General features: G+C 50.1%; 4 protein-coding genes across 11 annotated transcripts; all 4 read left to right on the forward strand.

The window, feature by feature from the left end:
• Positions 1-5,578: 5,578 nt before the first annotated feature.
• PRPF8 (pre-mRNA processing factor 8) lies at positions 5,579-40,806 on the forward strand. The gene is made up of 43 exons (XM_080826142.1): positions 5,579-5,669; positions 5,859-5,969; positions 6,452-6,620; positions 7,578-7,742; positions 7,872-8,090; positions 8,218-8,430; positions 8,548-8,673; positions 8,760-8,865; positions 9,813-10,003; positions 10,112-10,231; positions 10,323-10,512; positions 10,635-10,754; positions 10,865-10,999; positions 11,710-11,839; positions 12,231-12,427; positions 12,556-12,762; positions 12,885-13,048; positions 13,201-13,327; positions 13,446-13,638; positions 13,927-14,114; positions 14,482-14,720; positions 14,945-15,091; positions 15,287-15,497; positions 15,693-15,809; positions 28,757-29,004; positions 29,243-29,422; positions 29,625-29,760; positions 29,874-30,043; positions 30,173-30,302; positions 30,417-30,563; positions 30,740-30,900; positions 31,202-31,393; positions 32,008-32,245; positions 32,382-32,510; positions 34,609-34,722; positions 34,804-34,977; positions 35,284-35,477; positions 36,230-36,469; positions 36,567-36,708; positions 39,668-39,808; positions 39,950-40,089; positions 40,190-40,392; positions 40,472-40,806. The coding sequence occupies exons 2-43, from the start codon at positions 5,870-5,872 to the stop codon at positions 40,624-40,626; spliced, it is 7,008 nt and encodes a 2,335-aa protein (XP_080682268.1). The 5' UTR covers positions 5,579-5,669; positions 5,859-5,869; the 3' UTR covers positions 40,627-40,806.
• A 572-nt stretch (positions 40,807-41,378) lies between these two features.
• Positions 41,379-44,872, forward strand: RILP (Rab interacting lysosomal protein). Of its 6 annotated transcripts, XR_013968231.1 has the most exons (9): positions 41,391-41,831; positions 41,905-41,998; positions 42,083-42,189; positions 42,280-42,513; positions 42,762-42,907; positions 43,289-43,411; positions 43,846-43,908; positions 44,006-44,089; positions 44,362-44,863. XR_013968231.1 is itself a non-coding variant. In XM_080827466.1 (8 exons), the coding sequence occupies exons 1-8, from the start codon at positions 41,604-41,606 to the stop codon at positions 44,504-44,506; spliced, it is 1,155 nt and encodes a 384-aa protein (XP_080683592.1). In that variant the 5' UTR covers positions 41,379-41,603; the 3' UTR covers positions 44,507-44,872. The 6 variants fall into 6 exon arrangements, 3 of the variants coding, with proteins under 3 accessions (XP_080683592.1, XP_080683591.1, XP_080683593.1); XM_080827466.1 differs by lacking the exon at positions 43,846-43,908 and having other exon boundaries at positions 41,379-41,831; positions 41,911-41,998; positions 44,362-44,872; XR_013968230.1 differs by having other exon boundaries at positions 43,846-44,089; positions 44,362-44,865.
• Positions 44,873-45,297: 425 nt separating this feature from the next.
• On the forward strand, positions 45,298-56,722 carry SCARF1 (scavenger receptor class F member 1). 2 transcript variants are annotated; one of them, XM_080827161.1, is made up of 11 exons: positions 45,298-45,463; positions 45,786-45,847; positions 46,100-46,201; positions 47,068-47,593; positions 49,527-49,745; positions 50,177-50,305; positions 51,098-51,201; positions 51,917-52,037; positions 53,306-53,427; positions 53,512-53,655; positions 54,305-56,722. In XM_080827161.1, the coding sequence occupies exons 1-11, from the start codon at positions 45,366-45,368 to the stop codon at positions 55,114-55,116; spliced, it is 2,439 nt and encodes an 812-aa protein (XP_080683287.1). In that variant the 5' UTR covers positions 45,298-45,365; the 3' UTR covers positions 55,117-56,722. The 2 variants fall into 2 exon arrangements, with proteins under 2 accessions (XP_080683287.1, XP_080683288.1); XM_080827162.1 differs by having other exon boundaries at positions 53,549-53,655.
• A 3,658-nt stretch (positions 56,723-60,380) lies between these two features.
• On the forward strand, positions 60,381-99,561 carry SLC43A2 (solute carrier family 43 member 2). 2 transcript variants are annotated; one of them, XM_080825764.1, is made up of 14 exons: positions 60,381-60,463; positions 61,316-61,525; positions 69,951-70,164; positions 71,093-71,148; positions 72,055-72,131; positions 86,789-86,881; positions 88,306-88,439; positions 88,525-88,727; positions 89,199-89,345; positions 91,954-92,092; positions 93,456-93,585; positions 95,509-95,582; positions 96,915-97,038; positions 97,583-99,561. In XM_080825764.1, the coding sequence occupies exons 2-14, from the start codon at positions 61,366-61,368 to the stop codon at positions 97,742-97,744; spliced, it is 1,713 nt and encodes a 570-aa protein (XP_080681890.1). In that variant the 5' UTR covers positions 60,381-60,463; positions 61,316-61,365; the 3' UTR covers positions 97,745-99,561. The 2 variants fall into 2 exon arrangements, with proteins under 2 accessions (XP_080681890.1, XP_080681891.1); XM_080825765.1 differs by lacking the exon at positions 60,381-60,463 and having other exon boundaries at positions 60,847-61,525.
• Positions 99,562-107,550: the final 7,989 nt, after the last annotated feature.

Below are 107,550 nucleotides of genomic sequence, written 5' to 3' on the forward strand. Positions count from 1 at the left end.
GGTGTCTCATCCTTGGATCAAGCTCGGCATCCGGGTCCCTGCTCTGCAGGGGGTCTGTTTCTCCCTCTTCCACTCTCTCTGCTTGTGTTCCTTCTCTGTCTCTGTCTCTGTCAAATAAATAAATAAATAAAATCTTAAAAGAAAGAAAGACATCTTTAAGGGCATGTATGCTTTGAAAAGACTTACTGCATTGTATAGGACTTTGGAAAGATAATTTCTGATGTCTCTGCCAGTTCTATGATTCTTTTTTAAGATTTTTAAAAAAAGATTTTTTTATTTGTTTTGAGAGAGAGTGAAAGCATGAGCATGTAAGCAGGGGCAGAGAGAGAAGGAGAGAAAGAGAACCTCCAGTAGACTCCCTGCTGAGCTTCGAGTCTGTGGCTCCTTGATCTCATGACCCTGAGATCGTGACCTGAGCTGAAACCAAGAGTCGGAAGCTCAACTGTCTGAGCCACCCAGGTGCCCCTCTGCCACTTCAATGATTCTAATCTACCTTCCTCCTTATCTCAATTTCTCTTAACCCTCTTGCTACAGTCCAAATTCTTGTGTTTCTTTTTTGATGCCTAAATTTTCAAATGAATGGTTGATTCCCATTGTCTTCATTGTTTTATGAACCTCCTTGGCAACCAGGAAACTTACTGTCCCATTATTTCTCTGAAACTGCTCTCCTCGGCCAGAGAATTCTTTTTTGGCAAGATTTTGTCCTTTCCCAGTCTTCCTCTAGTTCTTGCATCATCTAACACGGTAGAGGACTTCCTTCTCCTGAAGCTCTTCCTTCCTATGGGCCTCTCCCAATCTTTCCAGCTATTACTTCCCTGGCTTTTTCCGGCATCCTTCTGTTCCAGGCTGTGTCTCCAGGCTTCCTCATCTGTCTTTCTGTCACTCTTTTTATGGCCTTAGCATCAGCTTTGGTCTGTTGATTGAATATCTAGCCTGAGCTCCCAGACTCAAAACTTGTGTATTTCTAGCCAGAGGACTCCTTCATTTATATAACCCACAATCACCTCCAATTCCAGGGGTTTTTTAAAGATTTAATTTACGTATTTGAAAGAGAGCGAGCGAGCACAAAGAGAACATGAGTGGAGGGGAGGGGCCAAAGTAGGGGGAAAAGCAGACTCCCTGCTCTGCAGGGAGTCCTACCTGGGGCTCAATCCCAGGACCCTGAGATTACAGCCTGAGCCGAACACAGATACTCAACTGACTGAGCCATCCTGGCACCCATCAAGTCCAGTTTTAAACTCCATAAACAATAAGGAGAGTGTCTTGGTTGTAATGAATGGTCCATAATATGGCAGGTAATATTTTCTGTTCAAATCTGTTCTCAGCTTTGTCTTCATTAGATTAACTCAGACTATGTTTGACCAGTTAAGATACCTTAAGAGAAGTTCTTAACTCTTTAAGTCTTAAAGTTTCTTCATGTATAAGTTATTCCACTTACAAAAATGTTTTCCAGCTTTAAAAGAAAAAGCTTGGAAAGCATTGACAAATAGATCGAATTACTGGCAAAAAGTCAAAATGTTGCCCAAGCTCTGGAATTCAAGACCAGCTACAGCTTAGGACAAATTTTCCCATCCAACATTATACTTCTTAGCATGACCATAGAGATGAAATAGCAGTATGGTTAAGAACATAGAGCACCTAGCTGGTTCAGTTGGAACATGCAACTCTTAATCTCGGGTTCATGAGTTCAACCCCCATGCTGGGGGCAGAATTTATTAAACAAACAAACAAACAAACAAAAAACACCATGTGTTCTGGATCCAGTTGCTTACAGTAAGACCAAGGCTCCATTATTTACTCTCTGTGGGAGCTTGAGCAAGTAGCTCAGCTTCTCTGATCTTCAGGTTCTTCATCTATAAGTGGGGCTAATAAGAGCAACTACCAGGGTGCCTGGGGGGGCTCAGTTGGTTAAACATCTGCCTTCGGCTCAGATCATGATCCCAGAGGCCTGAGATCAATCCCCATGGGTGGCTTCCTGCTCAGCAGGGAGTCTGCTTTTTCTTCCCCCTTGCCCCTACTCATGCTCTCTTTCTCACTCACTCTGTCTTAAACAAATAAATAAATAGATAAATAAATAAATAAATAAAATCTTTTAAAAAAAAGCAACTACTTTGTTGGATTATTGTGACAATTAAATGAACTAATGCATATAAAGTTGTTAGACAAAAACCTGACAAATACTTTGTGTAATCAGCCATGTGACCTAGGCAGATGACTCAATCATTCTGAGCTTGGGCCTCTCATCAGTAAAATAGGTATAATAATAATATCTTCTAAGGTTGCTTTGAGGATTAAATTACCTTATTTTTATTTATTTATTTTTTTAAAAGATTTTATTTATTTATTTGACAGAGAGAGATCACAAGTAGGCAGAGAGGCAGGCAGAGAGAGAGGAGGAAGCAGGCTACCCGCAGAGCAGAGAGCCCGATGCGGGGCTCGATCCCAGCACCCTGGGATCATGACCTGAGCTGAAGGCAGAGGCTTTAACCCACTGAGCCACCCAGGCGCCCCTTTTATTTTTATTTTTATTTATTTTTGTTTATTTATTTGTCAGAGAGAGAGAGAGAGAGAGCAAGAACGCACACATGCACAAGCAGGCAGAGTGGCAGGCAGAGACAGAGAGAGAGAAGCAGGCTCCGCTGAGCAAGGAGCCGGATGTGGGACTCCATCCCAGGACCTTGGGATCACGACCTGAGCTGAAAGCAGCGGCTTAACCCACTGAGCCACCCAGCCTTATTTGTTAGCTTTTTATTTTGAAATAATTTTTTAAAAAGATTTTATTTATTTATTTGACAGAGATCACAAGTAGGCAGAGAGGCAGGGAGAGAGAGAGTAGAAAGCAGGCTCCCTGCCGAGCAGAGAGCCCTATGCAGGGCTCCATGTGGGGCTCGATCCCAGGATCCCGGGATCATGACCTGAGCCGAAAGCAGAGGCTTTAACCCACTGAACCACCCAGGCACCCCTATTTTGAAATAAGTTTAAGCTCAGATTAAGATTGCAAAAATGGCACAGAGAACATAATCATATAGATAAATGGAATAAAACAGTATCAAGAAAGAAACAAATGTTCGATTGATTTTTGACAGAGAGGTCAAGACAAATCAAAACTGAAGAAAATAGGTTTTTTAGCAAATGGTGATGGGACAATAGAAAATCCACATGCAAAAGAAGTCATTTGGACCCCTTTCTCACACCATGCACAAAAAATAACTGGATGTGAATCATAGATCTACATGTAGGAGCTAAAACTATAAAACTCTTAGAAGAAAACATAGGAGTACATCTTCGTAAGTTGGATTAGACAATGATTTTTAAGATTTGACACTAAAATCATAAGCAATAGAAGATTTGGTAGGTTGAACTTTATTTAAATTAAAAACTTTTGACCTTCAAAGAAGCCATCAGGAAAATGAAAAGATAACCCTAAGAATGAAAGAAAATGTTTGCATATCAGATAAAGGACAGGGGACTTGTATCTAGGATAAAGAGCTTTCAGAACTCAATAATAAAAAGACAACACAATTTTAATATAGGCAAAAGATCTGAATAGATATTTCTCCAAAGAAGATTTTATATGTATATAAGCATATATGTATAAGTAGATATATATATACCTATGTGTGTATACGTGTGTATATTTTGAGGACAAACCTCAAAAACATGCTAAGAAAAAGAAGCCAATCACAAAAGATCACTATTGTGATACTAATTATAAGAAATGTCTAGATAAGGCAAAACTATACATTCAGAAAGTAATTAGTGGTTGCCTAGGACTGCGGAGTAGGAGGTAGGAGGAAATGGGCAGTGAGTGCTAAAGGGTACAAGGTTTCTTTTTGGGATGATGAGAATGTTCTGGAACTAGATAGTAATGACAATTGCACAACTCTATAAATATGCTAAAAATCATTGTATTGTATACTTTAAACAGGTGAACTTTATGGAATGCAATTTATATCTCAATAATACTGTTTAGAAATAGAACAGGGGCACCTGGCTGGCTCAGTCAGTGGAGAACATGATTCTTGGTCTTGGGGTTGTGAGTTAGAGCCCCACATTTAGTGTAGAGATTACCAAAAATAAAATCTTTTAAAAAGGGGGGTGGGTGCCAGGATGGCTCAGTTGGTTAAGTGTTCAACTCTAGGTCTCAGCTCAAGACTTGATCTCAGGGACAGAAAGTGAATGAGTACAGAGAGTTTCCATGTAACTTTCACCCACTTGAGAACTTCTTACATGATGATAGCAGAAAAATCAAAACCAGAAATTGACATCAGTACTTTTAACAAAACCATAGACAATACTGGGAGATTACCAGGGTTTAGAACAATACCTGGCACACACGTGAACCTTATACGGGTGGAACTTCGTGACAATGACAATGATGAACATAAAAATGATGAGAGTGGAATTTCTACTGTTCCCAGGCTGACTGACTGGCTGTTTTCAGAGCATGCCATATTGATTCCTCTTTCTAAACTCCAACTCTTAGCAGCTTCTATCACTTGGGATTCTTTTTTCCTTCCTCTTTCTTTATTCCATCAAATCTTCACATCCACCCATTTCCATCAAATCTTTACCAATGCTCCTCTCCCTTCTGTGACCTGTGTGAATCTCTGCACCAGTCAGCTCTTGCCTGAACTCTCCTTTGCATTCTTCTCTAATTATTTTACCTTTGAGTCCTAAATTATAAACCAGATTAGGAGATTGTATCCGTTGCAATTCCTTGGCATCCTCCACAGTAAATTTTGTGAATTCAAACAAACTTACCTGTTGACCAAGGCAGATTTAAAGTGTTAGGAAGGAGTAAGAGAGATAGGAAGTGAAACAAGGGTGGCAGGAGATGCGACACAATTCAGGCAGCAAGACATGGGCAGAGCCTGAGGAAAACAAGGAGCATTTATAAGGTGTCCACTATATACTCCATAATGCAATCATTGCCAGAGAGAGAAGAGAAGAAATGGAAGGGGAGTGGTAAAGACACCAAGCAATGTTGTTCCGCAAGGCTTCTTTATTATTCTGGGTTCATTGTCTAACTCTTTGACTTCTCGGGCAGGGTTAAATGCCCTGCCTCTAACTCCCATCACATTGCATTATAAGATCCTGGGTTGCTTGACTTCCCCGCTCCCTATGAGCTCCATGAGGTTTGGCTTTTTCCCCTGTTGCATTTCCAACCTCTGACACATACTGGGCACTCAATAAACAAGGGCTTAATAAATCAATGTACGAACAAACAAAGGACTGAAGGATTCGGAGCTAGCCGACATCAAGGGTACATTTACGAAACTAGACACAGCGTAAAATGCAGATGTTAACAAATTTATTTTTCAAAAATAAGGTCTGTGATAGTCCCATGGCTCCCAATCGCGGACGGTAAGGCGAGGTCCACCTACTGTCGGACCCCAAGGAAACCTGAAAAAGGCGGCAGGCGGGGCTTGCGGTCCCGGACCCCACCTTCTTGCGTTCTTAGCTTTCCGCCTATGGGCCCGCCCCCTCTGGCCCTATCTGCAAGTCTGATTGGTGAGCTCTCTAATCCGTCTGAGCACACGGGCTCCTATTGGGTGAGCTGCTGAACGAGAGTTGCGTACTTCCCGGAGTTGGGAACGCGGAGCGGACGTAGGTCTGCCGCCATTGCGTTGCGAAGAAAGCGGCGGTCTGTGAGAGGGCCTGTGGGGGTGCGTTGCGGGCTTTAAGGGCTGGGCTGCAGGAGGCGTGATGGGGTCGGGCTGGATAACCGGAAGGTTGGGATGGGCCGGGCTGGGAGAACTCTGAGCAAAGCAGGATTGGAGGCCGGGGGTGTCGATGTGTTCCTGCTGGGCTCGGGCCCTATTGTTCGTTACATTTTTTCTTTCTCTGTCTCCTAGATTCTCCGGGAATGGCCGGAGTATTTCCTTACCGGGGGCCGGGTAACCCGGTGCCCGGCCCTCTAGCGCCATTGCCAGATTACATGTCGGAGGAGAAGCTGCAAGAGAAAGGTGAAGAACGCGTGCGGGAGCGGCGCCTGCGGGCCCCGAGGCTTAGGGCGGGTGTGCGCCTGCGCGCAGCGGGTTTGCCTTTCCCGGTTTTGGCAAGATTCAGAGCATTAGCTGCCCGCTCACTTATAGCCCCATTTATTTTCTCATCTAATTAAGTGTTTAAAGGTGTCTGTTACTTGCAGCCACTGATCCAGGCTATGGGGACACAATTGCAATGGAAAAAAGAAAACAAAAAACCTGCCCTGATGGGTGGAGTTGCAATGAGGGAGGTAGACAATAAAAAACTTAAGAATCTGTTAACAAAATTGCATAAATGTGATAAAGGAAAAAGTAAAGCAGAGTGAGATAAGAGAATTGTCAAGGAGTGCTCCTGTTATGCCCACCCCTAACTCCTGCATCCTGACAGGGACTTACCCTGGGGTGAGACGTGGGGATGATTAGGGTAAGGGTGTGCAGTTGTTTAAACTGAGGTGTCTTTGTAGCCCGAAAATGGCAGCAATTACAGGCCAAGCGCTATGCGGAAAAACGGAAGTTTGGATTTGTGGATGCTCAGAAGGAAGACATGCCTCCAGAACATGTTAGGAAGATCATTCGAGACCATGGAGACATGACCAACAGGAAGTTTCGTCATGACAAAAGGGTCTACTTGGGGTAAGGAATCTCTTGGAATTTGGAGTATGGCCCTTGTCCCTTTTCCTTGCCCCATAGGTTGCTATCCTGGATAGCTGCTCTATCATTTTGCGACAAGAATCCTCTGTGACAGCCCATCTTGGTAGTTAGAGGAGAAGAGAAGAAACTAGGATTCTGTGATATTTCTAGATATTCAGTTATTCTCTTGATTGCCCTAATTTTTTTTTCTTGACCTGGTACTGATTTATCTTGTTGAAGCTATGATAAGATGTCCCTATCTTTGGGTTGAAATCCGTAAGAGGACACTACATTCTTGTTATCTGTAACTCCTCAGTGAGCAGAATTCTGAGGTTCAGGATACTTAACTCCTGAGGCTTCTATACTCTTGTTTTTCTGTGGCCCCAAGCTGAGTGAATACAGGTATAAGTGCCTTAACAAATCTCTTTTCCATTTGGATGTAAAAATCTTAGCCACTTAATAAACTGGTCTGAGAAGCTATTTAAAAAAAGATAGCTATAGATGTTTTGTTTATTTATAAAAACAATGTTTTTTGAGAACTGTGCTAGGGGCTAGGGATAGAGCAACAAATAGAAAATAATGGCCTTTCTGGATCTTATGGTTTAGTGGCATGACAGACGTGAGAAAGATGGTTACGATAAAATATGAGAAGTATTTTATTATTTATGGGAAGTTACAGAGAGTAAATAGTCCAAAAGCTGTTTTTAAAGGGACACCTATTGATATAAAGGGACAGAAACCCAATATTGTGGACTGTGAAGTTTAAGAGCAAGAGTGGCACAATTGGAGGCAGGGGAACAGGGTTCTTGGTCAGGGAGGGCCTGTGTGCTACGTTTGAGAGTTTGGACTGTAAGGCAAGCTTTCTGTGGAATGCTGTACTGTGATAACCATGTGGCTTCTCTGCAGTACAGGTAGCAGAACACCTTGTCATTTATATCCTCTATCTCACTGATGTTGCAGTGCCCTCAAGTACATGCCCCATGCAGTCCTCAAACTCCTGGAGAACATGCCTATGCCTTGGGAGCAGATTCGGGATGTGCCTGTGCTGTACCACATCACTGGAGCCATTTCTTTTGTCAATGAGATTCCCTGGGTCATTGAACCTGTCTACATCTCTCAGTGGGGGTACGAAGGGCTGGAATATGGTTGTTGGTGGTACTGGTGATGGTAGTCGTGGTGGTGGTGGTGGCAGCAGCGGCTCTGATGGTTGGGGGCAGTGGGTGGAAACCATAGTGTGACATTACTGACTTTTAGGTCAATGTGGATTATGATGCGTCGAGAAAAAAGAGACAGGAGGCATTTCAAGAGGATGCGTTTCCCCCCTTTTGATGATGAGGAGCCACCTTTGGACTATGCTGACAACATCCTAGATGTTGAACCACTGGAGGCCATTCAGCTAGAGCTGGACCCTGAGGAGGATGCCCCTGTGTTGGACTGGTTCTATGACCACCAGCCATTGAGGGACAGCCGGAAGTGAGTGGTGGTTGGAGTTTCTGTTCCTGTGAGACTTTTGAAAATCCAGAAGGAGTCCTGGGTGCGCAATAGGTAGAATGGCTTGGCTAGGTATTCTTCCTGACATAGGCCTTTGTTTTTTTCCTAGGTATGTGAATGGCTCTACTTACCAGCGCTGGCAGTTCACACTGCCCATGATGTCTACTCTCTACCGCCTGGCCAATCAGCTCCTGACAGACTTGGTAGATGACAACTACTTCTATCTGTTTGATCTGAAGGCCTTCTTTACCTCCAAAGCACTCAATATGGCTATTCCTGGAGGCCCCAAATTTGAACCTCTTGTTCGAGACATCAATCTCCAGTAAGTTGGAGATACTAGGGATTATAGGCACCTTGGGTTGAATAAAATCTAATCTTGATCCTGTTGTAGTTTCCAGATCCCCCAGCTAGTCTGCTCATCTTTTATTTTGTGCCCTAGGGATGAAGATTGGAATGAATTCAACGATATTAACAAGATCATCATCCGGCAGCCTATTCGCACTGAATACAAGATTGCTTTTCCTTACCTGTACAACAACCTTCCACACCATGTCCACCTCACCTGGTGAGAGCTGAAGCAAAGGTGGGGGAAAAGAGAGAGTTGGGCCAGGGCCGGAGAACCTGAGCTTGCTTACTCTTCTTTCGTTTTAGGTACCACACTCCTAATGTTGTGTTCATCAAAACTGAGGATCCTGATCTCCCAGCTTTCTACTTTGATCCTTTGATCAACCCAATTTCTCACAGGCACTCCGTCAAGGTGAGAAGAGGGAATGTTTGACCTTAGTAGTTCTTTTTTTTTTTTTTTTTTAAGATTTTTAAAAAATACTTTATTTATTTATTTGTCAGAGACAGAGCAGAAGCAGGGGAAGCATGTCCCTGATGGGAGAGGAACCTGATGTGGGACTCGATCCCAGGATCCCTGGGATCATGACCTGAGCCAAAAGCAGAGGCTTTAACCCACTGAGCCACCCAGGCACCCCTGGCCTTAGTACTTTGAAGAGAAATTGCCTGACTGTGGCTGAAGTGTTACTAGATAAAAATTCAGCTAAGGGAGACATTTTTGTCATCCTGTTTAGTGTTCCCCTTGAGTTTTTATTTAAGATTTTATTTATTTATTTGACAGAGACACAGCAAGAGAGGGAACACAAGTAGAGGGAGTGGGAGAGGGAGAAGCAGGCTTCCCGCCAAGCAGGGAGCCTGATGCAGGGCTTGATCCCAGGACCCTGGGATCATGACCTGAGGCGAAAGCAGATGCTTAATGACTGAGCCACGCAGGCGTCCCAATCCCCTTGAGCTTTAAGCTAATTTGACAGTTCATCATTTGGCTCAAACTAAGTTATTGGTATAATCTGGGTTTCTGTGATTGGGACATTATATGTAGTATATTCTGGTCTGTTTGCATTTTGGGTTTCTTCCAGTCCATTTATTGAAATATAGTTCATATACACATAAAACTCACTCATTTGAAGTGTACAATTCAGTGGTTTTTAGTTTGTTCATGAAGTAGTTCAGCCATTCCCATAGGCAATTTTCGAACCTTTTCATCGTCCCAGAAATCCCCATACCATTAGCAGTCACTCTTGTCTGGCAGTGTAGTTTCCATGGTAGATGGAGCCACTGTGCTTGGCCCCAGAGAGTTTCCCTCTCATCCCAACTCTCTGCCCAGTTCAATGGGAGCTGAACCCTTGGGGGTTCTTCTTTCAGAGCCAGGAACCGTTGCCTGATGATGATGAGGAGTTTGAGCTCCCAGAGTTTGTGGAGCCCTTCCTGAAGGACACACCCCTCTACACAGACAATACAGCCAATGGTATTGCTCTGCTCTGGGCCCCACGGCCTTTCAACTTACGCTCTGGTCGCACCCGCCGCGCCCTGGACATCCCCCTTGTCAAGAACTGGTAAGACTGCCTGGGGGGATGGTAGTAGATGTATAGGTGAAAAGATCCCAACTGGGTAGCCATGCAGCCTTTCCCACAGGCTAGCTCTGGTTGGCTTGTTTTTCCCAGGTATCGGGAGCATTGTCCTGCTGGACAGCCTGTGAAAGTGAGAGTCTCCTACCAGAAACTGCTGAAGTACTATGTGCTGAACGCCCTGAAGCACCGGCCCCCTAAAGCCCAAAAGAAGAGGTAGGGTGCCTGAGGGTCATTGCCCGGACTTCTTTCGTTCCAGAGTTAACCAGGAAGCTAACTCTTCCTCTCCTGTTTATTTCCACTCCAGGTACCTGTTTCGCTCCTTCAAAGCCACCAAATTCTTCCAGTCCACGAAGCTGGACTGGGTGGAGGTGGGGCTGCAGGTGTGCCGCCAGGGCTACAACATGCTCAACCTTCTCATTCACCGGAAAAACCTTAACTATCTGCACCTGGATTACAACTTCAACCTTAAACCTGTCAAGACCCTCACCACCAAGGTGTGTGCATTGTGTCTCAGGGGTCTTCTTGAGGGGTGGACTGGTTTTGCTCTTTCGAAGGTGTCCCTCCAGTGGGGACCATTGCTAATTGATGTTTTTTCTATTCCTGGCACCTTCTCCAGGAAAGAAAGAAATCTCGTTTCGGAAATGCTTTCCATCTGTGTCGAGAAGTTCTGCGTTTAACTAAGCTGGTGGTGGATAGTCACGTGCAGTATCGATTGGGCAATGTGGATGCCTTCCAGGTGAGGCCAGGTAGCCCTGATCCCTGACCCTGGTAGGGAAGCTGAAAGAAGCCTTAGCTAACCGTGGAGCTGGCTCTAGCTTAAAGCCCGATGGGGTCGTTGTGTTGCAGCTGGCAGATGGCTTGCAGTATATCTTTGCTCACGTGGGGCAGCTGACGGGCATGTACCGGTACAAATACAAGCTGATGCGGCAGATTCGCATGTGCAAGGACCTGAAGCATCTCATCTATTACCGCTTCAACACGGTGGGACCTTGCCCTCGTACTCCCACTTTCTCCATCAAGTTCCTTTATCCATTCATTCACTTATGGCAGACAGTGGGGGGATGGGGTAGTGGGGTAGTGGGACAGGGAGAGAATCTTAAGCAGGCTTCACAGTCAGGGCGGAGCCTGATGCAGGGCTCCATCTCAGGACCCTGGGTTTCAGATCCAGTTTAATTTTTAGGTCTAGTCAGGATTTTTAACTGGGACTGAGTTAGAGGCTCTAAGTGTATTATTATCTGCCTTCACCTTATGAATTACAACATTTCCCTCAAAGCTGTCTTTTTTTTTCCCCCTTTTTTAAAGATTTTTATTTTTTTGCCACAGAGTGAGTATGTGTGTGCAAGCAGGGGGAGTGGCAGGCAGAGGGAGAAGCAGACTCTCTGTGAGCTGGGAGCCTGATGCGGAAATCAATCCCAGGATCCTGGAATTATGACCTTAGCCGCATTCAGATGCTTAACTGATTGAGCCACTCAGGCATCCCAAAAGCTGCCTTTAAAGAGAGAATCTGAGTTACTGGTTTTTGCCTTAGAATTTTTCATTTACTACATTTCAGATGTTGAGGTCCCAGAGTTTGCCCCTTTTTCACTCTGTTGTCTAAGATGTGTTCCTCTTGATCCCACCTGTGTGTGGTTTCCTATGGTTCTGTAAATGAATTGCTAACTTATGTTCTTGATTTCTGCTTGGGACCATAGGGCCCTGTAGGGAAGGGCCCTGGCTGTGGCTTCTGGGCTGCTGGCTGGCGGGTCTGGCTGTTTTTCATGCGTGGCATCACCCCTTTGCTGGAGCGGTGGCTGGGCAACCTCCTGGCCCGACAGTTCGAAGGTGAGTGGTTTTCTGTGTCCCACTTGTGTTTTATTATCGCTTCACAGGTAGATCGTATGTTCCCTTTCTGTCCTCTTCCCATGTTTGAGACTGAGAATCCCTTCCTGCTCGATTGCCTCTAAGAGGTCCCATTCTCCAGTGATTCTGACCTAGTATTTGGTTTCTTGGGCTTCTTTCTGGGGCCTTGAGGACATTTTGCATTTGTAGGATGGAAATTTCTCGGAAGCATAGTTGTGAATGTCTTGAGATAGCTTGTCTTTTTTGCATGTGTCAGGTGTGTGGACACTGTTTATACTTTCTGATTTCAGTGTAACCGTGGTTGATGAGGGTGCGTGATGGTAGAGACCGATTAAAAGCAAGGAATCTTGCTTTTAATCAATTTTACTCCTAGGTCGACACTCTAAGGGGGTGGCAAAGACTGTTACAAAGCAGCGAGTGGAGTCGCATTTTGACCTTGAGCTTCGGGCAGCTGTGATGCATGACATTCTGGACATGATGCCTGAGGGAATCAAACAGAATAAGGCCCGGACGATCCTGCAGCACCTCAGTGAAGCCTGGCGCTGCTGGAAAGCTAACATTCCCTGGAAGGTTGGTGTCACCTTAACTTGGGGGAGGCATGGACATCATCTTCCTGGGGGTGGGATTGCTACTCCTGGGCTCCCTTTGGGAGCTGTGTGGTTGCTATCACTTTTTCATTGTGCCTTTTGTACTTTCAGGTACCTGGGCTGCCAACACCTATAGAGAATATGATCCTTCGATACGTGAAGGCCAAGGCTGATTGGTGGACCAACACTGCCCACTACAACCGAGAACGAATCCGCCGCGGAGCCACTGTGGACAAGACTGTTTGCAAAAAGAACCTGGGCCGCCTCACTCGGCTCTATCTGAAGGCAGAACAGGAGCGACAGCACAACTACCTGAAGGTTAGGCAGCTTAGGCTAGGCTGTGGGGAGTGGGCAGAGGGATAGATTGCAGAGTTGGGACCATGCCTTGTCCATAGGGATTAGGCCATGGTGGGAGGCTGATTATCATGTCTGTTTCACAGGATGGGCCATACATCACAGCAGAGGAAGCAGTGGCAGTGTATACCACCACTGTGCATTGGTTGGAGAGCCGGAGGTTCTCACCCATCCCATTCCCCCCACTCTCCTATAAGCATGACACCAAGTTGCTCATCTTGGCCTTGGAGCGGCTCAAGGAAGCTTACAGGTGAGGGGTAGAGTAGGTGGATTCCTTCGGGAAGGTGAGAGCAGGGAGATTAGCGTCATTGTCAGAGCCCAAAGGAAGGATGTTTAGCCTCAGTCCTTTCTGGGTTTGGCTTCCTCTTGTTTTCCCATTCATCTTTCCTGTTTCCTTGTCAGTGTGAAGTCTCGGTTAAACCAGTCTCAGAGGGAGGAGCTAGGTCTGATCGAACAAGCCTATGACAACCCCCACGAGGCGTTGTCCCGCATCAAGCGTCACCTCCTCACACAGAGAGCCTTTAAAGAAGTGAGTAAGCTGGCCCCAAAGTGTGCTGTTGGCTGTACTATTCATTCATGGCACCCAGGGTAGTGGGTTGCCTCAGGTGATTGGTGGATCTGAGTAAGCCAGCTTCCCTGTCCCGCAGGTGGGCATTGAGTTCATGGATCTCTATAGCCACCTGGTGCCGGTATATGACGTGGAGCCGCTGGAGAAGATCACTGATGCCTACCTAGATCAGTACCTTTGGTATGAAGCTGACAAGCGCCGTCTTTTCCCGCCCTGGATCAAGCCTGCTGACACAGAACCACCTCCTCTGCTTGTTTACAAGTGGTGCCAAGGTAATGCTTTTCTGGCTTTGTCCTTGGGGATTGCGGTGAATTGGGTTAATTTGAAGTGAATTGAGTTCTGCATCAAAATTCTCATCCAGGCTGTATAATTCGTTTATTCTCTTGCTGCATAGTGCCAGGGAAATAGCATTGATTTTAAATCAAGCAAAGCTGACACTCTTAGAAGTCCAGGTGAATGAGTGGAGTGGGACGAGGTTATGGATTGTGATAGGGACTGCAGGCACTAGCCTTGGAAGGGAATTTCTAACTTGCTGGAGACCTGTCTTGCCTACTCCTCAGGCATCAATAATCTGCAGGATGTGTGGGAGACAAGTGAGGGTGAGTGCAATGTCATGCTGGAATCTCGCTTTGAGAAGATGTATGAAAAGATCGACTTGACCCTGCTTAACAGACTGCTGCGACTCATCGTAGACCACAACATAGCTGACTACATGACAGCCAAGAACAACGTTGTCATCAACTATAAGGTGTGTCTTGGGGACGGGGTATCAAGGAATTGGGGAGGGGTGTGTCTGGCTCTCTAAGGTAGGATTTGCTGAGGGGAGGACCAAGGAGGTTGGGCCCCAAAGAGGCCTGAGACTTGGCCATGAGTTTAGAATTGTTCAGAGTTGGGGGCACCTGGGTGTCTCAGTGGTTGAGCCTTTGCCTTTGGCTCGGGTCATGATCCCAGGGTTCTGGGATCGAGTCCCACATCAGGCTCTCTGCTTGGTGGGGAGCCTGCTCCCCCTCCCCCCCCCTTCTGCCTGCCTCTGTGTCTACTTGTGATCTGTGTTTGTCAAATAAATTAATAAAAAAAAAAAAGAATTGTTCAGAGTTATAAATCTTTCTTTCTAGGACATGAACCATACTAATTCCTACGGGATCATTAGAGGCCTGCAGTTTGCCTCATTCATCGTGCAGTACTACGGCTTGGTGATGGATTTGCTGGTGCTGGGACTGCACCGGGCCAGTGAGATGGCTGGGCCCCCTCAGATGCCAAATGACTTTCTCAGTTTCCAGGACATAGCCACGGAGGCTGCCCACCCCATCCGTCTCTTCTGCAGATACATCGATCGTATCCACATTTTCTTTAGGTGAGGGCTTGCCTGGATTTGTATCCTTGAAGGGCACTGAGGCATATGCCCAGCCTCTGGACGTAGCTCTTATGACTTAGTTGAATTATGGTGGGTTGAGGCTTTAAAATGGAATGAAGTCCTGTGCATCGGGTGGGGGTTGGAGGTGGGCTTCATCTGCAGAGCCATAGGGCTCATGGGTCCCAGGTTGTATCAGTCTCAGCACTGCGTCTTGCCTGGTACAGGTTCACAGCAGATGAGGCTCGGGACCTGATCCAGCGTTACCTGACAGAGCATCCTGACCCCAACAACGAAAATATCGTTGGCTATAATAACAAGAAGTGCTGGCCCCGAGATGCCCGCATGCGCCTCATGAAGCATGATGTCAACTTGTGAGTCTAAGTTGGGGCTGCGGGAGCTGGAAGGACATCAGCCTGAGGGACCCAGAGAACAGTTAGAGGAAATTTATGAGGTTGTGTCCTGGGTGGGAGGTGTGTATTCTCTAGAATATTTGTGAGTCTGGCCTTCTGAGGGAGGTTCCTTCAAGTTCCAGGAGACTCACGTGACCGTATGTTCCCTGTGAGCAGGGGTCGGGCAGTGTTCTGGGACATCAAGAACCGTCTGCCACGGTCAGTGACTACAGTTCAGTGGGAGAACAGCTTCGTGTCTGTGTACAGTAAGGACAACCCCAACCTACTGTTCAACATGTGTGGCTTTGAGTGCCGCATCCTACCTAAATGCCGCACCAGCTATGAGGAGTTCACCCACAAGGATGGGGTCTGGAACCTACAGAATGAGGTACGGTCTGGAAAGGGGCTTGGAGCAGCATTACCACTGTACCTCTGGGCTGCACGGGGGTGAGGAACACCACACCTTTTTATTATCAATTGAGCCTTGTTGGGTGGATAGAGTTTAGTAGGGGGGCGGGGGCCAAGTTGGGCCTTGGTTCTGTGGCAGTATCAGAGACAAACTAACCTTGACCATATGGTTTAGGTTACTAAGGAGCGGACAGCTCAGTGTTTCTTGCGTGTGGATGATGAGTCAATGCAGCGCTTCCACAACCGTGTGCGTCAAATTCTGATGGCCTCTGGCTCCACCACCTTCACCAAGGTATATAAGGCCTACTTTGCCTCATGTTCCCTGTCCATCTCCAGTCCCTTTCATCTCTTCCCCTGGTTGGTTCTTGTTCCCAGCTTTTCTCAGTGTACCCGTTTCCATGTTTATGGTATAGCAGCTTAGAATGTCAGATAGCTCAGGTACTTTCTGAGAATGCCCTGTAGGGAATATGCAGCCTAGTTCTGTGTAGTTGTGATGACTCTAAATTAACAACAGAAGTTTGGTTCTTTAATTTGAACAAAATTTTCATTTTTCTCATCTTACCAGAGGCTTATCGTTTATTCACATAGTTTGTCTTTTAACCAATAACTGTGTGTATGTTAAAAAGCAAGCATAACTAGCTATCTCAGTGTTTATTCTCCCTTTCAGTTGCTTCCGAAGGCCCAGCTGAAGGCTGGAATTGAAAGAGTAATTTGGGGATTTGTTAACTGTGTATACTTAAGTCTATGTAAGGTTTAAAAAGCCACCTTGCGGGCACCTGGGTGGCTCAGTCATTAAGCGACTGCCTTCAGCTCAGGTCATGATCCCAGAGCCCTGTGATCGAGTCCCACATCAGGCTCCATGCTCGGTGGGGGTCTCCTTCTCCCCTCTGACCCTCTCCCCTCTCATGCGCTCTCGCTCTTTCGTGCTCTCTCTCCCTCTCTTTCCCTCTCCCCAATAAACAAAAATCTTTTTAAAAAATAACCATATATTCTTAAAAAAAAAAGCCACCTTGCTCTTCTTGCTGTCTTTCCATGCTGCCATAATGGTGCCCATAATGCCAAAAAGAGAGGGAAGTGCTAGGTTCTAATTAGGTTGTGCTCCAAACAATGCTTTTAGTTAAGGATGCATTTTCTTAGGTTTTTTGTTTGTTTTCTTTTAAGTAGTATCTACACCTAACTTGTGGCTTAAACTTATGACCTCAACATCAAGAGTCGCATGCTCTTCAAACTGAGTCATTCAGGAGCCCATTATCTTAGTATTTCTTTTTTTTTTTTTTCTTTTCCAAGATTTTATTTATTTATATGACAGAGACACAGTGAGCGAGGGAACACAAGCAGGGGAAGTGGGAGGGGGAGAAGCAGGCTCCCTGCCGATCAGGGAGCCCGATGCGGAGCTTGATCCCGGACCCTGGGATCACGACACGAGCTGAAGGCAGACGCTTAAAGACTGAGCCACCCAGGCACCCCTGTCTTAGTATTTCTTACTTAAAATTTCTCAGGTTTTTTTGGGGGGTTTAGTAGAAGAGAAAACTATCTTTTTAGGTTGGTTTATTTTCTCCAAGGGCCAGATATTAGGAATTATGTAACTCATTCATTCCATTGGCGTTTGTTGATAACTACTGTGTTGAAGGCTCTGCACACTACACATAAGATAGAGTCTCTGCTTTTGTTGAGTTGGCCTGCCTAGTTGGAGAGACACATCCATGGACAGGAGAACTATAAAAGGATGTAGTGTTTATAGAGCTATTGTATTATTTGGGAATCTTTGAGAAGACTTAGGTTAATGTTTCTAGCCCAGTCTGGGAGAGGGAGAGGAAAAGCTTCCTGGAAGAAGTAATGTGATGAGGCAGGTGAGGGAGGGCATTCCTTCAGCCTTATGCCTGAAGAGGTAACTAGCATGATATGTGTGGGGCTATACAAGGCTCAGATTTATTGGGGTATGGTTGTGGAGTTGGGACTGTTGGGATACAGGGGCAGGATAGATAAGCAAGAGCCAGATCCTGGAGGGTATTACATGCCCTGTTAAGAATCCTGTGAGGGGGGTGCCTGGGTGGCTCAGTGGGTTAAGCCTCTGCCTTTGGCTCAGGTCCTGATCCCAGGGTCCTAGGATCGAGCCCCGCATCTGGCTCTCTGCTCAACGGGGAGCCTGCTTCCTCCTCTCTCTCTCTGCCTGCCTCTCTGCCTATTTGTGATCTGTGTCTGTCAAATAAATAAAATCTTAAAAAAAAAAATCCTGTGAGGGTCTTAGGTGTAAGAGCAACTTTTCCAGATTGCTGTGTTAGGTCTGATTCTTCTTGCAGCTGTGAGGAGGATGAGTTTGGGATGGGGTAGAAAATCAGGTTTGGGGTTTGGAGGTTCTGAATTACCAATGACAGTGATGACAACAGTGAGGGGACAGGAGCAGATCTGTTAAGTAGTTAGCAGGTAAAGTCAGCAGAGCCTCATTTTGGTGGAATGCCAGAGGGAAAGGAAAGTAACAGTTTTGGGCATGGCTGACTAGGTAGATATTGGCACTACCAACTGAAAGAGTACAGGAAGAAGAGCAGGTTTAGGAGGGAAGATAAATAGATTTAGTTGAGGATGTAACAAGTTTGAGGTTCCTGGGAACATCCAGATGGAGGTGTCTGGCAGGCATTTATAATATCCTTTTTCTTCTGTTCCAAGGTAAGTATATATGCATGTGTGTGTGTGTTTCCCACCTTAAATTGATAGTCTCTTAGATTTGCTGAAAAATACTTTGGACTTTAAGTTTTTGAGGGAGAAATGAGGTGAGAAAGAGCAGTGAGGGGTAATTTCAGGGCTCCTATAGGATGTCCAAATGGAGATATTTTGCAGTCTGAAGCTTGAAAGAGATGTCTAGGTGGAAGATGTAGATTTAGGAGTCTGTCGAAGGTGGTGGTTTAAAGTTCAAGAGTAAGCAAGATTGTCTAGGTCAGGTGTAAGGAAAGAAAAGCAGAAGGATGAATTTGGAACCATAAGAAACACTGAGCAGCAGTGTGGCCAGATTGGGAGAGTGCCGGCTCATCAGAGCCAAGGATGTCAGGAATTGGGACGGGCATTTAAGGGTGTCAGTTGCCTAAGAGTGTTTTAGTTAGATAAGGCCTGAAAAGTATCCATTGGATTTGGCGGTCAGGACGTCATTGGTGACCTTAGCAAAAGCTGTTTCAGAAATAGTGGGGAGTGAAGCCAGACTGCAGTGGGTGAGGCTTTATGGGAAATAAGGGAGTGGAGACAGCAAGGACCGGCAACTTGCCAGAGCTGGAGTAAAAGGAAGAAGGACATAATACGCCACCTAGAGGGAGATCTAAGCCAAGGCACTATTTTTGAATGGGATTGGCTTGAGGATGTTCCCATTAGGGAGCCAGGGGACAGTTCAGGGTGCAGCAGACCAGTGTGGTAAGTGATGGAGCAGTGTTCCCAAGAGTTGAATGTGGGGGCACAGTAAAGGACAGGCAGAGGGAAATATCCTCTGAACCTAAAAGAAAAGAGGCCTGGACAGATGTGAATATAAAGTTGAGTGGGAAATTATAATCTTGAATTTTTCAGTTTTGCCTGGGTTGGACTTGAGCATGGTGGTGAGGGAATGATAGGATTATTGAAGAAACTGTGCCCCAGGTGGGTTTCAGGAAAATGACGACAACTCTTGAGTGTGAGTTCTTCCCAGAAACACTTAGCTACTCAGTGACAGGAGGATTGTTGTGGAGTGGTAAGGGATTGGATGCAGGGAAATCCAGAGTGCTGGCTTCTTTTGGGATCCTGGATTTGTTTGGATGGGCATGGTGGGTAGGAAGAGACCAGACGAGGCCAGAGATCTTGGGAGAAAGTGTAGGGATCAAAGGAATAGATAGATACATCAGAGGTGAGAACCTGAGAGGTCAGAGTCTGTGAGGTCAGAGGTTGGGGAAATGGTTTAGAAGCAGTTAGAAGGACAGGTTCTGGAGTCCAGTCAGGTTCAGATCATAGCTCTGTCACATAACTAGTTGGGATTTTGGGCATGTCACCCACTTTGGGCCTTAGTTCTTTTCATAAAGTGGGGATACTGATGATGACGTGCCTGGCTGGCTCAGTTGGAAGAGCATGCAACTCTTGATCTCAGGATTGTTAATTTGAGCCCCAACTTGGGTTACAGATTACTTAACCTTTTTTAAAAATGGGGAGGGGTGCCTGGGTGGCTCAGATGGTTGAGTATCTGCCTTCAGCTCAGGTCATGATCTCCAGGTTTTGGGATAGAGCCCCGCGTCAGGCTCCCAGCTCAGTGGGGAGTCTGCTTTTCCCTCTCCCTCTGCTTGTGGTCTGTCTGTCTGTCTGTCTGTCTCTCTCTCTCTCTCTCGTGAATAAGGTCTTTCAAAAAAAAAAGGGGTGGGGATGCTGAGGGGCAGCTAGGTAGCTCAGTTAAGCTTCTGACTCTTGATTTCGGCTCAGGTCATGATCTCAGGGTTGTGAGATCGAGCCAGGGCTCCCCTCTCAGTGGGGAGTCGACTGCTTCTCTCTCTTCCCCCCACCTCTCAGATATTTTTTAAAAATGGGGATACAGGGTATCTGGGTGCCTCTTTGGGTAAAGCCTCTGCCTTTGGCTCAGGTCATGATCTCAGGGTCCTGGGATTGAGCCCTGCATCAGGCTCTCCGCTCAGCAGGGAGCCTGCTTCCCCCTCCCCTCTGCCTCTCTGCCTACTTGTGACTTCTCTCCCTGTCAAATAAATAAATAAAAAACCTTTAAAAAAATGGGAATACTGGGGTGCCTGGGTGGCTCAGTAGGTTAAAGCCTCTGCCTTTAGCTCAGGTCATGATCTCAGGGTCCTGGGATCGAGCCCCACATTGGGCTCTCTGCTCGGCAGGGAGCCTGCTGCCCCTTCTCTCTCTCTGCCTGCCTCTCTGCCTGCTTGTGATCTCTGTCAAATAAATAAATAAAATCTTTTAAAAAAAAATGGGAATACTGAATGTGTTATCTAGTTCAGGGGGCTTTTGTGAGAATTAATATAGTAAGTTTTATTCAATAAATTGCTTAATAAAGGTTTGCCATCATTAATTGGAGGAATCAGGGATTATGATCAGATAATAGAATATAGGGATTTATTTCTTGAGGTGTGTTAAGGCAAAGTACTTGGAATAAAATTTCTTGGTCTTGCAATCTTGATAGAGGGAAAGATCCAGTAGGGTAAGAGGTGGCTGAATCTTAAGGTCCTCTAAAATGTCCTTCCTCCTTGGATGCTTGCAATCATCGCTGCCACTACCACTTTAGATCCTTTCGTCATTCTTTAGGTATATGCAGCACATTAGCTGGAGCTTGGAGACAGGACCGTTCCCTTTGGTCCTAGCTATGAAATAAGGCTGGGACATTTAAGCATCGTTTTGGTGAGGGCCAGGAATAACAGAAGGAAAACAGAAATAGACTTGGATAGTCTGACTTATAAGGTGCAGTCTGCTTAGCTTCCGTTTGGGAAGGGCCTTGTGGCTACCTTCCTGCTTGATTTCCTGCCTTCCTACTCTGCTTCCCTCACCAGGGAATCCCTTTCTGCATGTCCAGATGACTTGAAGTCTAAAGCCAGAGGGACAAGAGTGCCTGGGTGGGGGCACCTGGGCAACTCAGTCTCTTAGGCATCTGCCTTTGGCTCAGGTCATGATCTGGTCCTGGGGTCAAGCCCCACATTGGGCTCTGTGCTGGGTGGGGAGCCTGCTTCTCCCTCCCAGTCCCTCACTCATGCTCTTTCTTGATGTCTTTCTCTTAAAAAAAAAAAAATATATATATATATACACACACACACACACACACACACACACACACACACAAATGTCTTTATATATATATGTATGTATTTTAATTTTACTTATTTACTTAACAGAGAGAGATCACAAGCAGGCAGAGAGAGAGGGGGAAGCAGTCTCCCTGCTGAGCAGAGAGCCCGATGTGGGGCATGATCCCACGACCGTGAGATCATGACCCGAGCGGAAGGCGGAGGCTTAACCCACTGAGCCACCCAGGTGCCCCTAAATATATTGTTTTTATAAAATTTTATTTTATTTGAGAGTGCACACAGCAGGGGGAGGGGCAGGCAGAGGGAGAGGGAGACGCAGGCTCCCCGCAGAGCAGGGATCCCAGTGAGGGGCTCTATCCCGTGACCCTGGGATCATGACCTGCACCGAAGGCAGATGTTTAACTGGCTGAGCCATCCAGGCGTCCTCTCTCTAAATAATGATTTTTTAAAAATCTTTAAAAAAAATGGGAAAAAAGGGGCGCCTGGATGGTTTCGTGGGTTAAGCCTCGGCTTAACCTTCGGCTCGGGTCATGATCTCAGGGTCCTGGGATCGAGCCCCGCATCGGGCTCTCTGCTTGGCGGGGAGCCTGCTTCGCCCTCTCTCTCTGCCTGCCTCTCTGCCTACTTGTGATCTCTGTCTGTCAAATAAATAAATAAAATCTTTAAAAAAAAAAATGAAAAAACAAGTTCGACCTACCTCAAGAGAACATCTGTGCCTGGCAGTAGATGTATTTGTGTTCCTTGGGGTTTTGTTTTGACTTCTATTTCACGTTATTTATTTTTAGACTTAATTTTTAGAACAATTTTAGGTTTAAAATAACATTGAGAGGAAGAGACAGAGATTTCTCATTATACTCCCTGCCCCCACACATGGACAGCCTTCCTCATTATCAACACCACTCACCAGAGTGGAACCTTCTTTACCAAGGCTAAACCTACACCAACACATCATAATCATCCAGAAGCTGTAGTTTACCTTCTGGTTCACCCTTGATGGTGTATGTTCTGTGGGTTTGGACAAATGTATTATGACATATATCTATTATCTGGCTATTCATCTCCCTGTCCAGCCATACATTTACTCTTATTTTTATTTATTTATTTATTTATTTATTTATTTATTTATTTATTTATTTGACAGAGATCACAAGTAGGCAGAGAGGCAGGCAGAGAGAGAGGAGGAAGCAGGCTCCCCGCTGAGCAGAGAACCCAATGCGGAGCTTGATCCCAGGACCCTGGGATCATGACCTGAGCCGAAGGCAGAGGCTTTAACCCACTGAGTCACCCAGGCGCCCCATACATTTACTTTTTAAAAATTTATTTTTATTTTTATTTATTCATTTGACAGAGATCACAAGTAGGCAGAGAGAGAGGAGGAAGCAGGCTCCCCGCTGAGCAGAGAGCCCGATGCGGGGCTTGATCCCAAGACCCTGGGATCATGACCTGAGCTGAAGGCAGAGGCTTTAACCCACTGAGTCACCTAGGCGCCCCCCCCATACATTTACTTTTAAGTGGGAAAAAAAAAATTGCCACCTAATGTATCAGAGTTCTAGGTTTTTTTGATTACTATTAGATACTAAAAAAAGCAAGAAAACACCTAGAATCCTGTCATCCTAACATCAGTTTTTATTTTTCTACATCCCCTTCCAAGTGGGTCATGTGGTATGTTGGGCAAGTTATAGAAGTTGAATTTGTTCCTTTTTTTTTTTTTATAATTTGAGAGTGCAGGAGCAGGGGGAAGGGCAGAGGGAGAGGCAGAAGCAGACTCCCTGCTGAACAGGGAGCCCAGCATTGGGCTCTGTCCCAGGACCTGGACATGGGATCTTGACTGGAGCCAAAGGCAGATGCTTAAGCAACTAAGCCACCCAGGCACCCCAAATTTGTTCCTTTTCTGAAGACTTAACAGCGTAACATGTGTAAAGTTATTACCGTGTTACCTAGCCTGTGGAGTCGCTCATTCAGTGGCATTTTCTTTCCTGCTTCCCTGAATCCCCAGCAACTCTGGCTTTTCTTAAAGGAATGTGGTACTTGGGAATTCATACTTACTACCCACCAGGAATAAAGCCCTGGTAACTGCAGTGGAACTGGTGTGTTGGGTGATAAAAACCATGCAGCTGGCAGGCAGTTCAAGAACCAGCTATAGTCAGAGAACTCACTAAGCCTCACAGTTGTTCTACTGAAGTCTATTTGCCTTCACCCTCAGATCCTTCCTGCAGGTCTCTTGCCTTGGTTGGTTAATCTTAAGCATGAACTATCCTGCTTACCTGAAGACTGCTATTTGCTCAAGGCTAATTTCTTTTTTTTTTTTTTTTTAAGATTTTATTTATTTATTTGACAGACAGATCACAAGTAGGCAGAGAGGCAGGCAGAGAGAAGGGAGGAAGCAGGCTCCCCGCTGAGCAGAGAGCCCCATGCGGAGCTCGATCCCAGGACGCTGGGATCATGACCTGAGCCGAAGGCAGCGGCTTTAACCCACTGAGCCACCCAGGCGCCCCTCAAGGCTAATTTCTATGATAACTCCAGCCATTGTGATCTTGCACTTTAGTCATACTCCTTACCTTAAAGACTTGATTATTACCATTTGGATTATCATTTGGGATTTTGTAGTTTGCCTTTTTTTCCCCTTATTCTTTTTTTTTTTTTTTTAAAGATTTTATTTGACAGAGATCACAAATAGGCAGAGAGGCAGGCAGAGAGAGAGAGGAAGGGAAGCAGGCTCCCCGCTGAGCAGAGAGCCCGATGCGGGGCTCGATCCCAGGACCCTGAGATCATGACCCGAGCCAAAGGCAGAGGCTTTAACCCACTGAGCCACCCAGGCGCCCCTCCCCTTATTCTTAACCAGCTTTGGTTTCGTTGACTTTTATTTTTCTCTTTTCTATTTCACTGTTTTCTGCTCTTAGAGTATCTTTCCTTTGCTTACTTTGCGTTTGAATTGCTCTTAGTTTTCTAGTTTAAGGTGAAGGTTAGATCAATTTTGAATCTTTCTTTTAAAATATTTTTAAATACAAGCATCCAGTGCTGTAAATTTTCCTCTAAGCATTGCTTCAGCTGCATCTTTCAAATTTTGATAAGTTGTGTCTTTATTTTCATTCCCTTAAAAATACTTTCTAATTCCCCTTGAGAGTTTTTATTTCATCCATATGTTGTTTAGAAGTATGCTGTTTAATTTAAACATATTTGAGGGTTTTCCAGGTATTTTTGTTATTAGTTGCTAGTGTAATTCCATGACGGTCAGAAAACACACCTTGTATGATCTTTGTTTTTCCAGATGTCTTAAGACTTGCTCTGTGGTCTAGCATATAAGGTCTGTCTTGTTGACTGTCTCATATGTACTCTGTAATCTTACTGTTGGACAGTGTCTTATGAATGTCAGCTCAGATTGAATGTGTTGTACGAGTTTTTCTATATCCTTAATGATTGTTTTGTCTGCTTCTATCAGTTACTGAGAAAAGAGTCTTGGAAATCTCCATCTACAATTGTGGATTGGTTTATTTCCATTTTCATGTCCATCTTTTTTTATTTTAGGGTTTTGTTTTGTTTTTGGAATGGTTTCGGAGACACAGTTCACTTTATTAAAGACATTCAAGCTTTGGGGTGCCGGGGTGGCTCAGTCCACTACGGGTCTGACTTCAGCTCAGGTCATGAACCCAGGGTCCTGGGATCAAGGCCGGCGTCAGGCTCCACACTCAGTAGGAAGTTTGCTTGTCTCTCTTCTCTCTGTGCTGCTGCCCTGCCCCTTGCCTCACCAGTGCCCGCCACCCCCGCATTTGTGCTCCTACACACATGTGTGGGCTCTAATAAATAAATAAGACATCAAGCTTATAGCGTAAAGCCACGTGACATTTAGCTTTTGAGCATGGAAGAAGTTCTGAAGTTTGAAATCTGGAATCTTTAAAATACTTAGACAAACAAAATTACTCCTATAACAGGTTGTAATTGTATAAAAAGGCAGGACGTTTTGTTGAACAAAACTGAAAGTTGGGCAAAATGTAGTTGGCTTGCGGATGGAAAACCAGCAAGGATTCATCCAAGATACTAGCAGGCTTAGGGGAATGGGCGGCCATTTCATTGATAGCAAAACGCAGACTGACAAGCCTTTTGTCCAGGGAGCAGTGAACCTGCATGCAGGTGACGACCAAGGGAGTGTGCCACGTGGAGTGCTATGTCATGGACCTGAAGAGACCGCTAGAGTTAGAACTGGACTTTGTAACTGATATACACGAAGATACCACTGCTCTTTGTTTTTTGAAAGATTTTACCTATTTGAGAGAGAGGGAGAGAGAGGGAGTGAGAGGTTGGGATGGGAGAAGCAATCTCCCTGCTGAGCAAGGAGCCCAGCACAGGGCTCAATCCCAGGACCTTGGGATCATGACCTGAGCTGAAGGCAGCCACATAACAGACTGAGCCACCTAAGTGGCTATTTATAAATAAATAGATTTTATTTATTTGGGAATACAAGCAGGCTTCCCACTGAGCTTCCGAGCCTGACATGGTACTTGATCACAGGGACCCTGGAATCATGACCTGAGCTGAAGATGGACACTTAATGACTGAGCCACCCAGGCGCCCCTCCTGTAACGTTTCTTATAGTAACAGTCTACTGGCAGTGAATACAGTCTATATTCTGTATCTTTTTGTGTGTCTATAAAAGTGTTTATTTTGTCTTCATTTCTTTGTTTTTTTTTTAAGATTTTATTTATTTGACACAGAGAGAAATCACAAGCAGACAGAGAGGCAGGCAGAGAAAGAGAGGGGGAAGCAGGCTCCCTGCTGAGCAGAGCCCGATGTGGGGCTCAGTCCCAGGACCCTGAGATCATGACCAGAGCCGAAGGCAGAGGATTAACCCACTGAGCCACCCAGGCGTTTCTTTGTCATTTCTATTAATGTAAACTGTTACTTACTTTTGCAATTTTAGTGTTACTGATTCCATCAGAGTATTTTTTTTTTTATTTCAGGTACTGTAATTTTTATCTCTAGACATTCTTTGTGTTTATTATCTTTTCTCTCCATATTATATTCATGTCTTTTTTAATATATTTAAGCATAATTATAAGGTTTGTTAAGTAGCTGTTTTAAGGTCCTTGCTTACTAATTTCATTATTTGTGTTATTGTCAGGTCTGTTTCTATTGATTGAGTTTTTTCTTTTTCTTTTTCTTTTTTTTTTAAAGATTTTTATTTATTCATTTGACAGAGATCACAAGTAGGCAGAGAGAGAGAGAGGGAAGCAGGCCCCCCACTGAGCAGAGAGCCCGATGTGGGGCTCGATCCCAGGACCCTGGGATCATGACCTGAGCCAAAGGCAGAGGTTTAACCCACTGAGCCACCCAGGCGCCCCGATTGAGTTTTTTCTGATTATAATTTTTTTTTTTTGCATGAATGGTAATTTTCTGTTACATGCTAGAAATTTTGAGTTTTACATTATTTATAGGTTTTGTTACTTTTTTTAAAAGAGTATTGAGCTGTGTTATGTCAGTAACTTGTGGATTAGTTTGGTCCATTTAAGGCTTTTAAACTTGGTTGTGGAAAATATATAGCACCCTTTGTTCTGGGGCTAACGTACCTCTATTGCTAGGTTGATAACTTTCTTGGGGCTCTACCCAGTTCCCATGTATTACACGGTCTCTCTGCTCTGGTTGGTGGGAACACAAAACTGTTGGCAACCTCATGATCTGTGGGACTTGTTCAGCTTTCTGATCTGTGGCATTCTTTTTTATTATTATCATTTAAATTCAATTAGCTAGCATATAATACATCGTTAGTTTCAGGTGTAGAGTTCAATTAACCATCAGTTGCCTGTAACACCCCGTGCTCATCACATCAGTGCCATCCTTAGTGCCCATCACCCAGTTGCCTCATCCCCCGCCCACCTCCACTCCAGCACCCCTCAGTTTCCTAGAGTTAAGAGTTTCTGGTGTTCTTCTAGATGTTGGGGTTTTACTGCATATACGTTGGTACTCAGCCAAAAGCTTGAGGGGGAATCCCTTCATGGATCTCCAAAGATCTTTCTGAGAACTTGCTTCTCTCTAGTACTTCTGCCTGACAGATTCTAGCTGCCTTGGCCTCCTGAATTCTAATCTCTGTCTCTTCAATTCAGTGAGACTGTTGGGCTTTGTTTCCAATCCCCCTGCATGTGTATGGTGCAGCTGGGAAACTGCCAGTAGGTAGGAAGTAGGGAATTTATGGGGCTCACTTCATGGGTCATGGTCTATGTTGCCTATTTGTCAGTTGTCTGAAGATACTGTTTTATGTATTTTGCTTAGTTTTGTAGTTCTTTATAGTGGGAAGGCAATTTCTGTGGTCCCATTAGTTTTCATTCCCTCTATTTAAATTTTTAGTAGTTTTTCTCATCCCTTTTTCTCCCCCGTCCACCCTGGATTACTTAGTATACTTGCTTTTAAGTGTTTATATTGCCTTAATTGATTTTTTCCAGATTAAATTCACACTTTAAAAATACACAATTCAGTGTTTTTCAGTATATTCATAAAATTGTGCAACCATTACCACTCTAGCATTCTAGAACATTTTCATCACCCTAAGAAGAAACTCTATACTCATGAGCAGTCCTTCACTCCCTGTTGTTCCCCCCATGTCTAGCTCCTGGCAACCATGAATCCACTTTCTGTGTGTATGATTTGGCCTGTTCTGGACATTTCATATAAGTGGAATTGTGCAATATGTGACTCTCTTGGCTAGTGTCCCCCCCCTCTTTTTTTTTAAGATTTATTTTAGAGCAAGAGAGAGCATTCGTGTGTGATTGGGGTTGGGGGGCAGACCAGGAGAGAGAATCTTCAGGCTCCCCACTGAGCATGGAGTCCGACACAGGGCTCTATCTCAGGCCTCTGAGATCATTACCTGAACTGAAACCAAGAGTCAGACACTTAACAGACTGAGCCACCCAGGCACTCCTGTCTAATTTCTTTCACCTAACATGTTTTAAAGATTTATCTGTGTTGTAGCATATATCAGTACCTTGAATCCTTTTCATTTGTGAATAATGTTCTTTTATATGGATATACCACATTTTGTTTATCCATTTGTCAGTTGATGGACATTTGGTTTTCTTCCACTTTTTGGCTGTTAGGAATAATGTTCTTGTGAAGATTTGTGTATGCTTTTTTGTGTGGACATAAGTTTTCATTTCTCTTGGGTATATACTTTGTAGTAGAATTGCTAGTTTATATGGTAACTATTTAACTTTTTGAGGAGCTGTCAGGTGGTGGTTCAGCCATCGTACCATTTCACATTCCCACCAGCAGTATAAGAGTGTTCCATTTTCTTCACAGTCTTAACACTTGCCACTTGTCAGTAGCCATTATTATAGGTGTTAAATAGTATCTTGTAGTTTTGATTTATATATACTTTCCCAATGACGAGCTCAGATCTTCCTTGAGAACTAGGCAGAGTATTATTAGCTGGATCAGGTAGTCCCCACCACCACCACCCGCATAGCTCACCTATAATTTACTTTCTCCCCACTTTTTTCAGATTGTGAATAAGTGGAACACAGCTCTTATAGGCCTTATGACATACTTTCGGGAGGCTGTGGTGAACACCCAGGAGCTTCTGGACTTGCTAGTGAAGTGTGAGAACAAGATCCAAACACGTATCAAGATTGGCCTCAACTCCAAGATGCCCAGTCGGTTCCCTCCTGTTGTGTTCTATACCCCTAAGGAGTTGGGTGGACTCGGCATGCTCTCAATGGGCCATGTGCTCATCCCCCAGTCTGACCTCAGGTAGGACTTGGTTGAAAATCCTGCTACGAGCGCCTGGCTGCCTCCGTTGGAAGAGCATGCAGCTCTTCATCTCCAGGGTCATGAGCCCATGTTGGGTGTGGAGATGACTTAAATAAATAAGCAAAAAAACTTTTTTAAAAAGGGGGCAAAAGAAAATCTTGCTAGACTCTGAGGGAAGGGGATGTTTCTTTTAGGTTTTATTTTTATTTTTTCTAAACTTGGTTGTGCCCCCAAACAGGTGGTCCAAGCAGACAGATGTAGGTATCACACACTTTCGTTCAGGAATGAGCCATGAAGAAGACCAGCTGATTCCCAATTTGTACCGCTACATACAGCCATGGGAGAGTGAGTTCATTGATTCCCAGCGGGTCTGGGCAGAGTATGCACTGAAGAGACAAGAGGCCATTGCTCAGAACAGGTACACATCCAGGAAGGCATGGGAGTCCGGTCAGAAGTGTGGAGGGTTGATCTTTGAGCCTTGCATGGAGGTCAGGAGCAGAGCATGCCCATATTTTTATGGAGATGAATACATTCTACATCTGACCTGTTTGTCCTTGGCCAGGGAGGAATGGTAAACTCTTTTGAACAAATGTTTGACTTAGATCTTTTTTCTTTGACAGACGACTGACCTTAGAAGATCTAGAAGATTCATGGGATCGTGGCATTCCCCGAATCAACACTCTCTTCCAGAAGGACAGGCACACGTTGGCTTATGATAAGGGCTGGCGGGTTCGAACTGACTTTAAGCAGTACCAGGTACATGGAGGGGATGATAGAAATTTTCCCTGAATTAAAAGAATCCATGGCTGTGCGGGGAATCTGGGGCAGTAGGCACTCAGAAACTTGATGGTAGCTGCCTTGCCATCTAGGTCTTGAAGCAGAACCCTTTCTGGTGGACACACCAGCGGCATGATGGGAAGCTCTGGAACCTGAACAACTACCGTACAGACATGATTCAGGCCCTGGGTGGTGTGGAAGGCATTCTGGAACACACACTCTTCAAGGGCACTTACTTCCCTACGTGGGAAGGGCTTTTCTGGTGAGGATTCTCTTCTCCTCTTACACAGCCCTCTGAGCTCAACCCTCATGTGCTGTTGAGTTCTCTGGTGTTTACTGGAGAGCAGTGTTCTGGGAGATGGCATCGCTTTAACTGGCCCCTTCTTCGCAGGGAAAAGGCCAGTGGTTTTGAGGAGTCTATGAAGTGGAAGAAGCTAACTAATGCTCAGCGGTCAGGATTGAACCAAATTCCCAATCGTAGATTCACCCTCTGGTGGTCCCCAACCATCAACCGAGCCAACGTGAGTGTGATTGCTAGACCTGGGAGACAGGAAGCTAAAAGCAGGTGTTTCTGCTTCCTAATTACTCCTAAGAACCAGTCCCTTGACCTCTGCTGTTCCTCTTTTTCTTGTTAGGTATATGTAGGCTTTCAGGTGCAGCTGGACCTGACGGGTATCTTCATGCATGGCAAGATCCCCACACTGAAGATCTCTCTTATCCAGATTTTCCGGGCTCACTTATGGCAGAAGATCCATGAGAGCATTGTGATGGACTTGTGTCAGGTGGGCCAGAATTGAGCAGGGAGGGGACCACCAGAAGTCAGGTCAGCTCACTCTTGGGTAGGGGAAGTCCACCCTGGCAGCACTGAGGGTGAGACTTGCATCATCTGAAATTCTGCAAGCCCTCATGCCTGGTGGGCTTCCGTAAGCAGTCATAACCTTTCCGCCTTTGCCTCCAGGTGTTTGATCAGGAACTGGATGCACTAGAAATTGAGACAGTGCAAAAGGAGACAATTCACCCACGGAAGTCCTATAAGATGAATTCTTCCTGTGCAGATATCCTGCTCTTTGCCTCCTATAAGTGGAATGTCTCTCGGCCCTCATTGCTGGCAGACTCTAAGTAAGTGCTTTATAACCAAGCTCTAGGCATTCAGGAAGCTTGGTTTGACTGTTCTACCTGTGCTACTTCAGGAATTGTCCCTGCCTGCTTTTCTTTCTGACTTGGGTACAGTGCCATCCCTGGATCCTGTCAGCACCCTCAAAGTTCTGCTGATTCTCTGGGTGAGGGGCTTGCTGATCAGAACAGGCAAAGGGATTGGGAATTTTAAGATTTAGATGTAGTGATTGAGAGTTCATGTGGTTCATTGATGATATTGGTGGCTTCTTGGAAGTGTGGATGCCTGACCTCTTTCTGCCTGCAGGGATGTGATGGATAGTACCACCACTCAGAAGTATTGGATTGATATCCAGTTGCGCTGGGGGGACTATGATTCCCATGACATTGAACGCTATGCCCGGGCCAAGTTCTTGGACTACACCACAGACAACATGAGTATTTACCCTTCGCCCACTGGTGTGCTTATTGCCATTGACCTGGCATATAATCTGCACAGGTAAGTTGGTGCTCAGAAGCCTATTTTCTGTCAGCCCCATACTTTATTTTTTAATTTAATTAATTTACTTTTTAAGTAAATTACGGCCACGTGGGGCTTGAACTCAAGATTTTGAGATCACTGAAAGTTGTACAACAGAGGCCAGGAAGCAAAGAAAAAGTCAGTGACCCAGAAAAAGAAAGTGCCACCTTGGCAAACTAAAAAACACATGCACATTAAAGTATGGGGCCTTGGGGCACCTGGGTGGGTCAGTGGGTTAAAGCCTCTGCCTTCGGCTGAGGTCATGATCTCAGGGTCCTGGGATCGAGCCCCGCATCGGGCTCTCTGCTTGGCGGGGAGCCTGCTTCCTTCTCTCTCTCTGTGCCTGCCTCTCTGCCTGCTTGTGATCTCTCTCTGTGTCAAATAAATAAAATCTTTAAAAAAAAATAAAAATAAAAATAAAGTATGGGGCCTCTTGGGGTGCCTGCTGGCACACTTGAGCATATATGTGTGTGTTTTAGTGTACATGAGCAGACCCTTGTTCGCCTGGCCAGCAGTCTTTTCTTTCTCTGGAGTTTCATTTTGCCTTGTCCCTGAGGCTGCCAGTCTGGTCTTCTCTCTTCTTTTCTCAATAGTGCCTATGGAAACTGGTTCCCAGGCAGCAAGCCTCTCATACAGCAGGCCATGGCCAAGATCATGAAGGCAAACCCTGCCTTGTATGTGTTACGTGAACGGATCCGCAAGGGGCTGCAGCTCTATTCATCTGAGCCCACTGAGCCCTATCTGTCCTCTCAGAATTATGGTGAGCTCTTCTCCAACCAGATCATCTGGTTTGTGGATGACACTAATGTCTACAGAGTGACTATCCACAAGGTGAGAATTAGAAGCCAGGTCAGGATGTGGGGCTCTATATATGCCTGTGGGAGGGTGCTAAGGCAAATGGGTACATTTGGGGTGAAGGCACAATGATTGTGTCTAGATAGTGCTAATTGATGTAATCATTCTTTAGACCTTTGAAGGAAACTTGACCACCAAACCCATCAATGGGGCCATCTTCATCTTCAATCCACGCACCGGGCAGCTCTTCCTCAAGATAATCCACACGTCTGTGTGGGCTGGACAGAAGCGTTTGGGGCAGGTGAGCCAGTTAAAGGACAGAGAAGTTGTTAACGTTTTCTACCCCCTTTTTCTTTTGGGGGGGATGTGAGAGACGGTAGAGGTAGGGGGGCATCTGCCCGTTTCTGTCTGAGAGATTTAAGGTATCTCATTTGAACCTTTTCTCTGAATTACTTGGGAAGTATTCTGTAGGAGGCCTAGCAGTGTGTGAGGTCCTTCACTACCTACAGTTGGTCTCTGTTTCTTGACTCTCCTATCTTTAACCTATGTTAAACAAGGCTACAAAAAGTCATCTTTCTAAAGGGAACAGATATTCTTAAAACATCACTTTTTACCAAATTTCTACCTCTAAGCCTTTGGTAGCCCCTTCTTGGTGAATTAACTCTTCTTTTTAAGGATTTTATTTATTTATTTGACAGACAGAGATTACAAGTAGGCAGAGAGGCAGGCAAAGAGAGAGGAAGGGAAGCAGGCTCCCTGCTGAGCAGAGAGCCTGATGCGAGGATCTATCCCAGGACCCTGGGATCATGACCTGAGCCGAAGGCAGAGGCTTTATTAACCCAGTGAGCCACCCAGGTGCCCTGGTGAATTAACTCTTCTTTGGCTTCCTAGACACTTGATATCTGGCTGGGTTATAACCTAACTATGGTTTCTCTTCTTTAAAACCTATTTCCTGGGCACTTGGGTGGCTAAGTTGGTTGAGCATCTCCCTTCAGCTCAGGTCATGATCCCACCATCCTGGATGGTGCCCGAGTGAGTCAGGGTCCCAGCCACCTTCTGTCCCTCGCTCCCCCCCCACCCCCCTCCCCCCGCCAATGCATCCGTGATCTCTCTCTAATTAATTAAAAACACCTGTTTGCTCTTGCAAACAATCCAGTGTCCTACTGTCCCCAAACTCTGTTGTTCATTTCCACTTTTTTTTCTTTTCTTTTCTTTTTTTTAAAGATTTTATTTATTTATTTGACAGAGATCGCAAGTAGGCAGAGAAGCAGGCAGAGAGAGAAAGAGGAGGAAGCAGGCTCCCCGCTGAGCAGAGAGCCCCATGCGGGGCTCGATCCCAGGACCCTGGGATCATGACCCGAGCTGAAGGCAGAGGCTTTAACCCACTGAGCCACCCAGGCACCCCTGTTCATTTCCACTTCTGTGGCTTTGCTTATATATCTTCCTTATAGAAGGAACTCACTTCTGTGTACTCTGTTAATCACAGTCTTTTTCATTCCTTTTTTTTTTTTTTTAGATTTTATTTATTTGACAGCGAGAGAGACTGAGCATGGGCAGGGGGAGAGGGAGAAACAGATTCCCTGCTGAACAAGGAGCCCAATGTGGGACTCGATCCCAGGACCAGGGATCATGACCTGAGCTGAAGGCAGATGCTCAACGACTGAGCTAACCAGGCCCCCAGTCTTACTCATTCCTTAAGACCTTTTTCTTTATGGAGTGGGGCGCCTGGGTGGCTCAGTCAGTTAAGGGTCCAACTCTTGATTTCGGCTTGGGTTGTGATCTCAGTATTGTGAGATACTCATCCAGCTCTGCACTCAGTGCGGAGTTGACTTGAGATTCTCTTTCCCTCTGCCCCTCCCCTCACTTGTGTGCATACAATGCTCTCTCTAAATAAAGTCTTCCTGTTTCTTTATGTAGCTTTTTTTGATCTTTAGCCATAATCTGTTTTGTCTGTGATATATTATGTAATTAAATACTGCATCGTGGTATATCTTGTATGAGGTTTTTTTGGCCAGCTAGGTTGAAAAGCCTTTTGGGCGAGGCTATTTGATACCTTTCCAAGTATCCAGCATTCATTGGCAGTGCGCAACAGAAACACAGATTGATTTTTTTTTTAAAGATTTTATTTTGATTTTATTTTTTGATTTTATTTATTTGACACAGATCACAAGTAGAGAAGCAGGCAGAGAGAGGGGGGGAACCAGGTTCCCCGCAGAGAGCCCGATGCAGGGTTCAGTCCTGGGACCCTGAGATCATGACCTGAGCAGAAGGCAGAGGCTTAACTAACTGAGCCACCAGGCACCCCATAGAGTGATTATTTCAAGACTAGGAGCTTTTGTTCTAGTTGACTTTGGGATGGTAGAAACTCAATTTCCATTTCTTCTCCTCTTTCTTTTTAGTTGGCTAAATGGAAGACAGCTGAGGAAGTAGCTGCCCTCATCCGATCTCTGCCTGTGGAGGAGCAGCCCAAGCAGATCATTGTTACCAGGAAGGGCATGCTGGACCCATTGGAGGTGAGAGGTGGTTGAGGTAGAAGAGAGAAGGGCTGAGACCTGCAGGCTCTGTTTCTAATCTTGGACTTGATCTTGTTTCAGGTGCACTTGCTGGACTTCCCCAATATTGTGATCAAGGGATCAGAGCTCCAGCTACCTTTCCAGGCTTGTCTCAAGGTGGAAAAGTTTGGGGACCTCATCCTTAAAGCCACTGAACCCCAGATGGTTCTCTTTAATCTCTATGATGACTGGCTCAAGACTATCTCATCTTACACGGTAGGAAACCACCCAACAAAGAGGGTCATTCTAAGAGGATGGGTCTGGGGCCATGAGACAATCCTGTGCCTGCCTTAGCTTTTTCCCAGGACCCCTATGAGGCCATTTTCACATCTTCAGCTTGTGGATGAGGTAGCAACTCTGTGCACCACATATAAAGTTAACTGAGAGCAGGAGAGGAAGGCTGCATCTTAGAGGTTGAAATCAATTCCTGGGTTCCCTGAAAGGATAGAATCGAGGAAAGGGGGAAGATATCTAGTGGCTGACCTCCCCTCCCTTCCCCATTGCTGCCATATCTCTTCTCAGGCTTTCTCCCGTCTCATCCTGATTCTTCGTGCCCTGCATGTGAACAATGACCGGGCAAAGGTGATCCTGAAGCCAGACAAGACTACTATTACAGAACCACACCACATCTGGCCCACTCTGACTGACGAGGAGTGGATCAAAGTGGAGGTGCAGCTAAAAGATCTCATCTTGGCTGACTATGGCAAGAAAAACAAGTGAGCAGTGGTGCTGGGGAGACAGATGGAAGATCCTAAAAGGGTGAAATGAATGGTTCAGTATATAGTTTCTGGGTATTTTGGAAACACTTAGGTTCAGAAATTTCTCAAGAAATTGTCCTGGGGATGCTGTAGAAAAGAGGTAGGTAGTGTCTTCAAATAATGTAGAAAATGTCTGTGTTTCAGGGCTTCAGTCTGATTCTTGGGCATTTCTCATGTTGCCGTTTTGAGCAGGGCATTTCTTTACTGTCCATACATTACAGGAATTTTTAACATCCTGGATCCCCAGGTACCATTCATTGCTAATAGCACACACACACACACACACCCCTCTTCCCTCCCCCTCCCTTTCATTGTGCAGCCAAAAATAAAAATGTCCATAGATTTCCAGGTTTACCTAGGGTGACTGGCAATACTAGCTGTGGTTGAGAACATGTTCTAAGGGTTTCTGATTTTAAGAATTGTGCTGTTAAAACAGGGGCACTTTTTGTCAAAGGAAAGAGGAAGGTCTAGCTACTGATGGGGTTTGAGCATGGCTGAAAGGTGTACATGCACAGAGCCGTCCTGGGCTGTGATAAATCTTATCAGTATTAGTGCATCTCCACGTCACACTTCCTTTATGAATGCCACTTGAGGATTGTCTGGGGAAAAGGGTCTGGGGTCCCTTGTCTTACCAAGTTACACTCTTGCCATTGGGACATAATTGACTGAAGGCAAGGGATCTTGTGATGTGATCCATGCTGTCCCCACAGTGTGAATGTGGCATCACTGACACAGTCAGAAATTCGAGACATCATCCTGGGTATGGAGATCTCGGCACCATCGCAGCAGCGGCAGCAGATAGCGGAGATTGAGAAGCAGACCAAGGAACAGTCACAGCTGACAGCAACACAGACTCGTACTGTCAACAAGCATGGCGATGAGATTATTACTTCTACCACCAGCAACTATGAGACCCAGACTTTCTCCTCCAAGACTGAATGGAGGGTTAGGTACTATAAGGGATGGGAGGGGTTAAGGATGGCAGCACCTACTGATACTACCTGTGGTGCTAGCCAGAGAAATGCTAACATTCCCCACCATTTTTAGAGCCATCTCTGCTGCCAACCTTCACCTAAGGACCAATCATATTTATGTTTCATCTGATGACATCAAGGAGACCGGTTATACGTATATCCTTCCCAAAAATGTGCTTAAGAAGTTTATCTGCATATCTGACCTTCGGGCCCAGGTAAGTGTGCTCAACTAGGAGATAGTCTGTGCCCAAAACTCACCTGAGATTGCCTGGAACTTAAGGTGCTGGTTTCAGGATTCGTAGATGAATAAATGTATATATAAGAATGGCTGAGGGGCACTTGGGTGGCTCAGACCCTTCAGTTTGGGTCATGATCCCGGAGTTCCTGGGATTAAGCCTCGTATTAGACTCCCTGCTCAGCGGAGAATCCGCTTCTCCCTCTGCCCCTCATCCTACTGTGTTCTCTCTCTCTTACTCTCCCTGTTTCTCTCTCAGACAAATAAATACAACCTTTTTTTTTTTCTTCCCCCAAGATTTTATTTATTTGACAGAGATAAAGTGAGACCGGGGACACAAGCGGGAAGTGGGAGAGGGGAAAGCAGGCTCCCCACCAGGCAGGGAGCCCAGTGCAGGGCTTGATCCCAGGACCCCAGGATCATGACCAGAGCAGAAGACAGACACTTAACGACTGAACCACCCAGGCGCCCCTAAATAAAGAAAATCTTTAAAACAAAACAAAATGAAACAGCAGGAATGGTTTTGGCTCCCATCAAATTTTAAAGCATTATAAAGCTATGGCAATTATGAAAATGATGTATTGGCCCAAAAGTTATTGGAAGAGGATAGCAAATAATCAGAAACAGATTCATGTGGCTATAATAAATATGTATCAGATCTGTAGGATTAAGGACACTTCATGATACTGAAACAATCAGACCCCTGCCTCACAACATAAAAAAAAAAAAAATGCATGTAAAGATCTGCATGTAAAATACTAAGCTGTAGAGTATTGGAAGAAAGTACTGATGACCTTAGTGTTGGGATAGCGTTTTTTTTTTTTTTTTTTTTTTTTTCTTTTAAAGATTTTGTTTATTTATTTGTCAGAGAGCACACAAGCAGGCAGAGGCGGAGAGAGAAGCAGGCTCCCTGCCAAGCAAGGAGCACGATGTGGGACTTGATCCTAGGACCCCAGGATCATGACCTGAGCCAAAGGCAGTGTCTTAACCAACTGAGTCACCCAGGCATCCCTGGGATAGCGTTCTTAAGATGTAAAACCCAAAACCATAATCAAAAGTAATAACTTGTGTTTGACAGAGACATACTAAAAACAGGAAGAAGGTATTTGCATAATTCTAAAATAAGATGGATTAGAATCTAGAATAGGGAATTACAGAAGATGGCTCACTCGGGTAAGCATCTGACTTCAGCTCAGGTGATGATCCCAGAGTCCTAAGATGGAGCCCTGTGTGGGGTTTCCTGCTCAGTGGGGAGTCTGCTTCTCCCTCACCCCCTGCTTGTGTGCTCCCTGTCTCAAATAAAATATTTAAAATAAATAAAAACATAACTGTAGACTAGGCAAGGAGTTTGAAGGTAGGGATGCTTGGGTGGCTCAGTCGATTAAGCGTCTGCCATCAGCTCAGGTCATGATCAGGGTCCTGGGATCGAGTTCTGCATGGGGCTCCTTGCTCAGGGCGCAGTCTGTTTCTCCCTCTGCCTGCTGCTCCCCTTGCTTGTGTGTGCACTGTCTCTCTGACAATACATAAAATTTTAAGAAAAAAAAAATCTAAAGGTAGTTCAGAAAAGGAGCGACAGATGGCAAATGAAAAGGTGCCCAGCTTTTTTTTTTTTTTTTTTAGCTGAAAGAAACATTTTTAAGTTGGGTGATTATTTATAACACAGTTCTCAAAATACAGTTAAAAACTGGAGAATCAAGCATATGTGAAGCCGTGGGGATGGGCAGGGGGAGAGGCTGCTCCTTATAGCTGAGGTCCTGGAAGGCAGTCACCACGCCCTCGCCACGCCCTTGCCACCAGGAGGTCTGCTCACCGGGACCACTCTCCCAGAGTGGAAATATACTCCACATTACTTCTCCTTCCTTTCTCCTCAAAACTGTGAAAAGATGTCAGGAATCAGCTTTGTCAGTCAAATGAGTGTGCTTGCATTTTCTTAGATTCTTATTCAAGTCTCTGGTAATCCAAAGCCTGGCAGTCACTTCAGGATGTATAATAAAAATGACAATCCCAGGGCTCCTGAGTGGCTCAGTCGGTTAAAGGGTGCTCAGCTTTACAAATAATCAGGTAATTCATATTGTATAAAAACAACCAATTTGTGGCCTCAGGTTGGTGAATTTGAAAAGATTGCTCATATTCTGTATGCGTGATTTTATAGGAACACAGGTCCTTTTACTTTGTTGATGGCAGTGTAAAATTTAAAATACCACTTAGTGGAGGGGTGCCTGGGTGGCTCAGAGGGTTAAGCCTCTGCCTTCGGCTCAGGTCATGGTCTCAGGGTCCTGGGATTGAGCCCTGCATTGGGCTCTCTGCTGGGTGGGAAGCCTGTTTACCTCTCTCTGCCTGCCACTCTGCCTACTTGTGATCTCTCTCTCTCTGTGTAAATAAATAAAATCTTTAAAAAAAGATTTAAAAAGTAAAAAAATAAAATACCACTTAGTGGTAGATTTAAAGGTGTATTTAGCTTGTGAAAATACATTAGCTGTGTGTTGGGCCATTTATTTATGGATACTATATAGATTATACTATGCAGATTCCTGGACCCCACTTGAGATTCTGATGTGGTAAGTCCGAGATGAGGTCCATGTTTACATTTGAACAAGCACCCCAGGTGATTCTGACCACATTCTTTTTTTTTTTCTTTAAAGATTTTATTTATTTATTTGAGAGAGAGAGAGAATGAGCATGAGAGGAGAGAGGTCAGTGGGAGAAGCAGACTCCCTGCCGAGCAGGGAGCCCGATGTGGGACTCGATCCTGGGACTCCAGGATCATGACCTGAGCCGAAGGGAGTTGCTTAACCAACTGAGCCACCCAGGTGCCCGATTCTGACCACATTCTGACCTGTTCTTTGTTCTTGGAGAAGGGAACGAAATTCAGGTCTCACAGCTCAGAGTCTTAGAGTGGTACTAAGAATCATTTTGGTTCTTGGTCCCCTTGTTTCCAGATTGCAGGATACCTGTATGGAGTGAGCCCACCAGATAACCCCCAGGTGAAGGAGATCCGCTGCATTGTAATGGTACCACAGTGGGGCACTCACCAGACCGTGCACCTGCCTGGCCAGCTGCCCCAGCATGAGTACCTCAAGGTCAGTAGAGGTGTAGAAGAATGGAGGCTTTCTTCTGTCAGAGTGGTGGAGGGAAGGCAGCTATGTTACTTTTACGGAAGTGATTCCTTTCTGCAGATGGGATAGGGCTCCAAATAGCTTTTCACCTCTCTTTGCCTATAGGAGATGGAACCCTTAGGATGGATCCACACTCAGCCCAATGAATCCCCCCAGCTGTCACCCCAGGATGTCACCACCCATGCTAAGATCATGGCTGACAACCCATCTTGGGATGGTGAAAAGACCATTATCATCACCTGCAGGTAGGCTTTGGGCCCCGTTGAAGTATGGCAGGGCGGGCATTGCAGCACAGGGCCTGAAATGGTAGCCTGAGCTCTGACTCTGTCCTCATCCCTCTTTCAGTTTCACACCAGGCTCCTGCACACTGACCGCCTATAAGCTGACCCCCAGTGGCTATGAATGGGGTCGCCAGAACACAGACAAGGGCAACAATCCCAAGGGCTATCTACCCTCACATTATGAAAGGGTCCAGATGCTGCTGTCAGACCGTTTCCTTGGTTTTTTTATGGTTCCTGCCCAGTCCTCATGGAACTACAACTTTATGGGTAAGTTGGGGAGCACAGGGGCCCAGGCTAGGTGAGGCAGTGCACCTGGTTAACAGTGGCCCTTTCCTTCTTCCCCAAGGTGTCCGGCATGATCCCAACATGAAGTATGAGCTGCAGCTGGCAAATCCTAAAGAGTTTTACCACGAGGTGCACAGGCCTTCCCACTTCCTCAACTTCGCACTCCTGCAAGAGGGCGAGGTCTACTCTGCGGACCGAGAGGACCTCTATGCCTAGTTGTCTTCACCTCCCCCTGCTTCAGACATCCCAAAGACTGGAGCCTTTTACCCCCAATGAAAAGCTGGTGACATTCAGCAGCTTGGTCCCTTTTCCCTCTACTTGTGCTTCTTGTATTATTGATTTCTGGTGGCTTGTAGTCCTGAGCAAAATATAGTAATAAATTTTGTATAAATAGGACTTTTGGAGTTTTGTGGGGGTGTTTGTCCCTGAGCCCAAATTCTGACTGTGAAGATGGAAGCTGGACTTGTTCACAGCTGGCCTCAGTCTTAAAGGGGTAGAAGGCCCCTAATCAGGGTCTGTGGTCCACGTATCCCTCAGATTCAGGGAACTGAGGTGGGGTTGGTCTTTCATACCCTTACTGCATTGACCACATTTACCAACTTCCCTTCAAAATATTTGCAAACCATCACTCCTTTCAACATCCTTTGGAGTGGCTGCTCCCATTTTCTGAGTCTGGAAGCTTGTAGTTTTTTCCCGGCAGCTGTGGTGCCCAGCCAAGCCTCTTAACCTTTGTGTCACTGGTGGTTGGGAAAACAGGCGCATGGCTGGACAGATGGATGTCTCCGGCTGAGGCCAATGACGGCCCTCCTACCTCACCTCTTGCCTGTAGTACTTGGCAGCCAAGTTGGGCCTCATGACTCCAGACACAGGGGTGGAGCCTGGACTAGGCCTGTGGGGAGGGATTGACAAAAGTGACCACTTAGAGCCCTGTGCCTCAGCTCTTGGACGCCTGGCTGGAAGTAGGCAGTCCCGCTTCCTGTGACCTTGGGGGCTTGAAGAGGACAGGGCCCAGTGGGCCCAGTGCACTACCTCTTTCCCCAAGCCTTTTCTCTTAATCGCTCCTCCTCTGTCGCTTCTTCCCCGCCCTCTACTGCCCTAAACTGCTTCCTGGCCCGGAAACTGTTTGGCTTTTTCCTGCCCCAGTGAGGGTTGGAGGGGGCGGGGGTTGTCGCAGCCCTTAACTTTCGGGGAACATGGAGCCCAGGAAGGCGGTGCCTGGGGTGCATAGCTGCGGGCCTCGGGTGGCCGCGGGGTCAGGGACGGCCGCGGAGCTCGTGTACCATCTAGCGGGGGCCCTGGGCACGGAGCTGAAGGAGCTGGCGCGCCGCTTCGGGCCGGAGGCGGCGGCCAGGCTCGTGCCGCTCGTGGTGCGGGCGCTGGAGCTCCTGGAAAAGGCTGCGGTGGGGCCGGACCCAGACTCAGTGAGTCACCGATCTTCCCCTGGCCCCCCGCAGGGCTGGTGGGAGTCCAGCCCTCACCGCCTGGCCTCCCCAGCTGCAGGTGTCCGCACAGCAGGCCGAAGCGGAGCTGCGGCGGCTGCAGGAGGAGAACGAGCGCCTCCGCAGAGAGCTGCGCTCGGGGCCGCAGGGTGAGTGCGGGCACCGCCAAGGGGCGGGGCGGGGCGGCTCTGGGCCTCCTCCCCAGGTCGCGGCTAAGAACGCCCCTTCTTCAGAGGAGCGCGCTCTCCTGAGGCAGCTCAAGGAAGTGACCGACCGCCAGCGGGACGAGCTCCGCGCGCACAACCGAGACCTGCGGCAGCGAAGCCAGGAGACCGAGGCGGTGAGGGCAGGGCGGGGCGAAGGGCGTGAGGCGGGGCGCTACCCAGCCCTTCCGTCGACGCCCCGCCTACCTCTTTTGCTCCGCCCCCAGCTGCAGGAGCAGCTGCAGCGCCTCCTACTGGTGAACGCGGAGCTGCGGCACAAGCTGGCCGCCGTACAGACTCAGCTGCGCGCCGCGAGGGACCGCGAGAGCGAGCGGGAACTGCAGAGCCAGGGGGCCGTGGAGCTGGCGCGGGATCGGGCCGGGGGCGCAGGGTACGAGCAGAGGCAGGAACCGGAGCGGGCCACCGCCTACGCAGGAGCCCCGGGGAACCCTGAGGACCCGGTGAGTGCCCATCACGGTACTCACAGGTCCGGTACTTGGTGGGCACTCGGGTTTTCTGTGCTGCGTAGCAGGTCCACCCGGAAGGCGGAAGGCGGCACACGAGTGGCCGACACCTGCTCCCATGCTCAGCTGTCATCTGTTGCAGCGCCTTCGCCTCCAAGTCTCCGTGCCCGTCACTTGCTCTGTGATGGGGGGGTGGAGGAGAGCGCCGGTAGGGGCCCCCACTGACCAAGCCTGCCCTTCCGCAGGTGGGTGCCCTGCAGCAGCCAGGCCACCCCTCCAAGGCAGGACAGTGCAGCTTCAGTCGAGAGGAGCTCGAGCAGATCCTTCAGGAGCGGAATGAGCTCAAAGCCAATGTGTTCCTGCTGAAGGAGGAGTTGGCCTACTTCCAGCGGTGAGGGCGGTGGGCAGGGGCTGGGAAGTTCAGGGGTCCCACTCACACCCATTGCTGGGCCTCAGGTCCCCAGCTTCATTCTTTGGTTCACTGATCTATCCACAGTGACATGTGCCAGGCACTGTGCTGGACACTGAGAGGACATGAATCACACAGCTCCTGTCTTCCTAGAACTTCTTCCAAATGGGGGAGGAGGTAGTACAAAAAGTTACAGCAGTGGTCAAAGAAAGATTCCTAGGAGAGGGCAACATCTAAGCTACCTATGAGGGGTGTTAGCAAGGCAGAGTGTTTCAAAAAGGGGAACAACACGCACAGGCACTTGGGATGAGAGCAATGGTTGGCATTCTCAGGGCTTACCCTGCCCTTTTCCCTCCTCTATAGGGAGCTGCTCACAGACCACCGGGTCCCTGGGCTTCTGGTTGAGGCCATGAAGGTGGCTGTCAAGAAGCAGCGGAAGAAGATCAAGGCCAAGATGTTAGGGATCCCAGAGGAGGCAGAGAGCAGGTAAGTCCCTGCCTCCATTCCCACTGAGCCAGCCCTTCCTTGCTCTTTGTGCCGAGCCTGATGACCCAGCTGGGTGGTGCTCTAACTCAGCCTGATCATCCCCTGAGCCTACCACCTTAGCCTCATCACTCCCTGAGCCTGTCACCTAGCCTAGTCATTTCTTAAACATATTAACCTGGCCTGGTCACTCCCTGAGCCTGCTGTCCGGCCTGCCACCCTTCTATCTGGATCATAGTGCTCTGACTTGCCACGCTCACTATATCTCCTGCTGAAGAAATCTGGTAATGCTGCTTCTCCACCTTAGTTTTTCAGTTTCCTGTCTTGGCTGGATCTACTTGTTCTCAGGGGGTTAAGAATGTAATTACAGCCGCATTAGGACCTGCTGTGAGGTTATCAAATTAAAGCCTCAAGATGTCCTTCCTTCATCTCCCTAGCACCTCCTTCTCTCCAGGCTTGAGGGTCCCATAGTCACTCTGTTCTCCCTCGGCTGATTCTGGGTACTGTGCAGAAGGCTGGACATAGCTGGACTCCCATGGTACCCCAACGCCTTGATGAATGACCCCCACATCTCCTCTCTCCTCTTCTCTGCCTCAGTGACGATGAAGACAGCTCATGGCTCCTGCTCTCCAGTGATAAGGGAGCCCACCCTGCACCCACTGAGTCCAGAATACAAAGTTTGTATGTTGTGGGAGGAGGAAGGGCAAAGGTTGTGGGGGTGAAGGAGGGGCCCCACCTTTGTTCTTCTCCCCTTTCCTGCTCCACTGACATTCATCCTGCTGTCCTGAGCTCTAAGCACGCCCCTCCCTCCATTGACCCTGGCCCCTTCCCCTCCTCAGTACTTCGGGCTGCCCTTTCTTCCTATTGTATCCTCTTTCCTCACCACTCCCCGAGCCCATAGCCTTGACCTGTCTGGTATCCAAGCTCAAAATACCTCTTGGTTCTCCCCCCAGCTTTGGCCTGTCCTATCAGAGTGAAACAGAGGCCCCCGAAGCCCAGACCAGCAGCATGGCTTCCAGTGAGCTAGGGGGAGAAGAGGAGGCCCCACAGCAACCCCACTTGGAGCCTGGGGGCAGCCCCACAGTCCTCAATTCCTGACTGGCTCTGCTCTGCACCCGATGAACATCTTTGTCTGCAGCGGTCTCAGCTGCCCCAGAGACCTGACTTTGGAATCTGGCTATGGATGGGTGTGTGGCCTCAAATGAGGACAGGGCTCCGTCCTTCTCAGCCCTCCCCAGGCTCTTTCCCAGTCCTGGCCTGAGCTAGGTCATGATGAAGAGCTCAGCCTACCTTCCTTTCCTGTATCTCTGTGCCAAGCCTCAGGGGTCAGATAAAATTGCTTCCTTCTGGAGTCTCAGTTTTCCCATCCATAAAATGGATAGCTAACTACCTACCTCCCAAGGGTTTGTGAGAGTGGCCTAAGGCAATGTAATAAAGCAGCTGCCCATGATACCCAGAAATGGCTCCACGTCTGTGTATTAGTGGTCTGTCCCTGCCTGGGGGAGGGGGGGCAGGCTGGACCTGCCAGGTCTGCCAGGACCAGGGGCAGGCTGTGGTTTCCTCACAGGGTCTTGTTGGTTGTTAAGTGGGTGGGGAGCTTCTCCGGGCGAGGGCCTCACTTGTGTAGTATGACCTAATGGAAAGACATGGCTCCCAGTCTCACCACACACCCTTGCCTGTGCTCCAATATCCAGGCTCTTCATCTTCCTGACCCCTCCAGACTGAGGCCAGCCCTTATAGTACCCACTCAGCCTTCACCACAGCTTTCCTTTCCTTTTTATTTGTCTGGTGTCTGATCTTCCCAGCACCCACCCACCCGCCCCTCTCAGGGAGGTGCCTCATGGCAGCCCGCCCCTTCACACTGGTTTCCTCAGGAAAGGCCTTGGAAGGAAGCAGGGAGGGGGTTGGGAGCTGTGGGGGCCAGACTAACCCAAGCCCTCCCGCTGAACGGGCCGCCATGGGACTGAGGCTGCTTCTACTGTTGCTGCTCTGGACACCGGGGATCCAGGGGTCCAAGTTGGACCCCAATGGGCAGCATGTCTGCCCGGCCAGCAGGTGGGTCTTTGTGGGAATCTGAGGTCGGGGTGGTGGTGGCTGAACTGGGGTAGAGGCATTGCCAAGGAGGAGGAGGACATGAGGGAAGAGGCCATGGAGCTGAAGGGAAGGGGGCCTGGGGACAGCCTGGAGGGTGGTAGATAGGCAAGGCCAGAGGTGGGGGGGCCAGGGAAGGAAAGGGAAGGGATTAGGGACACTGGGGCTGTGACCCTTGGCTAGGCCTGCCTGATGGGGCTGAGGTGGCCTCCCACATCTCAGCCAGAGACAGAGATCCACCTGCGGAGCCAGTCTGTCCCCCAGCTGACCCCTCTCTGCCCCACAGCCCCTCTGCTGAGCTCCAGTGCTGCCCAGGCTGGAGGCAGAAAGATCAAGAATGCACTATCCGTGAGTAGCCAGAACAGATCCCTACCCGAGAAGAAATGAGAACAGAGCCCAGTGACCCTTCCTTCCTCTCCTCCTGGGGCCTGTTTCCCCTCCTGAGCCCTAGAGCTGGAGCCCATCCTGACGTCCCCCCGGCCCAGCCCTGAGGGAATGACTCTTGAGGGGGCAGGGTGCTGGGAACCAGTGAGAGGGGCAGAGTGGTCCCCTGGTTCGGCCATGCCACCATCCTTCCCACCTGGGTGGGATGTTTTTCAGCCATCTGTGAGGGGCTAGATGCCTGCCGGGAAGATGAAGTCTGTGTGAAACCAGGCCTCTGTCGATGCAAACCTGGATTCTTCGGGGCCCAGTGCAACTCCCGTGAGTCCTAGTTTCACCTGGAGGATGAAGTTGCTAGGCAGAACTGGGCCGAGGGGAGGCAAAGCAGGTAGAAATGTGATCTTAGAACAGCAGGGCCAGAATCCCTCCAAGCTTCACCGAGGAGATGGAGGCCCAGAGTCGGGAAGTGACGCATTCCTGGAAGGTGCCCTGAGTCATCTGGTTTTTACCCATATCCACAAAGCCCTACCCACAGTTCTTTCTTAGCTGTGTGCCCTTCACCATCATGCTCAACTTCTCGGAAAAGACGCTGGTTATCCCTGTTAATTGCAAAATGGGCACGTGTGGAGGGTGGAAGGAGAACCCTGGCCCGGCTCTGCCTTTTCTGGTAAAAAGAGGGCATGGGAAAGAGTTTGGTGCGCAGGATGGCCAGAGAGCAGGATTCAGGGCTCAGAGGAGACACTAGGGGCAAATGTGGCTTCCTTTGTGACCTTCACAGTCACCATCTGGGCTGGGGTCGACACTCAGGACGCTCAGTTCACCTGCAGTGGGGTGGGTGGAGGATGAGGGTAGGGCGTGAGAGGAAGGAAGGGGCATGGATGAAATCCTACTTCTGTGTGACTCTGACCAAAGCTTCTCCCACTCAGGACCTGTGTGTTCTGGGGTATGAAGTAGGAAGCTGGCACACTGAGAAGGGTTTTTGTAGTTCAGAGTCAGAGGCAGGAAGTGAGCTGTGCCCCAGGAGGTTAGGCTGCCTGTTCAAGGCTGCCTGTCTCTGGCTCTTGGGGGTGGGCCTGGCACCCCTCTTCCTTGTGGAAGGGGGTTGCGAGGTGGCGGAGAGTCATGTCTGGCCCTGAGCCTGCTGACCCCCTTCCGTTCCCCACCCCGTCCCCATCCCATCCCTGCAGGCTGCCCCGGCCAGTACTGGGGCCCCGACTGCCGTGAGATCTGTGCCTGCCACCCACACGGCCAGTGCGAGCCGGCCACGGGCGTATGCCACTGCCAAGCTGACCGCTGGGGCGGCCGTTGTGAGTTCGCGTGCGCCTGCGGCCCGCACGGGCGTTGCGACCCCGCGACAGGCGCCTGCCGCTGCGAGCCCGGCTGGTGGTCGTCCACTTGCCGCCGCCCGTGCCAGTGCAACCCCGCTGCGGCGCGCTGCGATCAAGCCGACGGCTCCTGCCGCTGCGAGCCGGGCTGGTGGGGCCGCCGCTGCAGCTTCCGCTGCGCCTGCCACGGCTCGCCGTGCGCGCAGGAGACCGGCCGTTGCGCCTGCCGCCCGGGCTGGTGGGGCCCCGAGTGCCGGCAGCAGTGCGAGTGCGTGCGCGGCCGCTGCAGCGCCGCCTCCGGCCAGTGCACCTGCCCGCCGGGCTTCCGCGGTGCGCGCTGCGAGCTGCCCTGCCGCGCCGGCAGCTACGGGCCTCACTGCCGCGACAGGTGAGCGGGCGGGGCGGGGCCGCGGTGCGGGAGGCGGGGCCGCGACCGCGAGCACCCCCTGCCCCTCGCAGGAACGGTGCGGAGGTGCAGGGGCGAGAGCGCAGGGGAGGGGGGAGCCGGGCAGAAGGGGGGGCGCGGGGAGAGCCAGGCACGGTGCTTTCCGCCAAGACCAACGGGGGCGGGACAGGAGGAGAAAGACCCTCGAAGCCCTAGGTCCAGCTTCGCCCACCCCGTCGTCTGGTTGTTCTCAAACCATAGGAGTACCAGCAAACTATAGTTACAAGCAGATGAAAGATGAATCGCGTGACAAACGATTGCAGGGTGCCTTTCAAACTTAGTGGCTTTCAGACTTGGGCCGCTCCACGCACAGTATGAAATGCGTTTTGGGGCGCCTGGCTGGCTTAGTAGGTAGAGCATGCGACTCTTGAACGGGAGTTGGGGGGGGTGCTTGAGTTGCAGCCCTGCACTGGGCGTTGGGCCTTGGGCATGGCGCTTACTTAAAAGCAATTAAAAACAAAACAACAAAAGGAAATGCGTTTTACATCCCACCTAACTCTGTTTGTCTCAACACACACAGCTCTGGGGTAAAAGCTTAACCAGACAACATACACTTATCTTTGTTTCATGTATTACATGTAATATAAATGTGTATATCTCTATATATTACATACATGAGATATGTACACACACTGTAATGCTTGCTTGCTTGCTTTTTCTTTCTGTTGCGGATCTGCTAAATTGATTTTATGAACAAACGAATCTGATCCAAACGTATGATTCCAGATAACTATCCAGAGAAAGACTTTTCAAGAAACAGTTAAAGAATCAATGAGAAATTAAGATTAAGGAAAACCTTAGTGGGAGAGTTCTTAGGAGAGTAGATCCTAAGAGTTCTCTTCACAAGGAAAAAAAAAAAACATTTTTTTTGTTGTTTTTGTTTTTTGTTTTTTGTTTTTGCACCTACATGAGATGAGGGATATTAGCTAAACTTACTGTGGTAACCATTTCACGATATAGGTAAGTCAAGTCGAGGCTGTGTACCGTAAAGTTACACAGTGCAATATGACAGTTACATCTAAAAAAAAAAAGGGAAAAATTTTTTTTAAGATTTTACTTATTGGGGCGCCTGGGTGGCTCAGCGGGTTAAGGCTCTGCCTTCAGCTCAGGTCATGATCCCAGGGTTCTGGGATCGAGCCCCGCATCGGGCTCTCTGCTCCGCAGGAAGCCTGCTTCCTCCTCTCTCTCTCTGCCTGCCTCTCTGCCTACTTGTGATCTCTGTCTGTCAAGTAAATAAATAAAACCTTTAAAAAAAAAAAAAAGATTTTACTTATTTATTTGAAAGGGTGAGTGAAAAATAGCACAAGGTGGTAGGGAGGAGAGGGAGAAGCAGACTCCCTGCAGAACAGAGCGCCCCATGTGGGACTTGATCCCAGGACTCTGAGATCATGACTTGAACTGAAGGCAGATGCTTAATGCACTGAGCCAGTGAGGTGCCCCGAAGACTTTTTTTTTAAACATAAGATAAACTTGAAATTCTAGTGATGAAAACAGACATGTTTTAATTTTTATGCATTTTCATCTTGTGGGACAGGAGATACTCTGAGTCCCAATCATGCCAGACCTCAGAGATGGCGGGGATAGGAGGGAACACTGGGGAGAAGGTTGGCCAAAGTAACTTGGCTGTTCTGGCTGGGCTGGGAGCTCTTGGTAACCCTGGGGCCCTAGGAAGGCCAGGTTCTAGAATGGGAAGTTAGAAGGAGAAGGCTGGAATCCTACGGAGATCCTCTGTCCAGCCTTTTTGTTGTACAACATGGGGAAACTGAGGCTCAAACCTGCCTAAGTGCTCTGGGTGCTCTCCAGTGTCCCTGGAGGCCTCAGTGGGGAGTCCCTCTATCCACTCCTCAGTGCTCCCATGTACTCCTTCCCTTCCCAGCTGTGGCCACTGCAAGCGCAAGGAGCCATGCTCTGCAGACACAGGCAGCTGTGAGTCCTGCGAGCCGGGCTGGAACGGAACCCAGTGCCACCAGCCCTGCCCACCTGGCACTTTTGGCGAGAGCTGTGGACAGCTGTGCCCCCACTGCCGGCTTGGGGAGGCCTGTCAGCCAGACACTGGGCACTGTCAGCACTGTGACCCTGGGTGGCTGGGGCCCAGGTGAGGGGGCTGGCCTGTTCTGGGTGGGGTGCATGTTCCTTCAGGATCCTGGTTCCAGCTACTCCCTCTGGGGAGTTGCTGGCCCCTCCCCCAACACACTAATTCACATAACCTTGGGGGCCTGCCTCCTGGGGAAGTGTGAGGGAAGAGAGATGAGGGCTGATGAGGCCCTGGGCAGGGTTCTCTTCCGGCTCCTTTGCCACTCAGGTATCCTGAGCTCTCTTCTTCCTCTCTAGGCTCTGTAGTCTGTCACCTCTTGGGTTTGGCCCCAGGTTCAAGGCTCTGTTTACACCTGAGCTTCTTTGCTGAGAAGTAGACAGTTGGGACCCTGAGTCCAGAAGAATGGGGGAAGATGGGTAAGACCCTTCTGTAGGGGCTCTGCCTTGCCAGGCCTGCCCTACCCGCCTATTCCAAGTCTCTCATCACCTCAGGTGTGAAGACCCCTGCCCGACCGGCACCTATGGGGAGGGCTGTAGCTCTGCCTGCCCCACCTGTGTTCAGGGGAACTGTGATGCTGTGACCGGGGAGTGTATCTGCCACGCTGGCTACTGGGGACCCAGGTGAGAGAACTGGGGCCCTGGTAGGGAGGCAGGGGGCTAGGTCAGACCTCTGTGCCGTCTGTTTCCTGAACTTCCCTTCCTGGGCTTCTCCCCCTCCCACACACCCACCCAGCACGCTCAGCTCATCGCTGCGAAGTTATTCCTCCTGCTATGAGGTCCGCATCTTCCAGAAGTAGTGATGCTTAATCTAAAAGGCCTGGCTGCCTAATGAGGTGGAGAAGTTTTTTAGGGGTAGGATTCCCGACTCCATTGTTGTTTCCCTGAGGTCTTGAGATGGTAAAACATAAACAAGGTCAATGTCTTCGATGTCAGGTTTTCCACCTCTAGGACAGAATGTAGTATCACGTGGAAGAGACCTAATTTTCTAGAGGAGAGGACCAAGGCCCAGAGAGCAGGGCAGGGCGGGCTCAGACCTCCAGACCCTGAAGACTTTTCTCTGGATGCCGTTGGCCTCTGGCTTATTTCACGTTAGTGCTGGATGGGCTAGGGATGAGGATCAGGAGAGGTGGAGCTTGTCTGAAGATTATACCCTGGAGGTTGGGTACCGAGGGGCTGCCTCTGGGTGGCCTCTCTGGAAGACAGGCTTAGAGGCTAAGGGGATTCTCCCAAATACTGCCAGAGGTACTTAGAATGTGGGCTCAGAGGTCAGAGGAGTCTATTTGGGCATTGTCCAGGGAAGTCTGTGTGGCAGGGGGTGGGGAGCGGTGCCCAGAAATCTACCTTCCCCTGTGCCCTGCCTACCCCTAACTCTTCTCACCCAGCCTTCAGCCTTTGTCTCTTATCACCCCATAGCTGCAACACTTCATGCCCACCTGGCTTCCATGGCAACAACTGCTCTGTTCCCTGTGAATGTCCAGAGGGACCCTGCAACCCTGTTTCTGGGGCCTGCCAGCTGGGTAAGGTGCAGGGGCGCCTGGGTGGCTCAGTTGGTTAAGCCTCCGCCTTTAGCCCAGATCACGATCCCACGGTTCTGGGATGGAGCCCCCCCCCAATCTTTCTGCCCAGCAGGGAGCCTGCTTTTCCCTCTCCCTCTGCCTGCCGCTCCCCCTACTTGCACTCTGTCTCTCTCTCTCTCTATCAAATAAATAAATAAAATCTTAAAAAGAAAGAAAAGAAGAGAGAAAGGAAGGAGGGTGCAGGGGGCAGTAACCAGGGAGAGACTGGCACTTTATATGGCTCCAGGGATGTATCCCTTGCCAGGGAGTCTGGGCTCACTTCGGAGGCATGAAATCTGTATGGTTAACTTTGGGGGTCCTTGAAAATAGGACAGCCCCTGCCTCCTGAGAAACCAGGCTAGCAGCCAGGAAATGAGCAGGCAACTCTCAGACCTGCTACAAAGGGGATATGTACCAGGTATGTGACAAGTGGGAGCAAGGGCTTGTGGAACAGACCAGGGCCCAGGCTGGGGACAGGCTAGCAGGATTGCTGCTTTGGGGAGAGGGCCTCAAGGCTGAGTAGAGACTACATCTCTCAGAAAAAGGGGAGGGACCCGTAGGTGGAAGATTCTGGGGGGCCGGGGGACAACTCAGAGCTGGAGAGGAAACATGATGTATGGAAGACACAATGGCCCAGAATATTTGGCCATCCCCTGCTCTCCCCTGCTCTCCCCAGGGCACTACAGTCGGGATGCAGCCCTCATCGCAGGCATCCTTGTGCCTCTGCTGCTGCTTCTCCTGGGCCTCATTTTCTGTGCCTGCTGCTGCTGGGCCGCCCGGTTGGACCCCAAGGACAGGTGAACTCTGGCCTGTCCCTTCCCCCACCCCCAGCTTGGGACAGCAGGTTGGGAGCAGGCTGGCATCTGGTTTCCCTTCGGGGGTGGGGAAGGACTGGCTGGGTCATACACTTAAGTCCGAGGTAACGGGGTAGCTGGCAGTCGTCATGGCCTGGACACTGCCATGTCCAGGCCATGCCTTCCTTGGAAGCCTTCCAGAAGCAAGTTTCCAAGTTGCAGGAGGGTGAGCAGCGGCACTGGGCACTGGGCATCGGGCTGGGGCAACTCAAAGTCCGCAGCTGCTGAGGGTTTATTCACAGGGACCCGAGGAGCAAAGCAGGGAAGGCAGAAGCCCCAGGGCAATGCTGGGCAGGGACAGGAAGAGACTAGGCCTCAACAACTCCCTGTTTCTCCAAAGGAGAGTGATGTCAAAGTCCGAGTGGTGGTTTATCAGAGATGGCGGCTTTCTGAGAAGAGGAGATAATAGGAAGGATTAGGGGGACTTGCGGGGGTGGAGGTGGGGGTGCCCACTGCTGGGGAATGTTGTTTGCACCAAGCTTTGTTCCTTTACCAAATCTCATCACATTTCTGGTTCCTTGGAGACTCACAGCAGCAAGGAGGTTCAGAGCAGGGAACATGCAGGTGGAAAGATTAGTGTTCTCAAATCACAGAGGAGGACTCAGAGGCCTAAGGTGACCCAGCCTGTCACTGGCACCCACAAAGCCCATGCTCTGTTTTTCTGGATTCTCTGGTGCTCTCGTATTAGTTCACGCACTAATCCCCAAGCATCCTACTCTGTGCTGTGTGGTACTCACAGATGACAGACCTGGGGGTGGGGAAGAAGACCTCCACTCGAGGACAGAAAGGGACCAAGGCTGTCAGAGGAATGGTAACAGTGAAGCTGTGGCTTCCAGCTTTGGGGGGTGGGGGTCAGGGACAGGCTTCCTGGAGGTGGTGGCACTTCCAGAAATGTAGCTGAGCTGGGACTCAGCGAGGGTGATAATAACACAAAGCTGCATTTGGGGGAACCCCCACCAGTACCTGGCACTAGCGTGATAGAAAGGTGTTGTCCCTACTTGACAGATGAGGAAACTGAGGCCCAGAGAGGTGAAGCCTGTCATTTGGATTTTACTCTGTGGTCCAGGGGAACCACTGAAGTAGACAGTCACTCTGTGACCCTGCCTCTCTCACACTAACCCCAGGACTAGGACGGTCCTGGCCCTTTTCTGCGGCCCCCACCCTGCTCCCACCAGTGGCCTTATGCACTGACCACCCTCCCACACCCTCAGGCCAGCAAGCGATGGAGCTGCTGTGTCCAGGATGAAGCTGCAGGTCTGGGGGGCGCTGAGCAGCCTGGGCTCGGCACTACCCTGTGGTAGCTTCAGCAGCCACAAGCTTCCCTGGGTGACAGGTCAGTGTGGGTGCTGAAAATCAGGGGCTGGGATGGGACAAGGTCTTCCGTGGACCTCCATGCCTGACCCCGAGCCCTCTGCAGTCTCTCACCACGACCCGGAGATCCCCTTCAACCACAGCTTCATTGAGCCGCCCTCGGCCGGCTGGGCCTCAGATGACTCCTTCTCTTCTGATCCCGAGTCTGGAGAAGATGAGAGCCCGGCCTACTGTGTACCACCCCAAGAAGGTAGCCCCCGACAGCCCGCCCCGCCCCGAGCAGCCCTGCCCACTGCCACTTCTTTATTCCTTCAGCAAACATGTATCAAGTGGCCTTTTGAGTGCAGGTCCATTTCCTGGCCGTGGGACATGGTAAAGAACAAGATGGAACATTCTGGTCTCCCCAAGCTTGTTGTCTGGCGGGTGGTAATCAGGAACATGTAGGACAGAGGCTGTGTCAACATGCTTTGATGAGGGACATACAAGTAGGGGCTCATGATCCAGCCCTGTCAGGGGTGATTAGGGCCAGGGAAGATGGCTCAGGAGTTGAGTCTAGCAGAATCAGGAGGAGTCAACCAAGTGACAGCTAAGGAGGGGTGAGAATGGTGTTTCAGGAAGAGGGAATGACAAAGGCCTGAAGGTGAGAGGGACTGGACTGTGAGGCACTGACAGAGCTTTAGCTTGGCTAGCATGTGGCATTAGTTCACAGGGGAAGGGATGGTGAGAAGAGTGTGTGGAAGGAGTCATGTCTACCTGAATAGGCCATCCCCTGCCTCTGTACCCTCACCTTCTTCCTCGCCCCATTGTTGAGGCTTCCCAGCAGATGCCAACCTGAGTAAACAGGACGGATTGGGGTGGCAAGCCCAGCTTTAGGCAAGCTCTTCTGTCTCTTCTTCCAGGGATGGTCACTGTGGCCCACGGAGAGTTTCCAGAAGCCAGCCTGGCTGGAGGTCCCATCCCTCCCCCCGAGGACGCCTCCACCCCATTTCCCATCCCGCGCACTTCCAGCCTCGCCCGGGCCAAACGGCCATCAGTCTCCTTTGCGGAAGGCACCAAGTTTGCCCCACAGAGTCGCCGAAGCTCAGGGGAAATCTCCAGTCCTCTCCGAAAGCCCAAGAGGCTCTCCCGGGGGGCCCACTTGGGCCCTGAAAGCCAGGAGGCTGAGGAGTCCATGGGCTCAGAGAAAGCAGAAATGGATGAGACCCTTCCTGGTGCTGCCAGCCCCAGGGATTCAGCCACTGGCCGCCGCCGGCTCCCTCTTGGTGGCCGGACAGTGGCTGAGCGTGTAGAAGCCATTGAGGGCAGTGTCCTGGAGGGCTCAGGCTCTGTGACTACGATCTACATGCTGGCAGGGACACCCCAGTTATCTGAGGGCCCTGTCCGGTCTGTTCTCCGCCGTTTTGGTAGCTTCCAGAAAGGCCAGGCAGAGCCCAAGGTCAAGAGTGCCATTCCCAAGCCTCCACGCCGGGCCCTTAGTCGAGATAAGGGCAGCCCTGGACTAGCCTCTGGCTCTGCCAAGCAGAGCCCCAGCCTAGCCCCGAATGATGAGCTTACTAGGTCCTTGGAGTCTGTAGGAACTGGGCGGGCCCAGGGGCTGGCCCCTGACAGTGGCCCCCAAGAACAGGATCCCCAACAGCTGGCTGATGAGGAAGAGCAGGAAGAGCCCCAGTATGAGAACGTTGCACCCATCTCTGGGCCACCAGCACCCTGAGAACCTTGAATTTGGAGAGTGGGAAGACTCTGGATAGAGGGTAGGCTTCTGAACTGCCCCTGGATCAGACTGTGTTTTGCTGGAAAAAGATCTCAGGGCCAGGAAAGACAGACCAGAGCCTCTGTCCTTTCATGGGGAAACATCAGAGCTGGAGGCCAATTGGCTCTGGGCCCTGGCAGTGCTCTGGGAGTGGTCTGGAAGGCCTGGGCAGAGACCCCATTGGGGTGGAGTCAGGAAGGGGAAAGAGATGACTGCAGGGACTTTTTCTCTGTTTTCCTAGACTCTGCCCCAAAAGGCTATTCTTTCCTCCATTTGCAAAACATTTTTCTGAAATGGGAAACAACCTAAATGATGACAAAAGATTGGTTAAAGAAAGATTGCTTAGGATAGGTCCCTAAACAACCACAAAAATCATGTTGTGTAAGAATATTTAATATGGGAAATAGGGGAGACTGTTTATGCTCAACTGTTAAGTGTAAAAAATAAGGTATCTTTTTATAAATTTCGTTTCTTTTTGCTTCAGTCTACATGTTTAGAATCCTCCCACTTTGTGTATATTTTGTGATTGTTTTACAAACTTTTTTTTGTGAAGGATGTATGTGCATAAAAAAATTTGAGGGAAAGGCATCAAATGGCATTTTTTGGGGGGAGGGGGATGAGATTGTAGCTGATATTTATTTTCTTAAACTTTTGTATTATTTGTAAATTTTCGTTAGTGAACATTCTTTTTACTTTTCTCACTAGATTTTTTTAAAAATTATTAAAAAAATGTTTTTTGTGAAAAATTTAAAAAAGTACTAACATTATAGACATGTATAAAGTAAAAAAGAGATTTCCCTTTTCCTCAGAGGAACCTGAGGGACAGGGAGGGACCAGACTTAACTTGTCTCTGAATGTCTTTTGGTCTTGTTCGAATTTTTTTTCTCACATACTTGAATTACCTAGTTAGTACAGAAACAGCAGCTTCCCCTTCTATCCCAGTGCTCAGAGAATCTGGTGAACAGTTCAGATCCTTCCTTTCAGATATTTTTCTGGACACATGAAAACAAAAGATCATATTGTTGTACATTTTGCTTTTCTACTTAACAATATATCCTGGTTATATTTTGATGTCCGTAAATGTAAAGCTACCTCTTTTTATTAAAAAATGGCTACATGTGGAAAAAACACAGGTTATTTAAACCATTCCCCTACCAGTGGAGATTTGGGTTGTTTCTAAATCATTTTGATGCAATAAATGACACAGTGTACTATTTTGTCCATATTTCTTTTGGCACCGTGCACGTTTTTCTGCAGAAGAGATTCCTAGAAGTGGAATTGCTGGGTGATAGGATAAGACATTAAATATTTGGGCACTTACTTCACATTGCCCTCCAAAAAAGTTACATGGTTTTGTATTCTCACAAATGATGGCAAGATCTATTTCCGCACACCCGGTCTAATAGGTTGAAATGGTATCTCATTATCTTAGCACAATAAAAATAATAAAGTGATAACATGCTAAAGCTTTTTAAGAAGTTAAAAGCTTTGTACAGATAAAGGGGTTGTTTACGTTTCTTTTTTAACTATCAAAAAATCATATCATTAAAATGTGAATTTCTATGCTTATTCTAAGGTTGAGCTTCTTTTCGTGTCTTTAATAACTATTTTTTTTCCTATGAGTTATCTGATTATGTTCTTTCCCCGATTTTCAACTGAGGTGTTCATCTTTTCCTCATTGATTTATAAGTGCCTATGTATATCAAGGATATTAATTCTTTGCCCCATTTGTGACCGGTCATTTAATGCTGTTAATAGTTTCTTTCTTCTTTCTATAGAAATTTAAAATTTTAATTTAGACAGTCTTTTTTTTTTTTTTGGTGGGCAGCAAAGCAAGGTTTATTGAGCAATGGCAAAGTGATAGTACAAAGCTCCTAAGGAGGTAGGGGACAGGAGAGGGTTGCCATGGGAGTTTCTAAGTCTAGGGGTTTTTATGGGCTTGTTGGCCGGCTGTTTTGATCTGATTGACCCTCCCGGCGCCTGTCATCCAATCAGGTTTTTGTCACAAGGGAAAGGGTGGAGGGCTCCTTGTAGAGTGGTGCAAAATCCTTTTTAAGGGTGGCTTCCTCTTAGGGTGGGGCCCCTTTAGACAGTCTTTTTCTTGACTGCTGAGGGTTTTTTTTTGTTTTGTTTTGTTTTTAAGATTACGTATTTGAAAGAGAGAGCGCACCCTTGCGTGCCCACCAGCAGGGGGAGCAGCAGAGGGAGTGGGAGAAGCGGACGCCCCGCTGAGCTAAGCAGGGAGCCCAAAGCAGGGCTCTCTCTCAGGACCCTGGGAACATGACTTGAGCCAAAGGCAGGCTTAACCCATTGAGCCACCTAGGCACCCCTTGACTTGTGAGTTTCAAATGCTTTAGTGGAAAGGCGTTCTCTATCCTAAAACTAGTGAAATAATCATCTGCCTTTTCTTCTGGTACTCTAGTGGTTTTATTTCTTTATGATTTGTCAGCAGTTCTGGTGTTGGGGCTTTAACACCCTTGATAAAAACACCGAAAAAAGAAACCCAGAATTTCATTCAAATAGCCATGGATTCAAATCTCAGTTCTGATAATAATTGTTTTGTGACTTTGAAATGGTATTTAAAACCTCAGTTTTTTCATCTGGGGACTTTGGAATGCGGACCTGGCCATCTCCCAGAGCTGTTGTGGGGGTTAAATGACAGAAACTACATAAAGCACCTAGGAAATTTTTAGTTCTCAAAAAAGGGTAATTACTATTTGCCTCACCATCATTCTCCCAGATTTGAATCCTTTGTCCCAAGAAGCTGATAACTTCCATCCCTTTTCATTTGTTCATGTTTTCACTCAACAAGCCCAATTTTGTGCACCTGCTTTGTTTGGGCATCTGTGTTAAGCGCTGCTAAACAAGTTGAGTAAGACATAGTTTTTGCCCCCAAATATTTGTTCATAGTCAGTGGGGAAAGGGAGGGACAAATAGATGAAACAGTGGACTATAAAAAAATACAAAACAGTGCAATCAGTGGACTAAGTAAAGGATATTTTGGGGAGTGGTTAGGGAAGGCTTCTTGAAGGAGGTACTGTCCAAGAAGGGTCTATCTTTGAAGGCCAGAGGTGAGAGTACAGCACCTGCAGGAACCACAAGCAATTCCATGTGATTGAAGCACCTATGATCTGGCCAGTCAACGAGCCTCTAAGTGGAGGAAGAGACCAATAGGGAGGAGCCTGTGTGGGTTAGGCTGGAGAACTTGAACTTTATCCTGCAGGACAAATGGTAGAGAGTTTCTGAAGGATTGAGGAGAGGTCAAATTTACTAAGGTCAGATTTACCTTTCCCACAGCTCACTGGGATGGGGTTGGGTGAAGAAATGTATTTGAGGAGCTGAGATCAGAGGCTGAATGAAGAGCAGTTGCAGTCCTAGGGATACAGATGGGAAAATTAGACAAATATTTAGGAGATATGGCTGTGTTGGTGGGGTGGGAGTGGGGTGAAGGAGAGGGAGAATAATGGAGAATTTAAGACAAATTTCAAATATTTATTGAAAAGATGGTTCACGATATCTAATTTCAGTAGGTAGTGGTGCTATTATTTGAGAAAGAATGAGAGGGACAGTTTGGCGGGTAGAAAGTGAGGTTTTTTTTTTTGTTTGTTTGTTTGTTTTTTAAGATTTATTTATCTGAGAGAGAGGGAGAGCAGGAGAGCATGTGCAGGGGCAGAGGGAGAGAATCTCAGGCTGACTCCCCACTGAGCTGGGAGCCCCAGGCGGGGCTCCAACCCACCACACATGAGATCACAACCAGAGCAGAAACCAAGAGTTGGAGGCTTCACCACCCAGGTGCTCCTAAAGTGAATTATTTTAGAGATGTATTTGAAACAGTTCAGAGATGTGTATGGAACAGCTGCCTGGAAACGTTCCTCTGGCAGGTGGCTCTAAGGAGGTTGGGGGGGGAGGACTGAAGTTTATCAAGTGGCAGTCCCAAGTGAGTGGGTGAGATTCTGCGGGGTGGGTAACAATAAGTAACCAGCCAGAACCCCCCAACCCCACAGCGCGGGGCGAGGTGTAAGCAAGGTTGCCAGGAGAGGGTTCACGGCGGCAGGGGGCGCACTTGGATGCGGGGACGTGAGACAGGAGGCTGCTGAGGCTCCCAGAGTCCTGGAATAAGTCAGCTCCCAGAGGGTGCCAGGGAGACCTAGCTGAATCTGGGGTAGACCGAGGGTCTAGTAAGATCGGGCTAGCCACTCTGATCGGGGATACGCATCTGGGCTGCCGAACCTCCCCAGTGCCCGGGCTCTATCCCGCTGCCCAAGCTGTCCTGGGGGCAGGTCCAGCTCTCTGATCAGATTGGGCACCGAGCCCTCCCGACTCCACGCGCTCTCCCGGAGGCACTGCCCGCCGCGTCACCAAGCAGAGAGGCCCCCTGAAGTTGACGTCCAGGAATGGGACGTAAGCGGGTGGAGGTGGTGCAAGACAATGGAGACTGGATGGTCAACTTTGAGTAGGGATGCCCACGGGGACCAAGGACAGCAGGACGGGGAGCGGTCTGGATGGGAGCTGACCGTCCTAGGGTACAGACAAGCCCCAAACTCCCACCTACGGATCCCCCAAGGCCATCTTCCAGGGACCGGGCAAATGGCACCCAGGAGAGAGAGTCCGTGAAATTAGCAGAGCAAGGAAGAGGCACACCATGCCTGGGGAGGAGTCCGGGGATCCCGGGTGAGCAGACAGCGCCTGGATGGAGGACCCTGGGGACAGGCGAACGAGGAATCAGAACACAAAGTCCGAGGCAGCCGGGGATGGCAGCGTTGCGTGGGAGAAGCAGCGGAGGCGGCGGGAGCGGAACGACACACGGAGCCAGAGCATCGGGACATGATGCCCAGGTCAGAGGGGAAGCTGGGGACTCCACAAGCGGGCCGGAGAAGAATGGAGTGCGAAGCCCAGCTGGGTGTGAGAGGGAGACAGGCACGCAGTCCGGGGGTTACTGGATCATCGACCGGGGGACCCTGACCCAGGTAGGGCTTCAGAGTGAGGCTCTGAGAGTCGTTGGGGCAATGCCCCCGGGGATTCCCAGCCCGGCTGCGACTCCAGTTAAAAGCAGCAGAGGAGAAGCACAACCCGCCGCTGCCCCCGGCCCCCCCCCAGCTCTCTTGTTTGTCTCGGAGTCCGGCCGGAACCGGCTTCTGCTCGCCGCCGGGCGGGCGGGTGGCTGCTGATTGGTCAATGCCTGTTTCCAGCCCCGACTCAGCCAATCAGCGTGCGGCAGTGTTTTCATCTTGGGTTGGAATAAAAGCGCTGGAATAAAAGGAGGCAGAAAAGGCGCCGGCCGGGCCCGATACACGCTGTTAGGAGCCGGGTGAGCTGGATCTTGGGGATCTAGGTCCTGGGCATAGGCACTAGGAGGACAGAAGGCGCTCGAATAGGGGTGTGGGGAGACAACATGTGACCGATGAGGAGCCGCCAGGAAGAGATGACAAAAAGAGGAGGCAGTTAGGAGATGGAGAGACGGGGGTCCGCTTCCATGGGAACAGCCTTAATGCCGAGGAAACAGCCCTGGTTGGGGGTCGCGCAGGTGGCTCGCGCCGCCGGTTTGAACCGGCTTCGCCTTTCCCATGCGGGGTTCGCGTGGCCGCAGCGCCTAGCGACCTAGACAGCGGCCAATGGCGCCGCAGTTTCTAGCCGTCAGGCCAATGAGCGGGTCAGGGGCGGGCCGTTCCCGACGCCGTTCGCTGATCTTGTGGTTGAAAGAACGAGCTCTGAGGAAGGGTCTCCAGTGCGGGCGGGAGGGCTCCCGTCAGGGTCCCAGGGAGTGGCAGCCCCCCCAGGTATGGCCCTGCCCAGGTATCCGGACCTAAGGTGCCTCTCCTGCCGGTCCCCAAGCTGTGTCAGACCTGCGGAGAGCCCGATTAATTCCACGCCCCTGAGCATGCCTTAGTCCCTCCTTGTTTCCCTGCCTCAGGTTACCTCGGAACCCGCCGAGGGAGAGGTCTCCCCGGGCCGGGGCCGCTGTCCCGGAGCTGAGGGCGGACGCACGAGCCAGCCGCGGACAGGCTGGCCCAGGACCCAGGCCGGGCTGGGGCTTTCTTCGCCGCGCGCCCCTACTGCCTGGGCCGCGGAGCGGTGACAAGCCCCGCGCGCTGCGGCAGCGGCCCGGGTTGGCCGCACAGGCTGGGCAGCTCCGGGCGCTGACGCCGAGGTCTGTGTGCAGGTGGCCGCCGAACCGGAGCCGAAGCCGGAGCCGGGCCTCCGCGCCGCGCCATGGCGCCCACCCTGGCCACAGCCCATCGGCGCCGCTGGTGGATGGCCTGCACAGCCGTGCTGGAAAACCTCCTCTTCTCGGCAGTCCTCCTGGGCTGGGGCTCGCTGCTCATCATGCTCAAGTCGGAGGGCTTTTACTCCTACCTGTGTACTGAGCCAGGTGAGACGGGCGGCTCGGGCTGGGAGTGGTTCCCGGAGTGGGAGCTTTGGGAGAGGGCGAGACGGGAGTGAAAGATCGGCCAGCAGTACCACCTCGGTGCGCAACACCTCCCGGTTTAGCAGAAGCCCCGTTTGATCCTCGCTCAGCCCTCTCTGCTGGGTACGGGTCATTGGCTGTTTTGTGGATGAAGAAATCGAGGCCCAGGCCCATCTTCTGGCTTGCCCAAGGACTGCGGTAGAGCCAGAACCCCCCTAAGTCCAGGGTGTTCTTCCTCCCGCCCTAAGGAACATTGCTGGACTCCTCTCCTTCCAGTGCATAGCACATCACTTGTCTTGCACTAAATATGTTGCTGCCTGACTGTGAGAAAGAGGAACTCCTGACTCAGTGGCTGGGGTGCAGAAAGAGAGAGGAAGTGGCTTGGCCTCCACCCCACTGAAGCTTCATCTGGAATCTAGATGTTTTAGTCAGGCCATTATGGAGTCTCTTAAGGGCATGTCAGCTACATTTTCTTGTCTATTTTTTGCTGCTTTATGATTTTCCAAAGGACATTTCCTCCCACAGGCTGTGAGAACATCCCAGTGGCCTTCTATCTGCCTGCCATTGTGGAGGGAGGCAAAGAGGGTATTTAGGGAAATAACACTTGTTCTGTTGTCTCTCTTTGCCACACCATTGGTTTTGCTGAATGCAGGCTGAGGATGCTTGTCTATAAGAAATCTAACCCCCACTCCTACCTTCACACCCCCCGACCCCATTCAAGGCTCCTAATTGTTGTAGATTAGTAGAGTCAGCTGAACAGTGAGACCCAAGTGCCTCCCCACCTCTACCCTCCTACCCCTTTCCTAGGTAACCTTGATAAGAAATGTTTCCCTCTGCCCTCTGCTATCCCCGGCAGTGGCTACCTAATAGCTGAACTCCGTAATGTCTCTTCCCATTGCCTTTGTCAGCCAGCTCCTGCACCAGTCCCCTTAGAGGGAGATGGCTAGAGTTTGACCCTCTGAATCACAGCACTGGCATGCCTTTTCTTGTTAGAGTTCTAAATTGGGGGGAAGAGAAAGCTTTGGACCAACTCATGCTACCTATAACCCCTTGTAGAGTCCTTGTTTCCGTTTCTTGGTAGTCCCAGGAGATTTCTGAGTGTTTCAGTTTCTAAGGAAGCTTTGCTGGGCAGGTTAGGGGCAAGAGAAACGAAGGGGACGCAGAGGTCACCTGAGAGAGGGCAGAGAGTATATAATTTATAACCTTTAGCCTTTAGCTACTCGGAAATATTTCCTAATAGCCTAAGGGTTCTTGGCAGACCTTTCCACACATCAGCAAGAAATCTAGGGAGATGGGAGAGTCACTCAGACCTTGTTCCTTGAACAAGCTTTCTGCTTTGCCCAAGAGATGTTAGCAGATTAATGACTCTCTGGAAGGAGCAGGTTGGAGTGTTTGGCTCCTCCTCTCCCTCCCTCTCTCCTCCGTTTTAGATCATGACCCTTTCTGCCTCCCTCTTTGATGGATTCTTTCAGGCTGCACCGAGGGTCTTAAAAACAGAGAGAAACCTCATTTCCAGGTGAAGCTTTTAGCGTCTCATCCAGACTGAGGGATGAGACGCTAAAGATGAGATGTTGTGGTTGATTTTTGGGGGCGAAGTGTGGGGGGGAAAGGATCCTACTGTAGAAGGTCAGATTCTAGGTTTCTTTTCTGAGCTTGTCCACTGATTTAATGTATTTTATGGTACTGGCAGCACTGGGGCTGGTCACTTCATTCCTGCCCCCACCTTGGCTTCTTCCTCCATTTAAAGTGGGAGGAGTTGCAGAGACTGCCGACACAGTGCTGAGCTGGTGTTGAAGCCGGTGAGAGGCTTGACCCCGTCCCTCCTATAAACCAAAGTGAAGGTGAAGGGTCAGGGTGGCAGTTGAACATCAACTTCTTATCCCGTGCCTTTGCCCCTGCCTTTGATTTTGTTTTTTTTTCTGACTACCTGGAAAGCCTGCTGACCCAGCATCCTGGACGGGCAGCCCCACTGATTCCACACAGCTTAATCTCTCTGGCCTCCTTGCTCCTCGATTCTTGGAGTCCCAAGTAGCCTGTCGCCTTTTGGAGCCCGGAGTCTCCTCCAGGCCTTGCCTCCCTGGGAGTGCCTAGAGCATATAGGGTCAAGGTTTCTGCTTAGGCCTAATATGTTTGGTGGATGGCTGACTTGCCGAGAAGCAGTGGGGCCATTTATGGAATTTATTGTGTTAGACTTGTGAAAAGCTGACTGGTCTGCCACTGCTTGAGATGCCAGTTTGTCAGCTTTTTGTCGCTTATAGGACCTTGGCTTTTGGGTTGTTCTCTCAAGAAAATTTGCCTAAACCTGTTGAAACGTTCTCAGAACTCATTCTCGGGACGCCAGCCAGAATCTGGTCCCGGACACACGGTGTTGGGTTGCAGCGTGGTGAGGTGGGAGAAGGAGTGAGCCTGTTTCTCTGCTGCCTCTCAGCTCTTTTTGCCTTTCTCACCACATGAGATTGATAAGGACCCGTGCCCGGCATTTGGGCTTTGCCTCCCCAGCCCCCCTGGTTGGGGGGTGCTGGGCTGTGGCTGGGCTGCTGACTGGCTTCCCAGCCCAGGAAGTCCAGGGCTTTCCCAGACCCGTGTCCTTTTAGCCTCGGGTGACCGCCATACCTCCCCACTCTTGACCTCTTTCTTCATTTTCTCTGTCATCTGATGGCCCGCTTGGACAGGGTCAGGTCAGGGGGCTGTTAATCTCTTCTTCATCTAACCCACATGTCCAGTAAGCATTGAGGTGTTGTGCTGGGGGGTGCAGAGCAGTCCTGGCGCTCAGGGAGTCCGTAGTCCACCAGCATCAAACCCACAGACCATATGTTTCCAAGTGGAGGTCCAGACTGCAATGAGAGCAGGGGGCCAAGAAGGAGAACGGCGGTGGGGATCCAGTTCGACTTGGGTGGGAGGGCCTCTCTGAGGTTTATGGGGAAGCAGGGAGGGCAATGAGGGGTGAGTCGGGAGCGGAGGGGGGCAAGAAGAGGTGGGAGGTGGCCAGGGCCCACAGGGCCTAGGAGGCCACATGGGGAAGTTGGATCATTTTATTCTCAAGGCAGGAAAAAGTGACAGGGGCAGAGGAGGGCGACGATCAGATTCACCTGTTAGACTCTTAGGAATTGTTGCAGTATTGGGCATGGGGCGTGGGTGGGAGTTGCAGTCTCTGCGCAAGGAAGTCACCGTCTAGCTCATCCGCGGACACCAAGGCAGACCCGAGTTCTGTGCCCTTCACCACTGTAGTCTCGCTGCCCGTGGTGGCAGCGGAGCCATACCCCTCATGAAACAAAGCGGAAAGCTGGTCCCCCAGGCCCTGAGAGGGCAGAGGGGCCGCCGTCCACCAGGGAAGCAGAGCCAGGCCTGGGGCCCTGCAGGTGGGCCGAGGTGGTGCTTGGAGGCCCTCTTTTAATGGTCTCCTCCTCACGCAAAGGCTGCTGGCTTTTTTTTTTTTAAGATTTTATTTATTTATTTGACAGGGATCACAGGTAGGCAGAGAGGCAGGCAGAGAGAGAGGAGGAAGCAGGGTCCCTACTGAGCAGAAAGCCCGATGTGGGGCTTGATCCCAGGACCCTGGGATCATGACCTGAGCCACAGGCAGAGGCTTAACCCACTGAGCCACCCAGGCGCCCCGTGATGTAAGTGTTTTAACGGAAAGTACAGGGACGCCTGCGGGGATCACTACCCGATTGCGGGAAAGCAGAGGCTTTAACCCACTGAGCCAGGCGCCCCTAGGCTGCTGGCTTTTAATAGCGTTTGAAAGCCCACCCTTTGACTTGTATTGCTGCGAATGTGACTGTTTCCACTCCCCCACCCCCGCTCCCCCTACTCCCCTTTCCACCCCGCTTTATTTTGGATTTAAAAAAACAAACATTCTGTAGCAATGGATGAGAAGGTCTGAATGCTGGTGTCCATGGCCTCACAATGTGTCAGAGAAAGGAGCTGGCGCCCTCAGCCTTTCCTCCCAACCCTGCCTTTCTTCTTCCCATTTCATGACCCACTTTCCCTCTCCCACATCTGCGGGCCCCACCTGCCCTCGTGGTGTTGCATTAAGATTCTGTCCAGCTTGGGCTGACTCTCAGGGAGGATTTTGGGGTCAGTCCCATTCACACTGGGTGTCATTAAGGGCCACCTGGGGCTGTCTGTGCTGTCTCTGTCCCTTCAGCATTGGAAAGCCTTGGTCCCAGGTAGTACAGCATCAGCACAGCCTAAAGGCTAAAAGCAGGAACTCTGAGGTCCAGCAGCCTGGACTCAGGTCCAGCTTCTCCATAAGGTGCTGTCTATGAGATGTCAGACAAGCACCGTGGCTGCTCCAAAGCCTCCGGTGTCCTGTTGTGGAAGGTGGGCGGGGAGTGAGAGCACTAAGCGACATGGAACGAAGGCCACTGAATAAGTGGCCAACACACAGCCACAAGTAGAGGCTAGGCTCCAGCCTACCCAGGATGGCCCTCTGACTGTCTGTGTCCTGCCTTGTGTTTGCTCTGCCTCTGAGGCTGACCTCTCATCTACATCCCCCTGTTGGACTGAGATACTGCTTCCTGTTGCCGGATAGACTAAGGATTTAGGAAAGAGACAGGAGATCCTGGGGCAGGGACCATCAGCAGGGAGGTCCAGGGGCCTGCATCCCGGGTGTGGGGGCAGGCAGTAAGCAGTCAGAGAAGAGGCCTGCTCAGGAATTCGAGGAGCCTCCAGCCCAGTGCCCCCTTGTTCCTTTAAGCATCATGCAGCCGTTCCCTTTGTTTGCCTGGGGTGGGGGGAACCCCCTCCTTGACCCAGGGATGCCAGGGGAGCCCAAGTGGGGTCATAGCACCCCCTTTTGTCCCCTGCTTTCAGTGTACGGATTGTGTGTTAGTCTGCTGCGAGGAGGGCTGAACAGTGCAGGCATTGTTCTCTCTTCCCGGCCCCTCAGCAGCCTCACAGTGATTCGGCACACTCTGGCCACACCATCTCCTTGCCTGTCCTCTTGGTTCACCTTCCCCGGCCGGACTGGGCCAGGCCGCTCTGGCCGCCCAACTGAGAAGCATCTGTTTGATAAACAGGTGCAGGTGAGGTGCAGAACAGGCTAGGCTGGGAGCGGAGGGGCACCCTGGGGCTTGACACTTCTTTGGTGCTTATCTGTTTGTGTCTCTCCTGGCCCACAGTGGCCCAGGTGGGAGCAGAGGGAGAGGAACAGCCTGGGTGTGGCTGTGTTTGGGCATCTGTCGGATCTGTGATTATTCATGTGGGCTGTTTACTGCCAACAAAGCTGGGCTCACCAAAGACTTAGTCTCCTCTGGGAGCAAGGGATTCTCTTGCATTGCTTCATAGGCAGACAAGAGAGGCCACTGAGACTCCCTATCCTGGGCTTATCTGTTGCTGGACATCACTGCCTAGAGGCAGGAGTGCAAGGGTCAGGCAGCCCAGTTGGCAGGGATTTTTTTTTTAAAGAGAGAGAGCTGGAGATGCCTGGGTGGCTCAGTCGGCTGAACGTCCGCCTTCATTTGGCTCAGGGTCCTGGGATCAAGTCCTGCTTAGGGCTTCTTGCTCATCGAGGGGTTGCTGGGAGTGGGGAACCTGTTTCTCCCTCTGCCTGCTGCTCCCCCTGCTTGTGCTCGCCCTATCTGACAAATAAAATTTAAAAAAAAAAAAAAAAGTTAAAGCTGGTGGCCCAAAGTGTGTAAGTCTCTTTTCCTGTGTGTAGTGGCTCCAGGATGAAAGATGGGGGACGGGGTGCCTGGGTGGCTCAGTAGGTTGAGCATTTGCCTTCGGCTCAGGTCATGATCCCAGGGCTTTGGGGTGGAGCCCTGCATTGGGCTCCCTGCTCAGTGGGGAGCCTGCTTCTGCCTCTGCTGCTCCCCCTGCTTTTGCACTCTCTCTTTCTGTCAAATAAATAAATAAAATCTTTAGGGGGAAAAAAAAAAGATGGGGACAGATACCCTTCCCTCCACTTCTGCCTCTCTCCTTAGGAGCGCCCCTGTCTAGTTCTTTCTAAATTCAAGATGTTTCCACCACCATCCCTACTTACAGCAAGGCAGGGAGACTGCCTTGAGTACATTGCCTTGGGATTTATCTTCTCTCTTGTGGCAAGTACAGTCTTGGGTTTATGGGTCCAGCTCTGGGGAAACCGGGGGCAGGCACCCTGGGGCCTCTACTCAGAGACAGTGCTTCCTGGCTCCGTCGGCTACCCATCCGGCTCTGGCTGTCTCTGCTTGTAGCCGCGGACCCCAGAGTCCTCCAAGCCCTGAGTTCTCCTGTGTTCTGTAGTGCGGTCCCAGCCTCCAGACCCTGAGGGGCCACAGTCAGGGTTCGCAAGCCAGCGATCCCGGACCCCGGGGCACCTTCTCCAACCTTTACCTCTGTGACAGCTGTACGCTGCTTTGCTCGTATCTGCACACCACCCGAGAAATGGCTGTTGCGGTGTGGAGGCCCTGTCCTCCCACTTCACGTGTAGTTCCGTTGCTGCTGGCCACGAGCTGTCCCCTGAAACCAGCGCTGGCCTCGGAGGCAGCAACGCCTTTGCAGAAGCTATGCCGCCGCGGACGAGCAGCTCGGGGCCCAGGCCAGGGCAATGCGTGCGGGGCTTCTGACCTGGATGTTCATGGACTCAGATGATCCTGCTGGTCATGTGTTTGTGCTGTCAGCATAGTAGGGCCTCTCTAAGGAGACAGAGGGGCAGGGATTGGGGGTGGGGAGAGAATCTGGCTTGTTAGGTTTCATTTCTGTGGCTTCAGAAGGTTGACCTTGTTTGTGCCTTTTATCTCCTTAAATCCCCTCTGTCTTCACCTTGGTTCCATACATCCTATTTCCTTTCTTTTGTCTGTATCCTCCTGGCTGTGGTGATCTGACTCCAGGACTCCCATTGTTTTCATTCATTCTGTAAACACCTGCTGTACCCCAGGACCTGGGTGAGGTACTGGAGACGTGGGCCGCCAGCCCAATGGGAGATGAGACACAAAGTCATGGTATACACACACCCTTGTGGGAGCCCGCGCCAAGTGCTTTTGTCCAGCTCCACTGCTGGCCAATTACACCATCCCAGGCCTCCCATGATAGTGATAATAATAGCAGCTCCTAGCTGTTGTTTATCGAGCACTTTCTATTGTCCGGGTAAGCTCTAGAGTGTTGTCCAGAGTTCCTCATGTATCTTCCCCCTGACTCTAGGAGGTAGATACAACTACCGTATTGTGCCATTTTGCAAATAAAGAAACAGAGCGATATTAAGTCATTTTTCCAAGGTTATCCAAGTAGGAAGTAGAGGTACCAAAACTGAAACCCAGAGGTCAGGTTCTGGCCTCTCCCCCTCAATCGATGTGCCCCCAGCAGGGGCTGTTGGTGAGAGGCTGGCATACACAGCATGATTCATCCTAAGTGCATCCTTCTCCATGACCTTGGGGCAGCCCTGGGAGGCCTGGGCAGGCCTTTGCCGACCTCAGCTTTACAGCCCTGGCGCCAGAGGGCCGAAATCGGGAGGGGGGCAGTTATCGGGAGAGAGGTGTTTCCTCGCCTCTCCCAGTGTGACCTCGCATCTAATCAGAGGCTGCTCCTCTCTGGAAGGATTAGTCAGCATCTTTAACTAGCTGGGCCCCGAGAGAAGAGGCTTCCTCTGCCGCCTTCCGGCCTGTGCTCCACCCTCCCTCCTGCAGCTGCGGCAGCACTTCTTCCTCCCTGTCTCGCCCTCTCAGGGCTGGGTGGACTTTGGAGGGGTGATTAGGGCCGAGACTGCAGGTAGCACAGGTGTGGCCTCAGGGGACAGCAAAACATGACCCCAGCAGGGAAAGTAAGAAAGGTGGACCTTAACAAGTGAAAGCCGTTAAGGACTATTTAAGGACTATTTAAAAAAAAAAACAAAAACCAAAAAACTTCTCCAAGGAGTTCTGCTCTTCCCCTTGGTTGACCAAGGAGAACCAGGGCATTGCAGTGACCCCAGCAGCTTGTCCCTCTCTGGTGGTCTAGGATGGAGCCCTGATAGACTGGCCGCAGTCTGTTTCCACGAACAGAGCTGCTGAGATTTCCAGCCGGCCCGTGGCCCCACCGCCTAAGGTGGGTCCTAAATCCTAGTCTTCTCTGATGTAGGTTACTCTCGAATGGGAATCTCAAGCTGGGGCTCATGCGTGCCTCAAGGGACACAGGAAACCCCTGAAACTGTGGGCAAGCCTTTGTGTGCATTTTCAGAGGAGGAAGAGCATAGATTCCTTTATTGGAGTCTCCAGAAGGTTTGTGACCTCTACAAAAGATAAGAGCCTCTGCGTTACTGCTCCGAGGGGCTGGGGCCAGATGCATAGTCAGTCAAGCCTGCCTGGGGTAGCCAGAGCCATCCTGGGGTAGACCTGACATTTCCAGTGGGGTCTGAATGTGCAGCTGCCCCTCCGATCTTTGGGAATCCCTGCCTCAACCCTGTGATCAAGTATTCCTCCCTCTACACACACAGATACTGTCACCAATGCCACAGTGGGGGGCACAGCAGAGCCGGAGCAGGAATCCGAGGAGATCAGCTGGATGAATGGCTGGCTTAGCTGCAAGGCCCAGGATGAGATGCTCAACTTGGCGTTCACCGTAGGCTCCTTTCTGCTCAGTGCCATCACCCTGCCTCTAGGCATCGTCATGGACAAATATGGCCCAAGGAAGCTCAGGCTGCTGGGCAGGTCAGTGCAGGGGCTGGGGGCGGGCAGGTGGTACTCCTGGGCTGAGATCCCCACTGTGGAGAATCCTGGTCCCTGCTGTCAGCCACACTGTCAGCTCCCTAAATGCCCACCCAGAGTGGGGTTCCTCTCCATTCTGCCACCAGATCAGTAGGTCCTGTGGTCCTTGCTGTGTGCTAGTATTGCATAAGAAAGGCTCGGGGCCCTGGGGTCTGCTTGGGAAGGCTCGTGGTTGCTTGTCATTAAGAACACTGGTTTGCACTTCCCGAGGCGCATGCCCCTGGCCTATAAAGCTCCAGTCTGCCAGACTCAGGGTCAGTCCACCAAGCAGTGGGTCCTCTCAGCCCACAGCCCTCCCCAGACCAGTCCCGCTGGAAATGATCATCTGCAGGGCTGTGGTTTGCAATGGGTGAGCTCTGTGACCTCGAAGGGAATGGGTGGAGGATCAGTCTCATTCATTCCTTGGAGCAAAAGAGGCCTTGGTCCCCAGGATGGAGCTAAGCAGACAGGATTCGGAAGCTGCCACTCAGCTCCCTCATGCTTGGTGGGGTACTGCCGCTCCTCTGCAGAGCGGGCGTAGGAAACTGGGGAACGGGTCGTGCCCACTCACTTCAAAACCCTGGCCTCTCCAGTCTGAGGATGGGAGGGTATAGTGTAGTGTGGTGTTCACCAGATCTGCCTTTGGGCCCTGAATTCTAGCTTAGACAGCTGCTGGCTATGAGACTTTGTGAGAATGTGTGGTTTTTTCTTTCTTTGTTTTATTTTCTTCATCAGTAAAATGGAGCCAGTTGTACTCCTCAGAATTGTTAAATTAAACGAGAGAATGTATGTGATTTCTCTGGAAGCATCTGACCCATAGTAAATACTTCCAAAGAACACCATTAATAACAACAGTAATAATAAGTAATGTACTATTTCTCCTTGTTTTTAGTGCCTGCTTTGCTGTCTCCTGCTTGCTGATTGCCTATGGAGCAAGTAACCCAAACTGTGAGTATGCTTTTCCTCTACCCTTTGGTCAGGGACTAGGGAGAGAGTGCCCAGAGGTGCTCGCAGACCCGCTTGCTCTAGCCATGCCAGGCCTGGGGCTCACTGCTCAAGTCAGAGGGGATGCCTGTTAGCCTTCACCCTGTCACTTGTCTTAAATGGGGGACTGGGTAAGACAGTGGTCACTCCAGACAGACGTCTGAGAGAAGCTCCTGGGGTGTGCAATACTCCCATCCCATCACCAAGCCAGGCCAGACCCCGATGCCCTCCCTGATGCCAACCTGAGTTCTAGAACCAGGCCAGCTGAGGGGTGTGTGCATAACTTGGGAGCTGAGTCCCCTGAGGCAGCCCAGGCCAGCACTATAAAGATGGGTTAGAAGTTGGGGCATCTGGCTGGCTCAGTTGGAAGAGCATGCAACCCTTGATCTCGGGTCATGAGTTCGAGCCCCATGTTGGGCATAGCGCTTACTTAAAAAGAAAAAAATGATGGCTTAGAATCCAGCTGGTCCCCAGCCCTGTTCAGGTAGAGCCATTGCTTCAAGGACTTTCAGAACAAACACCAAAATAGCACTTGAAGTTTGCCAAAATCTTGGCCAGGCTCATCCACTAAATTTTGAGCACCTGTATTTTTGTTTTTCGGAGAAAGCAGCTTCTTTAGGCCTGTGGCTTGCTGCTAAGGTTAGTGGAGAAAAGGGGATGGGGCTACACCTTCCTCAGGAACCCAGTCTGTAAAATAGGCAAGAGGAGGGTGGCAAGGAAGAGGCTGTTCCAGCTTCCCAGGTGTCCATCACTAACCCCAGATGGCTTGTCATCCATTCCGCTTGCTCCCTGCGAGGCACTGGGCCAGGCCCTCGCCTCCCGGAAGCTCAGCTGTGGTTCCCCGATGATGAGCTTCCCATTTCCTTACAGCCCTCTCCGTGCTCATCTTCGTTTCCCTGGCTCTGAATGGCTTTGGTGGGATGTGCATGACTTTTACTTCATTAACAGTAAGTATTGATTTTTTAAAGATCTCTCGTTCAGTCCTCGCTCTGTGAATTTGAGGCAGCTTTTGTTGGCTTCAGTTTCCTTGCCTTCCATCTGCCTATTGTGCCTGGACATCCCAAGCAGGAGAGGACTGCTGGGGATGAAGTGGCCTGGCAGCAAAGCCAGTCACAGTCTCCTGCGCCGGGGAGGTTCTCTAGGTAGGCCTGAAGGCAGCAGAGCTCGGCTCTCGGAGCAGGCCCATTCCTTGCCTGCTGACCTTGGCTTACATGCTGAGGAAGCCAGCTCATTAGCCATGTGCCCAGAGAAGACAGGAGTAGAGAGAAAAAAGCTGCCACCCACTTTCTTTTCTCTCATTTCCCATGGTGGCTCTGGTTAACAGTGCCACCTAAAAACAACCATCCCTTGGAATCTCCTCACCCTGAACCATTGCCTTTGTCCAGAATGGAATGAAAAATTCAAGGGTGTACATGGCTGTCCCTTCTCGTGGTTTACTGAATGCCAGGGTACAGGGAGCCGCCACCCTGGAGAGAGAGATGTTTTCTTGGGATGCTTGAGTGCCCCCCTGTCTTTTTCTTTTTCTTTTTTTAAGATTTTATTTATTTGACGGAGAGAGACAGCAAGAGAGGGAACACAAGGGGTGCCTGGGTGGCTCAGTGGGTTAAAGCCTCTGCCTTCGGCTCAGTTCATGGTCTCAGGGTCCTGGGATCGAGCCCCCACATCGGGCTCTCTGCTCTGCGGGGAGCCTGCTTCCTCCCTCTCTCTCTGCCTGCCTCTCTGCCTACTTGTGATCTCTGTATGTCAAATAAATAAATAAAATCTTAAAAAAAAAAAAAAAAGGAGAGAAGGAACACAAGGAGGGGGAGTGGGAGAGGGAGAAGCAGGCTTCCTGCAGAGCAAGGAGCCAGACGTGGGACTCGATCCCAGACCTGAGCTGAAGGCAGCCGCTTAACGACTGAGCCACCCAGGTGCCCCAGTGTGCCACCTTATCTGTAGCAGCAGAATACCACAGAATGTGCTTCTTTGTGAGGTGGGAGAGGTTGTTAGAAAAAAGTCAGTCAAAGAAGGCCAAACATGTCTTCCCTGAGAGGATGAAGGGAGCTCTCTACAGGCTGGCCCTTCAGAGCTGGCCAGTGGGAAAGAAGTGAGAATACTACACTCTTCAGAGAGATTTCTGTCTGACAGGAAAGTCTGGCTTGCCTCAGTTTCCCTGTGACAAACATTTTTATGACGTGGTACCTGCCATCTCAATTTGCAGGGACCTCTGGTTTCAGATGTCCCTTTCCACTAAGAGTCAGGAGTCCTGCTATTGAGGGGCGCTTGTTTGGCTTTGAGGGAGCCCTGGGGATGCCGGTCTTCTTGGAAGGAGCTCAGATAGGTGCTGGCATCTGTGTGACCCCTTGCCTGCAGGCTGTGAGCCTGAGCCCGAGGCCAGGCCCAGGCAGGCCCAGTGCCTCTTCTTTTGCCCCTTCCTGTGCTTTGCCTGGTTAACTTTGTCCTGGTGGGAAGGGATGACTGGTGGGAGCCCATGGAAATGGAAAGTTCAGAGAACTCTATGTTAGGTGTGAAAGGCACAGCGGGGGCTGTGTATGTGGTATGCTTTGGACGTAGGTGACACACAGGTGTGGATGACACAGGGCTGTGAGTGACATGTGCATCTCTGGGAACTCTGGCAGCCTTGCCCTCTATGATATGAGGGAGATTGACTTTGTACTCTTTTGTATGTTACTTCTATTTTCTTAACCAGGTAGATTTCTTTTTTAAATGGATGTATCCTCCTCCTTCTCAAATTCCTGGGGGAAAACAGATGTCGAAACAGTAAGAAATATTTCAGAACTATCCAAAGTACACAAATCCCACTAAGTTGTGTAAATTGTGAAACAAAAGTCATGGTTCTGTTTGTTCTTTGACAGCATGAAAATGACCAGCTCTTTCATCAAGATGAAAATTAAAAACCTGGCATCATTCCCATTATTTTGGTCATGCTGTGCCTACATTATGGCAGAATTTAGGGATAAAATTAGGGATAAAAAAGAGATGGGCCTTGAATGTCAGGAGTTTATGCTCTGAGATGAAGAAAGATGTTTTATTGTAATAAAGTAGAAGACAAGTGGGTAAAAACCACCACACCATGAATCACCTTTAAGAAAGCCTTTGGCAGGGGCCACCTGGGTGGCTCAGTCTGTTGAGTGTCCGACTCTTGATTTTGGCTCAGGTCATGATCTCATGGTCCTGGGATCGAACCCCACGTCAGTCTCCACACTCAGCCTGGAGTCTGTTTGTCTCCCTCTCCCTCTGCCCCTCCCCCTGCTTGCTTGTGACTCTTGATCTCCTGGTTGTGTGTTCAAGCCCCATGTTGGGTATGGAGACTACTAAAAAAAAAAAAAAAAAAGAATGAGCTTATAGTTTTCAAGGAACATTTAGAGGAGGCTAGTAGGCCTATAACAATTCGATTTCTGGATTCCTTTTTTATGATTATAGACAAAAGTGTTTTTATTTTCAGAAGTCAATATTTTAGGAATATAAAGTATACGCTGTAAAATTCTATAAGCACACCTTCAGCAGTTTAGAATGTAAATCTGCATATACCAATGTTATTCTCTTTTTTTTAAAACAGGCTGTTAGCAGTTTGCCTTTTTTACTTAGTTCTTTTCACATGTTTTTCTGCCGGTACCTAGAAATCTACCATTATTTTAAACTCTAGAGCTCCGCCTCATTATGAAAGAGTTCTATGTTATTCTATAATATAGATATACCATAATTTACTCAACCAGTTTCCTGCTCATGAACACTTGGGATGGTTTCTAGTCTTCCCGATTTATGGTGTTGCTGGAGGGAACACCCCTGTACATACCTTTCCGTAAAATAAATTCCTGGAAGTGGGATTGCTGGCCTTCCCCACAGGTTCCATCCTAATACTATTGTACCAGCATGGATGAGAGTGGCCCTTTCTCCACACCCCTTCCCCAGACCTTGTTATTAGCCTTTTAAATATTAGCCAGTCTGATCTGGTGAAAATGGTATAACCATGATTTTTAAAAAATTTTTCTTTGTTTGTGAGACAGAACATCTTTCCACCTCTTTTTTGTGGTCATTTATATTCTGTGAATTGTTTCTTCGTGTGATTTGTCTGTTTTTCTACAGGGCTGTTTATCTTTTTTTTTTTTTTAAGTGTTTTGTAAGAACTCTTTCATCTATAAAAACAAATTCGCTGTCTTTCTGGGTGAGCAAGGGATCTTACCCTAGGGTTTTTAGGCCTCGGGTGATCATGAATAAGCTTAAGGTAGACTGTACTTCCCTTGAGATTGTATGCAAGCAAACTGTGTACGTGCTGGTGCATTTTTTTTGTGGCTCTATTGCTTTCATCAGCCTCTAATAGGTCTGTGTGAAGGTCAAAAGCACTGCGTAGGAACACTCCCATTAGCTCCTCACTGTCCCACTGGGAGTCAAAGGTACACAAGATACACAGTGACCATCTCATTGTTAACCTAAAGGGTTTGGTTAGCAGAGATCTGTTTAAGGGAGCCTGGTGGCTTGTCTCCTAAGGTCTCCATTCTTGGTTCTAGAGCAGGGGTGAGCAAACTGCTGCCCCCAGGCCAAATCCAGACCACTGGTAGGTGTGGGGCGACCCAGCTGGGGAGGGACTGGTGGTAAAAGAATTCACCCAAGGCAGAACAAAGGAGATAGAAGTTTATTGAACATACCGCAGGGGAGCAATGGGCAGGACAGCAGGACAGGGAGGCAGACTGTCTGCCAGGAGGCAGTGCTGGGGGCTGTGGTTCAGGTGGGGAGTGAGGAGGTATGAGAATATGTGGAATTTTCCTTTTTTGGTACTTGTGCCCAGTTGTAAGTCGTCCTTTGGTTAGCTAGGGCTTGCGGCTGTTTCTGAGGTGGGTCTGCAGATGGGTCTGTTTGTACTTGGCCCCGGGATCCCTGTGGGCCCTTCTACCCCACTCGGCTTCCAGTGCTCATGCCTGCTGCCTAAAAGCTGCCAACTGTGGTTGGTGGGGGGAGGATTATAAACAAAGTTTTGTTTTTTGTGTTTTTCAAAGATTTTATCCATTTATTTGAGAGAGAGAGCGAGAGCGCGCACGCACACACGTGTGGGAGCAGGAACAGGGTGGGGGGGCAGAGGGAGAGGGAGAAGCAGGCTCCCTGCTGAGCCGGGAGCCCTACTGGGGCTCGATCCCAGGACCCTGAGATCCTGACCTGAGCCGAAGGCAGATGCTTAACCCACTGAGCCACCCAGGCGCTCCCGTGGACAAAGTTTCATTGGAACACAGCTATGCCTACTGTTTACTATTGTCTGTGGCTGCCTTTGTACTTCAGGGCAGAGTGAGGTAGTTGTACAGAGACTATCTGGCCTGCAAAACCTAAAATATATGTTATCTGATGCTTCACACCCTTTGGTCTAGAGGCACCAAGAAGCTGCTCAGTTCCTGTCCCCTGTCAGGAAAGCAGGGGCTGACACCCACTCCCTCACCCCACCTCCTGCTGATCCCCCCTTCTGTGTACATGGACCAACTCCCTCAGCACTTTTAAAGTCATGTTCCCCCTCCACTGCTGCCCCGGCCTGGGGGATCTCAGTGGTGTTCTCCTGTCCAACAGGGTCTCAGAGGAGGGCTCTCATGGCTCTCCTTTCCAGAATAGACCCCAAAAGGGGAATGAGAAGCAGGTCAGCGAGGACAGAGCTGGAGCTCTTGGGCAATGTTTTAGGGCTGGCCGAGGCTTCTGCTGAGCAGAGCCCAATCTCGTTCTGACACAGCCCAGGCCTTTAAAAAGTAGAACGGTCAGGATTGGCTCCCAAAGACGCCAGGCTAGCCGCACAATGGCACTTTGTGTTTGTGTCTCCCACCCATGTTCTAATTTGGGGGACAAAGGAGTCTTCAGGGTCGCCTTTAGGAGCTCCCTAAATCAAATCTCCTACAACTTCTTTGGGGCATTAGATAATCACTATGTGATAACCTGGGAATCTGGGGGAATGTGTTGCCATGGAAACCTTAATTTGGGGACTTTCTGAGTTCTAAGGAGGTTTGTGTTGCATGAGCTGTGGTATAAATAAAGTGACCAGGGGCTGTGAGCTGTCACCCCATTGGTGGAGGGGGGCCCCTGGGTTGGCAGAATGCCTTTTCTCCCCATAGACTGGGGCGAGATAGCCAGTGGAGCCTGAGAGGTCTGTACTCGTGGGTGATCCTTGCCCCTAGAGGGGAGGCTCAGAGGGGCAAGACGGGATTCCACGCCAGATGGGCTGCCTGCCAGTCAGGGGCCTTTCCCAGGTCCCCACAGCAGAGGGTCTGAGCTGGGCCATGAGACAGGCTCGGAGGAGGAGGGTGACGCTCCATGGGAACAGAGCACTCCCTGGGGCAGAGAGCCTCAGCTTCCCTGCTGGACATCTGGACAGCACACTTTGGTCTGTTTGCCCAGTGTCTAACGTTTGTACAACCCTTTAACTCGCTTCATTGGCTGGAGTGCAAACACTGGCCGGCGGCTGAGGCGGTGTCTTTGGGCCGCCACCCTGCAATCCACGGCCTGGGGTTGCTTGGAGATGGGAGCCGATGCAGCCAACATTGTGGATGCATCTTTTCCACTTCATTACTTGCCCCCCACCCCCAGCCCCCGTCCACGTGGGTGGGACAGGGAGTTCTGAGCTGGAAACCTCCTGGAGAAGTGGTTACAAAATGTTGTCAGGGTCCTCAGTGAAAAATTTCTCTGTGGACTTTTCCTATTTGACTCACTCAAGTCTGACTTTCAATCTGGGGAAGAAATGGTCCCGTGGGATTTGGGACCAGAGTTTGATGAAAACAAAATAAACAGCCTTCTTCAAATACTGAGAAGAGATGAAGAAAAGGCATCAGGGTACAGCAAGGAAGCACATGTGCCCTGGCGGGGGGGTGGAGGTGTGGGAGTTTGGTATTTCTGCTTGGCCAACCCATTTCCACAATCAGGAGACAATCCCCACAGCACCCCAGCCAGCCCTCTGGGAGCCTGGGTGAGAGGCGAACACAATTCCCCATGCCTGGAGCCAGTTCTGCCTTTTGGTTTCTATCCTGTGTCTTAAGAACCCAAAATAGCCAGCTGATCGCCATTGACCTGGGAAAAATTCACATCAGAAGGTGTTTTCCCTTGTGAGTTTGCTTTACCATGTGACACGTCCAGCGTCCAGGGGTGAACAGGAAATGTAGTGGAGGCATCAGCAGGGCTGGACCCTGCTGGGAAGGCGAACGAGGTAGTTTCGGGAGTGGAGTCCCTCCTCCCCACCCCTTGCAGCAGTGGAGCGGAAAGGTGACTACAAGGACCTTTTCCTGGCAATGTGCACTTGGAGCTGCCCAGTTGTTTGGGGTTAGGAAATAGCCCAGCTTTGCTGAGTTTGCTTGTCCAGACTGGTACGTGGATCCCAGCCTATACAGGTTGTACAGAGCTCTGGGTGTGTCCACCAGCCACCTCTGGACAAGGCTCACCTCTGGAAGGGGCCTTGTGGCTTTTCCCTGAGGCCCAGGGCATGTCCCCACCTGGTGGGCTTGGGAGACCGTGGATTTGCAAACTCAGTGTGAGGGGAAACACGGTGGCCCTTCTGTCCCTGCATGCCAGCCAAGGACTGTCGTGGGGGCCCCTGAGTAGAGAGGCATCTTAGAGAGGGTCCTCCAAGGAGGCCAACCTGTCGTCACCATCCTGCAGCCCAGGCCTCTGGGTCTTCTTGTCCAGGAGCCCTGTTCCGTGGCCAGGACTCGGGACGGGGTGGCGGGGGGGGGGGGGCAGGCGGGTGCTCCCTGCAGCTGCTGTTTTCCCCTCTGGGAAGGTCACACAGCAAGAGCCTGTTTACAGGGCGGCTGAGGGGCTGAGAATGAGTCACCACTGTATCCCCGAGCAAGCAAGGCCGGCTTGGAGAGGCCGGATTCTGCCCCGCAAGCCTGTTCCAGCCCTGGCCCTTGCAGAAGCAGCTGAAGTGGCTATGGGAAGCACCCAGAGCCTGAGGAAGGGGCCTGTGTTCCCCACCTGTGAGTGCAGTCGTGAAGCCAGAATCAGGAAGCTGCCCCTCCTGAGTGTTTTCCCCAGTCATCTGTCACTGTAGCAGTGGGTCTGGCTTCCTACTTGGCAGCACAGCTGGTTCTTCCCCTCCACCCAGCCCTCTAGGTCCACAGTAGGGCACTCTGCTCCGTGGTCAGCCATCATGGGAGCATCACCAGGGCTTCAGAGTAGCTGCCCTGTGCAGAGCAGGTTATTTGGAGGCAGGAGGATGGGGAGGGTGGGAGGGAGGAGGAGACAGATGCGAGGATGAAAGAGGAGAAAGCCTAGAGCAAATGCAAGTCCATTTGAAGGTGCAGCCCCGGACCATTGGCAGGTCCCAAAGGAGCATCAGAAGGGATGTGGAAAACCTCTAGTGGGAGAGCAGACTGAAAGCTTAATCAGGAACAAATAGAAGGTGAGAGGTGAGGGTAATTGCCTTGGAGACCAAACTGAGGTTTCCAAGAGGAGAGTAGCCCAATGCTGCCCAATGCAGAAACTTGACCCGCTTTGAATCCCAGATTTGATCCTGACTGGTCTGGGGGAGTCCCTTGACGCTTTTAATCCTTGAGTTTTATACCCAATAAGTAAGGGTAAGAAATTACACCTACCTTATAAGGTTGTTTTGAGTGTTTTTAAGATAATACCTGTAGTAGGCATTAAAAATTTATTATTATTATCATATGTTATACTAATATAATTATGCTGTTATTATATATTATTATTTAATAATAAGGAAAATTCTCTAATCAAGCTGCTCCTAGGCACAGCAAATAGGGGAAATCTCCTGGCAGGCATGGCAGCTTTTGGAGGAAGGGAAGGAAGCAGCTTAAAGGATAAAACACAATTAGTATTAACATTTAAAAAATAATTAATGTCCTTAGGGACATCCTCTTCTTCTGCGATTGCTACCACACACTGACTATAGCTGGGATGTTTGTACTTTGGATTTCACTGGCCAAAGTCACCCTTGATGTTCTTTTCAGAGGTTTCATCTGAAATGCTAGGTAGACCCTAAAAGCTGACACACATTTTGACTTCCTATTTAAATACTTGTATTGGTCAAAACAAACAAACAAACAAACCCACGATGAACTAAGAGGAAGTTAAAGGACAAACTAGGAAAACATACCTGCAGTTCATGGATGAACTATGACTCTTTAATATATGAAAAGCCTGTATAAAATCCTTATGGAAAGGCTAATATCTTCACAGGAAAAAAAGACAAATGAGGAATATAAATGACTGGTATTTTTAAAAGATTTTTATTTATTTATTTATCAGAGAGAGAGCAGAAACAGGGGGAGCAGCAGGCAGAGGGAGAAGCAGGCTCCCCGCTGAGCAAAGAGCCCGATGCAGGGCTCGATCCCAGGACCCTGCAATCATGACCTGAGCCGATGGCAGCCACTTAACCAACTGAGCCACCCAGGCTTCCCCAAATTACTGATTTTAAAAATTGTAGAAAGTGTTCAAAGTCATTAGTAATCAATAAATAAAAAATTTTTTTAATTTTTTTTTTAAATCATGGAATAAGGGGCGCCTGGGTGGCTCAGTGGGTTGGAGCCTCTGCCTTCGGCTCAGGTCATGATCTCAGGGTCCTGGGATCAGGCCCTGCATCAGGCTCTCTGCTCAGCGGGGAGCCTGCTTCCCTTCCTCTCTCTGCCTGCCTCTCTGCCTACTTGTGATCTCTGTCTGTCAAATAAATAAATAAAATCCTTAAAAAAAAATCATGGAATAAGTTCTATATATGTGGTATTAGAGAGAATAGTATAATGATCTCTGTGTACCCATCTTACAACTTCAGCAGTCATCAGCTCATAACCAGCCTTGCTTTGTTACTGTTTCCACCCACCACCCAGACTGTTTTGAAGCAAGTATCAAGCATTGATTCAGTTCATTTATATACACAAAGAAATGGATTTTAAAACAAGGGTGTTGGGTGCCTGGGTGGCTCAGTCAGTTAAGCATCTGCCTTAGGCTCGGGTCATTATCCTAGAGTCCTGGGATCAAGTCCTGCTTGGGCTCCCAGCTCAGCAAGGAGTCTGCTTCTCCCTTTCCCTCTGTCCTGTGCTCATGATCTATCTCTGTCTCATATACTCTCTCCCTCTCAAATAAATAAAATGTAAAAAAAAATAATAATAAAGATAAATAAAACAAGGATGTTGGTAAAGTGGCAAATATTAAAAATAATGATAACACACAGTGCTGGAGTGGATACTGTGAAATAGACACTCTGCTATGCTGCTGGTGGGAATTACCATTTGGTGTAAGTTTTCTGGAAGGCAGTTTGGCATGGAATACCACAGAAACTTAAAAGTGTGTATTCCCTTTTGCCTAATGATTCTACTTTTGGGAATTTACCTTAAGGGAATAATAGCTATGTACACGTATGTTTATCTTTAAGAATGTTAATTAAAAAGGACCTCAGTTCCAACATCAGAGAAATGGTTGCATAAATTGTAGACCATCCAGATAAGGAAATACCAGACAGTCATTACAAATTATGTTGAAGGTGAATACTAAGAAAACATTTACAGGGGTACCTGGCTGGCTCAGTTAGTGGAGCATGAGACTCTTGACATTGGGGTCATGAGTTTGAGCCCCATGCTGGGTGTAGAGATTACTTAAAAATAAAAGATAATAAAAACGGGCACCTGGGTGGCTCAGTCAGTTAAACAGCCGACTCTTGATTTTGGCTCAGGTCATGATCTCACGGTTGTGGATTGAGCCCCACGTGGGGCTCTACAGTCAGCACAGTCTGCTTGTCCCTTTCCCTCTGCTCCTTCCCCTGCTAGCATGTACACGCTGTCTCTCAAATAAATAAATAATATCTTTTTAAAATTTATTTTTATTTAATTTTTTTAAAAGATTTCATTTATTTCACAGAGAGAGAGAGAGAGTGGGAGAGATCACAAGCAGGGGGAGCAGCAAGCAGAGAGAGGGAGAAGCAGGCTCCTTGGTGAGCAGGGAACCTAATGTGGAACTTGGGCCCAGGACCCTGGGATCATGACCTGAGCTGAAGGCAGACCCTTAACTGACTGAGCCACTCAGACACCCCTAAAGAAAGAAAATCTTTAAAAAATAAAAATAACGGTGGCTGGGTAGCTCAGTTGGTTAAGTGATTACCTTCAGCTCAGGTCATGATTCTGCAGTCTGCTTCTCCCTCTGACCCTCCCCCTTCTTGTGCTCTCTCTCATTCTCTCTCTCAAATACATAAATAAAATATTTTTAAAAAATAAAATAAAAATAAAAATAATTAAAAATCTTAAATAATTTTTAAAAATATTTTATTTATGTATTTGAGAGAGAGAGAGAGACTGAGTAAAAGAGAGCATGAGAGGGTAGAAGGTCAGAGGGAGAAGCAGACCTCCCTGCAGAGCTGGGAGCACCATGCGGGACTAGATCCCAGAACTCCAGGATCATGTCCTGAGCTGAAGGCAGTCACTTAACCAACTGAGCCACCCAGGTGCCCTTAAATAATTTTTTAAAGAAAGAAAAAAGAAAACATATCAAGTAAAAGGGAAAAATTTTGTAGAACAATATGTAGCATATGATCCCAGTTTTATTTAAAAGTTACAGGTCTTTGTAGGAAACTGATTAAAGGTAAATATATCAAAATGGTAACATTGACTATATCAGGGTGATTTTTATGTTATTCTTTCTTTATGCATACTTTGTTTCAGATGTTTTACAATGAACATAAATCGCTTAAAAAAAAAAGATTGTATTAATTTGTGAGAGAGAGAGAGAGAGAGAGTGCGCACACAAGCAGGGGGAGTGGGAGGCAGAGAAGCAGATTCCCCACTGAGCAGGGAGTCCGATGTGGGATTTGATCCCAGAACCCTGGGATCATGAACTGAGCCAAAGGCAGCTGCTTCACTGACTGAGCCACCCAGGCATCCCCATAAATTGCTTTTCTAATCAGGAAAAATAGTCCTAATTTAAATACAAGATGTAGGTGTCGGTCAGAAGGCTGGGTAGTAGTATGGTTTGACCTGAGGCTCTATGCCTCCTAGGAATCCCCCTGTTGACCAAAATAACTTACTGGGAAGAATCTTCTTGGTGTTGCTAGGAGTGTTGTAGGGAGGGAGAAGCCAAGCAGCAAGGAGGGCAGCTGAAAGGCTCCGGTCCTTGTCTAGGTATAAGGCAAGGGCCTCATCAGTGGGCCGTTGGGAAATCAGTGTCCTTTCCCAGCTTCCTGTTCTTCCCTGTCCTGGATCTCAGGCACCCCTAAATAAAGAAACAACCCATGGTTGTTTGCTAGCCCCAAGTCCATTGTTCTCTTGGCCTCTGTCCTAGGTTAGGGTTAAGGCAATCGTGAGCTTAAGAAAGTAGAAGGAAAAGGGCTAGCTAGCTAGCAAGCTGTCTGCCTTTTTAGAGTATTCCCAGCCCTGTGAAAAGTTGGAGATGTTCTTTGTGCCCAAAGGTGCCTGCAGCACCAAGAGTGTTTTTCTGGCTTGACTTTGTACCAAGTAGCCTTTCCTATACCAGGCACTTGGCCTCTATCTGCTCTTCTGGTTGGGTTCCAAGCCCATTTGACCCCTTTCTTCCTTCATTTCCTATGACTGGAGTGGCATCCCCAATTGGAATGGTTCGCTCCTTCCATATAAGCAAAATAAATCTTTGGATTCTCCCTGAGGCGGAATGCCTCCCAGAAGTGACTCCCCTACAAGGCTGCCTTACTGGATCAGCCAGCACAGGGCAGCCCAAATATGTGAACTCAGGAACCAAGGCAGTCCTCTGAACCACAGCGTACCTGGGAAACGGATGTGCAGAGTGAGACCGGCACCTTTCTGTTTCGCCTCAGGGTTCCCCGAGCACAGAGGAGCATGGCACATTTCCTCTGTTTCCTGCTGGGGGGAATTTCTCTAGGCTCTTTCTCCTCCTTAGACCCTGTCTGAGAAGGCTGAGTGGACAGAGGGTCCACTCTATGTGAGGGCTGGAAGAAGAGCTCTTTGTGTGCTAGGAATTTGGGGGAAGCCTGGATGGCCACCCTGGCCCCATGCCATAAAATGGTTTATTGGCCATATACTATAGATTTATTCATGTTCCTGTTTAATCCCAGGATGCCAAAACATCTTAACATATCTTACTCATGTATTTTTTTTTTAAAGATTTTATTTATTTATTTGACAGAGAGAGATTACAAGTAGTCAGGAGGCAGGCAGAGAGAGGAGGAAGCAGGCTCCCCGCTGAGCAGAGAGCCCGATGCGGGGCTCGATCCCAGGACCCCGAGACCATGACCTGAGCCGAAGGCAGAGGCTTTAACCCACTGAGCCACCCAGGCGCCCCCTTACTCATGTATTTTTTAACAGCAAATTGAGACAAATTGACATACCATACAATTCACCTGAAATATACAATTCCGTGGCTTTTAGTATATTCAGAGTTGTGCAGTCATCATCATAATCAGTTACATCACCCAAATAGAATCTCTGCATTTCTCTGCATTCTCTAGCATTTCCTCCCTATTTATTTCCAGCTTCCTCTACCCCAGCCCTGGGAAACCACTCATCTATTCTCTATCTCTATGGAGTTGCCCATTCCAGACGTTTCATATAAATGGCATCACACAATATGTGGTCTTTTGCGACTTCTTTCACCTATCCTAATGTTTTCAAGGTTCATCTGTGTTGCAGCGTGTATCAGTGCTTTGTTTCTCTTTGTGCCTGAATACCATCCCATTGTGGAGATAGACCACATTTTGTTTCTCCATTCACTCACAGATGGGCATTGGGGTTGTTTGCCCTTTTTTGATATTGTGAGGAATGCTGCCATAAACATTCACATACAAGTTTTTGTGAGTCCATACGTTTTTCATTTCTCTTGGGTATAAACCTAGGAGTGAAATTTCTAAGTCATATAATTAACTCTGTGTTTAACTGTTTGAGGAACAGCCAGACTCTCATCCAAAGTGGCCATGTACCATCTTAAAATCCCACCAGCAGCAGATGAGGTTTCTGATTCCTGTGCAATCTCATTAGTGTGTGTTAGTATCTGATTTTTTAATTATAACCACCCTAGTGGGAATGAAGCAGTATCTCATTGTGGTTTCAGTTTGCATTTCCCTGTGATTAATGATACCGAGTATATTTTGGCCATTTGTATATCTTCTTTGGAGAAATGTCTGTTCAGATATTTTGCCCATTTAAAAAAAATAGCTTACCTTATTATTGAGTTGCAGGAGTTCTTTATCTATAGACATAGCATCTAGACACACATCCCATATCAGATGTATGATTTGCAGAAATTTCCTCTTTTTTGTGTATTGTCTTTTTATTTGGTTGGTGGTACTCCTTGAAGCACAAAAACGTTTCATTTTGGTGATGTCCCTTACTCATTTTTTTTCCCTTTAGATTTTATTTATTTATTTGCAGAGAGAGACACAGCCAGAGAGGGAACACAAGCAGGGGGAGTGGGAGAGGGAGAAGCAGGCTTCCTGCCAAGCAGGGAACCCAATGCAGGGGTCGATCCCAGGACCTTGGGATCACGACCTGAGCCAAAGGCAGAGGCCTGACGACTGAGTCACCCAGGCGCCGTGTGTCCTTTCCTCGTTTTTTACTGTGGGCCAAACAGGCAGAAATGGCAAGGGGCAGGAATAGCCAAGTTCAGACTTCATTCAGCAATAGTGGATGCCCTTGTGCAGGCAGCAGTGCTCCATGAGTAAGAAAACCAGTATGATTCCGGGGAAATGGGAGAGCATAGATGAAGTCCATATGAACAGCAGGTTGGCACTGCTACACAGAGAGTGATCCCCAATGGTCAAGACGCCGTGGGCATGAGATGGGAGAGCCGCCCAACATGGCGGCAGTCTCTCTGGAGGCCAGAGAGACAGCTATGAACTGGGTGTTTGGGAGGATATACTTTGCCCAATGTCTGAATCCGTGATACATTGTCGCGTTTACCATGCCTTGGTTTGTGTGGAGTCACGGGGTGGGAGAGACAGGGAGGGGGTTAGCTTTGAAGTTGTATCAGGCTGTTAGTGAGCTGATGTGAGGTGTGAGGGGGACCTCGCTGGGAAGACAGACTGAGTCTTTCCTTGCCATCGGTCTTCTCAGGTGCCCATCACCTGGAGAGGGAGAGCCCTCCTTGCACTTAAAAATTAAGAAGCAGGAATCCCAGGCTAGCCCCATTGTCAGCCCTGAGGGAACTGCAGATTTCTGATTGGCACCTTCCAGAAGCCTGCTGTCTCAGAACCGAAAGCAGCTTTTGCTGACATCTGGTCCTTCTGGGACGCTGATACTTTTATTTATACAGTGACACTCTCATCCCCAAATAGATTCTTATTTTTAACAGGCTTGCTCCCTTTGAAGGATGCCTGAGGCTCCCAGCTTTGCTCGCTGCTAGCTCAGTGTAAACCCTGCAAAGACAGGAAGGTCCCTGGCTTGTGCCTGAAGAGAGGAGGGACAGTCACCAGCCAGGAAGTCTAACAGCTCTCTCTTTACATCCGGAGTCGGAGCTCAGCATTCATCTGGCCTCCTTATCAAGCTCAGTTCCGAAAGAAAAGCTTCCAATGAGGCGTAATTACTGCCCCTCAGTGACCCAGGGAGGAGAGCAGATAAGAAATGGAGGCTGAAGAGACCCTGATTCCCTCCCCCACTGCCCCCTACCAGTCTACTGCCCATTCTTTCAGCGGGTCCCCTCGCTTCTTGTCTTTCAGCTACCCAACATGTTTGGTGACCTTCGGTCCACGTTTATTGCCTTGATGATTGGATCCTATGCCTCATCCGCAGTCACCTTCCCTGGAATCAAGGTGAGGATGTGGCCAGCCTCCCCCTCTGGCCCTGGTGTCTGAGCTGAGGTCCATCCTGAGGCTCCTTCAACCTTCTCTGACGACTGCAGTAACTGTGGGAGCCGGGGTTGCCCCTCCCGCACCATGCACACCTGGGAGGATGCACCTGGGCACCACGGGGGTGAGGAAGGAAACCACCAGGCTGTGGGGGAGGGAATATTCAAGCATATGGTGCAGGGCGTTACCGCAGGCCACCTTTGCATTTCTGCCATCTCTGGGCTGTGGTAGAAAAAAGGCTGAGTTAGTCTGTCTCTAGTCAGCGCCCCCCCCCCACCCCGGCCGCCCTGTTGTTACTGGGCTGTTACTCCCCATTGGCTGGAGCGGAGCTCTTGGCTAAGTTGGTTCAGCTGTTTCCCTCCCAGGCAGGATTCTGAGCCCATGGAAGTCACGGCAGGGTCAGGAGGAAGCAAACACCTCACATTCCATCAGTTCCCAGTTTCCACCCCAAATACTGTTGCTCTTGCCGGGCTTCAAGAGTGGTTTCTCCCACCTCTGGCTTCAACACAAGTCAAATCCCCTTTCCTGCAGTGCAGGGCAGGGAGGCCATAGATGAGGAGAAGGAGTCACGATGTGGGCTGGCCACCAGGCAATCCAGGCGCTTGGAGGGGGTGGGGCCGGCCATCCTGTAGCCTTCTAGGGATTCTCACACTTCTGGAGTGTGGAGAGGCCTCCAAGTTCCGCCTCCACCTCTTCTTGCTGTCTTACTGCCTCTGCCCTGCCCTGCTCCCCATCTCCTCTCCCCAGGAGTGGGGGCTGGGGCAGCTGTCTGCCAGGACACTGGGGACTGTCATGTTGGAAATAAACGGTGGCAGTGGCCACAACAGCTAACAGCTAGCACACTCAAGCTCAGTAGGCTTCCCACCTGCCAGCCCCTACCACAGCATCAGGAGGGCACATGCCAGTGTTCCACTCACTTCACAGAGGAGCAAAGGGAGACATCATCTGTTTATTCCTGGAGTATTTTTTGGCATCTGCCATGGGCACTCTTCAAGGCCTGTCAGTGGACGAGGCTAGCAGGTTCCTGTTCTCAGGGAGCAGACTAATAAGGGACAAGGAAAGGAATCAAGAAGTCCATAATCTCAGCCAGGGCTGTTCCCTGGCAACTAGTGATGTGACAGTGACGGGGGCAGTCAGGGAAGGCCTTTCCAAGGAGGTGGCATTTGGCCCGAGTTGGAGAGACAGAGGGTTAGTGAAGTGCCCTGGCAAGCTGGGATTATTGGAATGAAGGTATCTGATGACCGGCCCCCCGGGCTGGCAGGGCTGTGCCTTCTCACTCAGCTCAGTGCAGAGAGAGGAGGGCTGCAAAATGCCCCCCGCCCACCCGCCTGGCTTCCCTCTGCTAACTCTGCCCCATGGCCCTGTGCCCACCCCATTGTGCCTGTCAGGTCATCTATGACTTCGGTGTCTCCTTCATCATCATCCTTGTGGTCTGGGCAAGCTGCTCTGGATTGGTTTTCCTCAACTGCTTCTTTAACTGGCCCCTGGAGCCCTTCCCAGGGCCAGAGGACATGGACTATTCGTAAGTGGACACGGTGTCTGCCCCTTACCTCCTCCCTGGCCAGGGTCCTGGGGGGCACCGGTGGACACTGTCCTGTGGCCTCCAGGGTGAAGATCAAGTTCAGCTGGCTGGGTTTTGACCACAAGATCACAGGGAAGCAGTTCTATAAGCAGGTGACCACGGTGGGGCGCCGTCTCAGCGTGGGCAGCTCCATGAGGAGCAGCAAGGAGCAGGCAGCACTGCAGGAGGGCCATAAGCTGTGCCTGTCCACCATCGACCTGGAGGTCAAGTGCAAGCCGGACGCTGCAGGTACCCACCTCACCACCCTCACCTTCAAGTCCTGCCTAGGATGTCACCAGGGGGGTCCGCGCCCATGCCCGCACCTCAGCACTGGGGAAGAGGCAGCCAGCCCGACCAGGAAGCCCCAGCCCCCTTTCCTGGGGCCAGTAGCCACCGAGGGCTCTGTGGGTGCCGTCCCAGGCAACTGCCACTGCGTCCCCAGAGGGCAGGCGGCTCCCTGCACCAGGGTTTACAGATGAGCACACTGAGGCCCCAAATGGGCAAGGAGCTCATCCAGCTCAGCTCCCACACCCGGGTGGCCCAAGTCCAGGGCCCACGCATTGCACCTCATGCAGGCCCATCCCTGCTTCCAGCACGGGGCGATCTGGGAGGCCAACCAGGACTCCCCATACGGCCTGCTGAGCCCCCCGACGGTGGGTGGGCTGTGGCCCCAGGGCTGCGGGCCGCGGCCCCCCTGAGCACCGCCGCTCTCCCCCACAGCGGCGCCCTCCTTCATGCACAGTGTGTTCAGCCCCATCCTGCTGCTCAGCCTCCTCACCATGTGCATCACGCAGCTGCGGCTCATCTTCTACATGGGCGCCATGAACAACATCCTCAAGTTCCTGGTCAGCGGCGACCAGGACGTAGGTAGGTGGCCCCCGGTCCCCGGTGCACGGTCCCCCGAGAGGGCACCTGGCGAGCGGTGGGGACCCTCTCTCACCAGAGGGGAGGCCCACCACCTGTGAGGTGCTAGGTCGGGCTGGACCGGAAACAACAGGCTGAGAAGGCTTCTCCATGGCCAGCCCCACTGCTTCTCTCCCATTGCCATTAGAATGTCCTGGTTTGGGCAGGGAGCAGGGAGGAAGACGGAAATAACACATGTGTTCAGGGTGTGGGGCGCATGTTTTCCATTGCCTCAGGGGCACCAGTGACTTGCGTTTTCGCCAATGAAAACAGTGTGCAGGATGGGGGGTACTTCAGCTGACGGGCAGGCCGACCCAAAGTCCAGCACCTCCCTGCCTGGGGAACCCGGAGGCCAGGCTTGCGGAGAGGCCATGTGCCCAGGGGCAGCCCCCCCGCTCCGCCCCCGGACCTGCCCGCTGAACTGAGCATGCAGGGCAGGCTGGAGGCTTCCTGGTGTGGGTGATCCCGTCCAGGCTTGTTAAATTTGGTAAACAGAGGTGATACCGCATGGCCACTTTTCTAAAACAGTACACAAGGTCTCCAGCTGATTAGAGGTTTGGATTCCACAAAGAGAATCAGTACTTCCTCAGGGCCTGAGCTGAGTCAGCTTTAGTCATCCCCAAGCGGGACAAACAGTCAGTAAATCCTTTTTATTGCCAGCCCCGTTGGTGTGCAACTGTTTGTTGGTTTAATTGTTTTTCCCTAGGGGAGGTTACACTAGGCATCACAAGGAGTCAAATACAGTTTTTAAAGGGGGCGAGAAATCGAGCTTTAACAAAAGGGAAGGATGATGAAGGGACCCAGACAGCATTGGTTCCACTGTGGAAAGGGGTGTCCTGCGACCAAGCAAAGTGGAGAAGCACGGGCTGTCATGTGCCTTTGGAAAATTTCGTAATGAGCTCTGACACAGTGAAGGCCCTAAGACAGCTCCAGAGGAAAGAGTGAGCTCTTTAGCTTTGTCTGATGATGTGTCCCCAGATTTCTACCACAGAACATTTTTACTGTGTAACACTCATTAAACTCTGTGGGCCACGCTTTGGGGAAAGTTGATCGATCGTGTCTAAACAGCCTCTGTTACAAAGTCAGGCCCGGAGACACAAAACCCCTGGAGTATTCAGGGAAGGGCCTGCACTGGCTTGGGGAAGGCAGATCTCCCAGCCGCTGAGTCTCGGACTTTTACTCCAGTTCTCTAAGAAACCTTTGCTGCCGAAGAGGGATTTTTTCCCAACTGTTTCCCACATTCAGAAAGTCAATTAAAAAAAAAAAAGTCAATTTCAAGAAGTAGAGAAAGTTGGGCCAGGAAATTCAATCTGTAGCTGACAGGGCGTTGGTTTTCCCCGTTCTGCTCCTGTGAGCTCTTGCCTCCGACAACCCCCAGCCGGCTGTTCCCCGAGGGACTGCCTTAGGACCAGGGAGCTGGTGGAATGCAGGGTCTCTGAGGGAGGCCTGTGGTGTCAGACATACATTGGCGGGGTCAGGGTGGATGCATTGCCCCTCTCCAGCCCTCCCTTCCCTCTCTCAGAGAGCCCAGCTGGTAGGAGGGAACTGACAGAGCAGGGTTCCTGAGGGGCCGGGTTTGCTGAGCCATTGGCACGCACACCACTTCCCCATCCTGCTGCTCCGAAGGCACCATGGGCCTGATTCACCAGCCTGCCTGCGACGAGGCCCCGAGGCCCCAGCTGCACGTGACTGAGGCCTCAGCAGACAGGAAGCCCCCAGCTGATGCCTGTGCTGGGGCTTACCCGCCTCCATTCCCAGAAGCCTGGTTCAAGCTTGGCTCCCCCCCCAACCCCGCCCCCCCTCCCCCGCCCTGCTGCTCTGAGAGTCTGATCTTGTTGGGAAGTGGCATGTGTGCTGGGCCCAGAGCTAGCCTGCTTCCACCCCCACCCCACCCCCAACATTTCCCTATAACAACCTTTGAGATTTCTGCTCCTAACTTCTCTCCTTTCTGCTTTTTTCCTTTTGCTTTCTTGATGCAGTGATGGCCACTGGTAAGCAGCAGGATTGTCAGAGAACACTGCAACATCTCCTCCAGACAGTCTTTGTTTTACCAAAAAACATCCCTCTTGGCCAGGACTGTGGGTGGGGGAAGGGGCAGTCAACTCCGCTTCTGTTTGCCTGAAAAAAATCCCCGTCATAATTTGAAGGCTCTTTGAAGATTGGAGCCCTTACATCAGAGCTCCAATGAGTGAGCCTTCTGGTATATTTCTAGAGGCAGAAAACTAACAGCTAGTCACACATGAAGCCTTAGTCCCAAGCATTGGTAATTTTGTGGTCCCCAAGTCATAGATGCTTCTTGGAGCTTCTCGGGGAAGTCATTGTGACATACTAGATTTCATTAGCCATTTCTTGGAAATAAGCAGAAGATGTAGAGAAGGGAATGGGGTGCCAGCCTCTTGCTCCAGCTTCGATTTCAGAGTTTAAAGTGTCTAGGCTCTCTTCAAGGCCCGCAGTGACCCAGGGGGCGGTCTGTGGAAGACCACAGGAGGGTCTGTGAAGTCTCAGACTCTGTCCGGCCCCTGCTCCGGGCTTCATGGGGCACCCCATTGACACAGCCCATTTTCCTCCCCAGTTGGCCTCTACACGTCCATCTTCGGTGTCCTCCAGCTGCTCTGCCTGCTGACGGCCCCTGTCATTGGCTACATCATGGACTGGAGGCTGAAGGAGTGTGAAGATGCCTCAGAGGAGCCTGAGGAGAAAGATGCCAACCAGTGCGTAGACAGGGTCTGGGCCCCAGCTCCTGGATCCCAAGTCTGCTGTGAGGCAGGGATAGGGTGGGTGGCTTAGCTTTTGAAGTAAGCAGGAGAGGTGAGAGCAGGTCACGCCCAGAACTGCTCGTAAGGGCTTTAAGGCACTCTCACTTTCAGGGCTCAGCCCACATTTAAGTGTATTGCTTCGTTATGAAGATTCTTTGGTACTCGAAAGGTAGGATGTCACTGGGCTGGATGAAAGAAGGGGAGGAAGTGGAGGAAGGTCTGTGTGCAGACATTGGGTGTCCGGCCATTTTGCTGTGAGGCCTGCACTCCGATGAGCGCCACGATGGCTGAGCGATGCCGACACGGTCAAGGTTGGCTCTCCTCCGTGGGAGGGGTACATTGCTCTACCCACAGTGTGCGTTCCTGGATCTGTGCATCGTTGTCGGGGTTCAGCAAGGTACTGGAGCCCCACTTTTGTAAGGGTTGGGCTCCAAGATCAGAGAATGAGTTAAGTGCCGTCTTCCATGACTCCACCTTAATATAATAAGCAGCTGTTGATTGCTGTAGGCCCTGGGCCAAACACTTAACACAGCATCTCAGTTAAGCCTTACAACACCTCTATGAGTGTGTACTAAGGTTATACCCATTTTACAAATGCGGGAACTGAAGTGAGGAGTTTGAGGAGTTTGCTGGGGGTCGCATAGTGAGGAAGCGGTGGGCCTGGGACACCCCTAGGTCTCCAGCACTTGGCATTCATCCTTGGATGTTGAACAGTTATCCGTGGGGTATCTGTGTGGGCGGTGGGCCTGGAATCGGTAATGGTGAATTCACAAGGAAATAATTACAGAGAATGCTCTGTTATCTAGGTCAGGTCCTAGAGCCAAGAGACTGTTTGTGCCCATTCCGGTTCCATCTGCTGCATATTTGTTTCTCCTTCACCCCCTCCTGCCCCCAAAGGGGAAATCCACTCCCTCCCTTATTTGACTTATTATCTGGCTTATCATGAGCTTCCTGCAGGATTTGGGTGAAGTTGGAGCCAGTTCATGTCGGTGAAATGAGGCTTTGCCACATCCTGACTTGGGCACACTCCGCTCTTTGCCTCGCCATCACTCGTGCTTGGCCTTCACTGAAGCAGTATGGTGTGTTGGTAGCTACATTCTCGTAGCCGACCTCTCCATTGAGGTTCACGCTCAGTCAAGAGTGTGCAATGGGAGTGTTCCGAGTGCCAGTCTAGCCCTGGCAGTCCCTCAGACATGCTTGCATTAGTCTCGGAGTCTTGCGATGTCCACAGGCTGTGACTCCTGAAGCCTGACTTCCTAGGAGAGCCCACCCTCCTCCAGGGACCCCTCAGCTCCAGCATGTGCTCTTATCTCCACAGAGGCGAGACGAAGAAGAAACGAGACCGGCAGATCCAAAAAGTCACCAATGCCATGCGGGCCTTCGCCTTCACAAACCTGCTGCTTGTGGGCTTTGGGGTGACCTGCCTCATTCCCAACCTGCCTCTACAGGTGGGTGTGGGGCAAAGGAGAGGCCAGGTGGGGTATGGGACGGTGAGACTTAAAGGTACACGATGGGTCATGGAAGCCATCCACAAAGACAGTGGTGACTTTCATTCATTTAATCGAACCAAGCAGTCAACCAGCCCACTGTTATTTACCAAGGGTTTCTTACCTGCTGGGCTCTGTGCTTGATGCTGGGGGTGAGCTCTAAATGAAACTGGGATTGCCTTTCACCGAAAACTCTTTTCTATGAGAGCATATCGTGCTTCATGGCCTTTTGGGATCTTGCATACCATGAACACCACCGTCATACCATTTCCTGGAACTACATGGGGCAGTCGTATGGCTGCTTGGTTTTGCATGTGTCCAAAGAGTTCTAGCCAATCTATGGCCTTGGTGGGACCATCTGCTTCTCTGGTATAAGAGTGTCTGCAGAGTGTTGGTGTTGCAGAGAGTGGGAAAGGCAGTGATGATCACTTGGCATCCGTGTTCAAAAGCTTAATTCCTTTCTGTAAGATTTCTGATGCTTTTGAAACCTGACTTTTGGCAGAGATTGGGAGCAAAGTAGATATTTGTCACCTGCCCAGCTCTACCCTTGGATCCGTGAAAGTGTTCTAGAGTCAATCCCCAAGTTTATGAACTTTGAAGGGTCATAAGTGACCACATGGTTTGCTGCCACATGGGTTAACCCAGTCCAGATAGTATCTTGGGCCAGGTCCAGAAGGAAAGTGAGAGTCTCTTCCTTTTGACAAGGGGCCATGTGCTGAAGTGCATTGAATACCCAGGTGTGCACCACCTGTGGGTGTTCCGTGATACGTGTCCGTATCCGTGCCAACACTGTCTGTGCAGACCACAGTAAACCATCGGAGGCTTGGGAGAGCGTCCTTGCATCCCTGGTGCCCTCCCAGCTTCCTGGTAGAGAGCTGCCGACTCTCTACAAGGCTGGCCGATCAGGGGGCCATGCTCCGTAGGGTTAGTCACCTGCTTTTTGTTTTACTTAGTTCTCATTGAAAGAGAAGTTCTGAAGAGGCAATCAGACATTTGAAGTGGGAAGGGGGAGCCTTCACAAGTGTGCGCATGCACAGTCGGGCACAGCCCTCTTTCGACACTGTAGAGAGCAGTGCCCCCTCCACCTCCCACATTTGGGGAACAGGTCCTGGCTGCTAAGCAGGATGGCAGGACTGTGTGCAAAGGACAAACAAAGGGTCCTGGTGGCAAAATGGCCAGCTCTCATGCTTCTTGGGAATCATCTACAAGTGCCTCTCAGACCTTTGCTCAACCTGCCAGTGGTGACCTTTTGGAGAAGCTGAGCTTTCCTCAGGAGAGGAGAAGGAAAACTAGCTGCCTATGGGGTCTGGGTGACCAGGCACAGAGATCTCTGGGCACAAGCCTCAGGTCAGCAAAGGCAGGAGATCAAGTCATGATTAATGACCTCCTATGTAGTGCTGTGTCTATAACATATGGAACAACTGATTCTCGGTGGAGGCGGGAGGGGCCTTTACTCAGTGTTTGCCAATTTCCACGGTGTAAATGCTTCCATCGTGGCTGATTTCAACCAGCATGAAGTCACTGATCATGGAGGAATGGGACAGAGATTCATGGGGACATGCCATCATGCAGTACTCCCGCCAATACTGTAGGAGAAATAAAAAGCTCCCAAGCACAGATAATAGTAAAATGTAGTAAAGTAATCAAGGAACGATGAGTTTTGAATATCTGTTAACTTTCTTGACTATAACTTAATTATAATTTTAAGTTTACAAATTTAATTTTTAGTCATGACTGTCTTTAATAGCTGGCTCACAAAATTCCTGAAAATTCAGGAATGGGCCCTAGAGATCTGGTGCGAGCCCACACTGGGTTGCCAGTGCTCCCACTGCTCAGGACCCCGGGAACTCTGAGGACCCTCACACTCTGCTCTCCCTCCCTCAGATCCTCTCCTTTATCCTACACACGATTGTGCGAGGATTCATCCACTCTGCTGTTGGGGGCCTGTATGCTGCCGTGTAAGTGCCGGGTGGTGTGGGTGGCCTGGCGCTGAGGGTAGGGGAATGGCCTAGGGGGAGGTTCGTGGTGGGACGGAGGTCCTGAAGGGGCCAGCCTGCCATCTCGTATCAGGGATGGGCACCAGATTTTTGTTGGCTGTGTAAAGGGACCGTCACACCTGGCGGGAGGTGTGTCAGCGGGCAGAGACAGCTGGGTGCCCACAAGCCTTGGCATCTAGCACGAAGTCAGTTCCTCAAGCCAGGGTCAGTGCTCATTACTGCCTCCGGGCTGCCACTCGGCCGCGTCCTGGGACTGCCCCTGGCTGCTCACAGGAAGGGCAGGGGTGGGCTCTGGCTGCCCAGAGCTGAGCATTGATGTTCCGATGACCCCCAGCAGGGGCAGTGACACGGGTAACCCACGGGTAGCCCACAGTGTGTTAGACTGCTCTCACCCTGAGTCTGAAAGGGCCTGGTTCTGCCCACAGCCTTCTCAGGCCTGGGCTAAAATGAAACCTGCCTCCTTTTCTAAGAGGCCACATGTGTAGAGGGAACCACCACAGCTGTCCTTCCCCCTTCGGCTGGGGTTTGGCTCAAAAGTGGAACTTGGGGTAGCGCGCCTGGCTGGCTCAGTCGGTGGAGCATGCAACTCTTGACCTCAGGGTTGAGTTTGAGCCCCACGTTGGGTGTGGAGATTACTTAAAATCTTAAAAGAAAAAAAAATGGAACTCAAGCACCATGTGCTGTGTAGGTCTCTGCTTGAAGGCCTGTTGGTTCCCCGCTGGGAGTCCCTTTCCGCCTCTGGGGCCGCAAAACCTGACGTCCGCTGAGATTTTGTCAGAATTCAGCATCCCACTGGGGTCATTCCAGGTCTGCACCCAGTGCCAGGAGGAAGTTGCCGCTGCCCAGGCAGAATGTGGGAGTCCACCAAGAGTGTGATGCCGAGTTTCCGTGATTACACAATGCTCCTCTAGATGAGGGCATGGCGGAGCCAGGGCCGGCCTCCAACCTGCTCCCTTGGCCTGGTTTCCAAGCTGCAGACTCCCTCTGGCACCGCTCGTCCCACTCAGCTCGTCCAGACCCCCGTGGACCTGGGGAATACATGGGTTGGGTGGTATCCTCCAGAATCTGGGGCCTCACTGGTCTGAAAGAGAAACTGACAGTCGCAGATCTGCTTAGCAGAAACGAATCGCAAGCAGGCACCCCACCATTCTCTCAGGTGGCTCCTGCCTCTGCTCTGGCACCTGACGTGCTGCCTGGAGGCCCCAGGACAACCGGGGCCAGGCTGGGGCTGAGGGGCATTTGGAAAGCCTGAGAGTGGCACCTGTGGTGACAGGTCCTCTGTTGTCCCGGCAGGTACCCCTCCACCCAGTTCGGCAGCCTCACGGGACTGCAGTCGCTGGTCAGTGCACTCTTCGCCCTCCTGCAGCAGCCCCTGTTTCTGGCCATGATGGGTCCCCTCCAAGGAGACCCTCTCTGGGTAAGAAGGGTCTGGTGCAGTGGGGTGTGGGCATCTGCCCCACTCTGCAGACTCAGAGCTAGGAGGCATCCCTTAGCAGCTTCTGGAGCCCCAGCAGGAGACAGGTTGGAACTTTGGTTAGGATTGATTCAGGGTCCCCTGGTGACTGGTGGTTGGGCAGGAGGAGAAAAGTATCCTTTCTGGACCTGATGTTGGGGTAGCCCTCCCACGGAAGGTTGTAATTCCTAACCAGGTAACGGTGAGCCTGCCCCAGTCCTGGTCCCACCCCTGGATGTTCACATCAGTAGGTCAGAGGTGGGGGCCTGGGCCCTGAGGGCTTCCTAGCGGCTGTGGACACTGGGAAACTCGGACGCTGGAATGTGGAATGACGGGCCCTTGGACCGCTTGAACCTTCCAGTTTCAGTTTTTCCTTTCTTCTCCTGCGACCTCGCCTTTCCCAAACAGGAATGTGGGGAAGGGTCTTGAGCCAGGGCCCGCAAAAGACCGCAGCTCCTGCCCAGTCCCCCACCTCGTGTGATGGCAGCTCTCATTTCTGCTTCTCCAGGTGAATGTGGGGCTGCTTGTCCTGAGCCTGCTGGGGTTCTGCCTCCCCCTCTACCTCATCTGCTACCGGCGCCAGCTGGAGAGGCAGCTACAGCAGAAGAGGGAGGATGACAAGCTTTTCCTCAAGCTGAACGGCTCCTCCAATCGGGAGGCTTTCGTGTAGCGCCCACCACCTCAGAACTATGGTCTCCTGCCCTTGCTTCAGTGACTCACCAGTGTCCTCCTCCCCATCCCAGAGGACCTCCGTGCACCCTCAGAATCCTTGCCTTCACATTTTGGAGTCCACACTCCCTTCCAGGGCCCCAGTCCTGCCTTGGAGCTCTGCAGCGGAAGGACGGGAGAGGGCCCGGATGTGCGATTTTCCTAGTGCCGGAAGCAAGGGCTGCTGTGGGCTTTGCTCTGCCATCCTAGAGGGGCCCTTGGGCTTTGAGGCTCAGTGGGGCCTGCAGGGGGAGCAAGAAGGAGCCCCAGCAGACAGGCTCTCTCCCTCATGTGTCTGGATTCTGCCTCTTGCCAAAGCAGTGGGGTCTGCCATCTACTGCCTGCCACCTGCCTCTCGGCCGCATGCCCACTGGCCACACCTGCCCAAGGACAAAGGCTCGCACCGTCTGCACCCCCTCGCCTGCCCCTCGACCTCCTCCCTTGGCCAGTCGGAGGCTGCCTGAGGAAGGAAGGACCCGCTTCCTGTTGTTGGTGCTAACTCCTTTGTAATTCCAGCCCCCTGTGGCCTGTCCATGACCTGTCCTCCTGTTCCAGGCCTGTGGAGAAGCCCCCCTGCCGGCTGAAAGCCTGGGGAGGGGATGGAGGGCTGGATAGTCAGGCATCGCTCAGGAGCCAAGGACAAGGCTAATGAGCAGTCAGTCCCTCACCTCCTCCCTCAGGGCGAGGAGTGTTTCCGCTCCCACCCTCCATCCAGCCTGTGACCTGAAGGGAATTAAAACAGCACCAACAGGGCACCCCCGACACACACAGCTGTTTTTATGGGGGTGGAAGTCAGTCTGTTGCTGACAGACATGGAGGGCCAGGCCTGACTGGGGAGATGGGGTTGTGAAGGGCTTAGGGGTGTGTGTACTTGTGGGATGTGTGAGAGGTGTGTATGTGGGGTGGTTCTGAGGTGGGGGTTCTGGGTGTCTGCCCTTAACCTCCCAGAGCCGTGGCACAGGCAGCCAGGCCTGCCACAGGCCCAGGGTCCCGAGGCTGCCTTGCTCTGGGCCTGGAGCTTGTTTGAGTCCGTGGGGTTGTAGTGCCCCCTGCCGGCAGGCTCCTCCGGGGCCCCGCAGCTGTTTACTTGAGAGAGGTGGCTCTCTTCCAGGCTGGCCTGGCTCTCCAGCCACCCACCTGACTGCCCCCAGAAATGGGTCTGAGACAGCAGGGTGGGTTGATTTTTAGGTTTATACTTTTGGGTCTTTTAAGTTTTACCAGACTCCTTTTTATAAAGCAATAAATCCATTTTTCCTCCTGGGAAGGGATGACCCTGCTAGCATTTTCAGTTAATGGCTACACGTGCCTGTTTTGAACTTGAGAAGAAAAGGCAAGACAAGATTTTCTGCCGCTGACCAGCCCCAGTCCTTCCCAGTCACTGCCCATCTCCCTGGGTGACTGCCATCTTAGGAGCTGCACTGGCCAGGAAAAGACCTCACTGCCCCACCTCACCCCCAAACTGGGCTTGTGCAGATATCTTAGAAGTGGGAACCACCCCTCCTCTGCTGTCCAGCCCAGCCACACCACGAGTCCTGACCCATTGTATCCCCTACTCAGCTTTCCCACCCCTGGCTGAACCACCCTGAGGGTTCCTCCTGAGCTCAGGTCACAGGGTGTCACCAAGAGAGTCTCAGGTTCAAAGAGACAGAGACAGAACGCAGTGAGGGGAACTTGTGGAGAACAGGAAGGGGCAGACCCAGGCCCAAGTCTGATCTCTGCATGAACCGTTGAGCACCTCGTGCACACCTCATTTTCTTGGGCTTCTGTCCAGTCCACTCAAACACTAAAAAGCAAAAAAACATATGTTTAAAATAAATATTTTTAAAAAAGAGACAACTAGATCAACATTTCCCAAACCATTCCTCAGAACACTAGCTCTGTAAGATGCTAATTACTCTAAGAAATCACGGTCAGGGGCACCTGGCTGGCTCAGTCAGTAGACCATGTGACTCTGGATCTTGGAGTTGTGAGTTCAAGACCACGGTGGGCACAGGACTTGAGAGAAAAAGAAAATGGTCAAATTTGGGAAAGGCAGAGTTAAAGTCAAGCACATTTTCTTACAGCAACAGGCACTTGTTGCACTTCTGTCATGTTCGTGGACGTGTTGCTCCCCAGGACCAGGTGCAGCATGCTGCAGAGGGAGTACTGGTTTTAGCAGTCAGAACCATCCTCCGCATGCAGCCCAGTGACCACTTGTTAGAGATGTGAACACTAGGTGTTGCCTCTGGCCTAGATGGAACGGGCAGTCCACGTTTGGCTGAGCCCCACCTGGTGATTCTGGTGCCTCCCAAACGTTTGAGACCTCATTCTGCCCTGACCGTAGGGAGTTGGTGGGTTACATATTTTCCTACCATCATCCTTGAATCGTGATAACAACCCAGGAACTAGATACTATCCCTATTTTATAACTGGAAAACTCGAGGCCCAGGGGCTGTTTGGGGAGATGCTAATTAGCAAGAATTAGCAAAGGCCCTTCCCATTGGGAAAAGGAATGAAGTTTGTACAGTCAGGGCTCGTGCTGTCCCCAGGTGCACCCAGGCCCAGCCAAAGGGAGCTGCTGCCTGTCTCTCCCAACCACCGGCTTGCAGGACATGAGTGCTCTGTGGGAAGAAACAGGCCTTGAAAAACTAGGATTCAGGGGGGAAAATATTCTAGGGCCAACAGCATGTGGAGCTGTACTGATGGGTCAGGTACCTGTTCCCCCACCTCCTTGTCAGGGGCCAGTCATTCTGCTCTGCCGTAGGGAGTTGATGGGTTACATATTTTTCTATTATCACCCTTAAATCATGATAACAACCTAGGAGTTAGATACTATCCCTTTTATGTAGCTGGAAAACTCGAGGCCCAGAGGGTATAGTCACTTGCTCAAGGTTAGACCTGGTACTCCTATGCTCCTAAAGTCATCAGAGAATCCAAGGCCCTCCAGACCAGGACATTCCATTCGGAGCTTCAGCTCCAGGGCCCACTGGGCCTCGGGAACAGGGCAGCAACCGCCTGGGGAAGGGAAGCAAAAAGCCAGGCGTGGTCTCCATTTCCCAGAGCCAAGAGCTTCCTCAGAGAGGGAGTTGAGCTCTACTTAATAGAGTCATGTTGGCTGATGGGTACTTGACCAAGGGAGCAAATCTCCAGTCACCCCAACCCTAAGAGGAGTGCCATGGGAGGGGAAGGAACCATGAGCTGGTCAGAGGCAATGGGCATGAAGGGGCCACAGACATCTGTCTCCACCTCCCCTCCCCCCATTCTTCAGGCTCCTGGCGGGAAGGAACAGGAAGTGATACCTGGCCATGCCCTTTAGATCAGAGTGAGGAAGGGGGCTGGTCCTCCCTCAGGAGCATTGCCAGGGGTCCCTTTCTTTCTAGTCTCCCTGGACTCTTACCTAGGAATCTAGTCATTCCTTGGTGGTTGGTTCCCTCCAAACCTTCCTGGGGGAAGGCTCCTACCCTCCTAAAGGCCACGGGTATGGTTGCAGGCCCCTGTGGGTTTCCCTCCATTTTGTTTTTTCTCCTTTCCCACTTGTACCTGGAATCGGCCTGGTGAAAAGAACGTCTGCTCCAGCCTTCCTTGTCCTGGCCCTGGGCTATGTAGTCTGAGCGGGAGTCATACTGCCCCGGGGCCCAAGGACCCTGAAATGGGGACCCACCTGGTACTGGGGGCACATAGGCAGCAGCACGAATACATCCAGCCCAGTGGAGTTTCTGATGAGCTTGCATGTCAGCCTACATGAGTTTGAGTGAATATGTAACAGGGCAGGGGGGAGGGTGTGTGCAGACAAACGGTGGGCACTCTAGGGTGAGGTGCTCCTGTGAGATAACTCTGAGAGGTCCTCTCTACAGGATTGGGCTTCGGGGGCCATTTAAGCACTGGCTCCCCTCCCTCTGAAGGAGTATATAATGGTTTCTCACGGGCTCTTGGGGTGGTAAGATGCCTTATCTGTACCAATTACCAGGGCCCAACCCAAGGACATAGCCCGTTTTCCCCAATATGGATGGTGACATTGTGAGGATTTGGAACCCAGGACCCCCAAAGTGAAGGAGTTGGCTTTCCATAGGCTGCAGCACCCCAACCCCAGAGTTGGGGGTTGGTCAGGGTGAATAGGTGAGCTCTGTGAGCCTGTTTCCACCCGTGCCCTAACTCCCTGGGGTGAGGGTCCTGGGGTGGGGGTGTAGTCTTGTCCATGGCTGGCCTGCCACGGGGAGGAGCTCTGTCAACAGGGAGCCACTACTTGTGCCCCTGGGTCTCCGCAGAAAGCACGCCCACCTTCGAAGTTAGTCATTCTCTGCCTCCTGGAGCAGATCTGAGACCGACCAGGGCCCTGGCAGCTCCCAGCCCCATCCCAGCATGAGGTTCCATCTCCCCGTGTGCCAATGAGGCAGTGAGAGAAGCAGAGCTTAGAGGCCCCACCACGAATACCATTTCAGTGCCGTTAGGCACGTCTTGAGCCTCAGTTTCCTTATCTGTAAAATGGAGGTCACACCCTCACCGTGGGGTAGGGGAACATGGACACAAAGCCCCCGCACAGTGGTCTACTTGGCACTTAGGAGGTACTTACCAAGCGATAGCATTATGTTTATGATTCGGGAGGCGTCCAGAGAGCCCAGGGAACAAAGACTACCCCACCCCCCAAACCCCATCCTTATAATCGGACATCTACTCTGGGCACGTCGGACCAGAACAGGCCTGTGTTCACCTGTCTCTCTCTCTCTCTCCGAAACCCTCTCTATGCAAAAACCTTAAGAAGTTGTCTCCTTGTCCATTTTTCTTTTATGCCCACATTTTAGTAAAGGATTTGACCCCAAAGCCCCTTAAGGTAATTTCTAAGTGTTGAGATACCCTGACGGCTTATGCTAAGCAGGGTGACAGGTCACGGTGTGTAGGCAGCACTGCTGTACTTCCTCTTGTACAAGCACTTGGCTGTGCACAATGTGTTCACATGTGTTCGGAGCCCATCGGTGTGAACACGTTTTGAGGAGTGCGTAGGAGCTCATCCATGTGCTGCTTCCCCAGCTGGAGGAGAGGGAGGGGATCTTGCCTCGCTGAATCCCTGCCCATCGCTGGAAAGTCCTGGGTCCTGGGTGGTACCTGAAGGGTTCATCAGTTCCCTGTGTTAACCAGGGTCAGTGGTGTCACCAGAGCTCAGTAACGGACCCTGACTTCCTGCTTCACTGCTGTCTCTGCCCCCCAACATACTTCCTGGCCCACAGTAAGCACTCAATAAATGTATGCAGAGAATGACTAAGAACCTCTTCCTCCTCTGCTTCCGGTGTCTCTTCCTAAGTCACATGTCTTTCTGCCCCTTGCCTTTTGCTCAGATTCTCGGTCACTTGTCTGACCCATGCTCTCTGACCCCTCCCACTCCCCCCTGCAGCTCTCGCTATCCCCCAGCTTTTCTGGCTTAGCCTTCCCCTCTGCCATTTGAAGAAGTGGGCGAGGGACAGAGTAAGGGGCATCTTGTGTGGGAAGACCAAGGCTCCCGGTGAATTCTGGTTCTAAAGGAAGCTCACTCTTGTCCCTTTTCTTTTTCCTAACATGGTGGTCATGGACATGACGACTCCTCCTGTAGATTGCCCAGCAAGCCAGCCATCCTCCTCCCAGGGCCCTGGGCAGTGGCAGCGACAGTGAGAGAGAGAGAGAGAGAGCATGAGTGCCACTGGGTGTCTCCAGAGAATCCCCAAGGGGATCCCCATCCCAGGGAAGGCAGGGGTAACCTGGCTCCTGACCCTTCCAGGGTGGAGGGGGCTTGAGGCCCAGGGGAGAGATGTGGATTGCCTTGGGGGCCAGGGGCGGGTTGGAGCAGGGAGGAGAGAGAATGCTACATGGTATGTGACAGAGCTCCCACTTGTCAGGATTGCAAACTCGAAACTGCCACATGCCTTTGTTGCTACCTTTCCTTTTCCATGGCCATGTGGGATTGAGCCTAGTATTGTCAGATCTTCTGAGAGTTTCCAAGAGAAGCTGAAAATCCAGGGTGCCTGGGTGGCTCAGTCTGTTAGGCATCTGCCTTCAGCTCAGGTCATGATCTTGGGGTCCTGGGATTGAGCCCCACATGGGGCTCCCTTCTTAGCGGGGAGTCTGCTTCTCCCTCTGCTGCTCCCACCCCACTCATGCCTGTGCATGCTCTCTCTCTCTCTTTCTCTCTCTCAAATAAATGAATAAAATCTTTTTTAAAAAGTTAAAAAAAGGGGCACCTGGGTTCAGTGGGTTGAGCCTCTGCCTTCGGCTCAGGTCATGGTCTCAGTGTCCTGGGATCGAGCCTCACATCGGGCTCTCTGCTCAGCAGGGAGCCTGCTTCCCCCTCTCTCTCTCTGCCTGCCTCTCTGCCTACTTGTGATCTCTGTCAAATAAATAAATAAAATCTTTTTTTAAAAATAAATAAAAAGTTAAAAAAGAGAAGCTGAAAATCCTAAATTTTATTATTTTTTTAAAAATCCCCATTTTCAGGGGCACCTGGGTGGCTCAGTTGATTAAGCTTCTCCCTTTGGCTCAGCTCATGATCCCCGGATCCTGGGATCCAGCCCTCCATCAGGCTCCTTGCTCAGCGGGGAGCCTGCTTCTCTCTTTCCTCCCCACTCTTGCTCTCTCCCCTCTCTGTCACTGTCTCTCTCTCGCGCGCGCAAATAAATAAATAAAATCTTTTAAAAAACAACAACAAAAAACCTTTCATGCCTGCTCAAATAGCTTGCAACCGTGTGCAGGGCAAACACCGTCAGAGGCAGGGTGAGAGAAGAGGACTAAATTGAGGGCCTCACAGCCTCTTTGGAGTGGCCAAAGCAACTCCTTGTCTATTTCTTTGACTCCAGCAGGTCACACATTCGTCTTACATCAGACTGTGGCCCTACCTGCATAGCGACCTTTTTCTCTTTACCTTTGTCGCCCCCCAGCCTGGGACCTAATGAATGCTGTTGAGTAAGCAAGTGGGCTAAACACTCCAGTCTGGTTTCTAGAGTGGCCTGGAGTCTCTATTTAGGGTCAGGTAATTGTCAGGCAAAGTGCCGGGCAGAAGCAGCAATGGGCACTTACTGGCAGAGTGCCTGCCTTTGGCCTTGACCCGCAGACACGCTCCTGGGCCCCATGAACCCTCCCAGCAGCCAGGGTCACACGTTTGTTTGTTTGTTTGTTTGTTTGTTTTTTCTTTTTTGGGTCTGGTGACTGTCTCTCCACCAGAATGAATGTTCCCTGAAAGCTGGCACATTCTTTGCCTTGGTCACTGTGATACTTCCAGTGCCTGGCATGGAACAGCTGCTCAATCAATATTTGGAAGATGAAACTTGAAAAGGGAGAGAGAAAGAGACAAAAATAAACAGAAAAGAGGCTGAACCTCGCTGAGAAGCTTGGGGGAAGAGCATCCTCTTGCCTGCCAGGAAGGGACAGAGCAGAAGATGGAAACAGTGAAACACAGTCTCCCCGAGATACCCAGAGATGGGTTACAGGTGCGGCTGTGGCTGAGGCAGCAACAGGGCCTGCCAGCCAGGAGAACTTCGAGATGCACAGACATGAAGATGAAGGCAAGAGGAAGACTGAGACGGAGCTAAGAGCGCACAGATGGGGGAAGGAGACTGGTTCGAAGAGAAGAAGAAGAAACACTGGGCTGGAGGTCATCGCCCAGACAGAGCAGTGGGACAGAGACTGAGACTACAGGGATGGGGAGAGAGGCAGAGAGGGGTCCGGAGACAATAGGAGGGAGGAGAGATGAACAGAGACAGAGAGAGGAGAGATGAACAGAGACAGAGAGAGGAAAGACAGAGACAGAACAGAAATACAGCTAGAGAGGGAGACAAAGGTACAGAGAGATATGGAGAGATGGAGAAAGAGTTGGAGAGGGAGCTAGACACGGAGAGAAGACAGAAAGGTGCAGCTAGAGATGGAGAGAGGGAGAGAAACAAATAAAGAGACATGAAAGGCAGAAGGTCACTGGGACACTTGAGATTTTAAGCCTGGAGCATGGAGAAGTGGTTTTGAGGGGGCAGCGGTGTCCATCCCTCCTTGTTCACAGCACCCCTTCCCCAGGAACGGGGATGTAAAGACATCTGCTCCTCCCTCTGCTTCTCCCCCAACCCTGGCTTGTGTTCTCTCTCTCTCTCAAATAAATAAAATATATATTTTTTATTTTTTTAAAAGATTTTATTTATTTATCTGACAGACAGAGATCACAAGTAGGCAGAGAGGCAGGCAGAGAGAGAGGAGGAAGCAGGCTCCCTGCCGAACAGAGAGCCCGATGTGGGACTCGATCCCAGGACCCTGGGATCATGACCCGAGCTGAAGGCAGAGGCTTTAACCCACGGAGCCACCCAGGCACCCAAATAAAATATATTTTTAAAAAGATTTTATTTATTTGTTTGACAGGCAGAGATCCCAAGTAGGCAGAGAGGGAAGCGGAGATAGAGAGGGGGAAGCAGGCTCCCTGCCGAGCAGAGAGCCCAGGCGGGTGGGGCTCGATCCCAGGACCCTGTGATCACGACCTGAGCTGAAGGCAGAGGCTTTAACCCACTGAGCCACCCAGGCGCCCCAAATAAAATCTTAAAAAAAAAAAGAAATTATTAATCCTGTGAAGTACAATAATGGCATTGTGGGTTTTCGAGAAAATATTCCTATTTCTAGAACGCACGCTGAAACACAGAGTGTGGTGGTACAATGTCTGAGATCTTCTTTAAAATGGTTCAGAAAAGAGATGTCACAAGAGTGGCACCATCTCACCAACAGCTGAATCTGGGTGACGAGGACTGGGCCCTCAGGGGCTGCCCCCGCCCCTGGAACAGAGGTACAGTCCCCTAGCTTGGCACTCAGTCCCACCTGTGTGGCCACACGTGAAGCGCTCACATGCTAACCAGAGGCCCTTGTTGAATCCTGCCTCCAGCCCTTTGCGAGTAAGAAAGAGTTCCCCTCTGGAGATGCCAGCTCCTCTTCCAACCTGGCTCAAGTACCATTGTCCTGGCATGCTCCCCACACCTCTGCAGCCCAGGAGGTCTCTGCTGGGACCTGCCTCAGCACTGTTTCAGTCCCGTAAAAGTGCAAGGGCTCCTCTCTCTGAGTGACTTGAGAGCAGAGGCTGTTTCCTATCTTTTTACTTTCCCCATTGCCCAGCACAGCCTCCAAGCCCTCTTGTCTCAGCTCTCGTTAACTAAGAGTCACTTCAGCAATAATTCCTCTCATCAGGCAGGGCTCAGACTAAACATCGCCTCCTTGAAGAGCCTTCCCTGACCACCCAGCTAACGTTGCCCTGTCCCGCCTCTCCATAACGTTTACCACTACTCGAGGCCATTTCTGTATTTGTTTATATTCTGCTCCCCGCCCCACCCTGCCACTGAACAAGGGAAAGACCTGGTTTTTCTAGGTCACCTCTGTATCCTGAGTGCCGAGAAAAAGGCCCAGGACGAGGCCAGGAGCTTAATCAATATTTATTGAGTGAATGAATAAATGTAGTTGTCCCAACTAGACTGCAGGCTCCCAGGGGGCAGGGTTTAGTTACCTCCTGGAGAGACCCAGCACATGGCAATTGTTAGATAACCATTCATTGATACTATGTAGGGGTAAAAGCCCCATACTGAAGAGTTAGGGGACCAGGGTGCAGTTAATCTTGGACTTTGGATCATAATACCTCTTCTCGGGGCCCTTGGGTGGCTCAATAGGTTAAGTGTCTGCCGTCGGCTCAGGTCATGATCCCCAGGGTCCTGGGATCGAGCCCTGCATGGGGCTCCCTACTCAGGCCAGGAGCCTGCTTCTCCCTCTCCTCCATGCTCATGTTCTTTTTCTCTTTCAAATAAATAAATAAAT

This window comes from Martes martes (assembly GCF_963455335.1).
Source record: "Martes martes genome assembly, chromosome: 16".
NCBI lineage: Eukaryota > Metazoa > Chordata > Mammalia > Carnivora > Mustelidae > Martes > Martes martes.

What these genes read in the sequence shown, in the direction of transcription:
- PRPF8 (XM_080826142.1), top strand. Translation starts at nt 5,870, where the DNA reads ATGGCCGGAGTATTTCCTTACCGGGGGCCGGGTAACCCGGTGCCCGGC. An exon ending in ATCCCCCTTGTCAAGAACTG is followed by an intron (nt 10,004 to 10,111) that starts GTAAGACTGCCT and finishes TGTTTTTCCCAG; the next exon opens with GTATCGGGAGCATTGTCCTG. An exon ending in GACAGAAGCGTTTGGGGCAG is followed by an intron (nt 32,511 to 34,608) that starts GTGAGCCAGTTA and finishes CTTTCTTTTTAG; the next exon opens with TTGGCTAAATGGAAGACAGC.
- RILP (XM_080827465.1), top strand. Translation starts at nt 41,604, where the DNA reads ATGGAGCCCAGGAAGGCGGTGCCTGGGGTGCATAGCTGCGGGCCTCGG. An exon ending in GAAGCCAGGAGACCGAGGCG is followed by an intron (nt 42,190 to 42,279) that starts GTGAGGGCAGGG and finishes CTCCGCCCCCAG; the next exon opens with CTGCAGGAGCAGCTGCAGCG. An exon ending in GAGTTGGCCTACTTCCAGCG is followed by an intron (nt 42,908 to 43,288) that starts GTGAGGGCGGTG and finishes CCTCCTCTATAG; the next exon opens with GGAGCTGCTCACAGACCACC.
- SCARF1 (XM_080827161.1), top strand. Translation starts at nt 45,366, where the DNA reads ATGGGACTGAGGCTGCTTCTACTGTTGCTGCTCTGGACACCGGGGATC. An exon ending in GGGCCTCACTGCCGCGACAG is followed by an intron (nt 47,594 to 49,526) that starts GTGAGCGGGCGG and finishes TTCCCTTCCCAG; the next exon opens with CTGTGGCCACTGCAAGCGCA. An exon ending in CAAGCTTCCCTGGGTGACAG is followed by an intron (nt 53,428 to 53,511) that starts GTCAGTGTGGGT and finishes AGCCCTCTGCAG; the next exon opens with TCTCTCACCACGACCCGGAG.
- SLC43A2 (XM_080825764.1), top strand. Translation starts at nt 61,366, where the DNA reads ATGGCGCCCACCCTGGCCACAGCCCATCGGCGCCGCTGGTGGATGGCC. An exon ending in GTGCAAGCCGGACGCTGCAG is followed by an intron (nt 88,728 to 89,198) that starts GTACCCACCTCA and finishes TCTCCCCCACAG; the next exon opens with CGGCGCCCTCCTTCATGCAC. An exon ending in GAGGAGAAAGATGCCAACCA is followed by an intron (nt 92,093 to 93,455) that starts GTGCGTAGACAG and finishes TTATCTCCACAG; the next exon opens with AGGCGAGACGAAGAAGAAAC.